At 40.2% G+C, this 144,179-nt stretch overlaps 1 protein-coding gene and 1 pseudogene across 1 annotated transcript; both read left to right on the forward strand.

Moving 5' to 3' along the window:
- Nucleotides 1–3,058: 3,058 nt before the first annotated feature.
- Nucleotides 3,059–63,598, forward strand: LOC132362451 (protein FAM170A-like). Its single transcript, XM_059916934.1, is given in 8 exon segments — nucleotides 3,059–3,136; nucleotides 11,181–11,281; nucleotides 45,150–46,586; nucleotides 48,928–49,068; nucleotides 49,866–50,495; nucleotides 50,498–50,627; nucleotides 50,899–50,955; nucleotides 63,573–63,598. Coding segments are annotated over 5 exon segments (978 nt in total). The 5' UTR covers nucleotides 3,059–3,136; nucleotides 11,181–11,281; nucleotides 45,150–46,516; the 3' UTR covers nucleotides 50,906–50,955; nucleotides 63,573–63,598.
- A 28,651-nt stretch (nucleotides 63,599–92,249) lies between these two features.
- LOC132362452 (protein FAM170A-like) lies at nucleotides 92,250–97,447 on the forward strand (annotated as a pseudogene).
- Nucleotides 97,448–144,179: the final 46,732 nt, after the last annotated feature.

Here is a 144,179-nt window from a genome sequence, read left to right on the forward strand (position 1 = left end):
TTCTCACACCTTATACAAAAATAAACTCAAAATGGATTAAAAACTTAAATGTAAGACCTAAAACCATAAAACTCCTAGAAGAAAACATAGGTAGTATGTTCTTTGACATTGGTCTTAGCACTATGTCTTTGGATATGTCTCCTCAGGCCAGGGAAACAAAAGCAGAAATAAACAAATGGGACTACATCAAACTAAAAAGTTTTTGTACAGTGAAGGAAACTATCAACAAAATGAAAAGACTGCCTATTGAATGGGAGAAGATATTTGCAAATGGTATATCCAATAAGGGGTTAATATCCAAAATATACAAAGAATTCATACAATTCAATATCAAAAAAACAAACCACCCAATTAAAAAATGGGCAGAGGACCTGAATAGAAATTTTTCCAGAGAAGACAAATAGATGGCCAACAGACACATGAAAAGATGCTCAACATCACTAATCACCAAGGAAATGTAAATCAAAGCCACAATGAGATACCACCACCTCACACCGGCCACAATGGCTGTCAAAAAAACAACAAATAAAAACTGTTGGCGAGGGTGTGGAGAAAAGGGAATCCTTTTGCACTGTTGGTGGGGATGGAAATTGGTGCACTCACTATGGAAAAGAGTATGGAGTTTCCTCAGAAAAATAAAAAGAAAAATAATGTATGATCCAGCAATTCCACTTCTGGGTAGTGATTCAAAGAAAATGAAAAATTAGTTCAAAAAGATGTATGTACTTCACTGTTCATTGTAGCATTATATACAATAGCCAAGTTATGGAAGCAACCTAAGTGCCCATGAATAGATGAATGGATAAAGAATATGTGGTATATATATATATATATACAATGGAATATTACTCAGCCATAAAAAAGAATGAAATCTTGCTATTTGTGACAACATGGATGGACCTAGAGGGTATTATGCTAAGTGAAAAAAGTCAGACAGAGAAAGACAAATACTGTATGATTTCCCTTTATGTGAAACCTAAAAAACAAGACAAATGAACCAACATAGCAAACCAGGAACAGAATCATAGATACAGAGAACAAATGGGTGGTTGCCAGAGGGGAGGGAAGAAAGGGGATGAGAGAAATAGGTGAAGGAGATTAAGAAGTATGAACTTCCAGTTACAAAATAAATGAGTCACAAGTATGAAATGTTCAGTGTGGGGAATATAGTCAATAATAATGTAATATCTTTGTATGGTGACAGATGGCAACTAGACTTATTGTGGTGATCATTTTGAATGTATAGAAATATTGAATCACTATGTTGTGTAATGGGAACTAACACAGTGCTGTAGGTCAATAATACTTCAAAACCGAACAAACTCATAGAATAAGAGATCAGATTTGTGGTTACCAGAGGCAGGGGTGAGGAGAGGGGGCATCTGAAGGTGGTAACAAGGTACAAACTTCCAGTTATAAAATAAATAAGTACTAGGGATGTAATGCTCAACATGATACATATGATTAACACTGCTGTATGTTATATATGAAAGTTGTTAAAGTAAACCCTAAGAGTTGTCATCACAAGGAAAAAATTTTTTCTTTTATTTTGTATCTATATGAGGTGATGGTTGTCACTAAACTTATTGTGGTAATAATTTCATGATGTAGAAGAGGCAGATCTGGGCTTCCCTGGTGGCGCAGTGGTTGGGAGTCTGCCTGCCAATGCAGGGGACACGGGTTCGAGCCCTGGTCTGGGAAGATCCCACATGCCGCGGAGCAGCTGGGCCCGTGAGCCACAGCTACTGAGCCTGCGCGTCTGGAGCCTGTGTTCCGCAACAACAGAGGCCGCGATAGTGAGAGGCCCGCGCACCGCGATGAAGAGTTGCTGCCGCTTGCCACAACTGGAGAAGACCCTTGCACAGAAACGAAGACCCAACACAGCCAAAAATAAATAAATTAATTAATTAATTGCCACAACTGGAGAAGACCCTCGCATAGAAACGAAGACCCAACACAGCCAAAAATAAATAAATAAATAAATAAATTAATTATTAAAAAAAAAATAAAAGAAGAGGCAGATCTTTACGCTGTACACCTTAAATGTAGTTAGTGCTGTATGTCAATTATATCTCAATGACATTGGAAGGAAAAAAAAATTAGCCCCCTCATACACGTGCACGCCATAATGCAAAGCTACCGCATTTGATCCGCACACACAGAGTGATCCCGACCCCCTCTGCCCAGTTTGAAAAGATGAGCAAGGAAGTCTAGAAAATGCTAGGGTTACTCCGCAGTCCTTGCGACAACCAGAAACACCCCCATGTGTCCAAATGAGCCTAGGAGGCTGGCATCTGAGTACTTGGTGCAGGGCTGGGTGGGGTCAAAGGGTGGGAAAGGAAAGGAAACCCTCTGCATTCAGTCTGAGACTGCACGAGATATTCGTGCTGGGGGAAGAAGGGCTCCAGTCCCTGAGGCTGTGTTTCTGAGGCACTGCTGTCCTGTGGCTCTTGCCTCCTACCCATCATATTCCCCTCCATTTCCAGAAAGTGGTTCTTAGGTGCTCCCTACAAACTCCATCTACTTGCTGACGGCTAAAATCCCCGTAAGGGGAGAAAGCATTTCAATCTCTAATCCATGATAAGATATATAAAAGTAAACACCTGGTTGAGATGAAGCATTGGCATTCATTTACCCTGAGGTCTCATCAGTCAACAAGTGTTAAGTGTTGAAATGAGAGCTTTTCCTAACGAGAGGGGAAGAAGGTGGTGAGGATGGTGCCTGGAAAGCGGGATAGGCCGCTCCTGACTCATTCTGGTCTGTGTGTGGACTGACAAAGGCCTTCCTTGCTTCTGTGGCCTCTGGCGCCTGAGGTAGGGAAGACCCTGAGGGAAACCCCTGAGGTGTGCTTTTGAAGCAAGAAGCCTTCCTGTTCTATTTGGCCAATGGAAATCAATTTCATTGCTCTACAGTATGAGGTTTTCCTTTTTCCGAATGTGACGGGGGAAGAGGCCTTAGAGGTTCAGAGATGGCAAGTGTAAATTAGGGAGCTAGAACCAGACAATGGCAAGCATGGCTGACACGTGTCCTCCATCTACTTAGGTGCTAGGATGGCAACATCATTTTGGATATTTTAACAACTGAGTTTTCCTCTGTGACTCTGTTACATGGAGACTGGGCTGCACAAGTGAAACAGGTGATCTCTGATACCTAATACAGTGTGCTTTTACCTTGTATTAACAAGGTGCTTTTAAATCCTTGCTCTTTACCATACATTAATTGTAGTTGTTAATATGCTTTGGCATTGTCTTAAATCATTGTGTTAGCTGTGAGAAGATCATTCAGAAAGCGTTTTTTTTGTTTTTTTTTTGTTTTGATAAAGATTACCCATGATTGCTCCCTGAACTATCTCACATACAGTATTAGACATAAGGTAATCAGTACATGATTTTGCTCCATGACCAAAAAAACAGTGCTTTGTGTAAACCTGCTTTGTGCCAGGGACTCTAATAGAGCCTAAGCTATGTTTTAAGTGTCTTGTAAATGGCTTGGAGTGCAGAGGAATAAATTAAGATGACTCTAAGGGGATGTGAGTCCAGCCACATTCTCACCTTTCCTGCTCTTATGCTGTCTCTATTGCAGTCGTTAGTCTACTGAGGACGTGTTTTTACCTCTCAGAATTGTTCACGAGCTATTAAAGTGTTTGCAGTAAGAGAGGCTAATACCAGATTTCCCCCTCCCTCTGAGTATGGAGAGGTTTTAAAATGAAGAGGGACTTACTGACTTGCTAATAAATGTTGAACTCTTAAAAGTGCTTTAGAGAAATCATGACCTGGTGAGCAGTTTGCATCTGCCTTCAGAAAAGGAGCTAAGTTTTTCCTTCATTGGGCTTTTATCCGAATCAGAAGATCAGTAACAGTAATGTGATACTGAGACAAGGGCAACAGTGGTCTAGTAATGAAGCAGAGGGAATGTGGAAAATTCTGAAAATCTTGGCAAGGGAAAAGGATCCAGGATCCAGCATCCAGAAGGCCACAGAATCAGTAGCAGTGACTTTAGCAAGTGATTATGGAATCCAGGATCTCTAGAGTAGGTGAGGGCTGCAAACGAATTCTTGAGGGTTTTAGCTGTTTTTCTAATCTTTTTAACCTTAAAGTTGGTGTGTGTTGAGAAAAGTCAGTATCTTTCCAGATTGGAGGTTAATGCACAGGGATTTATGCAGCGGTTTTCAGATCGTGGTCATGGCATCAGCGGCATCAGCATCATCCAGGAAATTGCTAGAAATGCAAATTCTTGGGCCCAGATCAGACCTACTGAATCAGCAGTTTGCTTTAACAAGTTTCCAGGTGATTCTGATGCCTGCTTAAGTAGGAGAGCCACCTGTCTACATCCTTTCAGTGGATCCCACCCATAGGTATGTGGGATTTCCAGAACTCTTTGTGAATTGGTGAGATTAGAGCTTGGTTTGTAAGCTCTCGTGTAGTGAACGAGTAAATAGGAGGTTGAGTTTTGGCAGCTAAAGTTGGCCACAGATTTAAGAACAAAGTTTCTTTTTCTAAAAATCTGGAGATATTTTGCCTCTTCAGTATAAAATATTCCTGAAACTAAGAAGGAAAGTACTGACTTAAAATGGAAAAGCAAAAAAGGGTGATTCTGGGAAACACCAGGACACACACCTGACTGGTTATTAGTTGACAATATGAGAATCACTGTGCCCCAAATAAAACTTATTTGATGATATTAAATGAAATTTTATCCAAATGAAAGCATATAAAAAGGAAATATGGATGGATAATTACCATGAAATTGTTGAATTTCAGTAAAGGCAATTTTTCATTTGTAGAAATTACATTTTTAACTCTGTACCAGCTCAGAGAAACCATCAGCAGGAAGAGTCATGGGAGTTTTAGTCATTTTTAGCCTTGGATCAGTTATATAACATGTTTGTGATGCGAATCAAATGGTATAAAGATTAAATGTGAAGGCCCTCTTGCAAATCGTTTTATGTGTAACGTGTTCTTCACGTTAAGGTCAATTCATTCGGTAATATAAGGAATTCCAATGGGAATATGGAATTTTATGAATATTTTCTTTCATCAATGTAACCAGAATTTAAGTGGCTACCATGTGGACAGAATAGTAATAGTGTTCTCACCCTTCCTCCAGACAATGTTAGGAAGAGTCAGCCACATTCAGGGGGTGGTGGTGGTGGGATGAACTGGGAGATTGAGATTGATATATATACACTAATATGTATAAAATAGATAACGAATAAGAAAAAGCTGTATAAAAAAATAAATAAAATAAAATTCAAAAATTCAAAAAAAAAAAAGAAAGAAAGAAAGAAAAAAAAAAAGAGTCAGCCACATTCATATGAAGGGTGAATAAGATTTTTTGACCACAGAGTTACACCGCTATGGAAAAGATACAAAATTAAAAGTAACCAAACTTTACCTCAAGCCAAACCAAGGCTTTTGAAAATGAGAACCCTTATATGCATAAAGGAGAAACCATATACAAAACTAAAAATATCACCTTAGGAATGCCTTACCTTTGAGATACGGGGCTCTTAATTTTCTAAAATTACCCCTTCCCTTGTGTGGATATTATATGCTGAGCTAACGATTCCTTATTGAGCATCCTTTTTGGCTGAATAGCTTCCCTATCAAACTATCCCAGAATGGTCAAGACTGAAATTGATTTTTAGAAGATTGGTATATCAGACACTGACTTAAAAAGGATTCCCCAGTTCCTTATATGTCCACTCTATGACTTATTCTTCCCATTATATGTTTTAGAAATCAATTGTGAATCAGGTTTCCGTGAGTCATTTTTGTAAACAATAGTCTTTTGAATCTTCTTAATTATTGTGCTTTCTGCCACTAGATGTCTAGAAAAAAATGAAGTAATATATCTTCCTCGGAGCTCTAGTGAGGATTCTTTTATGTTAATATTCTTTTAAACAAATGAAGCTTCAGGATAAAAGTTCATTCAGCAACGTCTATAGGAAATAAATGATAAGCCACAGGCCATATTCAGAAATGCAATCAGAAAAGAAGGCTAGCTTTTAACTTAGGGCTGGTTTTTAACTTTGTGGGACATAAAGTCATCCTAGAAGGCTGGCGATAGATAACTACATACATACATAATATTTATATATCTAACATACATATCTAACTAGGCAAAAGTACTTCTTCCCATGGCAGGCCAAAGTCAGTATGGGAAGAAAACCTTCATTGTATTTAAACAGTGAGAACATGTGAGATTAAGACTTTGGAAGGCAGAATGTGGGAATAAACGTTAAAATGAGAGGAAGAGGATCTATTATTTCAACTATAAGCCGAGTGTTTGTATACATTATATCATATAGTCCTCAAAAGAAGCTTCAAGGATAATATCTCCATTTTACAGATGAAGTACTGACAGATCAGGAATATCCTCAAGATCATGGACTAACAATAGGGGTTTATTGCAGAAATCTTATCAAAGACCCAAATCTTCAGTGCTGGGATGGTAAAGTCCAGGCAATGCCAGAGCCCTGATGGGCTAAACAGTTGATAAAAACATACGTAAGCTGACTGGCACTATTCCTCATTTACTGCCTCCTGTCAATGCTGCTATTCCCTGAGTTTACTCATAAAATCTTGGCCAAAGAAATTGTTCAAAGGAGGTGGATAAAAGTCCAGTATCCAGAATATATAAGTAACTCTTACAAATCAACAATAAAGAGACAAATAATCCAAATAAAAACGGGCAAAGAATTTGAATAGACCATTATCCAAAGAAGATATACAAATGCCAATAAGCATGTGAAAAGATGCTCAACATCATTTGTCATTAGGGAAATTCAAATCAAAACCATAAGGAGATACCCCTTCATAGCCACTAGGATGTGGAGAAATTGAAACCCTTATTCCTTTTGCTGATGGGGATGTAAAATGGTGTTGCCACTGTGGAAAAGTTAGGCAGTTCCTCAAATAGTTAAACATAGATTTATCACATGACCCAACCATTTGACTCCTAGTTATATACTCAGAAGAACTGAGAACATATGTCCACACAAAAACTTGTACATGAATGTTCGTAGCAGTATAATTCATAATAGCCCAAAAGTAGAAACTCAAATGTCCATCAACTAATGAATGGATGAACAAAATATGCTATATGCATGCAATGGAATAATATTCCACCATAAAAAGGAAGAGGCACTGATATCTGCTACAACGTGGGTAAACCTTGAAAACGTTATGCTGAGTGAAAGAAGCCAGCCATAAAAGGCTACATATTGCATGATTCCATTTATGTGATTGATCCAGGATAGGAAATTTATGGAGACATAAAGCAGATCAGTGAGCAAAAGAAGGGAATGGAAAATGATAACTAATATGTATGGGTGCTCTCTTGGGGTAACAAAAATGTTCTGAAATTAAATAGTGATAATAGTTGCACATTCTTGTGAATATACTAAAAGACCAGTGAATTGTACACTTTAAAAAGGATGAGTTTGATGGTATATGAATTGTATACTAATAAAAAAAAAACCCTTTATAGCTCAATAAAGCAACAGAAAAATTAACAAAATCAAAGGCTGTTTCTTTGACTAGATAAATGAGATTGACAAACTCTAACAAAAATGTCGAGGAAAAAGAAGGTCGATAAAATTAAATATGATACAGAAAGAGAATGGTCAAATAAATACAGATACAATAGGAATATTAAAAAAAATAATAAAAGATTAGAGAAACATCTCACAGTAGTATGAGCTTGATATATCCGGAATGATGACGTATCCTGCCCGTGTTCTCAAATGGCTGTGGGCTTAAGGTTTTATCTTTTCTGGGAGGGCCATGTTGGGGGTGTGAGGGTAGGGTTGGGGGGCAACAGCAATCTTTGAAGGGGCCTCAAAGGGAGAAGGAGTCCCTTTAGCCCAAATCTGCAGCAATGGGACACCAGCGAACTGGGAAATTCCTAGCATTTCTGCCAGTGACCTGGAAGTTTTGGCTAGCCTGGGTCCTAGCATTGTTACCGTCTATAATGAAGCCCGAGTGGACAATTGCCACTAGATGGCATCACAATGCAGCTAGCCAGGATGAATTTGAACTGTGCAACTCTGCAACTCTCGGTCCGTGGTTATAGAAGCTCGTCCTGGACATTTCATTTAGTCTCACAATTAAACATCTCTTCATTTACATGGCTAATTTCTAATGTTTGCATTCTACTTATCCAATTTTGGCTTTTTCTCTACTGTGAATGACTGTATGTGAGTGAACTCAAAATGTAGATGAAGTGGATACATTCCTTGAAAAATATAAAATGTCACAACTAGCACAAATATAGAAAACGTAAATAGAATCATACATATGAAATCAATTGAAATGGCATTTAACAACTTCCCCTCCCTGGAACCCCAAGCTTAGATTGTTTTACAGGTAAATTCTAAGAAACGTTCAAGAAACAGTTGTTTTCTAACCTACACTGGATATTCCAGACAATGGAAGAGAAGAAAAACTGCCTGACTCATCTTATGGACCCAGAGTAAGAACTAAGCTTCACAGTGTGTCTGTGAGCGCACCCTCTGCCAGGAGGGGCGGCTGCCTCAGCCCCGGGCAGACATTGGAGCCTGGCCTTTGCCCACTGAGTCCAAAGATGTGCCACCAAGGTGCCAGGTTCTTCCCGCTCCCTTCTTCCTCAACCTCCCCAGCAGACGAGAGCTCCGTGTACTCAGGATTAGAGACCTCGGCTGGTATGTGGAGACTCAAAGTCACACCAGGACCTCCTGATTAGAGGAAACTGAGGCAGAGAGAAGGGACTGCACCACTCCCTCCTAGGGCAGCTGGGTGAGAAAGCCCTTCCTTGGTCTGAGTTGAAATCTGCTTCCCTGGGGCGCTCCCTGAGAACAAGACCTGCTTGAGCCGCCCGACTGGGAAGGTAAACAACTGGCTGGGAAGAAACAGGGTCTTCTGATCTATCTGTGGTGCTAAGGTTAAAGACTGAGGTCTAGGGAGGTACTGGCTACCACACACTGGGGACTTGAAGCAGATGAAGGACAGACCAAGATAGTGAAGGCTCTTGATTGGAGGAGCCAATGGCAGCTGGGTTAGCTGTTTAGCATACAGCTGCTGTGGCTGGATAGCACAGGATATGAAGGGTGTTGGGAAAATCCCATATTAGCCAGAGGCTTCTCTGTTATACTGATATCATTTGTCTGTCAGTCCACATGTAGGAATTTCTGCAAGACAGACTGTATCTAGGAGTTAATTTATCCAAGACCATGCACATGCTCTATGGGGAAAAAATTAAAATGTAAAGAAAAGGCATAGAAGATGATCTGAATAAATGGAGAAACATTTCATGCTCTTGGATGAAATGACTAATATAATGAAGATGGCAATTTTCCCTAAATTATCTGTAAGTTCAATTCAATCCTGATAAAAATTCTGTTTGGATTTTTTGATGAATTTGATAGCCTTTACTTGAACATTTATACAGAATAATGAAAGTCCACAAATAGTAAACCAATCTTTTTTTTTTTTTTAAATGAAAGCTTCTTTATTTATTTATTTTTTATTTTTGGCTGTGTTGGGTCTTCGTTTCTGTGCGAGGGCTTTCTCTAGTTGCGGCGAGCGGGGGCCACTCTTCATCGCGGTGCGCGGGCCTCTCACTATCGCGGCCTCTCCCGTTGCGGAGCACAAGCTCCAGACACGCAGGCTCAGTAGTTGTGGCTCACAGGCCTAGTTGCTCCGCGGCATGTGGGATCTTCCCAGACCAGGGCTCGAACCTGTGTCCCCTGCATTGGCAGGCAGATTCTCAACCACTGCGCCACCAGGGAAGCCCCCAATATCTTTTTAAAAATTGTAAACACATGAGAGCTATGCTCCTAACAAATGTATGGTACAGTATTGCTAACTATAAGCAGAATGTTGTACAGCCGATCTCCCGAACTTTTTCATAGTAAGCCAAGCTTGCAAAAGAAAAGTAAACGGAATAACATTCCCTGGCAGATATTAAGACATGCTACAAAGCCATAGTAATGAAAACAGTGTGATATTGGTACAAGGACAGACAAATCGATCAATGGAACAGAATAGAGAGCTCAATGTGATTTGTATATTGATTGGAAATTAATATATCGTAAAGGTGGCACCACAAGTCAATGGGGAAAGGAAGGATTGTGTAGTACACTACTGGATGAACAGGCACATTATACAGAGAAGAATAAGATTGACCTTGTTATAACACTATATACAAAGGCAGATTCCAGATGAATGAAAGACCTAAATGTGAAAGTTTAAACTATACAGTTATTAGAAGAAAATATACAATTTCTTTGTGATCTTAAGGTGGGGAAGGATTTATTAACTAAATCCTCAAATGTGAAATCTTTAAAAAAAAAGTTGATTTCGATTACACCTGGGCAATGTTATTGTTGATACAATGATTAGAATGTTAACAGACATTATAAATAAAGTGCTAATGCCAACAAGGGACTGATATCTGAAAACTATTGCAAATTAACAAGAAAGAGGTACAAACTCTAGTGGAAAGTGGTGAAGTATGGGAAAAGAAAATTTACAGAATACATACAAAATTTTACAAGAACATATGCAAATAAAAGAATATACATTGTTTATGAAGAGGCAGAGAAATGCTGGTAGGCCATGGGGATTTACAAATATACATGTGAAGAGACAAAGGAGTTAATGAATAAATAAGAGAAGAGTCTGTGTGGACCAATAAACTGAGTCCCACCAACTGAGGCCTGTAATCTCAGTCTTCCAAGGAGACCCAAAAAGAAAAGGAAAGCAAAAAAAAAATGAAGGTATCTGTCTTTTTTAAAGCTCCAAACCCACCCTTTCTTTCTAGTTTTATCCCTTGAGGCTCTGTAAATATCTTCTCATTAAATAGGTAACTTCAGAGGCTGTCTTTTTTTTTTTTTTTAACGTCTTTATTGGAGTTTAATTGCTTTACAATGTTGTGTTAGTTTCTGCTGTATAACAAAGTGAAACAGTTATATGTATCAGAGGCTGTCTTGATGATTATCTGAAGTGATATATGTAGGGCAGCTGGCACAGAGTATATACTCAAATGCTAGTTTCCTCTTCCTCGCTTTAATGCTTTCTTTTTCATCCGCCTTCCCCCTACCAGTTCTTTATTTGAACCTTGAAAAGTTTTTCACTGTTGGGTTCATTTCTGTTTTTCTCTATCGCTTTTGAAGCGTGGTCACGTATTCTCTCCTACAGGTGTGTCTCCTGATTAACCCTCTTCTGGAGATCTCACGTCTATGGATGCAGCCTGGGAGAGCACGAGGGGTTTCTGAAGCCATGTCACCCTGATGACTCAGGTGGAGTTCTTGCCCCCCAGCCCTCCATCCCTACCCCAGAAATCTATCATGTAACTCCTGCTGCTAACGAACGCCCTTTCTCTCCCATCCTCGTGCTATACTTTCTTAGCCCCAAGGAAAAAAGGTTGTGGATACCTGTTGGATTTCATTTTGTTCAGTTTGCCCTCAGCCTGTCAATTGTGCTATCAAAGAAGCTCTCCAGGTTTGTATCATTCCAGAATTTGATATACGTATTGGGTAGATTTCCATGGTGCTTCTGGGCAGAACAAGGACAAATTGAGGGATGGTACAAAACGCAGGTTTAACTTAAACGTAGGGAAAACTTTGAAAAATCAGAATGGTCTCAACATGGAATGGGTTTCCATGGAGGGTAGTGAATTCCTTGTCAGTGGAGATGTTCCGAGTGTGGCTGCTTGATCAAGGGGGGGATGGTGGAGTCCCGTGGATCTCGACCCTCCTGTCACATTAGAATCATCTGGGGAGTTGTTTAAAGCTCCCTGTGCTTGCCCCTTTCCCTCATTTAGTCTTCTTTAATTGGTTCCACATGGGAGCAGACATCAGCTTTAAAGCTTAAAACTCCCCAGGTGATTCCAACGTGCCCCCAGAGCTGTGAGAGTCTACTGTAGAAAAAAAATTAAAGTTAAGAAAGTTGGGTCTGACAACCTAAAACTCTTCCTTTCATCTTGGAAATGATATTACTTTAACTTCCTATTTGGTATCGAGTGGGTGCTTAGGTGCTTTTTGATGCTGACCTCCTTTTCCTCCCCATGTTTTCTTTCAACTAAGCTCTCCCCTGTGTCCACCCAGAACATCTTTGTGGAAGACAGATGGCTGCCGCTTCTGTGGCCCCTCTTCCTTTTGGGTGCTGGTGTGTTTTGCTCCCTTTGAGATCAGTTGCCTTAAAGTGCTCTGTTGCCCTCACACACTGGAAACCACAGCACTTTCTCCAGAGGGACAGTTTTCTGTAGAACTGGCTATTTTAAATAGTAGCACAAGATTGAAGAAAACACATTTAACTGTGGAAAGGCCATTGACAGTAGCCGTAAGTGTAAATTTTCTTTTTTTGGGCCCATATGTTGAACTGGTTTAAAAAGCCCCAGATTCTTGTTAACTTAGTTGGAAAACACATTAAGGAATGATTACAGGGGCCTCCATTTAGGGGCGCTTGTTAATTATCTGCTTCCTGCAGAGAAAAGATAAGGTTGGGTGGAGGAAGGGCATAAGGGCAGAGAGAGAGAGAGAGAGAGAGAGAGAGAGAGAGAGAGAGAGAGAGAGGAATCAACTGCAGGACCCCAGCCTGTAATAGAGGTAATGACCTGAAGTCCCCTCATCACAGAGTCTACATCCTGTTTTTCTGTCAAGTGAACTTATCTTGAAATCTGAGATGCCCCTTCCCCTCTGTCCTTTTCAGACTCGCTGTCTGCTCTTTCCTTCTTTTTAGCTGCCCTGAGAGCACTGGACACAGTGCCATTCTATAGAGTTAATTCTTATGTCTCTTGCCTCCTTTCAAGAAAAAGATCAGGGCTTGACATTATGACAGGTCTCCTCAAAGACCTGTGAGAGGGTAAAGTTCTTTAAAATATAATCATTTGCTTCTAGGCGAATAGCAGCAATTCTTGTTCCCAAACTTTAACCTTCCAACCATTAAATGTTAAATGTAAATAAGATAAACCTTTATATTGCCTTAAATACCTTCCTTTAAAAAATTTCCTTCTCAGATAAATTTTCCCACCTAGTTTCATGGATTTCTTTCCTTAACCTGACAGTTGGCCATATTTACTCCTTCCTAAATTCTTTTTTTTTAATTGAAGTATAGTTGATTTACAATGTTGTGTTAGTTTCAGGTGTACAGCACAGTGATTCAGCTCTCTATTTTTTCAGATTCTTTTCCCTTATAGGTTATTACAAAATATTGAGTATAGCTCCCTGTGCTGTACAGTAGGTACTTGTTGGTTATCTATTTTTTTAAATTTTTGTTTATTTTTTAAAATAAATTTATTTATTTATTTTTGGCCGCATTGGGTCTTCGTTGCTGCGCCCAGGCTTTCTCTAGTTGCGGCGAGTGGGGGCTACTCTTCGTTGTGGTGCATGGGCTTCTCGTTGCAGTGGCTTCTCTTGCTGCAGAGCATGGGCTCTAGGCACGCAGGCTTCAGTAGTTGAAGCACGCGGGGTCAGTAGTTGTGGCTTGCAGGCTCTAGAGCGCAGGCTCAGTAGCTGTGGCGCACGGGTTTTGTTGCTCCGCAGCATGTGGGCTCTTCCCGTACCAGGGCTCGAACCCGTGTCCCCTGCATTGGCAGGCGGATTCCTAACCACTGTGCCACCAGCGAAGCCCCTATCTATTTTATATATAGTCGTGTGTACATGTTAATCCCAGACTCCTAATTTATCCCCCCCATCCCCTTTGGTAACCGTAAGTTTGCTTTCTATGTCTGTGGGTCTATTTCTATTTTATAAATAAGTTGATTTGTATCTTTTTGTTTAGACGGCACATATAAGTGATATCATATGATATTTGTCTTTCCCTCTCTGGCTTGCTTCACTTAGTATGATAATCTCTAGGTCCATCCATGTGGCTGCAAATGGCATTATTTCATTCTTCTTTATGGCTGACTAATATTCCATTGTACATTGTATATATGTATCACATTTCTTTATCCATTCATCTGTCTATGGACATTTAGGTTGCTTCACTCTTTCCTAAATTCTTAAAATGGGGTGCATGGGAGTATAGTTTTTAAGCCACAAAGAAAATTTTGTTTGTCTGTTACCTCACTGGTAAGCGCTTCTGTTTTTGCTGGGTCGGCTTTATTGAGCTAAGGCTGAAACGTGATGCTCTCCACTCAGCCATCGCATTGCCCTCCTGAAACCGAAGTTACTATGTCACCCTTGGCTGGAACTCTTGATTTAGAGGAGGAGAATCCGAAGGATAGTAACAGGGGCTTTGTAGTTATGGAATTATACCCTTTCCTTGAGCGAATAGAGAAAAACACAAGCTCGTGTTTGTGTTGGCCATTTTTAGCTCATATCCTTTTTGGGGGGGACGTTAAAATGCTGCTCATGAAACACAGAAGTGCTAGGCTTCAACTGTGTGCCTTCAGCACAGTTGGCTGACATGCAGTGCTCAGCAGGCTTCTAGAGCAGCGGTCCCGACCGTTTTGTCACCAGGGACCGGTTTCGTGGAAGACAGTTTTTCTATGGACCGGTGGCGGGGGGTTGGGTGGGATGGTTCAGGCAGTAATGTGAGCGATGGGGAGCGGCAGATGAAGCTTTGCTCGCTCGCTGCTCACCTCCTGCTGTGTGGCCTGGTTCCTAGCAGGCTGCGGACCAGTTGGGGACCCCTATTCTAGAGAACAAACCAGGATGATGGGGATGAGGAGTTTCACTTTTGGCTTAGCTTTATTTGACATCCAAAGATTTCATTTTAGAAGTTTGGTGCCCCAAAGGTCTAGAGATGGATAAGTGTTTATGGCTCCAGGAAGTTCTCAGCGGTTCTGAACTCCCTTATGAATCATTTGTGTGACTGTAAGAACTAGGCTTAAAGAACTTCCTAGGCAAGAGTCAGTACCCCTTGGCCTGGTGGAGGCTGACGATGTTGGCATGACCATGTGACAGATGCACCACCTCCTTAAAGCTTTTGGGAGCCTTTCCTCAGTGGAAGGTGCTCTTACCCTGGAGAAATGGGGACTATTAAATTAGGAGGAATTGTGGTGTCTTGGCCCAGCATCCAGTAAGAGGTCCTCAGAGCAGCGCAGCTACCCCACCTCTGGGTCCTGGCTGCCTGGAGCTTTTGGTTAACTTAAAAAAAATCACCAAACAAAATCACACACACAAATTAGCTCATGCTGAATGGGTGGCAGCTAGCAGGAATCATGTTAGCAGATATGATGGAAATGAGTTTTATTAATTATATAATTTTGAACTATCTGAATTCAGCTAGTTACACCAGACCCATTTGATGAATCAAGAGATCATGAGTATGAATAATGCCTTGGTATACATTTGCCTTATTTCTGAGTAAAGTTCCATGTTTATATGATAATCATTGATCTTCTCTAGCTACCATTATCAACAGTTCAGGCAGTCTTCCCAATTATGTTTTTATTTTCTTGTGACCTACTTCTGAAAAAATGTAGATGCCTTTGATCTAGACTATGATGGTCTTGGACCTGCTCTGCCTGAGTTCCTTTTTTTTTTTGTCCTTCTGCTGCTGTGTTCTCTATCACAGAGGGGCTGACTCACGAAGGCTGTGGTTTACCAAAGTCTTGTGTTTGCTAGCTTCTCACTGACTTCAGCCAGTGGAGGCACTGGTGAGATCCCCAAGGGAGGTTGGGAGAAGCCAGGGTATTTTCCCTCCTCCCTCTGCCTTGGGCTGATGCTCTGGCAGCAGGTGAATTTATCACGTGGCTCCAGCTCCCACTGTACAGGCTCTGCGTGCTTCAGGCTTTGTTGGCTGATGGATTGTCCTGAGTTCCAGCAGTACCACCTCTTCTCTTTGTTCTCCACCCTAAAGGTGGTATTGGCTTCCTGTTGTTGCTAATATCTGGGTTATGGCATCATCACCTGTTCGACTCTCAGCTTCTCCATGACCTGTGTTACCCATTCTGTGCCTTCAATCCCCTCTGTTTTAAATACTTGCAGTGGTACATAATCAACCTCCTCGTTTTGTAAAGAGGAATTTGAAGTCCAGAGAGATAAAAGTGTGCTTCCTAAGGCTATCTGGAAGTCAAACTTCTAGCATTTCAAGCACTGACAATGCGGTTAAGAATCCAGAAGTAAGAAAACAGTAATTTCTTTGATGTGAGTAGCTATCTGAAAATTCTTACACTAATGCCCGAACATCAGCCCCCCAAGCAGACACTCATTAAGCCTATTATTTCTGTTTTTTGCAAACAATTATTCAAGTTGTTGTCACTAAAATTCTCCTGGAAACTGGTGCTCATATTTGCCTGGTGACAGCATTGCACCCAGGCTGTTGTTTCATTGACTAGAGCTCTCATAGCCTGGAATGGTGGTGAATGTATCTCCCCAGGCACCTAATTTACTGTTAACTAGAGACTCACCCAGTGGAATCTGAGTTGATAATTTATAGAAGCACAGAGAACTGAAACCCCCAAACACAGGACTAAATAAATTAGTGGTTTCATTTTCCTGCCACAATGAGAAGCCAGAAATGGGGAGTTGCCGGCAGTAATCCCAGCTTAACGATGTCAGGGCTGAGACCTTCACTGTGGTGGTGGCCATGCAGGTCTACTGCTTAGATCTTCCTTCAAGGAAGAATTTGCCGTCTTGAGAGACTCCAAATGCAACGCTTTCAGGATCTGCCTCAGCTTTTGATGCAGGGCCACACTTTTCCCAGGCAGCCCCCAAGTAATGACTGAGCATAGCAGAAGACACTGGGGCATGGCCATTCTCTCTGATATAGGATTCATCAAATGGACAGTCTCTGCTCTGGAGGTTCCTGTTGGCTTTGCTGAAATTTTGTGAGATTTGCATCTTAATTCAAGGCTCCTCTTGTTCAATACTGCCTTCTTCCCCCTTTCCTCTCATAAGCGTGGTCAGATTTTCAAATCAGAAAATCTGAAGGCCTTTGTGGCCCAATCCCCTACCCTCCTCCAATACTACTTTTGATCTTTACCCTCCCAATAATGCCAGAGTTGCACTCCTAACTCTGATTCAGTGTCTGCTTCCTGGAGGTCCTGACAGCACTTCTCTTGGCCCTTCCCTACTATTTTTTTTAAGTTAAATATAGCTGATGTATAATATTATATGTTACAGCTGTACAGTGTAGTGATTCACAATTTTTAAGGGTTATACTCCATTTATAGTTATTATGATATATTGGCTATATTCCCTATGTTGTATCCTTGTAGCTTATTTTATTTTTTCATTAAAAAGAATTTTTTAAAATAAATTTATTTTATTTTAAAATAAGTTGGGTCTTTGTTGCATTGGGTCTTTGTTGCTGCACACGGGCTTTCTCTAGTTGTGGTGAGCAGGGGCTACTCCTTGCTGTGGTGCACGGACTTCTCATTGCGGTGGCTTCTCTTGTTGCAGAGCATGGGCTCTAGGCACGCAGGCTTCAGTAGTTGTGGCCCGCGGGCTCAGTAGTTGTGGCTCGCAGGCTCTAGAGTGCAGACTCAGTAGTTGTGGTGCACGGGCTTAGTTGCTCCGCGGCCTGTGGGATCCTCCCGGACCAGGGCTTGAACCCATGTCCCCTGAATTGGCAGGTGGATTCTTAACCACTGCACCACCAGGGAAGTCCCAAAATTTTTAAAAAATTTTATATTGGAGTATAGTTGATTTACAATGTTGTGTTAGTTTCAGGTGTACAGCAAAGTGATTCAGTTATACGTCTACATGTATCTATTCTTTTTCAGATTCTTTTCCCATTTAGGTTATTGCAGAATATTGAGTAGAGTTCCAGATACAGTAGGTCCTTGTTGATTATTTTATATACAGTAGTGTGTATATGTTAACCTCAACCTCCTAATTTATCCCTCCCCCTCCTTTCCCCTTTGGTAACCATAGGTTTGTTTTCAAAGTCTATGAGTCTGTTTCTGTTTTGCAAATAAGTTCATTTGTATCATTTTTTTTAGATTCCACATATAAGTGATATCATATGATACTTGTCTTCCTCTGTCTGACTTACTTCACTTAGTATGATTATCTCTAGGTCCTTGTAGCTTACTTTATACATAACAGTTTGTACCTCTTTGTCCCCTACCCCTATATTGCCCCTCCCCCTTCCCTTTCCCCAGTGGTAACCACTAGTTTGTTCTCTGTATCTGTGAACCTGTTGCTTTTTTGTTATATTCACTAGTTCGTTGTATTTTTTAGGTTCCACATATAAGTGATATCATACAGTATTGTCTTTCTCTGTCTGACTTATTTCACTTAGCACAACATGGATCCAGATCCATCCATGTTGTTGCAAATGGCAACATCTTCCCTTCTATTTACTCGAGGCTGTAGAATGGTGCTCCCACCTCCAGCATCTCAGCACTGTGCCCATGCTTCAGCAGAATGCAGCACTACCAACTGATTCCGTTTTTCTTTTAGGAAATTTTACTGTTTTCATTTCTTAGGCCAGAACTGTGTCGTATAACTATAGCAACCACAAGGGAGGTGGGGAAATGATTTTTGTTTTCGCTGAACGTATCACAGTCCCAACAAAATTGAATTCTGCTACTGAGAAAGAAGAAAAGAATAGGTATTTTGTAGGCAACAAGTAGTTTTTGGCCCACTTTATTTTCATATCTGGAAAACCTTTTTTTTAAATTGAAACATAATTGATGTATGCTATTATGTTAGTTTCAGGTTACTACATAATAATTTGACATTTGCATACATTATAAAATGATCACCATAACTCTAGTAGCCATCTGTACATGTACAAACTTTTTACAATATTACTAACCATATTCCTTATGCTGTATATTATATTCCTGTGGCTTATATATTATATATTATATAACTGGAGGTTTGTACCTCTTATCTTCTACACCTACTTCACCTCCCCACCCCTCCTTCTGGCAACCACCTGTTTGTTCTCTGTGTGTATGATTCTGTTTTCATTTTGTTTTGTTTGTTTTTGTTTTTTAGATTCCACATATAAGTGAGATCAGGTGGTATTTGTCTTTCTCTTTCTAACTTATTTCACTTAATATAATACCTTCTAGGTCCATCCATGCTGTTGCAAATGACAAGATTTAATTTTTTTATGGCTGAGGAATATTCCATTATAATTTTGTAATATTCCACATCTTCTTTATACATTTGTCTATGTTTATCTTAGGTTGCTTCCATACCTTGGTTATTTTAAATAATGCTGCAATAAACATTGGAGTGCATATATCTTTTCAAATCAGTGTTTTTGTTTTCTTTGGATAAATACCCAGAAGTGGAATTGCTGGATTGTATGGTAGTTCTATTTTTAATTTCTTTAGGAAACTCCATACTGTTTTCCATAGTGGCTGCACCAATTTACAGTCCCACCAATGAGGTGTGAGGATTCCCTTTCCATATCCTTGCCGTTACATGTTATTTGTTATCTTTTTGATGATAGCCATTCTGACAGGTATGTGGTGGTATTGCATTGTGGTTTTGATTTGCATTTCCCTGATGATAAGTGGTGTTGAGCATCTTTTCATGTGTCTGTCGGCCATCTGTTTCTCTCCTTTGGGAAAATGTCTATTCAGATGCTCTGCCCATTTTTTTAATTGGGTTATTTGTTTTTTTGATGTTGAGTTGCATGAGTTCTCTGTATATTTTGGATATTAACCCCTTGTCAAATATATTGTTTGCAAATATATTTTCCTATTCAGTAGGCTGCCTTTTTGTTTTGTTGATAGTTTTCTTTGCTGTGCAAAAGCTTTTTAGTTTGATGTAGTCCCATTTGTTTTTTATTTATTTTTGTCTTTGTTTCCCTTGCCTTTGGAGACATAACCAAAAAATATAAGATCAGTGTCAAAGAGCATATTGTCTGTGTTTTCTTCTGGGAGTTTTATGGTTTCAGGTCTTACATGTAAGGCATTAATCCATTTTGAGGTTATTTTTGTATATGGTGTGAGAAAGTAGTCCAGTTTAATTCTTGTTGCATGCAGTTGTCCAGCTTTTCCAACACCATTTATTTAAGAGGCTATCTTTTCCCATCATATTTTCTTGCCTCCTTTATTGTAGAATAATTGTTCTTATAAATGTAGGTTCATTTCTGGACTCTCCATTCAGTTCCATTGATGTGTGTGTCTGTTTTTGTGGCAGTACTAGACTGTTTTGATTACTATAGTTTTGTAGTATGGCTTGGAATAAGGGAGCATGATACCTCCGGTTTTGTTCTTCTTTCTCAAGATGTTTTTGGCTATTTAAGGTCTTTTGTGCTTTCATACAAACTTTAGAATTATTTGTACTAGTTCTGTGAAAAATGCCACTGGTATTTTGATAGATATTGCATTGAATCTGTAGATTGCCTTGGGGAGTATGGTCAATTTAACAATGTTCATTCTTCCAATCTATAAGCATGGTATATTTTTCCATTTGTTCATGTTGTCTTCAGTTTCTTTCATCAATGTCTTACAGTTTTCCAAGTACAAGTCTTTTACCTCTTTGGTTAGATTTATTCCTACATATTTATTCTTTTGATGCAATTGTAAATGGGATTGTTTTCTTAATTTCTCTTTTTGATAGTTCATTGTTGGTGTATAGAAACACAACAGATTTCTGTATATTAATATTGTATCCTGCAACTTTACTGAATTTATTTATTAGTTCTGATTTTTTTTGGTGGCATCTTTACGATCTTCTATATATAGTATTATGTCATCTGCAAACAGTGATAGCTTTACTTCTTTCTTTCCAGTTTAGATTCCTTTTATTTCTTTTTCTTGTCTGATTTCTGTAGCTAGTGCTTCCAATACTATGTTGAATAAAAGTGGTGAGAGTGGACATCCTTGTCTTGTTCCTGATCTTAGAGGAAATGGTTTTAGCTTTTCACTGTTGAGTATGATGTTGGCTGTAGGTTTGTGATATTTGGCCTTTATTATATTGAGGACATTCCCTCTCTACCTACTTTCTGGAGAGTTTTTACCCTAAGTGGATGTTGAATTTTATCAAAAGCCTTTTCTACATCTATTGAGATAATTATATAGTTTTTGTTCTTCAGTTTGTTAATGTGGTGTTCACCTTATTGATTTGTGGATATGGATCCATCCTTGAATCCCTGGAATAAATCCCACTTGATCATGGTGGATGATCTTTTTTTTTTTTAAAATAAATTTATTTATTTATTTATTTTTGGCTGTGTTGGGTCTTCGTTTCTGTGCGAGGGCTTTCTCTAGTTGTGGCAAGCGGGGGCCACTCTTCATAGCGGTGCGCGGGCCTCTCACCGTCGCGGCCTCTCCCGTTGCGGAGCACAGGCTCCAGACGCGCAGGCTCAGTAGTTGTGGCCCACGGGCCCAGCCGCTTCGCGGCATGTGGGATCTTCCCGGACCGGGGCACGAACCCGTGTTCCCTGCATTGGCAGGCGGATTCCCAACCACTGCGCCACCAGGGAAGCCCCGATGATCCTTTTAATGTATTGTTGAATTTGGTTTGCTAATATTTTGTTGAGGATTTTTGCTTATATGTTCATCAGTGATATTGGCTTGCAATTTTGTTTTTTTGTGGTGTCTTTGGTACCTGGTTTTGGTATCAGGGTAATGCTGGCCTCACAATGAGTACCTTCCTCTGCAATTTTGAGGAATAGTTTGAGAAGGATAAGCATTAACTCTTCTCTAAATGTTTGGTAGAATTCTCCTGTGAAGCCGTCTGTTCCTGGACTGTTCTTTGTTTGGAGTTTTGTTTGTTTGTTTATTACTGATTCAATTTTATTCCTGGTAATTGGTCTGTTCATATTTTTCATTTCTTCCTGATTCAGTCTTGGAGGATTGTGTTTCTAGGAATTTATCCATTTCTTCTAGGTTGTTCATATTTTTAGCATATAATTGTTTGTAGTAATCTCTTATGATCCTTTGTATTTTGGTGATGTTTGTTGTAACTTTTCTTTCCTTTCTGATTTTAGTCACTTGGGCCCTATCTTTTTTTCTTGGTTAATCTAGCTAAAGGTTTATCAATTTTGTTTTTCTTGTCAAAGACCAGCTCTTAGTTTCATTGATCTTTTGGTTTTTTAGTCTCTATATTTCATTTATTTCTGCTCTGAGCTTTATGATTTTTTTCCTTCTATTAATTTTGGGTTTTGTTTTTTCTTTTTTTAGTTCCTTTAGGTAAAGTTAGGTTGTTTATTTGAGATTTTTCTTGTTTACTGAGGTAGGCTTGTATTGCTATAAACTTCCCTCTTTAAACTGCTTTTGCTGTGTCCCATAGATTTTGGATCATTGTTTCCATTTTCATTTGCCTCCAGGTATTTTTTGATTGCCTCTTTGATTTTTTCAGTTACCCATTGGTTGTTTAGTAGCCTATTGCTTAGCCTCCACATGTTTGTGTTTTTTTGTAGTTTTTTTCTTGTAGTTGAGTTCTAGTCTCATAGCATTGTGGTCAGAAAAGATGCTTGATATGATTTCAATATTCTTAAACTTGTTGAGAGTTGTTTTATGCCTAGCATGTGATCTATCCTGGAGAATGTTCCACGTGAACTTGAAAAGATTGTGTATTCTCCTGCTTTTGTATGAAGTGTTCTATAGATATCTATTAAGTCCATGAGATCTAATGTGTCATTTAAAGTGAGTGTTTCTTTATTGATTTTTCTGTCTGGCTGATCTGTCCATTGATGTATGTAGGATGTTAAAGTCCCCTACTATTATTGTGTTATTGTTGATTTCTCCCTTTATGTCTGTTAATATTTGCCTTATATATTGAGGCGCTCCTATTTTGGGTGCATATATATTTACAATTGTTATATCTTCTTCTTGGATTGATCGATGATCATTTTGTAGTGTCCTTCTTTGTCTCTTGTAACAGTCTTTATTTTATTTATTTAATTTTATTTTTTAACTTTTTATTTTATATTGGAGTATATAGTTGATTAACAATGTTGTGTTAGTTTCAGGTGTACAGCAAAGTGATTCAGTTATACATATACATGTATCTATTCTTTTTCAAATTCTTTTCCCAATTAGATTGTTATAGAATATTAAGCAGAGTTCCCTGTGCTATACAGTAGGTCCTTGTTGGTCATCCATTTTAAATATAGCAGTGTGTACATGTCAATCCCAAACTCCCTAACTATCCCTCCCACCACCCTTCCCCCCTGGTAACCATAAGTGCATTATCTAAGTATGTGAATCTCTTTCTGTTTTGTAAATAAGTTCATTTGTATCATTTTTTAAGGTTTCGCATATAAGCAATATCATGACATTTCTCTTTCTCTGTCTGACTTACTTCACTCAGTATGACAATCTCTAGGCCCGTCCATGTTGCTGCAAGTGACATTATTTTATTCTTTTTAATGGCTGAGTAATATTCCATTGTATATATGTACCACATCTTTTTTATCCATTCTTCTGTCGATGGACATTTAGGTTGCTTCCATGTCTTGACTATTGTAAACAGCACTGTAGTGAACATTGTATCCTTTTGAACCATGTTTTTCTCCAGGTATATGCCCAGGAGTGGGATTGCAGGATCACATGGTAGCTCTCTTTTTAGTTTCTTAAGGAACCTCCAAACTGTTCTCCATAGTGACTGCACCAATTTACATTCCCACCAACAGGTTCCCTTCTCTCCACACCCTGTTCAGCATTTATTATTTGTGGATTTTTAACAGTCTTTATTTTATAGTCTATTTTTTCAGATTTAAGTATTGTATTTTGGCTTTCTTTTAATTTCCATTTACGTGTAATACCTTTTTCCAACCCCACACTTTTATTCTGTGTGTCATTAGGTCTGAAGTGAGTCCCTTGTAGGCAGCATATATACGGGTCTTGTTTTGTTTAATCCATTCAGGTACCTTATGTCTTTTGACTAGAACATCTAGTCCATTTATATTTTAAGTAAGTATTGATAGGTATGTACTTTTTGCCATTTTGTTAATTGTTTGGGGGTTGTTTTTGTAGTTCTTTTTTTTCCTTCTTTTGCTGCCTTCCCCTGTGATTTGATGGCTACCTTTATATTGTGTTTGGACTCCTTTTTCTCTTATTTTTGTATCTATTTTTGTATCTGTTATGGGTTTTTGTTTGTGGTGACCATATATATATGTGTTTATTTTAAGTTGGTGATCTCTTAAGGTTGAATGCATTCTTACAACCCTGCATTTTTACTCACCTGCTGTTGCCCTGTGCATGCTTAATGTTTTTGACATATTTTACATCTTTTTATGTATCCCTTAATTACTTATTGTGGATAAAGATGATTTTTACTACTTTTGTCTTCAACCTTCCTACTAGCTTTATAAGTAATTGATCTCCTACCTTTACTGTATGTTTGCCTTTACCAATGGAATTTTTCCTTTTATAATTTTTATATTTCTAATTCTGGTCTTTTCTGCTTAGAGAAGTCCCTTTGACATTTCTTGTAAGGTGGGTTTAGTGGTGCTGAGCTCTTTTAGCTTCTGCTTGTCTGTGAAACTCTTTATCTTTCCTTTATATCCGAATGACAGCTTTGACAGGTAGAGTATTCTTGGTTGTGTTTTTTCCTTCATCACTTTTTTTTAATAATTATTATTATTTTTTTGGCTGCGACGTGTGGCTTGTGGGATCTTAGTTCCCTGACCAGGGATTGAACCCAGGCTCTCGGCAGTGGGAGCATGGAGTCCTAGCCACTGGACTGCCAAGGAACTCCCTCCTCTCATCACTTTGAATATATCATGCCACTCCCTTCTGGCCTGCAAAGTTTCTGCTGAAAAGTCAGCTGATAGTCTTATGGGAGTTCCCTTGTGTGTAACTAGCTGCTTTCCTCTTGCTGCTTTTAAGAGTCTCTCTTTATCTTTAATTTTTGCCATTTAAATTACAGTGTATCTTGGTGTGGACCTCTCTGGGTTAATCCTGTTTGGGACTCCCTGTGCTTCCTGGAACTGGATGTCTGTTTCCTTCTCTCAGGTTAGGAAAGTTTTCAGCTATTATTTCTTCAGATAAAATCTCTGTTCCTTTCTCTCTCCTACTTCTAGGACCCTTATAATGTGAATGTTCCTACTCTTGATGTTGTCCCAGAGGTGTCTTAAACTATCCTCATTTAAAAAAATTCTTTTTTCTGTTCACCTTCAGTGATTTCCACTACTCTGTCCTCCAATTCACTGAGCTGTTCCTCTGTATCATCTGATCTACTGTTGACTCCTTCTAGTGTATTTTTATTTCAGTTATTGTATTCTTTAGCTCTGTTTGGTTCTTCTTCATATTTTCTAACTTTTTGTTAAATTTATCACTATGTTTCTCTATTCTTCACCTGAGTTCGTTAAGCATCTTTATGATCATCACCTTGAACGTTTTATTGGGTAGACTGCTTATCTCCACTTCATTTAGTTCTTTTTCTGATGTTTGTCTTGTTTATTCATTTAGAATATATTTCTCTGTCTCCTCATTTTGCCTAATTCTCTGTTTATTTCTATGTATTCAGTAGATTGGTTACACTTCCCAATCTTGGAGAAGTGGCCATATTAGAGACATACTATGGGGCCTAGCAGCATGTTCCCCTCTGGTCTTCAGAGATATATGCTTTAGGGGTACCCTTATGTGGGCTGTGTGGGCCCTTCTTTATGGTGGGGCTGACTATTGTGGGTGTGCTAGTAGACAGGGTTTGACCACCACCCCCCCCGCCCCCCAGCCAGGTTGGCTGCCAGGCTCACCTTGTGCAGCAGATGCTGACCTGCTGGTGGGTGGGGATAGGTCTCAGCATGGCTGGCTGTGTGGCCTTGTGGGTCCTGGGGCCAGTGTTGGCTCTCTGATGGTCAGGGCTGGGTCCCTGGTAGGCTGGCTGTGGGGCCGAGGAGGGTCAGGACTGGTGCCAGCCCACTGGCACTGGGTGGGCTGGTAAGCCCCTGGCGCTAATAAGCTAGCAGGAGGACTCCAAAGTGGTGCTTACCAGTACCAGTGTCCTCATGGTAGAATGAGCTCCCCAAAATGGCTGCCACCAGTGTTTATGTCCCCAGGGGGAGTCCCACTAGCCTCTTGCCTCTTTGGGAGGCTCTCCAAGATCAGCAAGTGGGTCTGACCCAAATTCCTTTCAAATTACTGCTTCTGCACAGGGATTTGGAGTATGTGAAATTTTGCATGTGCCCTTTAAGCTATTTCCCAGAGCCCTCTGGCTCTCCCATATACAAGTTCTGCTGGCCTGCAAAGCCAGTTGTTCTGGGGGCTCATCTTCCCAGTGCAGGACCCCCTGGCTGGGGAGCCCCATGTGGGGTTTGGAACTCTTGCTCCTTGGAGAAAACCTCTGTAGTTGTGGTTATCCTTCCAGTTGTGGGTCACCTACCCCAGGGGTATGGCTCCTGAGTTTACTACATCTCCACTCCTCCTACCCATCTCATTGTGATTCTTTTTTTTTTTTTTTAACTTATTTATTTTTGGCTGCGTTGGGTCTTCATTGCTGCTTGCGGGCTTTCTCTAGTTGCGGTGAGCGGGGGCTACTCTTCGTTGTGGTGCGCGGGCTTCTCATTGTGGTGGCTTCTCTTGTTGCAGAGCACAGGCTCTAGGCATGCGGGCTTCAGTAGTTGTGGCTCACAGGCTGTAGAGCGCAGTCTCAGTAGTTGTGGCTCACGGGCTTAGTTGCTCTGCCGCATGTGGGATCTTCCCGGACCAGGGATCGAACCCGTGTCCCCTGCATTGGCAGGCGGATTCTTAACCACTGCGCCACCAGGGAAGTCCTCACTGTGATTCTTTATATTTTTAGTTGGGAAATCTTTTCTGCTAGTCTTCAGGTCATTCTCATCAGTAATGTCTCTGTAAATAGTCGTAGTATTGGTGTGCCCATGGGAGGAAGTGAGCTCAGGGTGAGCTCACCTCTTCCTACTCCATCATCTTAGCTACACCTCCTCATTTCTGGAAAATCTTGAGTTTATGAAAGCAAAATGTCTGTTGATAATATAGATGGTAGTCAGGCGTGAGGAAGAGACAGCTGACCCATTGGCTCTTTGGTATAGTTTGGGGAAAGGTTTTTGCCACTGGAAAGCAGAGGAAAGAAAGAATGATGAGTCTCCATTAGTAAGTTCATGATTATGATAGGAATCTCTTGGTCTAAGCTAGTATCCTTCTTTAACACATAAGGAAATTGATGCCTAGTGAGAGTAAGCCTTCTTACTTGAAGTGTTTATTGAGCACCTACGAGTATATATTATAAATGCTTGGGATTCATTAATGAGCAAAACAGGTGCTAAGGCCCCACCAGCAGGGGCAGGATGGGTGTTGGAAGCCAGGTGTCTTAAATGCCCATTGCTGTATTGCTCAGGGCCAAAAGGACCGTAGCTTTAAGGTTATTTAAAATTCATGTAATGTAACTATTATGACTGGAATCCATCAGAGGTTTGCCTGGTTGCTTTGAGAGGTATTGGGAGATTCTGAAACAATCCTTTTGCCTTGTGAATCTGATTGACCTCCAGGCCATTGATAATATCTGCTGACTACCTCCCATATCCCAACCCCCAATCTTGTCTTGTCTTTTTCTCCTCTCAGGTTTTTTCTACCCTGTAAAGGGGAGCCAGAGCTGACAGAGTAAGTCTCATTTCTCCTTTCAAACAATACTTGAAAGGGAAATAACCCATTTGGTAGGTAGGTAGGTATCTTTAGGAATTTGCCTTAAGTTGACAGGTTACTTTTGAACAAAATGTGAAGAAAGGGATTGAGAACTATTTGAACAACCATATCTAAATGTTCATAACAAAGAGTTTGTCACATTCTTTTTGGAGAAAGATATCTTTTCTAATGATGCTACCATTATTTAAAACACTTTGGAATTCTTCCTATCTTACTGGTTTCAGAACCACTTCGTAAGTTACACAAGAAGGTTGGTGTCATTACTTCATAGGAAGATTCCAGTTGATCAAAAGACCATTTACCTTATTTTCCAGATCTGGCTCTGAATGTCTTTGTCTATTCTCCAAATCAAATCTACCCATAAATGATGAAAAGTTGTCACCACTGAGTCTCTGTCATAAACTAAAGGAAAATTTAAAAGAGGTGTTCAGAAATATTTTGAATAAAGGCGATATTGTTGGAGTAAAGTTACAGACTCCTGAGGTGTCTAGTTGGAAAAGGTATACCCTTTATTTTGTCAGGTATTGAATCACCTACTCTATGAGCAGTCCAAATATATATTCAGGTAATCTTCCCTATTCAAATCTAAGTGAGTATTTTTTAAAATTGAAAAAATTTTAACTATTATTTTTATTGAATGAAAGATTCTTTAAATTCTACAATGCTTTACAATTTTCAAAAGTTTCATACACAATATTTCATATAATCCCATAATAACCCAATATTTAATCCCCTACCCCTATAATGCCCCTCCCCCTCCCTCTCCCCACTGGCAACCACCAGTCTGTTCTCTACATCTGCTAGTCTGCCTGCTTTTTGTTTTATTCACTAGTTTGTTGCATGTTTTAGATTCCACACATAAGTGTGGAAATCTTTACTTAACTTTGTTCCATTAACATTTCTCATTTTTTAATGAAACACCTGTTAATGTCCTTCAGAACATTAGTTTGAGAGACATACCATTAAATTGATTATTTCTATCACAGATTGAAGGGGCTGTTCTAGAATTTGATGAAGTTAAGAAATGTTATACAGTTAAACATGTCCATTCCTAGCTCGTAAAAATATTCCAGAGAAGCTAATTCTAATGCTAGAATCAGAATCTGGCAAGGATGAAATGATGTAGAAGTTGGCAAGAGGTTATGCTATGGTAATTAAAAGGTTTTTCCATGTTAAGCACAGATCATTTTCAGAAAACACTGAGAAGTATTTGTTTTGAATTCCAAGGAAAATTAAAGAAAATGTAATTACAATATACTCAAAATGTACTTCAATTTTGAATAATCTCTCTAGGGATATTATATAAATGTAGTATTTGATCTATTGCTTCAAGATAATATTTATGGCTGCTGTGAAAAGAGAGAGAGATTTACAGTAATGATATCCGTGTTATTTTACATTAAATACACTAATGCCAAATTGGTTATTACCAGAGTCAAATTAGCATACCAGGAGCAGATGGAATGGAAACTTCTGGAAATGAAGACTAAAAACAGCCATGGGAGCTGGCCCTCCCTTCTGGAGTTTCTGTACAGCATCATTCCTCCTTGGAATCCCGACTCTTCCCCAGTCCCACCATGCTGTTCTCCCTGTCTATGTGGATTGACGTATTGTCCAAAGCTTAACTTTTATCACAGTTACCACCTCCTCCATGGAGTCTTTTCTGATCTTCTCCAGGGGCCTGTTTACTGCACTGGGGAGTTTTGTATTTCTGTTTGTCTTATGACATTTCATTCTGCCTTGGTTATGGTATATGTAATCTTGTCCAGACCATTTCATGCAACCCACACGCCACCTTGAAATCCTTGTTTGCATCTCTTATATTTAGCCAACACACAGCTTGTGTCCAATATTTATGAAGTGAATAGTGAAAAAAAAAAAAAACCCGAACACCCAGCTACTTCCTGTAAGTACTCTCATACCGAGAGCAACTGGTAAAAACAAAATGGGCATCTGAGGACAGTCCCCTCATTGTTCTGTGTTGGCATTAGCATTAATGGTCTCCCCAGGACACCAGTTTGTACTCCAGGAAGAACTTAAAGTCTGTAATTTCATCATTGTGTCTCTAAGAGTCAGTTCTAATTTAACCAGCAGAATATTTCTCAGTATTTCTGTGGCAGGGACTGTTTTTTTTTTTTCTTTTTTTTAGTGTGTTATTACCTTAAGATGTGTAAATTCTTGGCAGCTGTCTGGATTAAATAAATAAACAGAAACAAAGGATGATATGAAATAAGAACATTTAAAAGGTCCATTACCTCTTGACTTTGAGCAATTGCCTAATTACCTCAAGTTCAAAGCTAATTTATGGAATTCCACATAATAATGACTTACATTTGTCTAGCGATAGGAGGTTTCTAAGGTGCTTTCATCTGTGGCATTCATTCAATCAATCAACTAGTCAGTCAATTAACAAATCAATCCTTCAACAGACATTTCTTTAGAGCTTATTACATAACAAACATTGGCAAGCATGGTTTGGGGATTTCTAAAATAAATAAGACAAAGGTACTGCCCTGTAAAAGTCTTCAGTCTGGTGAGGGTAGACAGAAATATAGACAAATAAATGAGGGACTTCCCTGCTGGTCCAGTGGTTAGGACTCCGTGCTTCCACTGCAGGGGGCCCAGGTTCCATCCCTGGTCGGGGAACTAGGATCCCCACAAGGCGCACGGCCAAAAAAAAAAAAAAAGCAAGTAAATGACGGAAACGTTGTGATCGAAGCTTGTGTACACCTCAGTGGTGGAGGCAAAGGTGGCGAGTGGGTCATTCTCATTAAGGGAGGGGGAAAGTGGACAGGAGAGCATTCATAGCGGAGCAGTCATTGAGTGAAGTCTTACCTGATTCTTACTAGTGTCACTATTATACATGGTTTACAGCTGAGAACCTGACTTGGGCGTGAAGCATCTTCTCTGAGGTGACCCTGCTCTTAAGATTTCAGAAGCAGCTTGCATCCCACTGCACAGCGTCTCTCCTGCACCCCCTGAGATTCCTGGAGTGTGACTCTCGTGTTCTAGTAGTGATGAGAAAGGGAAGGTAAAGCCAGAGAGCCGGAAAATCTCTGGCTTTATGCCAGAGAGGGTTATGTTTATGCAAAATGAGCTTGGTTCCCAGAGTAAGAAGAAAAACAACTCGATTGAAAATGTTATTCATCCATAAAGAAAGGGAGAAAGCCAAACCCAAAGGCAGGGTTTAGAGCTGGAAACAATGGCTTTGTTAAGATTTACAGGCCTGTGGGACTTCTCAGTTGCATAGGGTATTAAGGAAAGTTATTTGAAAAATATTCAAATTACTTTGACATCGTTTTCCCTAGGCAATATGGAAACTCACTTTTTGGTGGTTGGGCCTCTATTAACATAAAACTTCGGAGGAAATGAGGTTTAAAAGGATGACCCACTTCTTCTGCTGTCACCACCCACAGACTCCAATTTAATTTCTTCCTTATTCTGTTCACTAAAAGTCACTAGTTTTTTTCATGGGATGGATGCTTCTCTCTAGTCGTACTTTTGGTGTGTGTGGCCACATTTCACTAGGTTGGTGGCATATTGATTTGTATCAAGTGCCTTAAGAAGACACCCACATTCATTTAAGACCACAATGGCAAGAATAACTTAATATTGGCACATATTTTCTTTTTTCTCTGAAAGAAAGCTTAATATCGGATGTTAGAATGTAACATCATACAGAGATTTCTAATATGAGCCAGAACTGCCCAGATACAGTGATTGAAGGGGATTTGGTCTTTTTCTTTGCCTTTGTACTTCACGTCATCACATAAGAATTAGGAGCTGGAGTGATATATTTTATAAATTATTAAATTGTAAATTTAATAATTAGGGAAGCAGGTATTTTAACTTACCTGAAAACAAAGTTCCATTACTCCAATGGACTAGGTGTCCCCTTATTTTTATAGTAATTTACAGGTTAGAAAATGTTTCAAATACTCTCTTTTGGCCCTCACAAGAACTCCAAGGGGAGGCATATGAAATCTTTTTAACTGCAAATTTTTTTTTTAACTCATGAGGAAACTGAGACCCAGACAGGTTAAGGCTAGGCTCTAGCTAATAATAATGCTTTTTGGTGTATCTTCTGGACTAGTGTTGCTTAGTTCTGTTAAAAGGTAAACTGAGGCATATTCAAATTTTAAGAGTTTACTTCAGCAAAAATTGATTTGAATCAAGCAGCACCAAATGGGAGATGGTTAGAATGCTCCCCATGCAGGAGCTGGGAGAAAGACTTTTGTAGAGAAGATGCAGGGGAAGCAAAGCGAGGGAATTATCCGATTGGCTGAAGCAGTTGCATTATTTGGAAAAGCTGAGTTGGCTGTCTGCGATTGGTTGTCCTTAGGTTTCACTTTCTTAACCTTGAGGCATTACAGGCTTAGGTTTTGGTTTGCTTATGTAGGCTGCTAATGTATTAGAGCCACCTCAGTCAAATGGTCTCCTTGTTTAATTGATTTAACCGTTCTTCATATTATATTGCTTCTTTGCAGAGAAATTGTCTCATGGACACACGCGGTGCCTCTAGTCCTGACCTGCTATTTCTCAAACGTGTGTGATTAGTTGCAAGGGAACCTTCGTGAGAAAATGCATGATTCTTTACCAGCCCATCCCACTTACAAGAAAAGTAATACAAATCATATATCCCAGTGGTACAGTAGTTTGAATTACTTTTAATATACAAAGAGCAGCACATAATTAAATTCTAAGAATCAAGAATCGTATTTCTTTTACTGGGAACACCTGCGTCAGAAGAGATTTAGTCTGGATGAATACAGCCCACTAGGGATCCTCATTACAACACTGTGGGCAGATTAAATTGTAGAGAAATAACAGAAGGAGGTGATATTACCAATGTCAACCCATTTTCTCAGGCCACGCTAGCCTGGAGTTTTAAAAGGGGTCACAGCAATGGTAATAACCCATATTTTTAGCTTTTTATCTCTTTGGCTATTACAAATCTCCATGTCCTCCCCACCCAGCCCCAGCGGAGTCCCAGGGGTTGTCTCCTACATGTGCTCCAGTTCTGTCCGCCTCCTGTGGGTTCCATGATGTGTTTCCTTCCTCCCCTGCTTCAGCCCCCGTGGTGGTAGGCTGGTTGCCCTCATAGGGGACACAGATTTTGCTCTCAGTTGGCAGCCTTCCCTGGTACCGTTCTTGCCTCTGCCTCTGATTTCTTTCTTGGAGTTCTTGATGTGAGCCAGGCAGAAGCGGGACATGCAGTCTTCTCCCTTTTGGGATGTGCGTGGATTTCATAGCAGGGCAGGATTGTTAGTATGCCTTCTCTTTATTTTTAGATGGACAGCCTTCTCTTTTTAGCACTGAGTCCATGAGGGTAGGTAGGCCATGGACAGAGTGGGGGAACATTAAAACTATATTAAGACCATCACCTTGTCCTCCCCTTGGTTCCTCATGAAAATACTTATTAGTGTTTTTTGGCAGACATTTATACCTATTAGCTGCCAGAGGAGCCCAGAATTTCAGCACAAAATAGAGCCTAGACTCAAGCTTAGGGGACCCCAAATATCAATATTTGTGTTCACCCTGGGGCTGATTTTTTTCCCCTTCTATTTTTCTGTGCTCTCTTTCTTGTACTCTTGGCTTCTGTTTCTTTGGTTACTTGAAAAAAATTTTTAAATCTTAGTTATTGAAGTGAAAACTGCTTTGAAAGGGAGAACGCCCTAGGTGAGATCTATCTCCCTGATTGAAGGGAAAGAAATGAAGGAGACCCACTGAAATAAAGTGAGTATTTCCAATCAGAAGAGGAATATTCTACCTCCCTCAGTGGTGAGTGACACCAAATCAGCTGGAAAGGGCCCTCATTCCTAGAGCTAAGGAATAAGGAATCTGGAGCTCACTGATACTGTACATACAAAACAAAACAAATCTAAACTGCGATATAAAAGCAGCGTTTAAAATTAACCAAGGGAGGCAGAGCTTCCTGGATTTGGATTTGTGGGTGGCAAGTATCTAGGTGCACTGCCCCTATTTTACTGTCCAGAGTGAGGTAAATAGTCCCTGCTCTGAATTGGGATTTTTGGGGGGAGCCATTCTCTCCCTTTACATTCCCAGCATCTTCCTAAACCATCTTGAGTCCACGTCTTTTCTTTATTCTCATTTTATTAGAACCTCAAAGAGGATCAGAGGTCACCTGACAATTTGAACTCTGTTTGTAGGAAGGTGTTTCTCAATCAAGACAACACTTAAAAGGCAGCATGACCTGGGGAAAAGAATGTAGTCATCTGGGTATCAGGAGACGTGGAATTTTCTTTTCTGATAACTGTGCCACCTTACCAGGGAAGCTCCCTTCTCTACCTCTCATCCCTGCTCTCCCCCTCTGCCTCCGTTGGTCTGTTTCTTTGTAAACAGGTTTTATCTGCGTGATCCCTCCTTCTCTAAAGTTCTGAGTATATAATTTTGAAAAGCTCCTCCCACCCAAGGAGTTTCTTCAGACCCCAAGGAAAAGTCTCTAGTTGGGAGGGGAGATGTTTTCCCATACATTTATTGAGCACCTCGTATGTAACAGGTGCAAGTCACCATTCAAAGCGTCCTTTATGTGTGTCATTTAATCCTTAATGATGATGGTAACACACACTTATATAGCACTTCCTCTGTGCCAGACTCTGTTCTAATTAGTTTACATACATTCACCCATTTAAATCCTCATCATGAAGTGTATGAAGTTGGTATTATTATGATCTTCCTTTTGTAGCTGACCACTGAACCTTAAAGGAGAAACAAACATAGTGCCCTAGGGCCTAGAGCTGACCTCAATATTCATAAACCAGGACAGGACAATCATCTCTTGACAGATGAGGAAGATGGGGTTCTAACAGGCTAAGGAAAACTGCCCACAGTCACAGAACAAGTAAGTAGCACACTTGGAAATCAAACTCACATCTAATTTGTTCCAGAGCCCACATTCTTTCCATTTTGCTGCTTTGCCTCCCAGAGACATTTTTGCTTTGTCATAAACCGCAGAGCAGAGCATGGCACTTTTAATGAAGGAAGAGTTTGCCAAATGAAAAGCAGATTAATGAGATATTTGGGATGCTTTGCAGTAAATAAATCTCTTTCAGAATTCTCATCTTCTCCCACTCCCATCGTTAAAGCCATAACAGTAACAATTACCTCAGCCTGGTTGAGGCCGTGTGGGAGTGTCTGTTGCCCTGGGAAGACACTGGGGACCCACAAAACTTTCCTTGAGCTGACTGAGCCATAGGTCAGAAATTGGATATATCAGAGGTTGGCTTTCCCTGTCAGAGCCTCGTCTTGCCCCTCCTGTTTCTGGCTGTGTCTTGAAACGCGGTTACTTGAGGAGCGAAATAGAGCTTAAAATTGGGTCAACATTAAGAATATTAGACATGTCAACATCAACCTGTTTTCCGAGACTTAGAGCACCATTTGAACACGATTGCCCGAGACTTTACAGAGTCTATCTTTTTGCTTTTTTTTTTTTTTTTTAACGTTTTGGTTTTTTTTTTATTAAAGGAATTCCTTTTTTAAATTTTTTTATTTTTTTATTTTTGGCTGTGTTGGGTCTTCGTTTCTGTGCGAGGGCTTTCTCTAGTTGCGGCGAGCGGGGGCCACTCTTCATCGCGGTGCGCAGGCCTCTCACCGTCGCGGCCTCTCTTGTTGTGGAGCGCAAGCTCCAGACGCGCAGGCTCAGTAGTTGTGGCTCACGGGCCTAGTTGCTCCGTGGCATGTGGGATCCTCCCAGACCAGGGCTCGAACCCGTGTCCCCTGCATTGGCAGGCAGACCCCCAACCACTGCACCACCAGGGAAGCCCCTTGCTTTTTTATAATAGGTAATCTTAGCTATTCCCTGGGAATTAAAAAATATCCCTTTGAAACTGAGAGGCCAGAGCAGAAATGTAATTATTTCAATATGATATACAACTGAATTTAAAGCCAAATGCTCACATTTATATTCAAGAGGAATGTGTGTCTACTTACGCTGGTGTTGAGGGTCTGGGGGATGTGAAGACAAGCAAGTCCCAGGCCCTTTCTCTAAGAGCTAGGTATCTACTAAGGGAAATGGGGTGTAAGCTGTAATAATCTGTGCTGCGAGGGGAAACATACCATGTACTGCCCATCTGCCACAGACCAGGCATTGTGTCAAGTACTTTATACAGGGACATGGCAAGATGGGTGTATTAGCCCCATTTCTAGGTGAGGAAAGCAAGACTCAGAATAAGTTGTCCTGGGCCAAGAGCACTTTATGAATATGGCTGAGATTCAGACTCAGGTGGCTCTAATGAGAGACCTGCACTCTTTGCCCTAGGATTTACTGTTAATTAGGCAGGATCCATTTAATGGTTTAACGTATTAGGTATCCTTCATGGGATTTAAAGATTCACGAAATTAGCTCACGGAGTTGCGTAACGTTTTGAGATGACAATTTTTGACCTGGGGTATTTTGAGGAGTCTTGGGCAAATCAAATAATTTTCAGCTTTTTCAAAGGAATGTACAAAACAGAAAACTTTACCCATTTCTTGTGCTTTTATGTTGGTGGGGTGAGGCTTATGGATGGTCTTTGGTTGAGGGATAGAAGAGGTCTGGATAACCCAGACAGCTACATTACTTGGTAAGAAATAGTCGTTTTGAAGTATGACTTGGCTACTTTAAAGTGGCTGTATCAGCCCCGTAGCAGTTAGCAGTTTGATGCGGCTACCAAAAAGCCAGTCTTAAGAGTAATATCTCTGGTGGGGGAGGTAAGAACCCCACTCTACTTTGCCTTGGTCAGACCTTAGTTGGAATACTGCGTTAAGTTCTGGGGAATGTAGACTAAGATAAATATAAAGCAACTAGGACACATTCAGGAGAAAGTTTGGATCACAGTGGGGAAATGAAATCTGGACGTTTGGGGAAATAGGGCTTTGCAGCTGAAGAAAAGACTTGAAGGGCTGAGATAACAGTCTTCAAACATTAGAAGGATTGTCTTATGGAAGAGGAATGTTGATTTTTTTTCTCTGTGGCCCTAAAAGATGCAACCAGAAGCAACAGGCTCTGGGGAAGTGGATTTGTCCTTACAAGGAAGAATTTTTTGTTATATCTGCCTAAATATGTTTTATCTGCCTAAACATGTTGAGATTTTTTTTGTTGTTTTGAAAGTGGTGGATTCCCAGTCCCTGAAGGTCCTAGGACATGTGCCAAGTAATTACTTGGTGGAGCCATGGCAGAGGAAATTCAAAGGTACCACGGATTGGATTTCACAAGCATCAAAGTCCTTCCCAACCCTGAGCATCTCAGTACCTGTGGGCTGTCCTTCCGGGCTTTGCCTCCACCTTTGTCACTAGGGTTGGGGTATGTTTTGGGGAGATGGATAGATGGATGGGTGACGGGGACTAGGAAGAATGTACAATGGCAAAGCAGTTACTTGGTCCATTCAAATTTGGTCTGCCATTTAAAAATTTTGGCTTTCCTATGTACTCATTTGCTTGCCTTAAACTCTGGGCACCTGGAGGCCTTTGCTGTAACTGTTTGTGATCCTCAACATAGTACCCCATCTCATGCAATTGGGTTCTTATAAATGTTATTTGACAATGATTTTTATCAGGTATCAAGTATTGTCAGGCTCCAATAGTAAGCGAATCTAACTTCGCTGTATGTACAAACTGTAGGTTTGTAAAGCTTGTGGCTGCCTCCCCTCTCTGGGGAAAGACAGAACCTGTATTCTTTTCCAAATTTCAGTGAGATGGAAATTTCGGGACACCCAAGAGACGGAGAACCAGTCAAAGGGCTTCACACTTAAAAGTAGCCTTAAAAATTACCCATATGCTAGTTGCACTACTCCCAGCTCCCTGTCAGGTAGCAATCTTCAACTGTTTTGCAAGATCTCTAGCTCTTTTTATCCGATTAAGGACTGAAAGTGATTGACAGAAGGTTTTTGCTCATAGTCTACAGCTGAACTCTTGTGTCAACAGTAAATATTCCAGCAGAAGGAGTGGGGGTTTGATCATTTTACTGCTTTCTGCAGGGCAGACTCTGTGGGCTCATGGCAACATCTAATCTTCAGTGACCCCAGTTGTCACACCCAGGAGTCGGTTTCTCTCTAATCCTTTTCAGAGCTATGAACAGCAGGGAAACATGATTTATAGACCAAGAGACATTTTAATCATGGGATTTGTGAGCATTTCATATTCCCTTCCTCATTATGGATACACTGCCCATCCTTTGGAAGAGACACTAAGATGTTGGTCAGATCCTGTTAACCTCATTTACTTCCATGAATTCATGTCAAGTGTATTAGGTTCATGCAGGAGATTTTCAAAACCCTACCAAATGGGTTTAGAGGAAGATGGGGCTAACTTCAGATTACTTCTTTAGGCCAGAGGTTTTCCTAGGCACCAGTAATCATCTGATTCTGCTTTCTAAGGCTGCTTGCTTTACTTACAATTCATACGTAGAAGCTAAGTCCCTGATGGAAAGGTGTTCTTTACAGTTGTGGGTTTTACCTCAATCTCTGGGCTCCTTTAAAAATAAACTTCGAATATTCTTCTCAACCCTAGTTATTTGAACTCTCTGAGTCTCAGCTCAGTTTATTAACATTATTAATTTGCAGTGGATCTGTATGTCTTATGTCCTTAATACATTGCTTCACACAGGGACACCAGCTCAGGAAGATTTCGTCTGTTGCAAATTTATGAGGAAGTTGAATATTTATTTTTGGTACTTTTTCACCACCTCCCCAACATCTACCTCCTGACCAGATACCATTTCTTCTTTTTCCTGTCTCTACCTTTCCAATCCCATTCAAAAATGGCCCAATCCTCAGCCTGTTCTCCCCTAGTCCTTGCTAAAACAATGGCTGATGATGGTTTAAATTAAGGCACCACTTCTCATGAGGTTCCTTGTATTTTAATAAAAATCTTTGAAGGGTAAATATTCAAAGTACTGCTTCTCTATGGTTAAATTTTAGGCAGTGTAAAAAACAGTTTTAGATGGAGATGAAGGGAGTTGGGTGGATTACACAGGACATGGGATGAACAGGGCTGTCACTTTTGTTCAGTTACATGAACATGGTGACAGGCAAGCATAAATGCAGAGATGGCATTTCTATGCTGGTATGGGGAAAAAGAAGAGAGGCCACTGGTCAGGACATTGTTTGGCCTAGGGAGGAAGAAGATCCAGTACTTTGGCAATTTATTTAAGCTTTTGTTTTTTTGCGGGATAGGGGAGCAAGTAGGGGAGCTCATACTTGAAGCCGAATCCGGCATCTGTACCCTAACACCGAATTAAATCTCAAGACAGAGTTTTGGGTGAAGTAGAAAAGAATAGCTTTATTGCTTTGCCAGGCAAGGGGGGCTAGAGCAGGCAATTGCCCTCAAAACTCTGTGTCCCTGACCTGGAGAGGGTTGTGAGGAGTTTTATAGTAATCGTTCAGAGAGGAAGGCGTGATCAGCTCATGGACATTCCTCTGATTGGTTGGTGGTGAGGTAAGTGGGAGTCAGCATCATCAACCTTACGGTTCCAAGTGGTTCTGGGGTTTGTGTGTTTGTGGGTAGCACACCGTTAACTTCTCCCCCCTGGTGGGGCTTTCAGTATCTGCAGAACAGCTCAAAGATATTGTTATGTGTATCCCTTGAGGGGGCACCAGGACCCTGCCCCAGGGCTGCAGTATTGTTTCTTTTGACTATTCCTCCCTTGTCTGCATCCCCTCCCTTCCCTAATCAGCAACTGTTTGAACCTTCTCGTTGGAACTCAGGGAAGGTCATGGAGGCTGAATGAAGCCTATTTCCTGTAATCAAGAAATGGGGGACACTGATATAGGCTTTTGTGCTCAGGAGCCCCACAGGGTCCTGCTAGGGATCATACTCAGTGCAAGGAGATGTGGAAAACCCAGAGATAAGGAATCTTGGCCTCTGCTTTACAAGGGATCCTACTCTATGTTGTGGGGGAAATCAGGCACATTCATTAAGAGTCTGCCCGAGTGGAGAATGGGAAAAGAGTTATCACAGAGGTACAACTAGCATGCTGGGAAAATGCTGGGTCCATTCTCACTGGGATATCTGGAAGGGCTTCCTGTAGAAAGTGGGATTTTAATTGAACTTTGAAAAATTATACTTTTGAAAGAAATGACTTGAGTAAGCGCCTGTCCTCTGATGGAGGGAGGGAAGTCTGGCCTAGTTGAGTGGAGGCGAGAAGGTGAGTGTTATGCTTAGTCTGGAAAACTCAGCAGGGTCTTCAGTCCTAGGGCTTTGAATGTTCGGTTGAATATTTTAGGTTTTATTCTTCTCGCATTGGGAAGCCATTTAAGATTTGAGCAGGGGAATAAGATTCTTAAAGAAAATAACTATGACCAGGATGAATTGAAGGGAGGGAGGAACGACATACTCATTTGTCTACAATTTGGGGAAGAGAGGAAGATTATCTCTAATTCATTAGATGTGCATTGTATCAGCGGGAGCAAAATAAGCAGCATATCTTGATACATAAATCCTCCTCCCATATATGCATTCTTTTTCACCAGGGAGCAAGTATTTGGCAGCCAAGTTATCTTTAAAGTAATAATAAGAAAGCTATTTGGAATAAGTGTTTCAGAACCATTTGTTACTTTGCACAGACCTATGAGCAAATAGGATTGAGCTAAAGCATTTACAGTGGTATGTGGTTCTGCAGGGGCTGCCACACTATTATATATACTTTTATCTTGGCTAAACTCTAGCTGTTGCCACTGCTATTACTCAAAGAACTGAAGTGTCAACAAGCTAATCAAAATAGCAAAGTGGGAGTCAAGAGTTTTTCCGCCTGTTTCTTAGGTCTTAGGAAGACCTTAGGAACAGTCTTAGGAAGATTGTTTCCTTTTTATTCCCTATATTCAGAACATAAAAGCCTCCCAGACATCTAATCTTTACTAGGTCAGACATTTCAAAAGGCAGTGGGATTATTTTCCAGTTGCTTTTCAGTTTAAGGCAAGTGTTTTAGGGGCTTCCAAAGCCTCCCTCCTGAATCAATTTATGAAAAAAAAAAAAAATGAAGTAAAGGCATTATTAACCCAACTACATTGTCTTGGTATAAAAGTCCTAACATAGCATAGTGGGAAAAGGTTCTGAATCATGACCTAAGTGATCTGAGTTCTAGACCCAGTTTTGTGAATGCATAGCTTGATGGTTTTGTCAAGTGTCATATTTAACAGGGAGGGATTAGAATTTTTCTGTATGGTTTCTGTACTATTCAGTAGTATTGTTCACAATTATTTTTGCCTAAGGAGTCTAGAAAATGGAGAGACACATGATAATGTTGCAGGAAGAGGGACCTCTTCCAGGGCCCAAGAGTGGGCTCTTGTCTACCACTCAGAAATGAATTTTCTGAGGAGACACACGTGCTGACAATGCAAGAGACTTTATTAGGAAGGGGTGTCCGGGCGGAGAGCAGCAGGGTAAGGGAACCCAGGAGAACTGCTCTGCCATGTGGCTCACAGTCTCAGGTTTTATGATAATGGGGTTAGTTTCCGGGTTGTCTCTGGCCGATCATTCTGCCTCAGGATCCTTTCTGGTGGTGCACACATTGCTCAGCTAAGATAGGTTCCAGCGAGAAGGATTCTGGGAGGTTGGTAGGACATATGGACTGGAGTCTCCTCTCTCCTTTTGACCTTTCCTGAATTCTTTCGGTTGGTTGTAGTTTGTTAGTTCCGCGTTCCTTACCAGGACCTCCTGTTGTAAGATAACTCGTGCAAGTGGTTACTATCGGGCCTGGTCAGGGCAGGCGGTTTTGGGCAGTGGTTTCCCTAAAAATAAGATAGTGGTCAACAATTTTGGGTGGAAGTGATGTGTGTTACTTTTGGGCCAGAACTCACACTGCCAGTGTGAGGCTCCAGAATTCTTTCTCTCTACAAAGATGACTGAGAGAGGTGGCTTCGTCAAGCTGGGGGCAGGAATAAGGAGAGCAGAACGCCTAGCCAGCCCATGTGCAGCCCATGCACAAGGAGCGGGAAATGAACCTTTGTTGTTTTAAACCCCTGAGATTTGGAGGAATTATTTGTTACAATAAAATGTCAAGCTTATTCTTGATTGATATGGTCTTCAAAGAGTATCACTGGGATGCATAGGGAAAGCCCCATGGATATGGAAGATCCTTCTTTTTCCTAAATTAAAGTTTAAGTTTTCTATACATAAATGTCAAAGCTGCTTTGAGGGGAATTGTTTCCTATCATTGGAAATACTGAAATATAGACTGGGCAACCTCTTGAAGGCAGTGCTGTAGAAATTGAAGGTAGTTGTGTGATATAATAGGAAATAGATATTTGGTCTTCAATGTTTCTGGCACAAAGCTCCTAAAACCCTTGGAATTTCCTAAGTGCTGAGAGCAATAAAGGTGTCTAAGGACGGAGGCTGGTTGCTAGTGGAGCCAACCAAGTGATTAGAGGGTTGGAACTTTCATTCCCACCCCTCTGAAGAGGTCAGAGGGGCTGGAGGTTGAATCATTCACCAAAGGCAAATGATTTAATCAATCATGCTTATGTTAATAAGCCTCCATAAAAACCCAAAAGGAGGGGGTTTGGATTTCTTCTGAGTCAGTGAACATGTGGAGATATGAGGAGAGTGGCATGCTCAAGAGACCATGAAAGATTTAGACACTTTCCCTATGCCTTACCTTATGCATCTCTTCCATCTGGCTATTCCTGAGTCTATATATATATATATAAAACTTGTAATATGTAGTAAGTAAAATGGTTATCTAGTAAGTAAAATGTTTCTCTGAGTTCTGTGAACCCGCTTTGTGTGAATGGATTAATCAAGCCGAAAGCAACATCTGGTTGGTCAGAAGCAAGGATGGAAACCTGCATTATTTGCTACTGGTGTCTGAATGTGTGTGTGTGTGTGTGTGTGTGGTAGGAGCAGTCTTGTAGGACTGAGCCCTTAATCTGTGGAATCTGACGCTATCTTTGTGTAAATAGTGTCAGAATTGAGCTGCATTTGTACAACACTCAGGTGGTGTCTGATAATTGCTTGGTGATACGGGGAACCCCCTGTCCCTCCACATTGGACTTGGTACTACAGCTGACTCTTGAACAACGTGGGTTTGAACTGCGTGGGTACACTTATGGGTGGATTTATTTCAGTAAATACACATCCTTAGATTCAACCAAATGTAAATCAAAATTTCTATCCATGGTTGGTTAAGTCTGCGTATGCAAAACTTGTGGATAAGGAGGGCTGACTATATTATGCCATTGTACATAAGGGACTTGAGCATCCGTGGATTTTGGTGTCTGCAGGGGCTCCTGGAACCAATCCCCTGAGGTTACTGAGAAACGGCTATAGAATCTTAGGTTGGAACAGAGAAGTTCATGGTCCATTTGAGGTTAAAAGTATTCAGAGTTACAGCTCCTGAGGGTAACTGTTGCGCCTCACCTTTGTGCAGCTTGTATGGTTTATGAAGTGTTTTCTCCAGTGTTAACTTACTTGCTCTTCCGTGGATAGCAAAATGTTTATTCACTGTACCTTTCATAATGACTTCACAGGTGCTAAGAAAAATTTGTTTGGAGAAGCAAGCTAATTTTTTACCTGAATCCCATAGCTATTCTGATAGATGAGTGGTGATATCTCATTATGGTTTTCATTTTCATTTTTCTAATGGCTAGTGATATGAAACATCATTTCATGTGCTTATTTGCGATTTGTATATCCTTTTCAGTGAAGCATTTCTTCATATCTCTTGTCCATTTTCTAATCAAATTGTTTATTTTCTTACTGTTGAGTTTGAGCATTCTTTATATGTTATAGACTTACTTCTTTGTTGGCTATGTAGTTTGTAAATATTTTCTCCCAGTCTCTAGCTTGACTTCTTATACTCTTAAAAGAATCTTTCACGTAGCAAATGATTTTAGTTTTGATAATGTCTAGTTTACCTATTTTTCCTTTTATGGTTCATCTCTTTCCTGGTTTATTGCAATAGGCCCACTGTTCTCTCTGATTCTGACCTTGCCTCCCAAAAGTCTGTTCTTAACAAAGCAATTAGAGTGATCCTTTAACATGTAATTTCTCATTTAAAACTCTCCAAGCTTCCCATGTCACTCAGAGTAAAAGCCAAAGTTTTATCAGTAGCCTATAAAACCCTATATAATTTGGTTCCTCATTATCCCTCTGACTTCCCCTCTTACCACTCTCTCCCTCCCTCAGCCACACTGGCTTTCTTCCTGGTATTCAAACAGGCCAGGCAACTCCTGACCCAGACTCCAGTCTCTTTTTGCCTAAAAAATGTAACCTTGGCTCTAAGCTCCCTTATTGCCCTCAGGTACTACTGAGATGAGGCCCTTTTAGTGAAGCCTTCCATGATCTCCCATTCAGCATAGAAATTGCCCTATTTCCTATAGTCCCATATCCAGTTGCTTGTTTTATTTTTCATCATGGTACTTGCAAATATCTAACCTACTAGGTATTTTACTTATTTAAAAAAAATTGTCTATCTTCTCCTCTAGAATTAAGCTCCTTGAGAGAAACTCTTTGCATCTCTTTTGTTCTTAAATGTTCAAGTACAGAATCTAGAGAGCCTGGCACATAGTAGGGGCTAAATAACGGTTTATATAATGAAGAATGGACAGAGAAATGAAGGAATGACAAAAGTATGTCCCAACCTAGCTGGGGCTTGCTGTGATGAACCCATTGATTCTAGGTTGGAGAACCTGAGCTGGTACGTTTGGAATCATCTTTCCTTTTCTGAGGAGAGGTTCATTTCTTTCAGAAATTCAGGGTCTAAGAAAGATGCCTTAAGTATCATCCTCCTTGGAATGACGGCATTAGAACTTCTAATGAAAGTTCAGCTCCTAAGGAAGTGGTGATTATCACCGGTTGTTAATACTCTTTGTTGAATGGTTGGTGAGGAGCATTGTGGTTCCTCATCATTATGGATGGAGGGACCAAGCTGACAGTACCTGAGCTCACTGATCAATCTTAACTTCATTAAAAACCGGACAACTTTTTGTACTTACTGTTGCAAAGCAATAGGAAGGTACACAGCATCACTTATAAAATAATCTTGTAGTAACATGAAATCGAATCTAAATCTAATTAATTCTCTAGCTATAACTACCTGTTTATAAGGAAATAGAGGTAATAGGGAACATCTTAAATGACATCACAGGGATACAATCAACAGACTCCTGTGGAAAATTCTACAGGATAAATTACTTAGTTTCTTCAATAAATCGGTGCCAAATCAAAGGGAGGGAGAACTGTTGTAGACTAAAAGACACATGGACATATTGCAAGGCGTGGACCTTCTTTAGATCTTGATTTCAATAGATCATGTATAAAAAAGACATTTAAACACATTTGGAGGCAATTGAGTATGGCTTAGTTATTGTGGTAAGAAGAAATGATGATTAAATTTGTTGGGTGAGATAATGATGTTATGTTAGAAACAAGTTTTTATCTGTTGGAGGTAAATACTGTGGCATGTAAGGAGAAATGACATAATGTCTGAGATTTACAATAAAAAACAGCACTTCCCCCACCCTCCCCAAACTCCTAAACCAAAATAAATACACAAAGAACTGAAAGTGTGCAAGTGAGTGAGTGTGTTTGTGTGTGTGTGTGTGTGTAGCAGAAGAAGAATGGCAGACTTTTGATAATTGTTGAAACTGGGTGATGGGTAAATGGTGCTGCATTCCTTTTATATCATTCTCTTTACTTTGTGTATGTTTGAAAATTTCTACCACAAAAAAATTAAAAAATCTTCCTTGCCCCTTCTTTTCTAGGGATTTTCCAAGAAGCAGGAAGATTGAATCTCATCAGCAAACCCTCACAAGGCTGAAGTTGTCCTCTCTTCACTCTCTTGCTGCCTGAAACCTTAAGTCATTCTGCAGTGCCCTTTCAAATTGGGACCCGCCTCAGTCCATGTGGTATTTCTAATGAAAGCAGTGACTTCTGGGAGGCTACCTCATCCCGTGCACCAATCTTCCCACTGGATCCTGGCCACTACCTCAAAATGAGGTGTCTCTAATTCTAGAGTGGAATCAGGAGGATCCAGATGCATTGCCACTTATGACTGGTATAAATTACAGCCCACAAGCAGAGGTGTGCAAGAAATAGTACGAAAAATTTTTTTATAACTCCATGTAATTTGTATTTTAAGCCTTGATCCTGCTGGTGTCCTGTTTGGATTTCCGCCATCCCTATTTGAAAGTCATACAGGGCCAAGGTTTTGAGGGAGTGGGTGGAAGCATGATCATTGTTGACTGGAGCCCACAGTTGTAAGTGTAGATGCCCATCAGCTCGGGGGCCATGCCTCCTTTACTTTTCGTGGCTCCGGTGCCATGCGTGGGACAGGTTGCCATGATTCTGCTTGTATGCACACTATAGCCATCTCCTTTTAGAATTTTTGCTCCATTTACCCCTCCAGCCACACTTGAGAGGCCTTTGCTCCTCCAGGATTTACAGACATCTCTCTCTGACTTAATTAGCACATTTCAACACTCCAGTAGGGAAACAAGACAGTACCTAATTTCAAACACCTGCTTCTGTTATGTTTCTGCTCAAGTATCCTCTCTTTTCCATGGAGTTTGCGATTTTAGAAATAAAAGCCAAGATGATCAGCATGCTATTTCTGCTATGCCCTGCCGGGCTCTTCCACTGGCCAGTGAACATAGGGTCTGCTACCCACTTGAATGCAGAAGGGAAAGGGTGAAATAAAGGAAGAAAAGGAAAAAAATGAACAGGAACAGATTAACATCTCAAAGTATCCTGCCACATTTGAAAGATGTGAGAGTTGAATTCATGGGAAAGGTTCTGCTGGGAAAAAGGAGTTGTTCTTGAAAATGGGGTCTGTGCTGTTGCAGAGACTGTTGAACCTAGGTCCACGGAATGCTCTGATGTCATCATTGAGGTTAGAGAATTCTGCTGTAGGCCTGGCAACCTTTTGAAACTTAACAGCCCTGGTGAGCACTAGGCAGTACTGCTTGTTCACTAAGTGGTCCAAGTTCTTCAGCCATTTAGGAGACTTGACTATTTTTATTTGTATTGAATCATTTCAACGGATTTCCCAAAAGCCAAGAAGGGCCAACCTGTAGGAAAGAGGAGGAGTTGGACGTGAGGCATCTTCTAAGGGAATCTTCCAGTTGGTACGATGAGACGGCGACAAAAGAGGAAACATCTGGAAAGTGAAGAGTCCCAGGAAACTGCGGAGAAGGGAGGAGGTATGTGGGGGGCAACTTGTCTGGGGCACATGGGTTTCTGCCAAACTGAGCCTTCTCTAGGAAGGGGGGGACTGAGAACGCGTCACCTGTGAAGCAGGGTGCGAGAGACCTTGTCTCACTGATGCTGCTGTATCCACACGGAGGGTCCCTGTGGTGTGAGACGGCACAGAACGGCCAGGTGCCCCTGGGAGATGGGAGGTCAGCTCCGCTGGTCTGAGGACCCTCTCCTGGGGCTGCCGGGCCTGGAGCTTTGTCGGACTCACAGCAGGCTGCATCCTGCTTGCACAGACCTAGAGGTGCAGCTTTTCTCAGTCCCCGAGTTCTCTCTTATTCTCTTTGATCTTCCCCTGGGGTCATGAGGTGGGGGGTGTGAAGGATGCAAGGATGCTGAGAGAGACCCATGAGCTGCTTGGCCCCTTTTACCAAAGTGGAAAGAGAAGCCCCATGAGTTGAAGGCCTTGTTGAAAAGTATCCTGAGAAGTGGAATGCAGTTTGAAAGGAGATTGTTTGTCTAGGGATGGTGTCATTGAAGGCAAGGAGGTTTCATTCCTTCGACAGGAAGAATTTCCCAAAGGAGATCAAGGGAAGGGAAGGGCTTTCCAGAGACTGAGACCGCATGGGCGGGGGTGAGAGATGTCCTCAGGGTCCTGCGGGGAGCTTTGAGAGCCACGGGCCACGTGGTGCCTGCGTGCCTTAAATGTAGGCGAGTAGCTTGCCCTGGGAGAGGGGTGGTCACGTGAGGAAGTGGGGCAGAGTGGAGCCTACCCCAGAGTTCCACCTGGAGGCCTCTGCCCCAGATTAGAGCCCAGTAGCTCCTACCAGGCCCAGGGCCCTGGAGACTAGGATGGGCCCTGGGAGTGGAGGTCTAGACAGCAGGCAGATTTTCAGGCAGTGGCTGGGACAGGCTGGGGAAGGCAATGACTGCCCCTGCCCTGACCATTCAGAATATTTTTCTCTATTTTGCCGTGTGTGTGTGTGTGTGTGTGTGTGTGTGTGTGCGGTAGTGGAGAGAAGAGCGGGATGAATGGGGGTAGAGTGCTCATCAGATATAAAGTCTGCATGGTAAAGTTCTTGTCACCCTGCATGGACCTGGGTGACACTCGGTGTATGTAAGAGTGTATACAGAATTCTTGTTAGGGGTGTTTTATGAGACAGTAACTCATACACCATGTACACTCTGATACAGCAAATATATCACACACCCCACATTTAACTTCCTTATTAAACCACACACAGCACATGTAGGTATATACACGCATCACTCCTGTACTACGTTCTCATACAACCCACCTGTGTCACAATCCTCTCCTCCAACACCAAACGCTGGAGATGAGATATGTATATAGACACACACACTATATATATATGACACACACTATATATATATGTATCTCCTCAACTCTCGAAAAGACAGCTAACTTCAGCTATCTCTAAATACCTCTGTAAGAACCAGTCACATGTCATACACACCACACTTATAACACAGTCTTTAGTGATGCCAGACCCGCTTTGTACAAACCACAGTAAAGCACAGTCTCACTAACCCATGTCAGGGTTGCCAGATAAAATATGGGCTGTCCAGTTAAATTTGAATTCCAGATAAACAACAAGTAATTTTTCAGTATGAGTATGTCCCAAATATTGTATGGGCCATACTTACACGAAAAATAAGTAAGACCAAATACTGCATGGGAATACTTACCCTACAAAATTATTCTGGGTTTATCTGAAATTGAACTTTAACCGGGTGCCCTGTATTTTTGTTTGCTAAGTCTGGCAACCCTTATATACTTACCGCCAGCTGATGTGTTATATATTTATTGTATTGTTGTTTAGTGTTTGTCTTCCTCTACTAGAATGTGCAGCATTACCAGAGACTAGAACAATGGAAGAGTGCCAGATACATAGGAGTAGCTGCTTACTGAACCTTGGTGACTGAATGAATGAAAACACACCATAAATACAAGCCACACCGTGTGATGAGGAAAAGTTACATGTCCCAGAATTCCTGACTTGTGAACAGAAATCATGCACACAGAGGCCACAGATACAGATACACACATCTGCACTGTGCTCCCCACGCCAACCCCACACTTACCACAGACTTAACTGATACACATCAGTCACTCTTCACACATACTCACAGTCACCACCTAGGCCCACATCACCCACAAGACACTGACAGAATAAGTATTGATTTTAATTAAATACTGGAGTATCCACTGGGAACCACACTCTCAACTGTGTGTATTCACTGCACCTGACACATGTCAGACCGTCAGTAAATATTTGTGGACAGAGGATTGAGGAACCCACCCTGAGCCTTTCATTCCTCCCTCAGGAATCTCGAAGTCACAAGAGGATCCCGCTCGGCTTGGATCCCCTGTGGTGGCCCAAGGCTGCAGCCCAGGGGCAGGGGAGGTCTCCTCTGCCTCTGAATACTTCTCCTGTGCTTCTTCTCCACGCAAGCTCATCCGCGGTGGTAAGGGCGCGGGGCTCCTCAGGTGAGGGGCTGCTTGGCTGGGAGGCAGGAGGCACACAGATCCCAGGGAGGCTGAGAGGAAACCCAGGGTCATCAGAGGCGCTGAGGGCTCTGTGGAGGAGCCTGAGCAGGATGGCTGAGCTGTACGAGGGCGTGGATCTCAGCTGAGTCTGGGGGCGTGTGAATCCTGGTACCACCATGGTGGGGAAGTTAAGGAGCAGGGGCCGGAAAGGTCTGGGCTTGAGGTGGAGGGCAGAGGGACCAGATTAAGCATCTTCAGAGGAAAATGTAGGGTTTGCCTTTGCCTTTGCTTCCAGAGAAGGACAGAGTTCTTCATCATAGACCTCCAGCCTGAGAGCAGGACCATCCAGCTGAGGTCCACCCAGCTCACACATACATCCGCTCTCCAGGCACAGCCATTCTCAGTGCACACGTAAACCCCAAGCACGTGATCCACAGTGCTCCTCTCCTACACCCCCATTCCACAAGTAATGCACCACCGATATTCCCAAACTCACACTCCTCGTAGTACACGCATCCACCCGCATCCCTCACATACCACGCCCTCACCACCATACTCCACACCCCTGTATACAGACACCGCTCCAGTATCCCCCACACGCAGATGAAAAGCCCACAGATGACACCAGATACACCACTCCATCCTACGGCCAACAGACACCAAGCTCATAACACAGCTACGTCATGCAAATGTCCCTCTCTCATCTACCACACCTGCTCCCTCAGCTTCCAGCATGGCCCACGCATGTTATTATGTTTTTAATTTCCTTTCCCAGGAATCTGGAGATTACATCGAGACACTCCCCAGCCTAGAGCACCCCTAGCCCGGGTTCAGGAACAAGAGGAGACCGCTCCGCCACCACAGTGTGTCGCCTTCTCATCGCCTTCATTCAGTAAGACCTCTCTGTATACAAACAAAGAGGAAAGAGGCATGAAAATATACTACATGCGGGTGAAGACGATCAAGGGTGTAGCTGTCTCCTGGGAGACAGAGAAACCCTCGGGCTTGCTAGAAAAGCGGCCGAGGATAGAAGAAGTGACCCTTCCTGAGGATGTGCGGGTAGGCTCTCCCCGCTCTGCTGTGTCCACCAGAAACCGCCTGTCTGACAGTGAGCCCACTGGGGAGGAGAAAGAGTGTGAGGAAAGGGCAGAGCCATACAGCCCATCAGGGTCAGCTGCAGTCCAGGAGAGACCCAGGGCCAAGACACCGGACTGGCTGGTGACCATGGAGGCCGGCTTCAGGTGCATGGCCTGCTGCCGGGTGTTCCCCACCTTGGAGATCCTCCGGCAGCACGTGCGGTACGGCGTCCAGGAGGGCTTCAGCTGCCATGTCTTTCATCTCACCATGGCCCAGCTGATGGGCAATGTGGAATCCGAGAGCACCACCGAGGAGGAGGTGGAGGAGGAGGAGGAGAGGAGGAGGAGAAGCAAGGAGCAAAGGAGAATGAGGAGGAGCAGCCCACGGGGGAAGACCTCAGCCCGAGGAGACCGTGGAGCCAATGTCCAGGCTGCGTGTTTCATTCTCCGAAGGACAGGAAGTGAGCAGGGGCTGGGGCTGTGGAGGGAGCTGTACCTTCTCCGAGCCAGTCCCGTCTCTCCACCCCAGACTCATGCTTCCATAAGGGAGAGTTGGGGGCTTTAGCACCTCAGGGGGAACTGAAGGGGAGATAACCGGCTCCCGTGCTTCTGGCCCAGTCATGTAATAATAAAGTCATGACTGTAAGTGGGAATTTATCCTGAGCTTTTCAGCTTCCACAGGAAATTCTCTTTAGCTAAGAAGTGTTTTTCTCTCTTTTGATTTCCACACAGCAACTGAGATTCATGGGACAAGATCCTAGAAGACGGTGTGGACTTCTGTTGGAAGAGGTGAGGCTTGAGGCTGGCACAGTCTTCTGAGCCTATGTCACGAGGGCCCAGAGGAGTGTAAGGGAAGGGGCCGCAGAGATGTGCTGGTTTATCTAATGGCTCTGCAGTTGCATCAACTTGGGACACACCCAGCACTTCCAAAGGAATTGACCTCTGTTGACTTAAAGAAGAATGTGGAGCGTTTTTTTTTTTTTTTTTTTTTTTTTTTTTAATTTTATAGCTACTTTATTTATTTATTTATTTTTGGCTGTGTTGGGTCTTCAGTTCGTGCGAGGGCTTTCTCTAGTTGCGGCAAGCGGGGGCCACTCTTCATCGCGGTGCGCGGGCCTTTCACTATCGCGGCCCCTCCCGTTGCGGGGCACAGGCTCCAGATGCGCAGGCTCAGTAGTTGTGGCTCACGGGCCCAGCCGCTCCGTGGCATGTGGGATCTTCCCAGACCAGGGCTCGAACCCGTGTCCCCTGCATTAGCAGGCAGATTCTCAACCACTGCGCCACCAGGGAAGCCCTGTGGAGCGTTTTTTTTTTAAGCTTTTTTTTTTTTTTTTTTTTTTTTTTTTTTTTAAATTTTATTTATTTATTTATTTATTTATTTATTTATTTATTTATTTATGGCTGTGTTGGGTCTTCGTTTCTGTGCGAGGGCTTTCTCCAGTTGTGGCAAGTGGGGGCCACTCTTCATCGCAGTGCGCAGGCCTCTCACCATCGCGGCCCCTCTTGTTGCGGAGCACAGGCTCCAGATGCGCAGGCTCAGTAATTGTGGCTCACGGGCCCAGCCGCTCCGTGGCATGTGGGACCTTCCCAGACCAGGGCTCGAACCCGTGTCCCCCGCATTGACAGGCGGATTCTTAACCACTGCGTGTGGAGCGTTTTGACTAGGAGTTTTCTCAGGGTCTGCATGATGGACCTCAGCTCTAAGAGGACGTAACTGCCAGCAGCTCCTTCTCGGCAGAGAGAGCCAGGGGTGGTCTGAAGAGAGGACAGGGGGCCTCGCAGGACCAGAAGTTTGAGGTCTGAGAGCCTGTGGCCTGAGCTGAGATCTCACCCTGACCAGTGGACCTAGCCTTCTGGGACAAAGGGGAATGTGAAAGGGAGTCAGGTGGAAATGAGGTCCCCCGAGATATGGAAATGTTCCAGAACCTTCGTTGTGCGGAAGCTGATCTGGAGCCAAGCTCACTGTGGTGTGTGTGGCTCTGAGCTTTAAGGCAACGCTGGAGGGTAACCCCGACCAGCAGAGCTTATGGTGCTTCTTGTCTCTTCCTGTTCTGCCTCATTTGTTTTATCCCTTCCAGGGAGAAGAAAGGACCCTCGGGATAGTAGTAGCAGACAGAGTGCCAGTGGTCTGAAGGAGGATGAAGGGCCCAGCACTCAGTCTAACATCATATGACAGTATAAATATCATAGGCAATAAAGGGCATTTTCCAAACCTTTCCTGGATGTTTCATTTAATTACATTTATCTATCTATGCATCTATCTATCAGTCATCTACATCTGTATCTTTCAGGGTTCGTGAACAAGCTTTCACATAAGCACTAGAGATGTCCACCAGCACTTTCCAGAAGGAGGCCTGGAAATTGCTGGGGACTTCTCACAAATAGGGAATGGCCACAACCCTTGCCACACAGACTATGTGCGTGGCCCTCCTGACTTACTCCCACTCACTCTGTGAATTGCCCGAGGTCTGAGATGGGGGTGCTGGCTGGAGGCAATGATCACGTGCAGGCTGGATCTCCTCCAGATTCTGATTCTCTTCCTGGGCATGTCGTCCTCAAGCACAGTTTCCATGTCCCTGGCCACACTGATTTCTCCCCTTCAGTCCTTCCCTCCCTCCCTCTCCTGCCTCCTAGTGCAGAGAATACTTTTTACATTTGAGATGAGATTTATATTTTGTTCACAGAATTCTCACCTGTTCTACTGTGGCCTCCGTTTTTAACATTCCAAAGCTGAGAAGTTTCTTTTTTTCTCTCATTTCTGCTGAGTCTTTACCTTCCTAATGCAGTGAACTCAGAGTGCCTAGCTGACTGGATGGGGGAAAAAATCCAGGGAGCAAAGAGAAATAATAAAAAATATATCAGTTAATTTTTCATAGTGTTATCCAACTATATATTTTTAAAAATTAGGAATAATATTAGGAATATTCTCTTTATAAAAAACTGAATTATTGGGCTTCCCTGGTGGCGCAGTGGTTAAGAATCTGCCTGCAAATGCAGGGGACATGGGTTCGAGCCCTGGTCTGGGAAGATCCCACATGCCGCAGAGCAACTAAGCCCGTGCACCACAGCTACTGAGCCTGCGCTCTAGAGCCCCCATGCCACAACTACTGAGCCCCTGTGCCACAACTACTGAAGCCTGCATGCCTAGAGCTTGTGCTCTGCAACAAGAGAAGCCACTGCAATGGGAAGCCCGTGCACCACAGTGAAGAGTAGCCCCCGCTCACTGCAACTAGAGAATGCCCGCTAGCAGCAACAAAGACCCAAAGCAGCCAAAAATCAATAAATTAATTAAAAAAAACAATTATTTTAAAGGGTACAATGTATAAAAGTACAATAAAAGTCCCCCTTCATAACCCCCCAACCCCACTGTCACGACTACTTCCTTTTGTAGAGATTATTGATCACTAGCTGTCTGATTTCAAGACTTTTGGTCCATGAATTTACATATGTAGGTGCTTTATATGTGATTTATAGCTTTATAGAGATTTTTTATTTATAAATTATATCATACCATATCTATTCTAAAATTAACATTTTGATTGGAGATATTTTGATGTCTTTAATATAGAGATTTAGTATAAATCTTTGCTGTAGGTCTATCCCATTTTTTAGGCAAATGTTATTTACTTCTAGTGACAGATCATAATATAATTATTCCCCTATTGATGGACATTTCGAGAAAGATACTCTTTTTCTCCTGCAATTGCCTTGTGACTTTACCTGTAACCAGATTGTGTTTCTTCTAAGTATTTTTGATTTATAAATTGTATCATACCATATCTATTCTAAAATTAACATTTTGATTGGAGATCTTTTAATGTCTTTTAGATAGAGATTTAATATTAATATTTTAAATAGTCTCCCGTTTCCCTGTGGATTATTGACATTTCAAACTCTGCACTTCAATTTTTCCTCAATACCTGTAATTTTGTCATGGCTATTTCTCTACTTAAAGATGAGTAACTCTATGGTTGATTTCTTCATTTTTTCCCCATCTCTTTCCAAGGTACTGAATTTGATTGTGTCTTATGAATTAGTGAAAAATGCTAGTCCTTGAGTCAGGACATCGGGCCCTTCACCAAGTAACTCAACCTATCTGGGCTTCAGCTTCTGTATGTGTGATCAAGAGGCTTGGACTAGCTGACTTTTCAAATGCTGTGTTTCTTTGATTCACTCTAACTTACTGATCTGCTACTTAAGAAGAGGGTCTGTTCTCATAAAGTAAGAACAGTTTTTTTTAATCCTTGGGTTGGGCAGAGTTTAATTGGTCATACTCAGTTTGTTAGTTATATTTACTTTTACATATGCTTAACTCTAAATAATTTATATAGGTCTTGTGACTTTTTTTTTTTTTTTTTTTAATTGCTGACACAGCAAGAGGCTTTATTGGGAAGGAGCGCCCGGGCGGAGGGCAGCAGGGTTAGGGAACCCAGGCGGACTGCTCCGCCACGTGCCTCGCAGTCTCGGGCTTCCCGGTAATGCGGTTAGTTTCCGGGTTGCCTCCGGCCCATCACCTTGCTTGGCCTGTAGTCGGCCTCAGGGTCCTCCCGGGTGGCGCGCGCTTCTCTCAGCCAAGAAGGATTCCAGTGCGAAGGGCTCTGCGACGTTGGTCGTCTCCGCCGTCTTCTGGCCCCTCCCGAGTCCTGCTGGTTAGTTTTCCTCGGCAGCACCGTGTTCCGTGTCGGGACCTCCTGTTGTGAGACGCCTCAGGCAAGTGGTCATCGTCGTGCCGGGCCGAGGCGGGCGGTTTCGTTCCCTCACAGAATTACACGCAGCTTTTCGAGGACGGGGCTGCAAAGGGGAGGAGAAATGGGGCAACACCTGGGAGGGAAGTGGGCTAGGAGAGGGTCGTTGTCTTTTAAAGAGAAGAAATAAGACCATGTTTGTGTGGCGGTGGAAGGTTGCAGTGGAGAGGGGAGAGTTGCTGGTGTGTTAAGCACTGAGAGAGGAGATGGGGACCCGGGCCGGAGGTCCCTCTCCGGTACCAGAGGGAGAGGGGATGAGGCAGAGCGCAGAGGAGGGGGCGGGAGAGGGGCTGTGGGCTTCCCTCCAGTGGCTTCTGCCTCCTCTGTGCAGTAAAAGCTGGTCACCAGTAAGAGGCAGGGAAGGGGCAGGAGCTGGCGGTTTGAGGGGTGGTAGGACCGGAAGAGGCAGAAAACCCTGGAACAAGGGCAGGACTGAGGTGGGGTCATGACTGCCGCTTGGGCAGGAGAGAAACTCCACACAGGAGTGCGTACACCTGCTGCCTTTCCTCCAGCCACGGGCAGGACGCTCAAAGGGAGGAATATGCTGGTGTCTTGGCTGCTTTCTGCCTCAGGGGAATAGGCTCTCACAAGGGAAAATATCAAGAGCAGAGAGTAAAGCTAGAGCCAGACATTATTCCTCTTAGGCTGTCTGTAGTCAGATAGAAGTAGCCTGTCGTCTACCAGTCAGTCCATCAGTCAGTCAGTCAACAAACACTCATCTTACAGACACCTACTAAGCTCCAGGCACTGAGCGGTTGCTGGGGATAGTAAAATACTGTCTTTCTTACTAGACTAACTGTTATTTAATGTGGCTGGAGCTCCGTCAGTGAGGACACTCTGGAGAGGGAGCGAGTCTTTCCGCCCAAGGGGAGAGGGCAGAGGAGGATCCCCACCAAGAGCTGCCCACGCTGCTTTCCTGGTTGGACCCTCTCTGTTCCTTGAACACACCTCACGCTGTTCCCTCTGCCCAGGGCCCTCTGCCCTGGCTCTTTGCATGGCTGATGCCTTCGTTATCTCTCACGTCTTATCTCAAAACCCTCTAGGCCTCTACCTAGAGCACCTTTGGACTCTGCCTGGAAGGCTCCTCCCCCACTCACCTGTGGCTCCCTCCCGTGTGTCTGTTCTTTTTTCCACCTCAGCCTTACTGAGGTCTAGTTGACAAATAAAATCGTAAGATACTTAAAGCATACGTGCTGATTTGATATACGTATACATTGTGGAATGACTCCCCCAGTGAGTTAATTACCATATCCATCACCTCACATATTTACCTTTTCGGTGTGTGGGAGAACATTTAAGCTCTACTCTCAGCAAATTTCAATTACACTATACAGTGCTATTAACTAGAGTCACCATGTTTTACGTTAGATCCTCAGGCCTTATTCATCTCATAGCTGAAAATTTATACCCTTTTACTTTTACCAACCTCTCCCTATTTCCCCCACCACCAGCCACTGGCAACCACTTTTCCACTCTCGGTTTCTATGAGTTCGCCTTTGTTTTTTTTTTTTTTTTCTTTCCCCACACACGCACACTGTATTTTATTTTTACAAGAGATAAATAGACTGACACCAAGCATTGTAAATGGATGACCACAACAAAAGCAACAATGATTGCAATTACCAAACACGAAACACACTCATACTATGTCATAATATTGACATTCAGTCCAGTAATGCTCCACTGTAACAGCTCCTTTACTTTGCAGTGAAAATTGATTTCTATATTCTTTGCCTCTGAGTCCTTGTGGGATTTTTTTTATTAATTCAAACAGAAAGTCACAAAAATTATAATCATCCTCATCAGTTCACTTAGTCCGATGTAATTAATTTTCTTTTTCATCTTGATCTTTTGTTAGCACTTTCATGAGTTCATCAGTTTTTCATTAGAGTTCTGAAAATGCTTATTCATTCAGTTCAGCAGTACAGTTACCAGAAACCTGTACTTGTCAGAGTCTTTTCTATGAATTCCTTGGAGATGAAACCCTTTTATAGGAACATATTTGCAAAAGCATCAGAGTACACCCAGAAGTGTCTGTAACTGACAAAAGACTTAAAAAGGACCATGGTTAAAGATTTGATGAAAGTTCATAATAGTGCAATTGACAAGGAAATTTAGTGTTTTCTGAGATATACGTTTTAAAGTAATAACTAGAATTATGACTTATGACATTATACCAGAACATACAAGATTTTTAGAAATTTCACGTAATGTCTGAAACATTTATATTAACGTATTTCCATATAGTTAACCCAATGAAAGTTTAGTATTAGTTGTTTTGTTTGTTTGTTTATACTGCAGGTTCTTATTAGTCATCAATTTTATACAAATCAGTGTATACATGTCAATCCCAATCGCCCAATTCAGCACACCACCATCCCCACCCCACCGCAGTTTTCCCCCCTTGGTGTCCATATGTCTGTTCTCTACATCTGTGTCTCAACTTCTGCCCTGCAAACCGGCTCATCTGTACCATATTTCTAGGTTCCACATACATGCGTTAATATACGATATGTGCTTTTCTCTTTCTGACTTACTTCACTCTGTATGACAGTCTCTAGATCCCTCCACGTCTCAACAAATGACTCAACTTCGTTCCTTTTTATGGCTGAGTAATATTCCATTGTATATATGTACCACATCTTCTTCATCCATTCGCCCGTCGATGGGCATTTGGGTTGCTTCCATGATCTGGCTATTGTAAATAGTGCTGCAATGACCATTGGGGTGCATGCGTCTTTTTGAATTACGGTTTTCTCTGGGTATATGCCCAGTAGTGGGATTGCTGTGTCATATGGTAATTCTATTTTTAGTTTTTTAAGGAACCTCCATATTGTTCTCCATAGTGGCTGTATCAATTTACATTCCCACCAACAGTGCAAGAGGGTTCCCTTTTCTCCACACCCTCTGCAACATTTGTTGTTTGTAGATTTTCTGATGATACCCATTCTAACTGGTGTGAGGTGATACCTCATTGTAGTTTTGATTTGCATTTCTCTAATAATTAGTGATGTTGAGCATCTTTTCATGTGTTTCTTGGCCATCTGTATGTGTTCTTTGGAGAAATGTCTATTTAGGTCTTCTGCCCATTTTTGGATTGGGGTGTTTGTTTCTTTAGTATTGAGCTGAATGAGCTGTGTATATATTTTGCAGATTAATCCTTTGTCCATTGATTCGTTTGCAAATATTTTCTCCCTTTCTGAGTGTTGTCTTTTCGTCTTGTTTATGGTTTCCTTTGCTGTGCAAAAGCGTTTAAGTTTCATTAGGTCCCATTTGTTTATTTTTGTTTGTATTTCCATTACTCTAGGAGGTGGATCAAAAAAGATCTTGCTGTGATTTATGTCAAAGAGTGTTCTTCCTATGTTTTCCTCTAAGAGTTTTATAGTGTCCGGTCTTACATTTAGGTCTCGAATCCATTCTGAGTTCATTTTTGTGTATGGTGTTAGGGAGTGTTGTAATTTCATTCTTTTACCTGTAGCTGTCCAGTTTTCCCAGCACCACTTATTGAAGAGACTGTCTTTTCTCCATTGTATATCTTTGCGTCGTTTGTCATAGATTAGTTGACCATAGGTGTGTGGGTTTATCTCTGGGCTTTCTATCTTGTTCCATTGATCTGTGTTCCTGTTTTTGTGCCAGTACCATATTGTCTTGATTACTGTAGCTTTGTAGGATAGTCTGAAGTCAGGGAGTCTGATTCCTCCAGCTCTGTTTTTTTCCCTCAAGACTGCTTTGGCTATTCGGGGTCTTTTGTGTCTCCATACAAATTTTAAGATGATTTGTTCTAGTTCCGTAAAAAATGCCATTGGTAATTTGATAGGGATTGCATTGAATCTGTAGATTGCTTTGGGCAGTATAGTCATTTTCACAATATTGATTCTTCCAATCCAAGAACATGGTATATCTCTCCACCTGTTGGTATCATCTTTAATTTCTTGCATCAGTGTCTTATAGTTTTCTGCATACAGGTCTTTTGTCTCCCTAGGTAGGTTTATTCCTAGGTATTTTATTCTTTTGGTTGCAATGGTAAATGGGAGTGTTTCCATAATTTCTCTTTCAGATTTTTCATCATTAGTGTATAGGAATGCAAGAGATTTCTGTGCATTAATTTTGTATCCTGCAACTTTACCAAATTCATTGATTAGCTCTAGTAGTTTTCTGGTGGCATCTTTAGGATTCCCTATGTATAATATCATGTCATCTGCAAACAGTGACAGTTTTACTTCTTCTTTTCCAATTTGTATTCCTTTTATTTCTTTTTCTTCTCTGATTGACGTGGCTAGGACTTCCAAAACTATGTTGAATAATAGTGGTGAGAGTGGACATCCTCGTCTCGTTCCTGATCTTAGAGGAAACGCTTCCAGGTTTTCACCATGGAGAATGATGTTTGCTGTGGGTTTGTCATATATGGCCTTTATTATGTTGAGGTAGGTTCCCTCTATGCCCACTTTCTGGAGAGTTTTTATCATAAATGGGTGTTGAATTTTGTCAAAAGCTTTTTCTGCATCTATTGAGATGATCATATGGTTTTTATTCTTTAATTTGTTAATATGGTGTATCACATTGATTGATTGGAGTATATTGAAGAATCCCTGCATCCCTGGGAGAAATCCCACTTGATCGTGGAGTATGATCCTTTTAATGTGTTGTTGGATTCTGTTTGCTAGTATTTTGTTGAGGATTTTTGCATCTATATTCATCAGTGATATTGGTCTGTCATTTTCTTTTTTTGTAGTATCTTTGTCTGGTTTTGGTATCAGGGTGATGGTGGCCTCATAGAATGAGTTTGGGAGTGTTCCTTCCTCTGCAAATTTTTGGAAGAGTTTGAGAAGGATGGGTGTTAGCTCTTCTCTAAATGTCTGATAGAATTCACCTGTGAAGCCATCTGGTCCTGGACTTTTGTTTGTTGGAAGATTTTTAATCACAGTTTCAGTTTCATTACTTGTGATTGGTCTGTTCATATTTTCTGTTTCTTCCTGGTTCAGTCTTGGAAGGTTATACCTTTCTAGGAATTTTTCCACTTCTTCCAGGTTGTCCATTTTATTTGCATAGAGTTGCTTGTAGTAGTCTCTTAGGATGCTTTGTATTTCTGTGGTGTCTGTTGTAACTTCTCCTTTTTCATTTCTAATTTTATTGATTTGAGTCCTCTCCCTCTTTTTCTTGATGAGTCTGGCTAATGGCTTATCAATTTTGTTTATCTTCTCAAAGAACCAGCTTTTAGTTTCATTGGTCTTTGGTATTGTTTTCTTTGTTTCTATTTCATTTATTTCCGCTCTGATCTTTATGATTTCTTTCCTTCTGCTAACTTTGGGTTTTGTTTGTTCTTCTTTCTCTAGTTCCTTTAGGTGTAAGGTTAGATTGTTTACTTGAGATTTTTCTTGTTTCTTGATGTAGGCTTGTATAGCTGTAAACTTCCCTCTTAAAAGTGCTTTTGCTGCATCCCATAGGTTTTGGATCGTCGTGTTTTCATTGTCATTCGTCTCTAGGTATTTTTTGATTTCCTCTTTGATTTCTTCCGTGATCTCTTGGTTAGTTAGTAACGTATTGTTTAGCCTCCATGTGTTTGTGTTTTTTACGGTTTTTTCCCTGTAATTCATTTCTAATCTCATAGCATTGTGGTCAGAAAAGATGCTTGATATGATTTCAATTTTCTTAAATTTACTGAGGCTTGATTTGTGACCCAAGATGTGATCTATCCTGGAGAATGTTCTGTGCGCACTTGAGAAGAAAGTGTCATTTGCTGTTTTTGGATGGAGTGTCCCATAAATATCAATGAAATCTATCTGGTCTATTGTGTCATTTAAAGCTTCTGTTTTCTTATTTATTTTCATTTTGGATGATCTGTCCACTTGTGTAAGTGAGGTGTTAACGTCCTCCACTATTATTGTGTTACTGTCGATTTCCTCTTTTATAGCTGTTAGCAGTTGCCTTATGTATTGAGCTGCTCCTATGTTGGATGCATATATATTTATAATTGTTATATCTTCTTCTTGGATTGATCCCTTGATCATTATGTAGTGTCCTTCCTTGTCCTTTGTAACCTTTTTTATTTTAATGTCTATTTTATCTGATATGAGTATAGCTACTCCAGCTTTCTTTTGATTTCCATTTGCATGGAATATCTTTTTCCATCCCCTCACTTTCAGTCTGTAGGTGTCCCTAGGTCTGAAGTGGGTCTCTTGTAGACAGCATATAGATGGGTCTTGTTTTTGTATCCATTCAGCCAGCCTGTGTCTTTTGGTTAGAGCATTTAATCCATTCACGTTTAAGGTAATTATCGATATGTATGTTCCTATGACCATTTTCTTAATTGTTTTGGGTTTGTTTTTGTAGGTCCTTTTCTTCTCTTGTGTTTCCCACTTAGAGAAGTTCCTTTAGCATTTGTTGTAGAGCTGGTTTGGTGGTGCTGAATTCTCTTAGCTGTTGCTTGTCTGCAAAGCTTTTGATTTCTCCATCAAATCTGAATGAGATCCTTGTCGGGTAGAGTAATCTTGGTTATAGGTTCTTCCCTTTCATCACTTTAAGTATATCATGCCACTCCCTTCTGGCTTGTAGAGTTTCTGCTGAGAAATCAGCTGTTAACCTTATGGGAGTTCCCTTGTATGTTATTTGTCGTTTTTCCCTTGCTGCTTTCAATAATTTTTCTTTGTCTTTCACTTTTGCCAATTTGATTACTGTGTGTCTCGGCGTGTTTCTCCTTGGGTTTATCCTGTATGGGACTCGCTGCGCTTCCTGGACTTGGGTGGCTATTTCCTTTCCCATGTTAGGGAAGTTTTCGACTATAATCGCTTCAAATATTTTCTCGGGTCCTTTCTCTCTCTCTTCTCCTTCTGGGACCCCTATAATGCGAATGTTGTTGCGTTTAATGTTGTCCCAGAGGTCTCTTAGGCTGTCTTCATTTCTTTTCATTCTTTTTTCTTTATTCTGTTCCGCAGCAGTGAATTCCACCATTCTGTCTTCCAGGTCACTTATCCGTTCTTCTGCCTCAGTTATTCTGCTATTGATTCCTTCTAGTGTAGTTTTCATTTCAGTTATTGTATTGTTCATCTCTGTTTGTTTGTTCTTTAATTCTTCTAGGTCTTTGTTAAACATTTCTTGCATCTTCTCGATCTTTGTCTCCATTCTTATTCCGAGGTCCTGGATCATCTTCACTATCATTATTCTGAATTCCTTTTGTGGAAGGTTGCCTATCTCCACTTCATTTAGTTGTTTTTCTGGGGTTTTATCTTGTTCCTTCATCTGGTATATAGCCCTCTGCCTTTTCATCTTGTCTGTCTTTCTGTGAATGTGGTTTTTGTTCCACAGGCTGCAGAATTGTAGTTTTTCTTGCTTCTGCTGTCTGCCCTCTGGTGGTTGAGGCTATCTATCTAAGAAGCTTGATGGGAGGCTCTGGTGGTGGGTAGAGCTGACTGTTGCTGTGGTGGTCAGAGCTCCGTAATAGTTTAATCCACTTGACTGCTGATGGGTGGGGCTGGGTTCCCTCCCTGTTGGTTGTTTTGCCTGAGGCAAGCCAACACTGGAGCCTACCTGGGCTCTTTGGTGGGGCTAATAACAGACTCTGGGAGGGCTCAATGCAAGGAGTATTTCCCAGAACTTCCGCAGCCAGTGTCCTTATCGCCACGGTGAAACAGAGCCACCCCCCGCCTCTGCAGGAGACCCTCCAACACCAGCAGGTAGGTCTGGTTCAGTCTCCCCCGGGGTCACTGCTCCTTCCCCTGGGTCCCGATGCACACACTATTTTGTGTGTGCCCTCCAAGAGTGGGGTCTCTGTTTCCCCCAGTCCTGTCGAAGTCCAGCAATCAATTCTCACTAGGCTTCAAAGTCTGATTCTCTATGAATTCCTCCTCCTGTTGCCGGACCCCCAGGTTGGGAAGCCTGACGTGGGGCTCAGAACCTTCATTCCATTGGGTGGATTTCTGTGGTGTAAGTATTCACCAGTCCGTGAGTCGGCTACCCAGCAGTTATGGGATTTGATTTTACTCTGATTGCTCCCCTCCTACCGTCTCATTGTGGCTTCTCCCTTGTCTTTGGATGTGGGGTAACTTTTTTGGTGAGTTCCAGCGTCCTCCTGTCGATGATTGTCCAGCAGCTAGTTGTGATTCTGGTTTTCTCGCCAGAGGGAGTGAGAGCATGTCCTTCTACTCTGCCATCTTGTCCTAATCTCCTCTTGTGACTATATTTAATATCTTATTTTTTTCTTATTTTCTTTTACAGTTTCTAATTTGTTTTCGCCAGTGTAGAGGAGCCTGACTGAGTTTTAAAATGTATTGATCTTGTATCTGTCTGCCTTGTTGAACTGTCTTATTAGTTCCTAATAGTTTATCTGTGGGTGTGTTTTGGGTTTCCTAGATAAATGAGCTTATTAAATATAAATAATGTGTTCTTTGGATACAGTTTATTTTCTTGCATCTATGTATATACAAGCAATATGTTGAATTGATTTAAATATTTAAATACTTACATAACTGTTATCATAATCTAACATTCTTTATCTTATTTTCTTTCAATCAATATTATGTTTTCAAGATTTATCCATGCCAATCCATATAGATCTAGGTCTTTTATTTTTGACTGTTTTATATTATTTCATCACATGCGTATAGCATCATTTATCTTCCATTCAAGCATTATTGGACAAATGGATTGTTTCCCTCCCTTCTCTAGAACAAACAGTGTTTCTTAGAATATCCTGGAAGATGTCTGACAGTCGAGAAAGTCCTGGCGGCCCGAAGGATACCTACTTGCTTTAAGCCACCTTCCAACAGGCCATCTCCAGCCAGCAATTTGAAGCACAGGTGAAATGAAAACTCCCCCAAATGTGGAGACCGTAGGAGCTTCCTAGAAGGTGGGAGGTTAATGATAGGCATCCTGCTGGGAGACTCCTAGGGGAGTCTGAGCTGGCCTGAACCTCCTCCTCCTCCTCCATCTCTCAAGAGAAATGTGGAGGAAAGACTTCCAAAACTGTGAGTAGGCAGAGGGAGAGATGTTGGGGGCCGAAGCTGTAACTGAGGTCTTCGAGTGGGGTGTGAGGACGCAGAACCTCTAGAGAGCCAGGCTGTGCCTTCTGAGAACTTCTCCCCTAAGGATGCTCATAATTAAGGTGATAGCAGGCATATACAGCCGACTTGGTCCACACTGTCACAGAAAGCCTTATCAGAATCTCTTCTTGTTCATACACTCTTGTGTCTGTTACTTGGTTATTGCCTTTGGTACTCCACTGATGTGAACCACAGTCGCTAGGGGATGGAGGACACTAGTGACCCATCTTGCTCTGTGGCATTAGTCCACAGCTTGAGGGTAAGGGAGGAGGCCAAATGAAGCTCAAGAAGGAAAGATGGAGTTTGAAGAGAAGACCTGAGTTAAGGGTGTTTTCTCAAGTCTTGATGAATGCAGAGTAGCTCCAGTACCTGAAGTCCTGCGTGTTCTCAAGGCTGACCACGGGGCTGGGTGCACTCAATGAAGGAACCGTATACACTTAGTATTTCATTGCTTGCTCACACTTGCCCTCCTCTGATACACACTCTGCAAGACTGATCTTCCCCTGAAACAACTTTCCACCTGCTACTGTCATCTCATGAACATTTGCTTCCCCTTCCTAGTGTCCCCCTAGAATGCCATTGCAGCAAATTCATAATTTGATAATCATGCTTCATACCGTATTCTCAGCAACTTCTGATAAATTTAATTCACTTTATTCCATAGTCTTCACACATCAGTAATCTTCCTTAACTTCCTAGCTGCAGGTTAACCCATTCGGAATCATTTCTTTTTCTTTCTCTTCTTTGGCCAATCCTTTCTATCTTTTAAGGTCCTTTTCTTGTCTCTCTACCATCCTGCCTTCCTGAACTTTTTTTTCCGTTTAAGTAACCTTTCAATCTCCTTCCCCAATTTCCTCATAAACATTTAGAGTTTATTCCTCCCAAGTTAGACAGCAGTTTATGAATGGCCAGGCATAATGGACTCAGAATGAGTTGGTACCCCCGAGGTACGTGTCTTGCTGGGGAGCCACAGGGGAAGGGCTGGCTGTTGGACACATGTTTGCATGGAGTCAGGCTGCGTGGCCTCAGGGTGTTTGCTCTGCACTTGTGTGTGTTTCTTCCTAGTTGGTTTCCTTGTCCAGCCACCTCCGACCTCCCTCCATCCAGCCCAAGGAATCCTTCTCATCACAGGGGTAAGATGTTTGTCTCATTTCCCATCCAATCCTTTCCCCAAAGTTTGGTTGTGAGTTGTTCCCATTCCAAAGACCTTTCCTCTTTTAAGAGAAAAGAGAAAATCTTTTCTCTTTTCTCTCCTTTTCTCTCACTTCACTTCTGCTCTATTATCTCCTCCGTCCAGAATGGCCCACTGACTGAAATGGGTGTAGATCCGAAGACGGCAAGAAATGCCAGCAATTCTGAAATAATAATACGGATGTATCAGGAAATCTTGAAAACCTTTATCCTGCCACATTAAAAAAAATTACACTTCCAGTGCATTAAAAGTCTCAGTGTAGAAACACAAATGATAAAGAAATTGAATTACAGTCAAGTTTTTCTTTACTCCTTTCCTGATTTATTCTAATCCTCAAAGTTAACATGATTAACTATTTGTTATGTAAACTTTCAGACACTTTCTACACATACGCACTTTTCTTTTTTTCACATAGAGTGTGAACTAGGTCACCTTCAACATGCTGTGATTCTGTGATTCACTGTCTCCCACCGAGTCATCCACTGATAAAGTAATCTTTTTCATGGAGAAATATTTCCAATAGCTAATAGCCAATGTCTGTGGCGTGCTTATTCTGTGTCGGTGTCTTCTGACTACTGTACAGATAATTTGTACAACATACCCATGGACTAGTTACAATTATTACCCCCAAGTGACAGATACGTGCAGATAAGTACAAATAAATACAGAGGCCAAGTGACTTGCCCAAGACACTGGAACAAATCAAAATCCATGCCTCTGTAATCATTTTGCTCTATTGCCTGTGTCTGGGAGGCTTGATGATATTGCAACTAAGACCTTAAATATCATGTTACATTTTTATATCTCTGCCACAAACGTGGGGTTGTGATATGGGGTAACTAACCTGACTACTTTTGAAAACCCTTATGCACCTGGATGAAAGTAAGCCAGGGACTGCAAGCTATAGATTTAAGATTTCCTACCAACTTTTAAAAATAGCTTCTTGAATGCAATTTATGTAATGTCAAGTCTAGGATGTAGTCCAAATAGCAACAGAAAAATGGAGATATGTAGAAAAATACTTAAAGTGGACAAGTATTGGGAGTGTAGTATTTTGGGGGCCAACGTGTAGACCACAGGAAAGCTTGCTGTTTCCATCCCAAAAGGAAGAGCTCTATGTTGTAACTGCGAAGGTCCCTGGGGCAGCAAGTCTACACACTGCTTAGTAAAGAAGCATCCTCAGTTTGATAGAATCCTATGGAAGCCTTACATTTGGTTAGCAGTTCTACATTCTTGATGTAATAATATCTTCAGGGTGTGGGAGGGTATGAAGCTATGAAAACACCCTTGGAGAGATTTGCTTATTAAGTTTGGCTTTTTCAATCTCCCTAATACTTCTTTACTAAACACCAGGCGGTTTCCTTCACTTTTCAGAATCATGTTGTTTTTCCCTTGTCTAATGAACTTTCAAATACTTTTTGATGAGCTATTAAGTTTGGAAAAATATAAACATCTCTTTAAAATAAAGAAGATAATAACAATGACAAGTAGAAAAAGCTCTAAAATTGAGAATATAGTCCATTGTAGCCAATTAATGGGAGTGGCAAGTTCGTGCTCACTGTTCAGGACATATAAGTAGAAGTCGAGGGTGCTCTGAGGCATCTCTTGGATTTCTATAAGCCTCCATCGTTTCTGATGAGTAGGGTTGACAGATAAAACATAGGCTGTTTAGTTAAATATGATTGTCAGGAAAACAATGAGTACATTTTTAAGATAAGTATGCCCCAAGTAGTACATAGGATATACTTATACTAAAAATAATGAACTATTATTCATCTGAAGTTCAAGTTTAACTGGGTGTCCTGTATTTTTATTTACTAAATCTGACAGCCCTACCGATGATCCACAATGGAGGCAGTTCAGGAACGGTACATGCTGGCTCTCGGACAGTCAGAAATTGCTTCAGCAGATCCAGGTACAGTATGAAATTCTTTTTGGATGTAGCTCAGAAGCCATGGCCAGCCCTTGACTGCAAGTACTTCCTCGGGTTTCCCTGAGGTGGGGTAAACCTTCCTCTTAATGGCCTTTTGGTAAGTCTGGAAGACCATATCCAAGGGGGGCCCCAAAGTCAGTTTCATCCTCACAACCATGTTTCCAATTCCTGGAATTGGCTGCATGTGACTCACAAGAGATGAGGAGGTTTGTGAAAATTGGGAGTGTCATAGCTTTAACCCTTTGTAGGTAAAGTTTTGCTGTTCTGAGAGTTTTAACAGGAGCAATGTGAAAGACTCCAGGTCCCCAGGAAGACAGAAATAATCCTGTTATACTTCTGTGTATGTGACAAGTCTCTAATAGTTCACAGAGCAAATATCTGGTCTCAGAAAGACTGATCCAAGCTTGGATGTTTCTGGTGACAAGGCAAGGTCCTGAGTTTCAAGTTCACCTTTTATGGTTGAGGAGACAGTAGGGTTGTCAGAAGGGAAATCATGGAGGAGACCTTGGCTTCATCCATTGTGCAGGCTTTTATATTTGGTTCTATCTAGATTGTGTTTCAAAGGTGGAGCTTGTTTACGACAATGAACGTTCTCTGATGTGCTTTTTGGACTTTCATTCACAGAGCGAGAGCAGTGCCGAGGCTTTAGAAATGCCGTGGATATTTTGAGCTGTCAGTGGCATTTCCCAGTTACTGTTCCCTTGGTGCTTCTCCTTGAAATGTGCAAAGGGATTATCATCTGTTTCGTGGCCTGTCCTAGCATTGGGAAGGGAAGCTGCTGCTTCTGGCTCAGAGGATTTTGGACGTGGTGAGAGAAGACGGGCGAAATTTAGGTAACTGGTGTTCCTATAGCCAAGGAGAACAAATTATTGGAAGTGGAGGTGTCTGGGATGGGAACGATGCTGCTGTAATTTCACAAATGCTCCAGGACCAGGGAAGACCACCAGAAATACTGGGCTTTGGTTTTGGTTGCAGGTAAGAGAGGGAGGGATGGACTACAGATTGACCTCATACATCTGGTCAATGCGTTTTTCATTCGTTCATTCATTCATTCATCCAACTCGTATTTTCTGAGTTTCTGTCATGTGTCAGTTACTCTGTTAGGTTTTGAGATGCGATAGTGAAGAAAACAAATTCTCAGTCTTTAAGGAGTGTATAGTTCAGTCAGAGAGACTGATAAAGAAATAGGTAATTACACCATAGGAAATAAGTCATTTGATAGAGGAAGTGGGTCTTTGTGGGTGTAAACAGGAGGGTAAATTTAACTAAGCCCAGTGGTGGAGGTAGAGAATCGGAGACCCAGAGGGACTTCTTGAAGGAAGTGATGGTGGAGATCAGCAGGGTGAGTAGAAACTTTCCAGGATCTTCCCAGGCAAAGATGGAAGGAAGAAAGAAAGTTTCAGGCAGAGGGACCACTCTGTACAATATCCTTAAGATAGAGAGAATATTGTATGTTCTTCAGCATGGCTGGGGCATGAACTCTGAGAAAGGGGGTTGCTAGGAGATATGGCTGGAAAGAGAGGCAGGGCTCTGTCATGTAGACTTTGTTCTGTAGGCAATGAGGATTCATTGAAGGTGAAGGCAGAGGAGTGACTCCATCAGATTGTGTTCTAGAAAAGTCACTTAGGTGACTGTGTATAGGGTGGGTTTAACTGAGCATCAGCGTGGACAGTAAACTCAAATTTTTCTATGTGGGACCAGTGTCACACATGGGACTATGTAGGTCACCAGATTCAGCGGGGCAATGAGTGTGTTTTGCTTTTTTCCTCCTTTTTTATATGAGGCTAGGCAGATGATGCCATGCCTTCGTTCCATTAAGAGCAATGTGAAATCAGTGAAATCTCCTAAGATTCTGCAAGGCAGATTTTTCTTTGTATTATTTTAAATTACCTCAAGACCTGAAAGGGCCATTGCTGTAGAAAAGGGGTCTGGCACATGTAACACCTGGATGGGAATAACAGCTTATGGGAAAAATTGGAATTTGAGGAATTCTGGGGCAGGATGCTGGAAGTAGATGACCGCTATAGGCCTTTCCAACTCACAGTCTTATAGCTCCTGGTCCTCTTTACCTTCTCCTCTTCCTGACCCCAACCTCATGAAGATGAAAGTGTACTCTAGAGACCTTTGATCAAATTCTGCCCACAACACTCTGTGGTTTGAAAGTTACAATATTCCCTGAGAAGTGATAAGCTGTTTATCTTCCTTAGTAGTCATTTAGTACCATTATAATTTCCAAACAGCTACTGTTTATAGAGCCCTCTTGCTTTCCATTTCTGAGTGTGTTTTATCATTACTCCTTTTGATCTTGGAAATGTAATCTTTAACAAACCACCAATTAACCATGAAATGTCACTACGGCAAAACGTATCGGTATTCTCCATGGGATTTGTTGTACTTGGATTTGATCTTCATTGTTAATTCTTGGACTGTCTTCCTAGTTTGTGGCTTATTTGGATTCACATTTCTTCTTTTTGTTGATTACTTCAAAGCTTTTGTGTAGAAATTAAGCTGGTAAAGTAACATAGAATTCTTTTCCCCTATGATAGTCCCTTTCTTTTGATACCAATAATTAAAAATGTGCTGTGATAGCATTAGAGGACTTAAAGTTTGAAGGTTTTACGAATGACTTGGAGACTCAGGAGTAAAAAGGGACTAATACAAGTGAGTATGAATTAGTATTTTGCTCAAAATGCTATTTAAAATAGATTCGAATTTAGGTTTATTGAAGAAAATGGTTATATTTGAGGTATTTGAAGTTCTAACAGTCAGATATTCTTTGAAAATCTATTTTAAAGTTCTAACTGGTGATCTTAGAATAAAATTGCCACTTGATGGAATGTGGAGTGTGAAGAGGTGAAAGAAAAGTCAGAGTGGAATGATGCTACAAAAAAAGAAACTTCCCATCCATGACCAGGCAGAGCAAATGGAAATCAGACGGGAAAGGAAATAGAAGCAGAGATGGTTTTGTAATTCATGGAGCCTGCAGCTCTTTGAAAGTGCTAACCACCAAGGGGCAGGTGCAGAGCACTAAATGAGAGCTTCTCGTAAAAGTCCATGCGGCAAAAATGGCAGGGGCACCAGGTGGGAAGTCTCTCCATATTTGGTACACAGGCTGGAATTTCAAAGATATGAAGACACAGGTCTTTCTCTGAAAGGGGGGTTCTGTGATGTTTTCTAGATAGAATTTCCAGAGCTAATGACATGCTCAAGCTGAAGAAAATATATCTGTCCATGTAGGGACTTTGGAAACAGTGGGAGGCAGAAGGAGATAATATTTTGGCAACTGAGAGACCTGGGCTGGTGTCTGTTACTTCAGTAAATTACTTAATCCCTCTGAGTCCAACTTCCTCATCTATAAACTGGTGATGTAATAATAGGATTGTTGTGGGCGTTAAATGAGATGATGGACGTTGGGCCATTGGTACAGTACCTGTCACATAAGAAGTGTTTAATAAACGGAAACCAGCGCTCATTATTCAAATGATAAGAATAGTGCATCTCAGGCTCTTGTTGAGAGAGGTTTCTTATTATCTATTCTAATTGCTAAGATCACTTGTGACGCCCTCTGAATTTGCATTTGCCACTTGCCTGCTATTGGCAAATTGTTCAATGTCCCTCCTATATTTCTTAGACCCTACCATTTTGTGCATGTGGCAAACTTTAAACTGCCATTATTTGGCATTTGCCAGCCCCGGAACTACTGAAGCTATTGAAGTCTGCCCTGCCTGTGTAGATGGCAGGGAGGAAGTGAGAGGAATTAATAGCTTCCCAGCAGCAGTCCTCAACCAAGGACTGATGGGAGTGGGTATCTAAATGCCCCAGCTCCCTGGCCCTTCAAGTTGGAAGCTTGTGTTTCCCAGAGTTTCTCTGTGGATTACCTCCACTTTTCCACACTCTTACCTGGCTAATAACACAGTATTTAATGCTTGCCTTCTCTTCCCTATCTCACTTTCCTATTGGGGTTTCTTCCATTTCTCATATTAACTATTTGAACTGGAATGTTTATGATTGGGTTTGATTCTGGGAGAACCCATAGGAAATCATTTTCTTGAGAAAAAAAAGTTTTCACGTTGCCTTCTATGAAAAGATATTAAATAATAGAAAAACTTAAGTTTTCTTTATGGTTGATTCATTTTTCCCTATGCACATTAATTGGCTACAGTATTGTTTAAATAATTATATCATATAGAAGTGATACAAAGAGCAAAAGGGCACTGCTGATTTTAGAATATTTGTTTTCATGTTAAGCAACTAAGACACATCAGTTATGTGAAATGAAAACATGATGACCCAAAACCTATGGGATGCAGCAAAAGCAGTTCTAAGAGGGAAATTTATAGCAATGCAATTCTACCTCAAGAAACAGGAAAAATCTCTAATAAACAACCTAACCTTACACCTCAAGCAATTAGAGAAAGAAGAATAAAAAAGACCAAAGTTAGCAAAAGGAAAGAAATCATTAAGATCAGATCAGATTAGAAATAAATAAAAAAGAAATGAAGGAAACAGTAGCAAAGATCAATAAAACTAAAAGCTGGTTCTTTGAGAAGAGAAACAAAATTGATAAACCATTAGCCAGACTCATCAAGAAAAAAAGGGAGAAGATGCAAATCAACAGAATTGGAAATGAAGAAGGAAAAGTAACAACTGACACTGCAGATATACAAAGGATCATGAGAGATTACTACGAGCAACCCTATACCAATAAAATGGACAACCTGGAAGAAATGGACAAATTATTAGAAAAACACAGCCTTCCAAGACTGAACCAGGAAGGAATAGAAAATATAAACAGACCAATTACAAGCACTGAAATTGAGACTGTGATTAAAAATTTCCAACAAACAAAAGCCCAGGACCAGATGGCTTCACAGGCAAAATCTATCAAACATTTAGAGAAGAGCTAACACCTCTCCTTCTGAAACTCTTCCAAAATATAGCAGAAGGAGCAACACTCTCAAACTCATTCTACAAGACCACCATCACCCTGATACCAAAACCAGACAAAGATGTCACATTGATAGAAAACTACAGGCCAATATCACTGATGAACATAGATGCAAAAGTCCTCAACAAAATACTAGCAAACAGAATCCAACAGCACATTAAAAGGATCATATACCACGATAAAGTGGGGTTTATCCCAGGATGCAAGGATTCTTCAATATATGCAAATCAATCAATGTGATAAATCATATTAACAAATTGAAGGAGTAAAACCATATGATCATCTCAATAGATGCGGAAAAAGCTTTCAACGAAATTCAACACTCATTTATGATAAAAAACTCTCCAGAAACCAAGCATAGAGGGAACTTACCTCAACATAATAAAGGCCATATATGACAAACCCATAGCCAACATCGTTCTCAGTGGTGAAAAACTGAAACCATTTCCTCTAAGATCAGGAACAAGGCAAGGTTGCTGACTCTCACCACTGTTATTCAACATAGTTTTGGAAGTTTTAGCCACAGCAATCAGAGAAGAAAAAGAAATAAAAGGAATCCAATTTGTAAAAGAAGAACTAAAGCTGTTACTGTTCGCAGATGACATGATACTATACATAGAGAATCCTAAAGATGCTACCAGAAAACTACTAGAGCTAATCAATGAATTTGGTAAAGTAGCAGGATACAAAATTAATGCACAGAAATCTCTTGCATTCCTATACACTAATGATGAAAAACCTGAAAGAGAAATTAAGGAAACACTCCCATTTCCCATTGCAACAAAAAGAATAAAATACCGAGGAATAAACCTACCTAAGGAGACACAAGACCTGCATGCAGAAAACTACAGTATACTGATGAAAGAAATTAAAGATAATACAAACAGATGGAGAGATATAACATGTTCTTGGATTGGAAGAATCAATACTGGGAAAATGACTCTACTACCCAAAGCAATCTACAGATTCAATGCAATTCCCATCAAACTACCAATGGCATTTTTCACAGAATTAGAACAAAAAATTTCACAATTTGTATGGAAACACAAAAGACCCTGAATAGCCAAAGGAATGTTGAGAAAGAAAAACGGAGCTGGAGGAATCAGGCTCCCAGACTTCACACTATACTACAAAGCTACAGTAATCAAGACAGTATGGTACTGGCACAAAAACAGAAATATATATCAATGGAACAGTACAGAAAGCCCAGAGATAAAGCCACGCACATATGGTCACCTTATTTTTGATAAAGGAGGCAAGAATATACAATGGAGGAAAGACAGCCTCTTCAATAAGTGGTGCTGGGAAAACTAGACAGCTGCACGTTAAAGAATGAAATTAGAACACTCCCTAACACCATACAAAAAATAAACTCAAAATGGATTAAAGACCTAAATGTACGGCCAGACACTATAAAACTCTTCAAGGAAAATATAGGCAGAACACTCTATGACATATATCACAGCAAGATCCTTTTTGACCCACCTCCTAGAGAAATGGAAATAAAAACAAAAATAAACAAATGGGACCTAATGAAACTTAAAAGGTTTTGCACATCAAAGGAAAACCTAAACAAGATGAAAAGACAACCCTCAGAATGTGAGAACATATTTGCAAACGAAGCAACTGACAAAGGATTAAACTCCAAAATTGACAAGCAGCTCATGCAACTCAATATCAATAAAACAAATAACCCAATCCCCAAATGGGCAGGAAACCTAAATAGACATTTCTCCACAGAAGATATAGAGATTGCCAACAAACACATGAAAGAATGCTCAACATCACTAATCTTTAGAGAAATGCAAATCAAAGCTGCAATGAGGTATCACCTCACACCAGTCCGAATGGCCATCATCAAAAAATCTACAAACCATAAATGCTGCAGAGGGTGTGGAGAAAAGGGAACCCTCTTGCACTGTTGGTGGGAATGTAAATTGATACAGCCACTATGGAGAACAGTATGGAGGTTCCTTAAAAAACTAAAAATAGAGCTACCATATGGCCCAGCAATCCCACTCCTGGGCATATACCCTGAGAAAACCATAATTCAAAAAGAGTCATGTACCACAATGTTCATTGAAGCTCTATTTACAACAGCCAGGACATAGAAACAACCTAAGTGTCCGTCGACAGATGAATGGATAAAGAAGGTGGCACATATATACAATGGAATATTACTCAGCCATAAAAAGAAACAAAATTGAGTTATTTGTAGTGAGGTGAATGGAGCTAGAGACTGTCATACAGAGTGAAGTAAGTCCGAAAGAGAAAAATAAATACCGTATGCTAACACATATATCTGGTCTCTAAAAAAAAATTTAAAAAGGTTTTGAAAAACCTAGGGACAGGATAGGAATAAAGACGCAGATGTAGAGAATGGACTTGAGGACACGGGGAGTGGGAAGGGTAAGCTGGGATGAAGTGAGAGAGTGGCATGGACATATATACACTACCAAATGTAAAATAGCTAGCTAGTGGGAAGCAGCCCCATAGCACAGGGAGATCAGGTCAGTGCTTTGTTACCATCTAGAGGGGTGGAATAGGGAGGGTGGGAGGGAGACACAAGAGGGAAGAGATATGGTGATATATGTATATGTATAGCTGATTCACTTTTTTATAAAGCATGAACTAACACACCATTTTCAAGTAATTATCCTCCAATAAAGATGTTTAAAAAAAAAAAAAAAAAGGATTGAATCGGACCGGAAGGCTAAGAGCATAGCTGGAACCCATGTGTAATCACAGCTCAGCATTTAACAACTGCTTTAATTCCTTATCTAAATATAAAACCAGGCCAGAGGCATGCAATATTTATTTTAAATATCAGTGACATGATAGTATCATCATGAGACCTCTGTGTATTCTTTCTGATTCAGATGAAACCCAAATTTTGTGTCTCACCACAAAACTTACTTTTTCTATTTCCATGCATTGACCGCTATTTGATTTTGGAGAGCTTGCCATCTGTGTTTTGAGTTGGGCTGAAGTAAGCAGTCTCCCTCTCAGTGGGGATGCCTACTCAAAACTCAGACAAAATACAGCATGGAATACACATTGGATGTTTTGGTTCTACCTATGAGGTTGATTTACAAATGATGCCAGTGGTTGTATCTTCAAAATAGCAGTTTTCAAACATTTTTTTCCCCAGTGATTGATTCCTTTTACAAGTATAATTTTCTCTAGAACTCCAAAATATAAACTATATTATGAAAATACTGATTTGACAGGCAGGTAGTTGCAAATGGTAATGGACTGCTGTGTGGTCTCAGGACACTCTGCAGTTATTATTTACCCAGAAACCCATGGGAGGTATAGTAAGAAATTCCATTTCAATATTGCATCACCAACAATACCTAACTACTGCTTGTATTTCTTATCATAAGCATCAAAGTCAGAGAAGAAGCACACAAAACTTCTAATAAGTACTAAAAAGTTTATAATTAAATAATATTAAAACATTATCTGTTGGAAATTAGTTATTGAGTAATTGACTATTATGTGATAAGACTGTGTTCCAGGTAGATGAGTCTGAATTTTACATGGTATAGAAATTGGAGGGGCATGTTATTGTAGAACTGGGTTACTGATATGGGAAAACTGAGTTCTCTTATTATATAAATCTTAGAGAAGGGACAGTTTACTGTGATAAACTTACATGATATGTACTTAGCAAATTGTACCAATAGGCCAGTCTGTGAGGTGTTCAAGGAACATGGATTCTCCATTCTCTGAGGTCCTATCCAGTTGCATGAAACCCAGAATGGTGTCTCATCTAACCCTTTACGGTCCCGAAAACTGTTTGTCACCCTGAAAATCCAGCATGATTCCCCAACATGATTGCAAAATCTGCCATTATTCAACCAGCCCTTGTCACCTGGCTCTAGTAGTTTCTCACTATACCACTAGCACCATCTTGCCTCATTGCCCAAAAGTTGCATGATAAGACTAGGTACTGCCCATGCCCAGTATGGACTGGTGTAGCATGTAGGCTTTGACAAGGCTTTCACATACATAAGGACTTGATTACACATCTTTGGAAATGAGAGCAAACCAGGTACTGCCGTTATAAAAAAATGACCAGGGCTAATCTACACACTTACTAATAAGTAACATATTTAAAGTAAGGTCATTTATATACACAGATTTGGTAGGAGTTTTACACTGAGATTTGCAGACAAGAATGAGTTAACCAGACATATCTTGCAAGGCGGTTCACCAAAATGTGTTAATATCTAATATATATCACATGTGAGTTAGTGACTCCTAGAATATTCCCACAGTGTTAAAATATACATTAAAAATAAAAAATTTGGACTAAATTATTTGTGTGTAACACCTGAAACAACTATGCAGAACTTTAGGGCTTCTAGAAACATAGCTTAAAAATAAATCCTAAAATGAGGTCCCTGACTTGGAGAATTTGGATTATTGCCATTTTACAAATGGAGAAAAAGCAAAGAAATCTAAAAATGACTTAGGCATGATTACATAGTAACTCAATGGCAGGCCTGAAGAGTGGAACTCAGGGTTTCTGTGCTAAAATCCAGGAATCCAATGAGCTAAACTTCCAGTAAGTAGAGTATAGCACTGAAGTTCCAGGCGCCAGCTATATCACTGAGTTTGGTGTAAAATAAAATTCATTTCATTCAAGTGGGAACTGTTAGTTGCTCAAAAATAATATTGAGATATGACTTCCTATTACTTTGACTTTGCACCTAATCCATGTCTGATGGCTTGGTAATGATAAAAAATCAAAGTGTAAAGTTATGTGCAGGAATAATCATTAGGCTCGGAGGACAGAACCAGTAATGGGACGGAATTGCAGGCTACTGTCTTAGGCTGTGAAGTGATTCATAATAATTTTCTTATTAGCTTTTGGGCCATGATGTTGTACTGAATATCAAGCATTAACCGACTCAGCTTGTAGACTATAAAGTGTGTATAGGAAACAAAGTGTCATTTGTTTCTCCCTAAAGTGATGCTGAAGCACATTGCCAATAGATCAACATTTTAAAGGACCATCATGTAAAGAAATCCTTTTCCTCAAAGAGTGAAATTCAGAACAACCTATTCTAGCCTAAAAGTTCGGCTGGCTCTTTGCATCCAGTTTCATTCTGATGGGAAATTTTGGACAGTCCCCTTCCCTCATTGTGGAGAGTCAGGGGGAGCTCAGATAAGGTGCTTGCCTTGAAAATGCACGATGAAGTTTGTGTAGTGAAGGAAGACGTAGGGGTGAGTATTCACTAAAGGCATTTAGTTTTGTCATTCAGAAGATAAGTTCAGATTTTCCCAAAAGATAGGAAAAGATCTAGACATGGAAGACAAAGCTGAGAGTAGAAGTAGGACAATGTGAGATCTGGTGGGCATGGAGCATGGAAGGCTCTCTTTTTCTCTTTATTGATTTTCAACTGGTTTATTGGCTTTATTGGTGTATTAGTTTTGGAGAGAAGGTGTGAACATAGGCTTTGTGTATGTACAATCTTCTCGTTTCCTTTTACTGAGAATCTGTGGTATAGGGTGGGATTAGGATCAGTGATAGTGGGTATGAATCAGCAAAGGAACAGATCTCAAGAAATAGTTCAATTGAAGAATTTTAATAACGAACTAATAAGTGCATAAGAAGATAGGGCATGTTTCAGCCAATGCATACGAACCAAGGGAATCTTTTATTGAAAAATACACTCTCTCCATAGTATATGCTTGTACCCACTGGGGTGATTCTGGGAGTAAGATAATACTTTGAAGTTAGTTGGGTGGTTTGAAGGTTTCTACCACTCTGTTCCTGAAAAGGTTGTTTTCATCTTTCTTTTTGCTAATAATGCTTACAGGCTTTGTAGAGTAGATACAATGATGCAGAATAAAGTCAATAGATAGAACAAATAGGTAGCTAAAATACCTCTCAATGGAAGGGGACCAAATGCAGTGTGAATAACCAAGTGTTCATTTTATTCCAAGGAGGGGGTTGGGTAAATGACTCTGGTTCTGTGCCAGATGTTGTTTAACAACTGGAGCTAGTGGCAATGGAGTCTTGCTGTGTCACTTCAGAAAGGATGTGTTGACTACCATTGTCACTCTGTCTGGTGGCGGTCTTTGTCATCATTTGCCACAACCGAGAAGGCAGGCGTCTCACACAAAGTTGTTTAGTTGACAGATGTTTCTTGCGTGGAAGCTCCGAGTTAGCTACCTTTGTAGAGTTTCCTATCCAGCTCAAGCTGGGATTACAGGAACCATTCAGCAAATGAACACTGACTCTACCAGCTGTTCCATCTACAGCACACGGAGGCTCTTCAGCTTGTCTGAGGCCTGGGACAATTTGTCTGCACAGGTGCTGCAGGTGGAAAGGTATTGAACTTTCATTAATGCTGGCATTTCACTAGAGGCATTCAAGCCTCCCAGAGCTGGAAAGGGTTGCACTCTTAAATGATAGGATTCAAAGGACATTCAGATCTTAAGGAGAGAAGCAAGCAGGAACATGTAGGCAATGACCCTCTTTGTTTATAATGTCTCCTTGGTTTCTGAACTCATTCAGTGTTTTGTCCTCCCCTGCCCCTCTGGATGCTACTGTGCCAGATTCATTAACTGGTTAACCCTCCTTTTCATTTTCATGTGAAATGATTCTAACGTTTAAGTAATGAACCCTGGTCTCACTGGTGTGCTGCTGACCTTGGGCTTGATTTGAATTTGCTAGTTGGCTGCAGTTTACTCTTCAAGCCTTGCCTAAAGTTATCATTCTGTGATGAGATATGAAGAAAATCGATTAGAAACGATCCAAAAGACTGAACCAATTCAGGAATGGATGAGTTTTTTCACCCGAACACAGATGGAAGAGAGGGAAGTAGGATAAATGCATCCTAGTGGGGGCATGGCATGTCTGAAGTGAGTGGGAAAGGGAGACGAATATGGAAATTCTTTATCCCTTGCAGTAGAGACTGGGGGTAGAGGGATAGCTTTAAATTCCCGTTAGTTTATTTAAGAAATGATTTTATCCTCACATCTGAATGGTCTGAGCACAAATCCAAGTTAATTACAGTGGAACCCGTTGGACTCCTGATGTTATGGTGGGAGTCCTATACCTGCTTTATGAGTTGGCTGCATAAGATGGGTCTTTGATTCTATTCCGTGTTTCTATTAGAAAGGATGTTAGGACAGTGACATATCTTAGGGATATCAGTGCATTGTGCTGTGATACTCCTTCTTTTCTTTCCTTCTCTCCCCATCCTCTTCCTTCTCCTCCGAACATATAGAAGCCAGAAATTTCCTAACCTCTTTTTACCTTCAATTTTTAAAACATTGACCATGTCCCTGGCTCTGTGCCAGGTAATGTAGGTTTCATTACCCCATTTAATATCCTCAGCAAGCAGCAGAAGTAAGCATTATCAGCACCATCTTACAGACAGAAAATTGAGGCTCAGAGAGGTAAAGACACTAACGTCAGGTCACGTAACTAGTAAGTGATAAGGCTGAGATTCAGATCCGTGTCTCACTACAAAAGCCGCCTTTCCCCCACATGACTGATGTGCATTCACTTTGAACCCATGTTTTCTTTAAAAAACTTTGGAGAGAGACCAAGTCCTTGACTTGGGTTAGAAAGGAGTTTCATAGACCTGAATCTCAAAACGCTTAAATTACTGAAATAACAAAGAGTAAGACGTCCAGACCTTCTCCACATTTGGAATCGTTGTTCTTCCCATAGTCTTGTGTCTGTTTCATCAAATATGCGTTGATTATGTTTCAATAAAAAAAGGCCACTGAAACATACAGCTGGGCGATTTAAAGGCATCTTTCGAGGCTTGACAGTCAGTGAATGTTTTATTCTCCTCTGTTGCTATGTCACAAGGACAAACGTAGATCTGATTATAAAATGCAATTGTATTCCTCTCCATGTTCTACACAGAAATTGTTATTAAGCCGTGGTGACATTTACTCGCAAGAAACGTGGTTGGCGAGTCACAGAAAGTGTGAGCAATTGCTCCCCCATGAAGCCCTGCTCCTGTGAATGGAGAGATGTCTTTTGGGTAAAATGTAGCCATCTAGGAGGATTTAGGAAAGTTGAATACTGAGAAGTAAAGTGATGTGGGTCTTATGGATGGTTGTTGTGAAGTAGATCGTTTGTCTAAATCCCAAACCCTGAAATGGCTATCTCTATGAAACGGAGCATAGCTTTTATAATACGAATATTCAGTGACCTGACATCAATAAAAAGAGGAATAAAAAGAAGAAAAGCACATAGGTCAATTACCTTTTGCCCACCTGGACAGGTCTTTGGCTCTGAAGCTGGGCGTGTCTTTGGACACAGAACCTCCTTCTGGTGTGTGCTGCAGGCATTGTGGACAGGTGTCTGGGTCCCTTTGTGCTGCCAGTGGACTGGGGGGCCCCTTGCTGATGGAGCTCATTGGCAGCTCTTTGTGTATCTTCCTGCTGTTCTTACCTCCCAGGGAGCATCGTGTCTTTATCTTCTTCCTTCACTGCTCACCTTAGGCACAGCAGGGACTTGGATCTTCTAGCACCACCATGAACTTGAGAGCTTTGCCTCTGCTCTTAAATCTTGCCCAAAGCTTAATTGACACGTTTTCTTGAAAATTCTTTTTTACATTATAACTAAATCTTTTGGAGCTTTTTCCTGGTTACTCTGTTGGAGTTTTCTCTTATTTGCTGTGAATTTGCTATTAGTTCTCAATTCGTGGAAGTGTCAAATTTGGTATGTCTTTTATTCATTGTTAATTTTACGTTATTCATTATCCATTGATATTTAAACTCCTGTAAGCATATTTAATGGTGGTACACGTCATGCCAAACAAGTCTGAGTTTCTCAGATCCACCTGAAGCAGAGAGGATGAAAAAAAATCAGAATCTTCACTTTTCCAGAGGAAGCAGGGCCAGACCTTCTAATATTGTAAAATGTGTGAAATCATTGCTGTCTCCAACCGCAAGATTGTTTCAGCATCCATGAGGCAATTTTATGTGTTTTTGCAATGAGATTCTTTAGTTTCTCTCTGTATTACATTCAGTGTCTGATAAACAATCCCTACTGTCTACACTTTTGTCCTGTTAGTAGTCTAAAGACTTCATTCTCACGAACTGTACCAGTTGACTTTTATCTCCCCTGTTATAATAAGTAGTTTGATGTCTGTTACAAGTAGCCTTGCCAATAATGTTCAAGAATCATCAGGTTCACTAAAATCCCTTTGGCCTGAAATGCTTTCAGTTTTCCTGCTCACCTCATTGTGTTCAACCAGCCCTTGTAAGCTTTCTTTCTTGTTTCCATTGATTTCCTTCTCTAAGCCACAGACCCTATGACCAGTCCTGCCATTGCAGGTGCACTCAGAGTTCACCCTGGTGGATCACAGATTCTCGTGTCTATCAGATGAAGTGGGATGATATTGTAAAGAAGAAATATGTTAAGTCCGTATGGCTGGCATCTCATGAAACTCACTTGGCACGTGGACTAATATGCTTTCATGATTGTTATAGTCTTTGTTTTTAAAGAACGTTTAAAAACATTGTGGTAAAATATACATAACTTTTAATTTACTATTATAACCATTTTATAAAAAGGTATACAGTTCAGTGGCATTCGCACTGTTGTGCACCCATCACTACTATCCACTTCGAGGACTTTTTTCATCTCGTAAAATGGGAACCCGGTACTCATTAAACAATAACTCCTCTTTCCTCCCTTCCCCCAACCCCTGGCAACTATCATTCTACTTTCTGTCTCTATGAATTTGACTATTCTAGGTATCGTATATAAGTGGGGTAATACAGTATTTGTCCTTTTGTGACTGGCTTATTTCACTTCACATAATATCTTCAAGGTTCATCCATGTTGTAGCATGTGTCAGAATTTCCTTCCATTTTAAGGTTGCATAATATTTCATTGTAGGTGTATACCACATTTTCTTTATCCATTCATCTGTTGATGCACAATTGGGTTGTTTCCTCCTTTTGGCTATTGTGAATACTACTGCTATGAATGTGGGCGGGCAATTATCTTTTCACATCCTGGCTTTCAATTCTTTTGGGTATATATCCAAAAGTGGAATTGTTGGATCAGATAGTAATCCTATTTTTAAATTTTTGAGGAACTGCCATACTCCTTTCCACAGTGTTGCACTGTTTTATATTCCCACCAGCAGTGCACAAGAGTTCCGATTTCTCCACATCTTCACCAATAGTTATTTTCTGTGTTTTTGATAATAACCGTTCCGATGAATGGGAAGTGGTATCTCACTGTGGTTTTGATTTGTATTTCCCTAATATTAGAGATGTAAAGCCATCTGTTCATGCGCTTATTAGATATTTGTATATTTTCTTTGAAGAAATTCCTATTCAAGTCCTTTGCCCATTTTTAAATTGAGTTGTTTGTTTGTTTGGTTGTTGAGTTGTAGGAATTCTGTTTATATTCTTGATATTAACCCTTTGTCAGATATATAATTTGCAAATATTTTGTTTTATTCCAAGAGCTGCCTTTTCACTTTGTGGATAGTACAAACGTTTGATGCATAAAAGTTTTAAATTTTGATAGTCCAATTTACCTATTTTTTTCTTTTGCTGCTTCTGCAGCCTTTGTCTTTTTATATTCAGTCTTTTATAGTGTTTTTATCTTGAAGGAATAGTCTTGGTTATTTTACTCTTTCCTCAAGATTCATGTTATAGACCTTTACTTCACCTCAGTGCTGAGCGTGCTTTTCACTCCCTCAGACACTAAAGTCTGGCCTGGAGTGTTGCTCCACGTGGAAGGTCAGTGAGGAGGCTGCAAGGGACCTTACGTCCCCATGCTTTTACTTAGGCTTTCTCTAGCTTGAAGTTGTGTTATAAACAATAACATATGATTTGCTTTGTTGGATAGCCTCAGAATTCCACTTTCTTTTCCATCTATTCATCCACTGTTCATCGGTGCTTGTATTTTCTATTTGTGCAGTTACTTTTCTCTCTGTTGGTGTTATCTGAAAAGTTAATGAGTAATCTAGATACCCTCATCTAGGTCAGGGTTTTTTAACTTCTTTCTTTAAAGCACTTGAACCCCTTTTCTAACAAAAGCTTAAGTAGAAGCTCAGTACAGTGGGTAAGAGCAGTGGTTACTCAGGAGCAGGGGAAGAAGATGTTCAGCTCACTGCTTTCCCTCCTCCAGCCCTTGAACCTTTCCCTTTGAACGTGGATGGAGGCTCTGTGGAGTGGAGTTTACTCAGGACAGAAAAGCCTGTTGATAAGGCAGGAAATGAATTACAGTCATTCACTTCCCACTTCTCCAGTCCTACTTACCTCAAAGCAATTCAGCTTTTGTATGGTAAATGTATTTAGGAATCCATGTACTATTCAGCTTAAACTACAGGGTTCTCTCAAACTGGAAATCAAATAAACAAACACCGCCCACCCCCTCAAAAGAAACAGGTTTCTCTGCCTGAAATTGTTGTTCAAAAACCTCCAATCTAGTTTACTGACCAAAATGATAATCCACACCTGCTAAGGACTTGTAACCATGAAACACTTCTTGGGACCCCCCCATTGTGCATAGTGACCCATTTTATTGATGAGTACTTCACATAGGAAGATTCAAAAGCCAGAGGAGAGTCCCCTGGTAAGGAGGCCAGCTACTGAGACACAGGAAACTTAATTTTGATCCACAGACATGTTAAGCTAGAAAGGAACTTGGAGATCGGTAGCCCAAGAGGCAGCAAGTGGTGTGTTTGGTTCGCACAGAATTAAAAAAATTAGTTGCCAGCATTAAAAAAAATCAGCAATGTTTATATAAACATTAAAAATAAAGATAAAAATCTTGATTTTAGCCTCTCTTGGAAAAATCATAACATTTGACAACACTAGGCCCATGGTCCTGTATGGCCCTGATGAATTACAGGAGGCCTTTAAAAAATCCCAGTGTCCAGTCCGCATCCCAGACAAATTAAATGATATTCTCTGTGGTTAGCACTCAGACGTCAGTATATATCTAAAAATTGTAATAAAAACACCTGACAGTGATTATCATCTAAGTCATTTTAAGCGTATAGTTTAGCTGTTGAAGTGTATTCACGTTGTTGTGCAACAGACTTGTAAAACTTTTTCATCTTGCAGAACTGAAACTCGATACCCATTAAACACTAACTCCCCCACCCTCCTTCTTCCAGCTCTTCCTTGGCAACCACTTTTCTACTTTCTCTTTCTATGCTTTTGACTACTCTACATACTTCATATGAGAGGAATGATACAGTATTTGTCCTTTTGTGACTGGCTTATTTTGCTTAGCATCATGTCCTCAGGATTCATCCATGTTGTAGCATTTGACAGGATTCCCTTCTTTTTTTTTTAAGGCTGTATAATATTTCATTGTTTGTATGTCCATTCATCTGTGAAGGAATATTTGGTTTGCTTCCACCTCCTCACTATTGTGCATAATGTTGCAGAGTGTGCAGATTTATTTCTGCACCATTTCTCATTCCCAGCAGGAGGGCACAGGGTTCTAACCTCTCCATGTCCTCTCCAACACTTGTTATTTCTGTTCTTTTGACAGTGGCCATCCTAATGGGTGTGAGATAATGTCTCATTGTGGTCTTGATTTGCATTTCTCTTAAGTTTAGTGATGTTGAGCATCTTTTCATATGCTTGTTGGCCATTTGTATATCTTCATTGGAGAATTGTCTATTCAAGTTCTTTGCACTTAAAAAATCAGTTATTTGTGTTTTTTTTGTGTTGAGTTGTGGAAGTTCCTCAGATATTTTGGATATTAATCCCATATTAGATATAAGATTTTCAAATATTTTTCCCATTCCAATAGGTTGCCTTGTCATTCTGTTGATTGTTTCCTTACCTGCATGGGAGTTTTAAAATTTGATGTAGTCCTATTTGTCTACTTTTGCATGGTTGTATGTGCTTTTAGTGTCATATCCCAGAAAGTATTGCCAAAGGTAATGTCCTGAAATTTTTACCCTATGTTTGCTTCTAGGCGTTTTATAGTTTTGGTCCTGTACTTAGTTTTTAAATTCATTCTTTTGCAAGTAGATATCCAGAAGTGAATGACAATATCCTTTGTTTAAGAGATTGTATTTTCCCCATTGTGTATTTTTGGCACCTTTGTCAAAAATCATTTGGCCATATAAGCAAGGGTTAATTTCTAGGCTCTCTATTCTGCTAAATTGGGCTAAATGTTTTTCTACCAGTACCATACCACTTTGATTACTGTTGCTTTGTACTGTGTTTTGAAATCAGGAAGTGTGAGGCTTCTAACTTTGTTCAATTTCAAGATTGTTATGGCTACTTGAGGTTCCATAAGAATCATAAGATATTTTTCTGCTACTGGGATTTTGATAGGAATTGCATTCAATGTGTAGATTTCTTTGGGTAGCATAGCCATTTTAACGATATTCCAATCCTTGAGCATGGGATGTCTTTCCATTTATATACAAATACAGTCTTCCTTGATATCTTTAAGCAGTGTTTTGTAGTTTTCAATGTACAAGTCTTTCACCTTCTTGGCTAAGTTTATTCCTAAGCATTTTCTCCTTCTTGATGCTGTGGTAAAAGAGATTATTTTCTTAATTCTCTTTCAGATTGATCATTGTTAATGTATAAAAATGCAACCGAATTTTGTATGTTAATTTTGTATTCTGCAACTTTGCTAAAATTATTTCTTGGGTTTAACAGGTTTGTGTGTGTGTGTGTGTGTGTGTGTGTGTGTGTGTGTGTAATCTTGAGGAATTTTTGTGCCTAATATGTCATCTGTGAACAGAGATCATTTTACTTCTTCCTTTCAAATTTGGATGCCTTTTATTTTATTTTTTTGTGTGTCTAATTTCTGTGGCTAGGACATTTAGTACTATGTTGAATAGTAGTGATGAGAGTGGGTATCTCTTCCGTTTTCCTGGTCTTAGAGGAAAAGCTTTAAGTCTTTCACTGCAGAGTATGATGTTAGCTGTGGGTTTTTCATATATGGCTTTTATTATGTTGAAGTACTTTCCTTCTATTAATAGTTCACTGTGTTTATATCATGAAAGGGTATTAAACTTTGTGAAATGTTTTTCTACATCATTTGATATAATCACGTGGTTTTGTCTTTCCTTTTGTTAATTTGTTGTATTACAATGATTGATTTTCATATGTTAAATCATCACTGCATTTCACTTGTGCATGCTGTATATACTTTTAATGTGCTGCTAAATTCAGTTCTCAAACTTTTTGGGGTTGTGAATCCCATTGAGAATCTATGAAAGACATAGACTCTCTCTCAGGTAAATGAATTTCAGCACATAGAATATTTTAGAAATAACTTTGAAGGCTTCACAGAGTGCCCTGGAGTTCATCTTGGGGTCCTCTAAGGACAACTAACCTTTGTTGTTTGATTACCATGCTAAGAACTATGGGATGCATGTTACCTGAGTCATCTCAATTAATTCCAGCAATGACCTGATGAGACAGGTTCTATGTTATACTCATTGTATAAGATGAGGAAATGGAGGAAGTAAGCAGAGGAACTGAGATGAAAACCTAGGCAGTCTGGTGCCAGAGCTGGAGACCCATGGAGTTCAGTTTGAGAACCCTCGGTTTGGAGAATTTGATTTGATTGTAGGCTGAATTCTAATCTGAAGGAGCATCAAGAGTATTGGACAATTATGGGGGTTCTGAGTCACCAAGGGACTCAACGGTGTGATCCATAGATCAGCAGCTTTTGACATCACCTGAGTGCTTGTTACAAATGCAAGCACTCAGTTAACACCCCAGAACTATAGAATTTTAACAAGATCCTTCAGGAGCTTTGTGTGCACATTAAAGTTTGAGAAGCATTGGCTTACACCCTGTAGCATTAGCAATTTTGACACCCTCTGAAACCATTTTGAACTTAAAATTAAATTTTTGGTAGCTTTGGGTAATATTGCTTCTTGGTTCCTGGTGAACTGACTGATAGTGATGGTTGTGGGGAAGGTGATATTGGGAGAGGTGGAGTCAGCACTCAATGAGTGTGTGTGACAGCAACATATTGGCACCCAGTATGCCAGTAGCCAGGGGGTATGGCTCCCCCTTCTCCGAGGTCACTGTAAGATCTCTTTCGAATATTCTTTTAAAATGATAGCATTCTAGAATTGAGAAACAAATGGATGAAAGTGCCATTCTCACTTGTTAGCTGCATGCCTTCCAGCAGCACAGGATGATTCTGGGTAGTAGTAGGTTATGGAGAGCCATCAAAGCTTCCAAAGGAAAAGCTTTCATCTCTCGCCAATATTTCCTGCCAGGCACTATTGCCCTGGTAGGTCTTTAAGGACCGGTGGGGGTGTGTCACTCCTGGGGAGCAGGTGTCCTCTGAGCTGATCGCCTGCTGCCCCCTCCTGATACCCTTACTCTGTGACCCGATTTCTGACCTCCAATGTTGGTTATTCTCTTAGAGCCCTGCTTAGCTTTGGCGTCAGTGCCTCCCTTGGAATCAATTGCCTCTTGGATTGTTACCATCTTCAATTGGATTCTGCAAGTAATCCCTTTCTTGTTTTTGAACTATAGTAAGTTGAACTTCCTATGGCTAAATGATGGCATATCCCTAAGCCAGAGCTTTTACCAAGCAGTAGTTCTTACACTCAGATCTCTCCTCATGTGGGACATTCTTTGTCTTCGAGAGCAGTCCTTCTGATTAATTCACAGGATCACAGGAAAGGACTTTTTTTTTAACCCTTTCAGGTACATTCTGGAATGTAGGAACATCCTGTAGAATAGTGAGGTTAAAGGAGTACAGTGTCCTCACAGACAGGCTTTTTTGGTGAGAACTCGAGTCCAGCAAAGATTTTGTAGTTAATTGAATAGGTTCTGGGATAGAGATTGGACTTTTGTGATGATGAGTGTAGAGGTTAATATTTGGATATTAGGAGAGCTGTGTGTGGTTTTCTTTCTCTGAGCATGGAGTGTGAAATCTATTTAGAGATGTAACCATCAGCCAAAAATGAGAAGTCTCTTAAAACAAGAAAAAAAAAAGGCACTGCTAATAATTTTGATTCCTGTACCAAGAGTGCTCTGTTAAAATGGTGCTAAGTATTCCCCTTTAAAAACATCTTATTTCATTATATTTTAAAGTTCAGTACAACTTCTTCAACTGATAAAGCTGGAGGACACAATGTTTCAGAGTGTTTAATATGAGGTTCTATATTTGAGTTAACTAGACTGGGAACACACAGAAAAAATTGAAATTATAGACATTTATATGATTACCACTGAAGTATATTGATATTTGGCATGAAAATATTATCTCCTAAAATGCAAGGAAATGCACATCCTTGACATTAGACAAACACAGATACCATTGAATATGTGGGTCCTGAGAATTTTGCTTTTCCTTTAATTACTCATTTGAAACAAGTGATGACTGAAAGAGTAAGCAATATGTAAACTCTTCAGCTGGAGGAATATTTCAGTGTGAGATGTGGATCCATTCATGTCTTTTGATGTGTAGTTTAATTTTTTTATTAATTAACCATTGTGCAGAAGTCAGAGCAAATGGCTGTTTTCCACAGGAATAGAGGAACCAGTGCAAACCTTGGAAATGTCAATGTGCCAACCACCTTGAAAAGGTTGTTCAATGGAAGGTCTTTCTTTTTAAAAATTTCGGTATAGTTGATGTACAATCTTTTATAAGTTACGATGTAGTGTTTCACGATTTTTAAAGGTTATACTCCATTTACAGTTATCATAAAATATTGGTTATATCAATGGGAGATCCTAAATTGCAAGTTTCCTTATGGTGCCTGGGAATGTTTCTTCATTGGGAAATACCTAATATAATTAAAATAAATTAAATTAATTCATACTCGGCTTAGTTCCAAAGAAGAGTCAAGCTGTTATAGATGTTGCTTTCCTAAAACTTAGGATAATTCAAGGCTGCCTGAGGAGACAAAGTGCATCAGTTGTGGAATCATCTATGTGTCATCTGCTGATGTTTCACTAGTGATCATCGAATCATTCAGAATTCTGTAAACAGTATTCTTCCAGCAGGGGAAAGAAGTCCACACTGCAGTTCACTGTTTCTTGGCAGTTGTGAAAAATGCAATCAGAGAAGTTGTCAGGGACCTTAATTAAAGCTCCCTGAGTGGAATCTTTTGCATATGCAAATTATCCTCATTGGTATCATTTGTGAGGAAAGGTTAAGGTAAGTGAGTTAGCACTTATGCTATTAATTAAAAAGAAAGATGATCTGTCAGTGAATCAAATAAAGCGTTTATTTAGTTTATTTGTTTTTTTTTTGCTTGTACCTCAGACTGTAAGCAGCACCCACAATGCAGGGAGATCCTTTTCTTGATCCCTTTTGATCACTGAGAAGCCTCTGTTTACGTACTGAAGGGTCTGACAGATACTCACTGCAACTGTCCATGTATTTTGGGGTGTTTGTCTCAAGTACCACAAACACGTTTATTCTGGTGATATTCTGAAACGAATGGTATGAAAAGAAACTCTCTAATGTTTCACAAGCTGATCTGTCAGCAGCCTTGAAATTGAGAAAATGAGCTTTGAAAGGAAGAAATGGGTGAAGTTGGAGCAGGTGACTGGGGACCAGGAACAAGGGAAAGGTAAAACATCAGTGAGTCACAGTGGTGGAAGGGCAGTGACATTTTAATGGAAGAGAGTCCAAGAAAAAAGGAAATTAGAGAAACAAAGATAAATTAACAGAAAGGAAGTATTTGTCAATGTTTTAATCAGAATTTAAACTTTTTAAAAAGTATTTTTCTTTCCTTTTTGCGTTAATGTTTTTAAGCACTGTTTATGCAACTGGCACTGTGCTAAATGCTTTATTTTAAATTTTATTATTACAACCCTGTGAGGAGGCTAATAGTGTTTAAATGTGTTTAATAATGATTAAATGAGTGAGCCCTAGAGTTTGATCGTCTGGAGTTGGAATACCTGAGGTGCCACATATTGGCTCTATGATCTTGGGCATAGTAAGCTTTTTGTACCCCAGTTTCTTCATCTGCAAAATGGTGAGAATAATAATATATTATTAATATTAATATTAATAATATCATAGTATCAACATTATTATATTAGTATATAATATATTATATGGATTATGGATGGAGGGACCAAGCTGACAGTACCTGAGCTCACTGATCAATCTTAACTTCATTAAAAACCGGACAACTTTTTGTACTTACTGTTACAATGCAATAGGAAGGTACACAGCATCACTTATAAAATAATCTTGTAGTAACATGAAATCGAATCTAAACCTAATCAATTCTCTAGCTATAACTACCTGTTTATAAGGAAATAGAGGTAATAGGGAACATCTTAAATGACATCACAGGGATACAATCAACAGACTCCTGTGGAAAATTCTACAGGATAAATTACTTAGTTTCTTCAATAAATCGGTGCCAAATCAAAGGGAGGGAGAACTGTTGTAGACTAAAAGACACATGGACATATTGCAAGGCGTGGACTTTCTTTAGATCTTGATTTCAATAGATCATGTATAAAAAAGACATTTAAACACATTTGGAGGCAATTGAGTATGGCTTAGTTATTGTGGTAAGAAGAAATGATGATTAAATTTGTTGGGTGAGATAATGATGTTATGTTAGAAACAAGTTTTTATCTGTTGGAGGTAAATACTATGGCATGTAAGGAGAAATGACATAATGTCTGAGATTTACAATAAAAAACAGCACTTCCCCCACCCTCCCCAAACTCCTAAACCAAAATACATACACAAAAAACTAAAAGTGTGCGAGTGAGTGTGTGTGTTTGTGTGTGTGTGTGTAGCAGAAGAAGAATGGCAGACTTTTGATAATTGTTGAAACTGGGTGATGGGTAAGTGGTGCTGCATTCCTTTTATATCATTCTCTTTACTTTGTGTATGTTTGAAAATTTCTAGCACAAAATAATTAAGAAAAACAATCCTCCTTGCCCCTTCTTTTCTAGGGATTCTCCAAGAAGCAGGAAGATTGAATCTCATCAGCAAACCCTCACAAGGCTGAAGTTGTCCTCTCTTCACTCTCCCGCTGCCTGAAACCTTAAGTCATTCTGCAGTGCCCTTTCAAATTGGGACCCGCCTCAGTCCATGGGGTATTTCTAATGAAAGCAGTGACTTCTGGGAGTCTACCTCATCCCGTGCACCAGTCTTCCCACTGGATCCTGGCCACTACCTCAAAATGAGGTGTCTCTAATTCTAGAGTGGAATCAGGAGGATCCAGATGCATTGCCACTTATAACTGGTATAAATTACAGCCCACAAGCAGAGGTGTGCAAGAAATAGCACGAAAATTTTTTTATGACTCCACGTAATTTGTATTTTAAGCCTTGATCCTGCTGGTGTCCTGTTTGGATTTCTGCCATCCCTATTTGAAAGTCATACAGGGCCAAGGTTTTGAGGGAGTGGGTGGAAGCATGATCATTGTTGACTGGAGCCCACAGTTGTAAGTGTAGGTGCCCATCAGCTCGGGGGCCATGCCTCCTTTAGGTTTGGTGGCTCCTGTGCCATGCGTGGGACAGGTTGCCATGATTCTGCTTGTATGCACACTATAGCCATCTCCTTTTAGAATTTTTGCTCCATTTACCCCTCCAGCCACACTTGAGAGGCCTTTGCTCCTCCAGGATTTACAGACATCTCTCTCTGACTTAATTAGCACATTTCAACACTCCAGTAGGGCAACAAGACAGTACCTAATTTCAAAAACCTGCTTCTGTTATGTCTCTGCTCAAGTATCCTCTCTTTTCCATGGAGTTTGCGATTTTAGAAATAAAAGCCAAGATGATCAGCATGCTATTTCTGCTATGCCCTGCTGGGCTCTTCCACTGGCCAGTGAACATAGGATCTGCTACCCACTTGAATGCAGAAGGGAAAGGGTGAAATAAAGGAAGAAAAGGAAAAAAATGAACAGGAACAGATTAACATCTCAAAGTATCCTGCCACATTTGAAAGATGTGAGAGTTGAATTCATGGGAAAGGTTCTGCTGGGAAAAAGGAGTTGTTCTTGAAAATGGGGTCTGTGCTGTTGCAGAGACTGTTGAACCTAGGTCCACGGAATGCTCTGATGTCATCACTGAGGTTAGAGAATTCTGCTGTAGGCCTGGCAACCTTTTGAAACTTAACAGCCCTGGTGAGCACTAAGCAGTACTGCTGGTTCACTAAGTGGTCCAAGTTCTTCAGCCATTTAGGAGACTTGACTATTTTTATTTGTATTGAATCATTTCAACGGATTTCCCAAAAGCCAAGAAGGGCCAACCTGTAGGGAAGAGGAGGAGTTGGACGTGAGGCATCTTCTAAGGGAATCTTCCAGTTGGTACGATGAGACGGCGACAAAAGAGGAAACATCTGGAAAGTGAAGAGTCCCAGGAAACTGCGGAGAAGGGAGGAGGTATGTGGGGGGCAACTTGTCTGGGGCACATGGGTTTCTGCCAAACTGAGCCTTCTCTAGGAAGGGGGGGACTGAGAAGGCGTCACCTGTGAAGCAGGGTGCGAGAGACCTTGTCTCACTGATGCTGCCGTATCCACGTGGAGGGTCCCTGTGGTGTGAGACGGCACAGAACGGCCAGGTGCCCCTGGGAGATGGGAGGTCAGCTCCGCTGGTCTGAGGACCCTCTCCTGGGGCTGCCGGGCCTGGAGCTTTGTCGGACTCACAGCAGGCTGCATCCTGCTTGCACAGACCTAGAGGTGCAGCTTTTCTCAGTCCCCGAGTTCTCTCTTATTCTCTTTGATCTTCCCCTGGGGTCATGAGGTGGGGGGTGTGAAGGATGCAAGGATGCTGAGAGAGACCCATGAGCTGCTTGGCCCCTTTTACCAAAGTGGAAAGAGAAGCCCCATGAGTTGAAGGCCTTGTTGAAAAGTATCTTGAGAAGTGGAATGCAGTTCGAAAGGAGATTGTTTGTCTAGGGATGGTGTCATTGAAGGCAAGGAGGTTTTATTCCTTCGACAGGAAGAATTTCCCAAAGGAGATCAAGGGAAGGGAAGGGCTTTCCAGAGACTGAGACCGCATGGGCGGGGGTGAGAGATGTCCTCAGGGTCCTGCGGGGAGCTTTGAGAGCCACGGGCCACGTGGTGCCTGCGTGCCTTAAATGTAGGCGAGTAGCTTGCCCTGGGAGAGGGGTGGTCACGTGAGGAAGTGGGGTAGAGTGGAGCCTACCCCAGAGTTCCAGCTGGAGGCCTCTGCCCCAGATTAGAGCCCAGTAGCTCCTACCAGGCCCAGGGCCCTGGAGACTAGGATGGGCCCTGGGAGTGGAGGTCTAGACAGCAGGCAGATTTTCAGGCAGTGGCTGGGACAGGCTGGGGAAGGCAATGACTGCCCCTGCCCTGACCATTCAGAATATTTTTCTCTATTTTGCCGTGTGTGTGTGTGTGTGTGTGTGTGTGTGTGTGTGTGTGTGCGCGCGCGGTAGTGGAGAGAAGGGCGGGATGAATGGGGGTAGAGTGCTCATCAGATATAAAGTCTGCATGGTAAAGTTCTTGTCACCCTGCCTGGACCTGGGTGACACTCGGTGTATACAGAATTCTTGTTAGGGGTGTTTTATGAGACAGTAACTCATACACCATGTACACTCTGATACAGCAAATATATCACACACCCCACATATAACTTCCTTATTAAACCACACACAGCACATGTAGGTATATACACGCATCACTCCTGTACTACGTTCTCATACAACCCACCTGTGTCACAATCCTCTCCTCCAACACCAAACGCTGGAGATGAGATATGTATATAGACACACACACTATATATATATGACACACACACTATATATATGTATCTCCTCAACTCTCGCAAACACAGCTAACTTCAGCTATCTCTAAATACCTCTGTAAGAACCAGTCACATGTCATACACACCACACTTATAACACATTCTTTAGTGATGCCAGACCCGCTTTGTACAAACCACAGTAAAGCACAGTCTCACTAACTCATGTCAGGGTTGCCAGATAAAATATGGGCTGTCCAGTTAAATTTGAATTCCAGATAAACAACAAGTAATTTTTCAGTATGAGTATGTCCCAAATGTTGTAGGGGCCATACTTACACGAAAAATAAGTAAGACCAAATACTGCATGGGAATACTTACACTACAAAATTATTCTGGGTTTATCTGAAATTGAACTTTAACCGGGTGCCCTGTATTTTTGTTTGCTAAGTCTGGCAACCCTTATATACTTACCGCCAGCTGATGTGTTATATATTTATTGTATTGTTGTTTAGTGTTTGTCTTCTTCTACTAGAATGTGCAGCCTTACCAGAGACTAGAACAATGGAAGAGTGCCGGATACATAGGAGTAGCTGCTTACTGAACCTTGGTGAATGAATGAATGGACACACACCGTAAATACAAGCCACACCGTGTGATGAGGAAAAGTTACATGTACCAGAATTCCTGACTTGTGAACAGAAATCATGCACACAGAGGCCACAGATACAGATACACACATCTGCACTGTGCTCCCCACGCCAACCCCACACTTACCACAGACTTAAGTGATACACATCACTCACTCTTCACACATACTCACAGTCACCACCTAGGCCCACATTACCCACAAGACACTGACAGAATAAGTATTGATTTTAATTAAATACTGGAGTATCCACTGGGAACCACACTCTCAACTGTGTGTATTCACTGCACCTGACACGTGTCAGACCGTCAGTAAATATTTGTGGACAGAGGACTGAGGAACCCACCCTGAGCCTTTCATTCCTCCCTCAGGAATCTCGAAGTCACAAGAGGATCCCCCTCAGCTTGGATCCCCTGTGGTGGCCCAAGGCTGCAGCCCAGGGCCAGGGGAGGTCTCCTCTGCCTCTGAATACTTCTGTGCTTCTTCTCCACGCAAGCTCATCCGCGGTGGTAAGGGCGCGGGGCTCCTCAGGTGAGGGGCTGCTTGGCTGGGAGGCAGGAGGCACACAGATCCCAGGGAGGCTGAGAGGAAACCCAGGGTCATCAGAGGCGCTGAGGGCTCTGTGGAGGAGCCTGAGCAGGATGGCTGAGCTGTACGAGGGCGTGGATCTCAGCTGAGTCTGGGGGCGTGTGAATCCTGGTACCACCATGGTGGGGAAGTTAAGGAGCAGGGGCCGGAAAGGTCTGGGCTTGAGGTGGAGGGCAGACCAGATTAAGCATCTTCAGAGGAAAATGTAGGGTTTGCCTTTGCCTTTGCTTCCAGAGAAGGACAGAGTTCTTCATCATAGACCTCCAGCCTGAGAGCAGGACCATCCAGCTGAGGTCCACCCAGCTCACACATACATCCGCTCTCCAGGCACAGCCATTCTCAGTGCACACGTAAACCCCAAGCACGTGATCCACAGTGCTCCTCTCCTACACCCCCATTCCACAAGTAATGCACCACCGATATTCCCAAACTCACACTCCTCGTAGTACACGCATCCACCCGCATCCCTCACATACCACAGCCCTCACCACCATACTCCACACCCCTGTATACAGACACTGCTCCAGTATCCCCCACACGCAGATGAAAAGCCCACAGATGACACCAGATACACCACTCCATCCTACGGCCAACAGACACCAAGCTCATGACACAGCTACGTCATGCAAATGTCCCTCTCTCATCTACCACACCTGCTCCCTCAGCTTCCAGCATGGCCCACGCATGTTATTATGTTTTTAATTTCCTTTCCCAGGAATCTGGAGATTACATCGAGACACTCCCCAGCCTAGAGCACCCCTAGCCCGGGTTCAGGAACAAGAGGAGACCGCTCCCCCACCACAGTGTGTCGCCTTCTCATCCCCTTCATTCAGTAAGACCTCTCTGTATACAAACAAAGAGGAAAGAGGCATGAAAATATACTACATGCGGGTGAAAACGATCAAGGGTGTAGCTGTCTCCTGGGAGACAGAGGAACCCTCGGGCTTGCTAGAAAAGCGGCCGAGGATAGAAGAAGTGACCCTTCCTGAGGATGTGCGGGTAGGTTCTCCCCGCTCTGCTGTGTCCACCAGAAACCGCCTGTCTGACAGTGAGCCCACTGGGGAGGAGAAAGAGTGTGAGGAAAGGGCAGAGCCATACAGCCCATCAGGGTCAGCTGCAGTCCAGGAGAGACCCAGGGCCAAGACACCGGACTGGCTGGTGACCATGGAGGCCGGCTTCAGGTGCATGGCCTGCTGCCGGGTGTTCCCCACCTTGGAGATCCTCCGGCAGCACGTGCGGTACGGCGTCCAGGAGGGCTTCAGCTGCCATGTCTTTCATCTCACCATGGCCCAGCTGATGGGCAATGTGGAATCCGAGAGCACCACCGAGGAGGAGGTGGAGGAGGAGGAGAGGAGGAGGAGAAGCAAGGAGCAAAGGAGAATGAGGAGGAGCAGCCCACGGGGGAAGACCTCAGCCCGAGGAGACCGTGGAGCCAATGTCCAGGCTGCGTGTTTCATTCTCCGAAGGACAGGAAGTGAGCAGGGGCTGGGGCTGTGGAGGGAGCTGTACCTTCTCCGAGCCAGTCCCGTCTCTCCACCCCAGACTCATGCTTCCATAAGGGAGAGTTGGGGGCTTTAGCACCTCAGGGGGAACTGAAGGGGAGATAACCGGCTCCCGTGCTTCTGGCCCAGTCATGTAATAATAAAGTCATGACTGTAAGTGGGAATTTATCCTGAGCTTTTCAGCTTCCACAGGAAATTCTCTTTAGCTAAGAAGTGTTTTTCTCTCTTTTGATTTCCACACAGCAACTGAGATTCATGGGACAAGATCCTAGAAGACGGTGTGGACTTCTGTTGGAAGAGGTGAGGCTTGAGGCTGGCACAGTCTTCTGAGCCTATGTCACGAGGGCCCAGAGGAGTGTAAGGGAAGGGGCCGCAGAGATGTGCTGGTTTATCTAATGGCTCTGCAGTTGCATCAACTTGGTACACACCCAGCACTTTCAAAGGAATTGACCTCTGTTGACTTAAACAAGAATGTGGAGCGTTTTGACTAGGAGTTTTCTCAGGGTCTGCATGATGGACCTCAGCTCTAAGAGGACGTACTGCCAGCAGCTCCTTCTCGGCAGAGAGAGCCAGGGGTGGTCTGAAGAGAGGACAGGGGGCCTCGCATGACCAGAAGTTTGAGGTCTGAGAGCCTGTGGCCTGAGCTGAGATCTCACCCTGACCAGTGTACCTAGCCTTCTGGGACAAAGGGAAATGTGAAAGGGAGTCAGGTGGAAATGAGGTCCCCCGAGATATGGAAATGTTCCAGAACCTTCATTGTGCAGAAGCTGATCTGGAGCCAAGCTCACTGCGGTGTGTGTGGCTCTGAGCTTTAAGGCAACGCTGGAGGGTAACCCCGACCAGCAGAGCTTATGGTGCTTCTTGTCTCTTCCTGTTCTGCCTCATTTGTTTTATCCCTTCCAGGGAGAAGAAAGGACCCTCGGGATAGTAGTAGCAGACAGAGTGCCAGTGGTCTGAAGGAGGATGAAGGGCCCAGCACTCAGTCTAACATCATATGACAGTATAAATATCATAGGCAATAAAGGGCATTTTCCAAACCTTTCCTGGATGTTTCATTTAATTACATTTATCTATCTATGCAACTATCTATCAGTCATCTACATCTGTATCTTTCAGGGTTCGTGAACAAGCTTTCACATAGCACTAGGGACGTCCAGCAGCATTTTCCAGAAGGAGGCCTGGAAATTGCTGGGGACTTCTCACAAATAGGGAATGGCCACAACCCTTGCCACACAGACTATGTGCGTGGCCCTCCTGACTTACTCCCACTCACTCTGTGAATTGCCCGAGGTCTGAGATGGGGGTGCTGGCTGGAGGCAATGATCACGTGCAGGCTGGATCTCCTCCAGGTTCTGATTCTCTTCCTGGGCATGTCGTCCTCAAGCACAGTTTCCATGTCCCTGGCCACACTGATCTCTCCCCTTCAGTCCTTCCCTCCCTCCCTCTCCTGCCTCCTAGTGCAGAGAATACTTTTTACATTTGAGATGAGATTTATATTTTGTTCACAGAATTCTCACCTGTTCTACTGTGGCCTCCGTTTTTAACATTCCAAAGCTGAGAAGTTTCTTTTTTTCTCCCTCATTTCTGCTGAGTCTTTACCTTCCTAATGCAGTGAACTCAGAGTGCCTAGCTGACTGGATGGGGGAAAAAATCCAGGGAGCAAAGAGAAATAATAAAAAATATATCAGTTAATTTTTCATAGTGTTATCCAACTATATATTTTTAAAAATTAGGAATAATATTAGGAATATTCTCTTTATAAAAAACTGAATTATTGGGCTTCCCTGGTGGCGCAGTGGTTAAGAATCTGCCTGCAAATGCAGGGGACATGGGTTCGAGCCCTGGTCTGGGAAGATCCCACATGCTGCAGAGCAACTAAGCCCATGCACCACAGCTACTGAGCCTGCGCTCTAGAGCCCCCATGCCACAACTACTGAGCCCCCGTGCCACAACTACTGAAGCCTGCATGCCTAGAGCTTGTGCTCTGCAACAAGAGAAGCCACTGCAATGGGAAGCCCGTGCACCACAGTGAAGAGTAGCCCCCGCTCACTGCAACTAGAGAATGCCCGCTAGCAGCAACAAAAACCCAAAGCAGCCAAAAATCAATAAATTAATTAAAAAAAACAGTTATTTTAAAGGGTACAATGTATAAAAGTACAATGAAAGTCCCCCTTCATAACCCCCCAACCCCACTGTCAAGACTACTTCCTTTTGTAGAGATTATTGATCACTAGCTGTCTGATTTCAAGACTTTTGGTCCATGAATTTACATATGTAGGTGCTTTATATGTGATTTATAGCTTTATAGAGATTTTTTATTTATAAATTATATCATACCATATCTATTCTAAAATTAACATTTTGATTGGAGATATTTTGATGTCTTTAATATCGAGATTTAGTATAAATCTTTGCTGTAGGTCTATCCCATTTTTTAGGCAAATGTTATTTATTTACTTCTAGTGACAGATCATAATATAATTATTCCCCTATTGATGGACATTTCGAGAAAGATACTCTTTTTCTCCTGCAATTGCCTTGTGACTTTACCTGTTAACCAGATTGTGTTTCTTCTAAGTATTTTTGATTTATAAATTGTATCATACCATATCTATTCTAAAATTAACAGTTACTTAAACTCTCTGATTTTGTTTGGGTTCCCACCTAAAGCAGATTCTATGACAAGGGCTTGATGAATGGTTCCCAGGGAATGTGATTTTTCTTGAAGTGTATATTAACCATTTATTAATTAACTACTGTAGCCAAATCTGATAAAGCAGGATAGGCACAGCAGATTGGGAAGAGTGGAACAGGGAAGAAAGGAAGCCAATCCAAGCATGCAGTTTTAAGAAGGTGGCTGGGTGCACCTGGGGCTCAATACTAGCAGGGCCCCAGTGGAGTTCTACAGAATGTGCCTCAGAATCGTACACCAGGGATGGGGAAAGGTGAGTGTTTATTTCCCAGTTCCTATCCTATGTTAACCAAGGGTTGCTCCAGGGGTGTTAATTTCCTTGCACTTACAGTTTTGCACATGACCCATCACAGCCCAGAATCTCAGTGGACAGAGAAGCTTGGGCCAGAAAGCAAGTGACAGGCAGTGCAGCAGAGGTGTGTCATTTTGTCAAAGGTTATATCTGCGGCACAACCATTTGAGCAAAGCTGTGTGCCAAGGGGTTATAAAGGTGTTTAGCACCCTCCGCCTACTGGAATCCACACATTGATTACATGAGATATTTGCTTCACATTTGCATAGGTAAATTTTCTGTCATTCACACTCAGTTATTGAGGTGATTCAATGAGATGTGTGTAAAAGTGCTCTGAAAAATATGTCATGTAGACTCTTACACTACACATGTGATAATTGAGATCTCCAAAGCTGAAGGTCAGTGGTTGAACAATTTTTTTAACCCATTAGTCTACAGGTACTTTTGATCTCAACACTTCTCTCATTTCATGTAAGTAATAAACCTTTCATACCTTCTTGTTGTGTGTCATCAGTGTTGACGTTCCAACCAGATTTTGGGTGGGGGATTTATTGTTTCTTCAGAGTGGTTACAACACAGAGAAATCCGGATTTCAGCCAAAAAAAATCACCTCAAGACCGCAACAGGGCATACTTCACTGAATTCCAAACTGATTGTTGATGTGATCATTTGGATTGGAAAAGTCCAAACAGTTCATCTGCCCCATCCCTGGTCATTTGGCTACTGGCTGTCTTGGATGCTGGACCCTAATATTCTAAGGTAAAATAGAATAGACGAGAATAAAAGTTTATGCTGACTAGGTTAAAATCTGAGCCAGTCTGGCACTTTCTATCTTTAGTGGAAATCAATCTGTGTTCTACTTTCAGAGCTAAAATACAGTTATGAAATGTTGAATTTTCTTTTTTTAAAAAAATATCTATCTATCTATTTATTTATTTGGCTGTGCCAGGTCTTTGTTGTGACCTGCGAGGTCTTTGTTGCAGCGTGTGGGATCTTTTAATTGCAGCATGTGGGATCTAGTTCCCTGACCAGGGATTGAACCTGGGGCCCCTGCACTGGGAGCGCAGAGTCTCAACCGCTGGACCACCAGGGAAGTCCCGAAATGTTGAATTTTCAATGTTATTTTTCTGCTTTGTGTTTGAATCCTCACTTCTTCACTTACCTGCTGTGGGATGTTGGTCACATTATTTCACCTCTTTGGGCTTCAGTTTCCTCATTGCAAACTTGAGATAATATTAATATTAAATCCAAAGAACTGTTACGAGGATGACTGTAATGTGTTTGGAACATAAAGACATTCAGTTCATGTTAGCTGCTAATCTTATTGTTATTATCATTATATGTTTTGACAAAGATCTGTAGCTTTATTTTTTGAGTGTTTAAATGTAATGGTTGTTTCTATGAATTGAATTTAATGATGTGCTGCTCTAATCTGACATTTATATGAAATATAAAGGCTCTTAGAATTATCTTGATGTCTTGACTGAGAGAGAAGTTTAAATGCTTTTGACCCTCTGAGGAGCCCTCTGACATCATGAAAGCACATATCCTTTCTAAAGTTGATTTTCTAAACAGAAAATTGATAGCCCTGTCCATAACTGATTTAGAAACAATTTGAAAATGTCAAGTAACTTGCAAAGGAATAATGATTTTGCTGCTGCTACTGTGTATTAAGAGAGGTTGTTTCCCACTTAAAGAGCTGGAAGTGCCTTGTGTTCTTATTCCAGGTACTTCACATGTACCCTGTGAAGGTGATTTGGGTGCACATGGTATCTATGTAACAAATCTCTATCTCATAGACTTATGTAAAAGAATGTAAGTGTAGCCCAGTGTAATAGTCTGACCCCATTTTTAAACATTTTTAAAACATTTTAATTTATTTTTATTTTTTAAAATTAAAAACTTTTTTTAAATTTTAAAAATTTTCTATTTTTAAAGTTTTTTAAATTAAACAAAATTTAAAAATATTTTAAGTTTTATTTATTTTTAATTTTATCTGACCCCATTTATTTGATGTTTGCTGACATCTTAAACCTCATCCCTCCCTCCTCCCCTTCTGCCCCTCTTCCGGGAAATCTGATAAGAAAGTCTGAGTGCTTCCACCTTTGGTGTTGATGGGAAGTTCAAGCCACACAAGCCCCTGCCTGTGCACAGAGGCCCTCATACCAGCCTCACCGTCTAACCACCATAAAAACCCCCGCAGGTCTTCTTCCAGCTCTCACAAACCATTTTCAGTCCAGCTTATGAAGACTGCCCTGCTCTCCCCAGAAAGCCTCATTAAGTAAGTAATAAACCTTTCATACCCTCTTCCTGTGTGTCATCAGTCTTGACATTCCAACCAAATCTGGAGTGGGAGATCCATTCTGTTTCATCAGAGTGGTTACAACGCACAGATATTGGCATGCACTGAAAGGAACCAGGGTTCCTTGGAGAACTAAGTCCAGGTTTGGGGCAAGGACAATACAAGGTAAGTCTGGGATATTTTGTCATACTCTAAAGCAAGGAAGTGCTCCAAGACTAATGGGATCATGTCAAAAGAATAACAGAAGCCAGGATGCAGGGGCTTCCACTTGTCAAAACGGGACAATTTGAGCATTGAAAAGAATAATGATGGTAAGAGATTATATCACATTGAACATAAATCTATAGTGATAGAAAGAAGAGGGGAAAGAGAGGGAGATAGAAGAAATAAGTAGGAAAGCTCTTCTTTACAGAAGATTATAGTAAATGTAGAAAAAGGAGAGAATTTTTAAAAAATCACCATTTTGCACCTGAATGCAATTCAAGCAAAGATCATCAAAGAATACTAAAACTTTTGAGTAAAATGTTGTTGGAGGTGGCAAGAGGTATTATCCCATGGATTATGTGTTTTCATTGCCAAGGAAAATTAACCTTTAGAATAGATACCTGACACAATGGGAGGTATACAGCATCCCCTGTGTGCTATGTAGTACTTATGCCAAAATATTTAACCTGATTCTCGTGGTGAAGAACAATTAAATACAGAATGTGGGGCATAATATAGGACAACTGTCCTGAATTTTTCAATGTTGTGAAGATAGAAACAGAAACAAAAAGAATACTCTTCAGGAAAAGATTTAAGATACTAAAAGACATAATCAAAGGCAATGTGTGAACCTTGATTTGATCCCAGATTGAAAAAGTAAAACAATAAAAAAAAACAATTTTTGTCAACTGGGGAAATTTGAATGTGGATATATGAAACTGATACTCTGATTATATAGGAGAACACTCATTCTTAGCAGATGTGTGATATTTAGGGATGAACTGTCATGGTGTCTGGAACTTACTTTCAAATGGTAGAGCAAGAAAGTATATATATTCTTACATAAAAAGATATGATTAGTCCAGAGATAGGAAAGAAGGAAAGAAGGAAGAAAGGAATGTTAACACAACATTGTAAATCAATAAAATAAAATAAAATAAAAAAGAAAATTCCCAGAAAAAAAACCCAAGGGTGATAAAATATTAATATTTTGATGAATTTAGATGAATGGTATTTATTGTTCTCTTCTTTCAACATTTTTGTAGGTTTAAAATTTTTAAATAAAAAATTTAAATTTAAAAGCCCAAGGGAACAGCAATAGAAACAACAAAAGAACTTCAGAGGACTGCTTAAGCCAGCAAAACTCTTGTGTTACTTCCCCTGAAAACTTAATAGATTTGAACATATTGTAATATTTGTACTCGGAAATTCTTCTTTTTTTTTTTTTTTAATTAATTTATTTATTTTTAAAATTTATTTTTGGCTGTGTTGGGTCTTCATTTCTATGCGAGGGCTTTCTCTAGTTGCGGCGAGCGGGGGCCACTCCTCATCGCGGTGCGCGGGCCTCTCACTATCGCGGCCTCTCTTGCTGCGGAGCACAGGCTCCAGACGCGCAGGCTCAGTAGTTGTGGCTCACGGGCCCAGTTGCCCCGAGGCATGTGGGATCTTCCCAGACCAGGGCTCGAACCCGTGTCCCCTGCATTGGCAGGCAGACTCTCAACCACTGCGCCGCCAGGGAAGCCTGGAAATTATTCTTAATGTACAAAACAAATAGCAATTATTATTACGTCAAAAGACCTACTGCACAGCAAACCATGTTCATGAATCAGTGCTATCTTCCCCTATCTCTGGCGTCTATATGAATTATTTTGCTCTGAAAGCTGAATAAATATGTGCTCTCTAACAACAAGGACAAATAGACAGCTGACTTGGAGATCAAAAGATTTAGGGTTGCTGCAAATCTCCTTATCGTGGGATGTCGTTAATACCAGATTTGATTTGAGAGCATCATGCTTGAACAGAAAATGAACCCTGACTTCTGTGATTGGAGAGCCACTGGCAAGACTCACCTGTGATTAACATCTCTCTGCTCAAATATCCTTAGACTGCTTGACGATGACATTTCTGACTTGTTTGGCTTGTGTTATTGTGTCAGAACACAGCAGTAATTCCTCGACCTGCTCCTGTGCCCTGAGAAAATAATTGGTGTGCTCATTATCTTTTAAAGAGCCTGGAGGAATTTATCCTATTAAGATGGTGGGCAAATGAGTGGTTACCCAGCTCTCTTTGACTTTGTAATGCCTTCCCATAACTTGTTATTGTGCTGCCCTTTGACAAATCTTTGTCCCTTTCTATAGTACTTTTTTTTTTTTTAAGATGACAACTTATTTTTCTTTTCCTCTGCCGAAAGATTTTCATTATGAAGAGAGATTGCCACTCAGTGTAGTATTATGAACTCAGCGTAAAATGCAATGGTAAGAGAATTCTCCAGCATTACATATTCCATCCTCAGCCAATGTGTGATGTAACTATTACAATCATATTCCATGATTTTTTTCACATTTGTAACGTAGCAGTTTTTGGTACTTTCTTGGTTTTTGAAAAAATGTTCCTTGGATTTCAACCTTTATTTTATCACACATCTTTTCTCCCTAGTAGAGAACATAACTTGCTCTACATAAAAATGAAAAACCATAGGCTAGTTTAATGTATTCAGTGAATTTAAGGAATATGAGTTTTGGTAAAAGTGAAATTTCCTTATAAAATGATTATTCATCTCTGAAAACTGGAAAATTCCTGTTGAATGCATACTTTCAAAATGAAACCAAACTGTTATTTCAGTATCATACGAGTGTTTCCAGATATCTAAAAGAGAAAAGCCTACAATCAGATTCAGATGACACAGGTTTGAATCCTGATGTTGCTACCAGCTTAGGGTAGACTTTGAACAGGCTGTGAGGCTTTTATGAACCACAGTTTTGTGAAATGGGTACAGTAATCCCCACCACACAAGGCTATTGTAAGGGTTAAATTATGATTACATCTATCAAGGAGCCTGGAAGTATTAGGCATCCAATTCATGTTGGCTGAATTTGAATCTGTTGAGAATCCCTAACATCCAAATAATTAGTGTGGAAAGGAAATTCACACCCTGACTTACTGTAGCTAAGCAAATCGTTTTATCTTTACCTAATAGGAAGTATGGAGGTAGGTGTTGCTCTTCTTGGTTCAGAGTTTCGATAGTATCAGGGTTGGCTGGCAACTCTATAGACCCCCTGGCCTTTCCTTGATAGTCATCACAAGATGAGGGCTACATCACCCGTCATCAAATCTGTGATCATGGCAAGAGGAGGAGGGGTAGATCAGTGACTCATGTTTGTCCCTTTGATCGTGAAAACCAAGATTTTCCAGAAGCCCCAGTCAACTTCTGCTTTCACTTCTCTGGCCGGAACTGTGTCACATGGCCTGCTCTGGCAGTGATGGAAGCTGGAAAGGGAGAGTTTAGTTTTCCCAACCCCTGCCATAGAGTGGAGCAAGGGAGAAGAGGGCTGGGAATGGGACTGGGGTTAACTGAAACATGGTGCTGTCCCACAGGGTTACTTGAGGAACTGGGGAAGCAGTATAAGAGCATGGGTTTTAGATGGTCTTGATCAGCTTTGCCAGTTACCACCTGGTGGCCTTGAATGATTTACATAATATCTCTGAACCTCAGCTTCCTTATCAAGATTAAAAGGTGAATAATAATCATCTTTCAGGGTTGTGGTAAAGATTATAATGTATACTATGTATATATAATATACACTGGATATATAGTATGCACACATATACACATACTGGATATATCCTAAATATTGCATGGGACATGCTTATACTAAAATAATATCCATTGTTTACCTGAAATTTAAATTTAACTGGGCACCCTGTATATTTATTTGCCGAATCTGGGAACACTGCCACAAGCACATCTTAAAAGCTGCTTCATCAGTTACAGGAAGCTGCTTGTCCTCCAGACTCCAAAGAGAAAGCAAGACCCCTGATGAGATATCATTTTGTATATCTCACTTTTCTGTGATAACAAATTGGTCTTCCTTTGTAGATGTAAGGGTAGCAAAAATCAAACCTCATGTGAATACTTACCCTATTAGCTGATGAACATTTCTATGCTATGATCAGTTTTATTTTTTTCTGAACTTCTAGGTAGTAAAATGACCTGGAGGATAGTGGCAGAGAGACACACAAAAGTTTCTGCCTCAGAAAATTGTGCCAGATTTCAAGGCACAAGAGCTGAATTTTTGACAAGGAGCCACCAAAACTAATGTTGTGACTTTGTACAATGCACTTACCCTTTATATATTTATCTTCTTCAATATGTAATGGGCATAGCACTTAACTTATAGAATTTTAGTGGATATTAAATGAGGTCATTTATGTACACAACATAAATATGAATTTTATTGAGAGTCAGAAGCTAAAACTAGGATCAACCTCAAGGGAAGTATTTGTAAAATTAGGGCTAATTTTGGCATTTGATAATTTTCTAGGAATTTATCCATTTTATCTATCTTTAAAAATGTATTAGTGTATAATATCTAGCTGTTCATTAATTGCTGATATTGTAATTGTGTACCTAAAAGAACTAAAGAATCCAGAGACAACCTATTAGAACCAGTATGTGTTTAGCAAAGTTGCTGGATACAGCATCAACTTACAAAATCAAAAATATTTCTCTATACCAGCAATAATTAATCAGGAAACTCCAGAAAAATAATATTCCATTCATAATTGCAATAAAACTATAAACTATCTAAGAGTTAAAGTAACCTAGAATATGTAAGACCTTTATGAAGGAACTCACCAAAGTGTGCTTTTCAAAAAGTTAAAACTATGACTTTCATGCAAATATAAAATCAACATGTTAAAGATTTTAAACCCATTAATTAATAAGGGAACCAATAAGGTGTATGGCCAGTTCAAAGAGAACTTAAGATGCCAGGGATTTATAGGCAGTTTAACAGAGAAATATCGGGACTGCTGAATTAGTTATAAAACTAATGTCCCAAACACAGACCATAAATCTTTGGAGTCATCTCTTTCATTAGACACAAAAATATTTGCATCTACTGGAAAAAATTCTAGAAGTTAACATGTAACCTCACTAAGTTTGAGACCTTTTATTAATGGTAAACAATGAGATAAACTAAATACATTTCATAACTATACTTTTGTGACCTTTGCCCTCATGTGATATTGAAAGGATGTCCCACTCACCTTTTTGTGGTCTTATTTCCAAATTTCAAATAGTTTTCCTGACACACTTTAAAATTTGGGTGAAGGACATGAAAGATGATATGAAGAAAGGGAGTGACATTTCATGCTCTTGGATGGGATGAATTCATATTATTAAGACAGAGATTTTCTTTAATTTAGTATATAAATTGCAATGCAATTTCAGTAACAATTCCAGTTAGATATTTTAGGGAAACTATTAAATTTGCTGTAAAATTTGTAGAGAGAAATAAAAGTTCATGGCTGTCTGCTGCTTAAAGAGAAGTCGTAAAGATGAAGAGCTTGCCCTGCCAGATATTAAGACATACTACAAGGCCAGAGTAATAAAAGCAATGTGCTATTGGTATAAGATCAGATAAACAGATAAGTGGAAGAAAATAAGGCACTCAGAATGAGATTCATATATCCATGGGAATTTAATAAAGTTTAAAGGAATTACCACAACTCAGTAGAAAATGTTTAGTTGAAGTTTTTGGGGAAATTGTCTCACTATATGGAGAAAAATTGGATCCCTACCTAAGACTACATAATGAGTTACCCCCAGATAGATTAAACATGTAAGTTGGAAGGGAAAAAAATACAGCTGATAGAAGAGAATGTATGAGATAATCTTTACAATCTAGGAATGGGGAAACGCTTCAAAAAATTTCAAAAGGAAAAACGACGCAAAAGATTGCTAAATACAATTATATCAAAAGTAAGGCTCCCCCTGCAAATATGCTGTATAGATGGGAGAATTTTATTGCATGTAAGTTATACCCCAATAAAGAAAACAATCAGAAATATTGTGGGAATGTACATTTTGGATTGGTTTGTACCAGCAAGATACTTACTCATATGAATATCTATTTAAAATCTTCCAGATACTGACTTTTGGGAACGATCCACTGGGAACGATATGGAGATTGAAATCATGGAAAGAGACTGACAAACAGCTTCCATTGCTCCACCCCACTGCAGCCCTCCCTCCCTGAGCAAGAAGGATTTTTCTTGTACACAAACCAAGTCGTGGGGAACCGTGCACCTTAAAGAATCCAGGAGGTGAAATGACCTCTCCATAGCTCTGGGAGACTTTCTAACTTCATTCATTTGGCACTTATATATGGCACTAACCCTGGTCCAGGCACTGTTGTAGTTGTGCGGAAAGAGCACCAAACAAAACTGATCCATCCTCTGTACTTGGGCAGCTGTCATTCTGTCCCCAGCACCCTCAGGTGAGACTTCAGGCAGGGAGAGGACCACAGGGGAAGATCTTCAGGGATGAGAAGGTTAGAAAAGAAGAAATAATCTGTGAAAGCTTCATTATGCTCAGGAAAATTAAGGTTTTTCATTCATGAAGAACACTATGGACCAAATTAAGAGATGACTAAACGGGAGAAGGCATTTCCAATGTTTAAAACTGGAAAGGAATTAATAATTAGCAGGGAATTTCTGTAAATTGACAAGTCAGTTACCACAATAGGAAAACAGGTAAAGAATATGAGAGAGCAATTTACAGAAAAGAAAACTCTCAAAACCAAGTACTCAAAGGCATGCTGAAGATAGTAATCAGAGAAATTCAGGTTAAATTAACAGTACTAAATTGGTAAAAATTAGAAAACTGGATAATGCTGAGTGTTGTCAGGGAAGCAGCTATGCAGAAAGCTTCATGGGGAGTAGATTGGTACAGCCATTCTGAAGAACAGTCTGGCATGATGTAGACAGATTAAGTGTACATACATACTATGACACAGCACTTCTGCTACTGAGAATTTATCACAAAGAAAATTTCAAATATTTTTATAGTGTGAAATATATAAAGATAGCTATTACAGTAATGTTTACAGTGGTGGGAGTTGGTGGCAGTTTGGGTAGAGTAAATAGGCAAGACTTGGAGAATACATACCATGGGTGGTTATGGAGCTTTAGGAGGAACATATCTGATGTACACATAGAAATAAGATTGTATCTTAAAAAGATAGTACTTAGTCCAAAAGAGTAAGAAAATGAATGAGATCTCTGAGGATTTACATAGTTTAAAATAAGTGCCAACAAAATCACACAACACATTTTAGAGCACTTTAAAATAAAAAGAAATAAATAGGGCTTCCCTGGTGGCACAGTGGTTAAGAATCCACCTGCCAATGCAGGTGACGCAGGTTTGAACACTGGTCTGGGAAGATCCCACATGCCGTGGAGCAACTAAGCCCGTGCACCACAACTACTGAGCCCGTGTGCCACAACTACTGAAGCCCGCACACCTAGAGCCCATGCTCCACAACAAGAAAAACCACCGCAATGAGAAGCCTGTGTACCGCAACGAAGAGTAGCCCCCACTTGCCGCAGCTAGAGAAAGCCTGCGCGCAGCAACGAAGACCCAATGCAGCCATAAATCAATCAATCAATCAATTTATTAAAAAAGAAAAAGAAAGAAATACAGCAGAATGGTTACCTTGGAGATGTGGATTAAGTAGAATAAATAACTGTTAAAACTAGAGAGACTCTTATGTATCGATGATTATAATGTGCCTTGAACTGAGGCATATTATTAATTCCGCCCTGTATATCTGATAAACAACTAATAAAATGAAATGAAACATAGTGCACCAAAAGAACCTAAGCATACATGGCTGTTGAAGAGATATGCCTTGCTTACTCCTTGGCTCTGTTTAAATTTACTGCCACGATTGCTTTCTGGGGTGTGGCCCAGCTGGGAGGCTGCTGGAGGCTGATCCAGGGTTTTCACATGCTCTAAACTCAGAGACCCAGAGACCAACAAGGAAAATCCTGAAAGAAGGATCACAGGCACAATCAAAACAGTTCTGGTCTCTACTTTTGTGCATATTCTTAAAATGATGCAAAATTTTTGAATATTTTCTTTGCTATGAAGTACCCCAATGTTTCTGCATTTCCTCCCCTGTTTATTTAGTAAATCATTTTCATGTTTATGCTTCTACACTTGTCTAGCATGCAAATCACTTTGATGAAATATCCTCTTATTTTATCTTCATTACAACTCGGCTGGAAGCCCTCTCTTTTGCAGTTGAGAAAACAAAGGCTAAAGACACCAATAACTTTCAAAATGTCATATATCTGGGAAGTGATGCAAACAGAACTTAACATCAAGTCTCCTGGCTTCAAACCACACATTTTAAGCTAATACTTCAGGCTGCTTTAACGCAAAGAAATCTTCAGTTCTAACCAAATTTCAAGTAATTGAAAAAAAAATTAATGAAGTTCTTATAGAGCTTTTTATTGCTATTTATGCAGGAATTAACTAAGAATTAATTGGCGAAGAGACAGTAGATCAGACAACCAGGGAAAGGCAGTTTTCAGGTGGAAGTCTGAAAAGCAGCGATAAATACTATAATTCCCTGGTCATCCACTACTATTTGGAAACCATAATGCCTTTTATTATAAATTCTGAATTTCAAGGAATTTCAACTTATCCAAATGCATTAGGCTATGAATTGCAAATACTCTATAGTGTCATCCCAGATTCAGTTTCCAAAAAAGGAATATTTATGGCATTAAACTTTTCAAAATCAGAAAATGTTTTAAGCATGTATATAATTCAATTTTGCAAAATAACATATAGCAAAACTGATTAAAACAGAACTTACACACTGAAGAAAAAGCAAGAATCTACTGTAAAGTGGCTGGTGGGTTTTCTCCAAGTGTCTTGTAAGAGGTGAGACTACGATCACCTCTCTCCTGAACCACATGATGTCTACAGCCTCCCAGTGCTCAGTTGACACAAAATTATCAGAGAGATCTGATTAGAGTACTCTTGCACTCCCCTCCACATTTGCTTTCAGAATGAACACATAAATATTGCCTCATCTAGCCCCATCTACCTTTCAAAGCTTATTTACACAACTCGTTTCCCACCCTAAACTTAATCTCAAGTAAATACATGGGCCTTCCTCCTCCTCAAACTTGCTGTGTTCCCTCTCATCACAGCTCTCTGCATATGTGCTTCCCCTGAATGGAATGTTCTGGAATGTTCTTCAATTCCCTTCATCAGTTTAATTCTTATTCCTTCTTCAGATCCCAGGTCAGAAATCATTTCCTTAAGAAGTCTTCTGGATCTCCAGTTGATACCAGCTCTCAGAGAACCAGATCTTTCTCCTTTGGATCACTTATGCGGTTGGTAGTTATACATTTATTAATGTGATTATTTGCTTAATTTTTGTCCTGTCTTCCCCAACAGACTAAAAATTCCACAAGAATTTGTTTCTTAACATGTTATTTTATTTTTCCTTAACACTTTCTCACCCAGTATCTAATGCCCTGTTGCTTTGGTGGGGGTGGGTGGGAGGGTGGGCAGTGGTCATTTGATTCCTCAGCACTTTTGTATACCTTTTTTTGTGTGTGGGGAGATCTTCGCCTTATTAGCCCACCGCTCACAGTGGCAGAGCCCATAACCTTACTTTTCTAGCCATCATGCTTTGCAGCCGAGCACAAACATTGATGCAGGCCAAGACATCCAGCCTTCCAGAGACACAGTCCAAAAGACTCTAAGAGTTGTCTCTAGTACCTGGAACCACCAGTGCAAACTGTGGTGTTGTGCCTGGTGGTAGCTCTGGTGCTGGAACAGTCTTGTGTCTTATTTTGGAGATTGTTCTTGGAAGAGTGATCATCAAGCCTGCTTCTGGGTCTTTCCCAGAGATTCTAAAACTTATATCCTTTTTTTTTTTTTAATTTATTTATTTATTTTTGGCTGTGTTGGGTCTTCGTTTCTGTGCGAGGGCTTTCTCTAGTTGCGGCGAGCGGGGGCCACTCTTCATCGCGGTGCGTGGGCCTCTCACGATCGCAGCCTCTCTTGTTGCGGAGCACAGGCTCCAGACGCACAGGCTCAGTAGTTGTGGCTCACGGGCCCAGTTGCTCCGCGGCATGTGGGATCTTCCCAGACCAGGGCTCGAACCCGTGTCCCCTGCATTGGCAGGCAGATTCTCAACCACTGCGCCACCAGGGAAGCCCCTATCCTTTTAATGAAGTATTTTTTTCTGCTTTAATGAGCTAGAACAATCTCTTTGGTTTGTAACTGAGAATCTCAAGATGAATAAGCGAATAATGGAATCTTTTTGCCGCCAACACAAATTGTATGTTTTAATGTCTATGCTGTCCTATGAAGTTATTGCAAAAGGGACTTAAATTATAGAAGTGAGCTGAGTATTGTCTGGAGGCTTGTTGTGGCTCAGTATATTTCAACTGTAGGAGGCTACAAAAATGTTCTTAGATTCATGTAAATATATGCATTACCTTCCTAATATCTATTGCTTAAAATCTTTTGACAAGTATTTTGGAGTTCTGTGTGGCCAATTTCAGAATAATTCAGCTCTTAATGCTTTCTGTTTGTTATTTTATTGTACGTTGCTAAGCTGAAAGAAAAATGTTAGATATTTTTGTGTCAGTATTTGTAAGTACTTCATCCATTGTTCTATACTGGGAAAAGATATTTCAAGCTAAACAAATAAGCCAAAAAAGAGAAGTATGTATGCTGTGATTCTGTGAATCAAACAGAAAAGATTCTATGAATATATGTATTTCATAAGAAGAGAGCTATTGGGACTGCATATTTTTCTGATCATGAGCTTTGGAATCCTGGATGAAAGGCCTGGAAGAACATGAAATACAGCATAGCTTGCTTTTTATTAAATGTGTTAATTGGGGTAACAGGAAGAGTGACCTACAGTTTAATTGGCCTTTCCTTGAATCATCTAGCACTGGACCCACCTCATACTCACTTATAGCAGAGGCCTTCAAGCTCAAATGTCACTGAGTCACAAAAATGTGAAACACAACTGTTAAAAGACAATTGAGAGTTGTGGGGACTGTGAAGGACTGGAGTGTTCATGCTGTTAAAAGATTAATTGAGGCATATTAAACATTTTGAGCTTATTTGAGCAAAAATTGATTTGAATTGGGCAATACCAAACCAGAAGTGTTTAGGAATGGTCCACCAGTAAAAGCTTGGGGAGAAGCTTTTATAGAGAAAAGGCAGAAGCAAAGTAAGGAAATTATTTATCGGCTATAACTTAAAGCCTCGTTGACTGTGATTAGTTGTCCTCAGTATTTTGATTTTGTAGTCTTGAGGCATTTATAGGCTGAGATTTTGGTTTGCTTATATAGACCACCGCAGCATTAAAGCCACGTCAGTCTAAGGCCCTCCTTGTTTATTAATTTAACAATTCCACCCTTTTGTTCATCCTCTCATACATGAGAGATTGACCAAAAATTGGTATTAGCCCACTCTCAGTAACCATCAGAGTTAAGTTCCTTCTTGTCTCATTGTAAAAGTTTTAGGTTATAATGCCAGATCGTGAAAGAATTGTTTTTGCTGTTCATCTCATTGTTTGTCTTGTTTCTGTTTTTCCAAGTACAGCGAGACCATTTGATGTACTGCTGATGGCTGCAAACATGCATTTAAGACCTTTGAGAGAATATAGCACACCAGGGAAACTATAATGATAACTATTAGGAGGATGATACCAAGGGACTGAGTGTACTCCTTAGCCAGGGCCCCCAAGAATCAAACCAATTGGCATCAAATAAATCAAAGAATGTACCTAGGAGCATCAACCTGTTTTAGCCAAGTGGCTTGTTTGATAATTTCTTGTATTTGTTGCAATACCAGAGGTGTATATCTAGGTACAGTAAGAGATATTTACTATGGCACAGTCTCCTTCTAGTTCTGCAATTTTATTGTCTAAACCACCTTAGCAAGAAAGTTTTAAGGACTTTTGTTGTGCAGCTATGACCTTAGCAGTACATTCAGTGAAAGATACCAGAGATAAGGAGCCTTATGTTCCTGTACATTAACAAAGAGAAAAGGCAAGTAGTGAAAAAGCAAAAGGAATAAAGCTTTCATATTGGAGATTAAGATCTTGATCCATGATCTTGGGAGAACTGTCCACCTTAAGATGCCAACTGCTTCTATAGAGAAACCTCCCTAGTCAGTTTTAACTTCAGATCTCCAGCTCGTTCCAAGAGCCTGCTGTAACCCTTTTTAATTGGGGGATGTGAACCAAAGGTTCAAGTCCCTGAAGGTGATCTGGGTCTGATCCCAGACCCAGTCTGGTTTTTAAATCACACTTAGTCTGACACCACTGGTTTTCAGACCCAGTCTGGAAAAAGAAATGCTCAAATAAAGTCTGAAAATGCATAATGCAAGAACTACGGAGCTAAGATCATAGAGGGACTTAACCAATACCTCCAGAGGCAGCAAGAAATCTGAGAGCTCAAGGGCCTCAACAGGTACCTACACCTTCCCCTTTCTAGTCTTTCTGGGGGACCCCAAGAGGAAGGTTATCTTACATAAGATTTATGCCTCTCTTTGTGCCTCTGCTTTTGTGTGCTGTATCCACTGCTCCTGTTATCTCTCCAGGATTCTGTACAAAACATGTCCTGCTGCTGTTGTCTGCACTGGCCTGCTGTGCCACTAGTACTCTGTCCTGGTTACCCATCTAGTGACCTTGACTCACCCTTGACCTCTCAAGCTCCTTGTGGTCTTTTCTCTGTACAAATCCAGGACTACGAGTCTTCACCAACTTTCCTATGAATCTCACATGCTCACCCCTTTATCTGGCCAATAGGAAATACTTATGCCATGTTGTGTCCTACTCCTCATTTTTAGTGCTGGTAGGAGGGGATTCTACTGTAGAAGTCTTAACTTCTCAGTAACGTTATTTCTTTAGGCTTACTCACCTTCCCCCACGAGAGGGCTTGTTTGGGTAAATTGAAGTTCAAGCTTCAACTTTATGGGAGTTTTCCCACCCTACTAACACGCAGACCCTGAAGCGGAGTCTGGTCTCACAGGCGAAGCCAGTGGGTAGGAGTGGATCTCTTAGTAAGTGAACCGATCAGCTACCCAATAATATCTCCATCTCAGCAGGGTCTTCCTGGCCTCTGCTTGTTTCAGTGTAGGCAGTGATACTTAAGATTACTATATGCACTGTGTACAGAGACATCCTGAAGATAATAATCTGAGAGCATAGTGTTATCACTTACAAGGTTTTTTTAAGCTTTGTTTGCACCCAGGTGCGGGGTAACTACTCTAGCGATCTAATAGAAAAAAAAATTACTTAGTGCCAGGAGCCATCTTGAGTTTTCTCCCTGCATAATGAATTTCTAAGTGACTTCTCTAACTTCTCAGTGAGAACATTCAGTCCATAAAAATTATTAAGAAGAATGAACTACTGTTGCATGCTCTTCCTCCTTTTGTTCTGATAATAGAGTCTCACAAAAGCTGCTCTGCAGCTTTCTTCTCCAATATAGTGTTTCAAAAAAGAAAAGAAAAGATGAACTATAGCTTATAGAGAACAGTCACTTGGAGTGAAGGGTACCCAGGCACTGCAGGCTCAGGGTAAAGGAGGAAAAGAGTCATGGTTCTGGGAAAGCACTGCCTTCAGCGCCATCTGTGGAAAGATGTGTGCCATCAAAAAGCGAGGATCAACCTCTCACACCAGGGTAAAATGTTGTTGGTCTTCAAATCATGGGGAAAAATGGGCTTTGCTTGGCCTAAGGGGCCTTTCTTTTCAAAGCTGGAAAGGTCATAAAACAACTGCTAGTGTTTTTCTAACCTCTGTCCCCTTCAAGGCATAGGACTGAGAGTCATTTTGTTTTGAATCATGATAAAATATGACAACTTCTTGTTTCTCAGTCTCTGTGTCATTTATGATGTCCAATATTTTCCAGGTTCTGGTTTTTTTATCATGGTGAACCTGACTTATGAGCTAAAGCTTTCCTTCTGAAACAGTATATTATAGATGGCTATGTTTGACTCTTCTTTGATAACTTCTTACTTTTGTCTCAAGAAGAATGACGTTCATCTTAAATGTCTGTGTTGTGCCTATTGAAACATCTTTATTCTTTTACAAGGTTTGCCTGCCTTTTATTGTTATACTTTTTTTATGATGGCAATAGTATTGAATGTATGGCTATAGTTTCTACATTTAAATAATCTTTTTTAACCTCCTTGTTTATATATATGAGTTTTCATAATGTGATGGTTTCTCTTTTTCTTTTTGATGTGTCTGCTTGGCTAAGCTACATCCCCAGTTATTCAAACACTAATCTGGGTATTGCTGTGAAGGGAATTTGCAGATGTAATTGAAATCCTTATTCAGTTGGCTTTAAGTATGGGAGATTATCCAGGATGAACTAGGGCCTGATTAAAGCAGTTGAAAGGCCTTAGAAGCAGGGCTTACACTTCTCAGCCCTGCTTCTAAGGTTTTTCAACTGCTTTTTAACTGTGTGTGTGTTTGTGTGTGTGTGTGAGAAAGAGAGAGAGAGAATAAATTCTGCTTGTGTTTTAAATTTTTTTCTATCTTTAAATATAATTTTCATATAATATTGTGTAAGTTGAAGACATGCAAATATGATTTGATATATGTATATATTGCAAAATGATTACCACAATAAGGTTAGTTAACACATCCAGCACCTCACATAGGTGTTTCTTTTGATGCGTGTGGTGAGAACCTTTGAGATTTACTCTCTTAGAAATACAGCATTGTTAACTGCAGTTACTATGCATTATATTGGATCCCAAGAACTTACTCTTTTTATAACTGGAAGTTTATACCCTTTGACCACCTTCATTCATTCCCGCATCCCCTGCCCCAGGCATCAACCAATATACACTCTGTTTCTATGAATTCAATGTTTTTAGATTCTACACATAAGGGAGATCAGATCATAGAGTATGTCATTCTTTTTTTAAAATTTTTTAAAATTTTATTTTATTTATTTTGTTATATAGCAGGTTCTTATTAGTTATCCATTTTATACATATTAGTATATATATGTCAATCCCAATCTCTACATCTGTGTCTCTATTTCTGCTTGTTCTCTACATCTGTGTCTCTATTTCTGCCCTGCAAACTGGTTCATCTGTACCATTTTCCTAGGTTCCACATATATGCATTAATTTACGGTATTTGTTTTTCTCCTTCTGACTTACTTCACTCTGTATGACAGTCTCTAGATCCATCCACATCTCTACAAATGACCCAATTTCATTCCTTTTTATGGCTGAGTAATATTCCATTGTATATGTGTACCATATCTTCTTTATCCATTTGTCTGTCGATGGGCATTTAGGTTGCTTCCATGACCTGGCTATTGTAAATAGTGCTGCAATGAACATTGGCATGCATGTGTCTTTTTGAGTTATGGTTTTCTCTGGGTATATGCCCAGTAGTGGGATAGAGTACTTGTCATTCTTATTTCACTTAGCATGAAGCCCTCAGGTTTCATTTATGTTATTTTTTGCAAATGGTAGGATTTCCTTATTTTTAATGACTGAATAATATTCCATTGTATGTGTAAAGAGAAGAGATAACAATTGCTGGCAAGGATGTAGAAAAAGGAGAATTCTTGTGCATTGTTGGTGGGAATGTTAAAAGATATATATATATATCTATCTCACATTTTCTTTATCCAGTCATCTGTTGATGGACTCTTAGGTTGTTTCCATGTCTTAGCTATTGTGAATAATGCTGCATTGAACATGGGGGTGCAGATAAGTCTTTGAGATCATGATTTTATTTCCTTGAATATATAGCCAGAAGTGGGATTGCTGGATTATAGGGTAGTTCTATTTTTAATTTTTTTGAGGGCGCTCCATGCTGTTTTCCATAGTGGCTGCACCAATTTACATTCCTACCTTTTTATTGACCTCTTATCAGATACGTGATTTGCAAATATTTTCTCCCATTCCAAAGGTTGCTTTTTCATTTTTGTTCATGGTTTCTCTTGATACTCTAACACTTTTAGTTTGAAGTAGTCCTTTAAAAATTTTTGCTTTTGTTGCTTGTGCTTTTGGAGTTATATCCAAAAAATCATTTCCAAGACCAATGGCAGAGAGCTTACCTGCTATATTTTCTTCTAGGAGTTTTACAGTTTTTAGGTATTACATTTACATCTTTAAGTAATTTCAAGTTAATTTTTGTGAGTGGTATAAGATCAGGATCCATTTTCATTCTTCTGCATGTTAATGTCCTGTTTCCCCATCACCATTTTTTTTTTAACATCTTTATTGGAGTATAATTGCTTTACAATGGTGTGTTAGTTTCTGCTTTACAACAAAGTGAATCAGTTATACATATACATATGTCCCCATATCTCTTCCCTCTTGCGTCTCCCTCCCTCTCACCCTCCCTATCCCACCCCTCTAGGTGTTCACAAAGCACCGAGCTGATCTCCCTGTGCTATGCGGCTGCTTCCCACTAGCTAGCTATTTTATGTTTGGTAGTGTATATATGTCCATGACACTCTCTCACTTTGTCTCAGCTTACCCTTCCCCCTCCCCGTATCCTCAAGTCCATTCTGTAGTAGGTCTGTGTCTTTATTCCCGTCTTCCCATCACCATTTATTGAAGAGAATATCTTTTCCCTATTGAGTATTCATGGCTCCCTTGTCAAATAATAGTTGATCTTATATATGGGGGTTTATTTCTAGGCTTTCGATTCTGTTCAATTGGGCTATGTGTCAACGTATAGGCCAGTACCATACTGTTTTGATTACTATAGCTTTTTAATATAGTTTGAAACCAGGAAGTGTGATGCCTCTACCTTTGTACTTCTTTCTCAAGATTGCTTTGGTTATTTGGTATATTTGTAGCTCTAAATTAATTTTAGAATAATTTTTTCTATATCTGTAAAAAATGCCTTTTTTTTTCTATAAAGATTACATTGAATCTATAGATGGCTTTGGGTAGTATGAAAATTTTAATAATATTAAATATTAAGAAGAATACTTCTCTCCAGTAGGGACAATTACAGGGTCACTGCAGAGAGCATGTCTGACCTCCTCCAGTGTGTCCCCAAACAGTAGTGAATGGAAATGTCTTCTACTCCCAGCTTCCTCCAAACTGTCAAACCCCCTAAGTGTGATAAGAAATAGCCAAAACTACAAGGCAGCATAAATCTCTCTCTCTCAACCCCAAAGCATGAATTCCTATACTCTGTGAACACTGGCAATGGAGAACAATAGCCCAGACAATCCAAAAATGTTTAATAAACTTTCTAAAATCCAAAACAAAAAGAATATAATTCTTCTCAATCATGAACATGAAATATCTTTCCATTTTTTTGTATCTGCTTAATTTCTTTCATCAGTGTCTTTATAGCTTTCAATGTACAGATCTTTCATCTCCTTGGATGAATTTGGATGAGACCCCTGTCCATGCTCTGAAGTCAGGGCAGTTACTGCTGGTTGGACTCCACAGTTGGGTGGGCCTGCTGGCTGGGCTCCACATTCAAGTGGGGCTGCTGGGTGGGCTCCCTAGTCTGGCAGAGATACTTGCTGTGCTATGCTGTCAGGTGGGGCCACCAGCTGGGCTCTGCAGTCACCTCTGGTTGGGCAGGATCACAAGCTGTGTTTCCTGGCAGGGTGGTGCCACTGGCTTGACTCTATGTTCAGGTTGGGCCACAGACAGGGTACTAAGTTGGTGCAGGGCCTCAGGCTGTGTTGTGTGATCACTGGGGCCAAGAGCTGTGCCCTGAAGATGTGAAGGTTGCAGCCTGGGCTTCACTACTGGGTAGATTACTGGCTGTGCTCCACTGTTGGTGTGATAGTTGTGATAATTTGTGGGGTGGAACTATAGAAATATCCTGTTTCTCACCAAACTCACTCACCACCCTTATCATCCAAGACTAATCTATCAATTAGCCTTATCTAAATAAATTTTTATCATGATAGTTGCATATGATTTTCTAATTGGATCTTTCCGGTTTTATTAGTTGGCATTCTAGTTAGAAAGATCTATCTATACCATTTATTTATTTATTTATTTAGTTATCAATCATCTATTTATTGTCAATATGGATTATTATTTTATTCAATGGGTTATAATGTGTTATGGACCTTGTTTATTTTGATGCTTAAATTGTCTCTGACTTGCCCAGTGGGAATGCCTTTGAGCTGGCTCTATGTGTCCTTTTGACATGTCGTCAATTTTTTTTTTTTTTTAACTTTTAGTGTATTTTTAGCAGTTCCTTACTTTCTGGCACAAAATGTTCAGGTTCATCTTGTACCTTCCCTGCACCAACCCTGGAATCTGTCGTTTCTCCAGGGATACCTGATTCCTTTTAATAAGAGAATGGTATTTAGGAATAAAGATCTGGGTGTTGGGTGTGCTAATTGCTCCGGGGGTGTAATTACTTCTGGGCTTCTAGGACCTTTCAGTGGACAGAGCTGGGAAAAAATTAAATACCTCTTAAACCTGAATATTAAGTCTCATTTTAGAACCCAGCTACATTGAATCTTTTTAATTGTATCTTGAGCTGGATAACATTTGTTTCTTTATTCTGTTGCATTTCAGTGCATATTTCTACTTCCTCATTTATTAACACTTTATTTCCTTGGGCTTTCTCAGCCTTCCAGAATCAAGTGAAAGTTTTAAATTTGATCTTCAGTGTAGATTCTCAAAGACTTATATGTTTCCCTGATACGTAACTTAAAGTCCCACTTTACACTGTCTATTCCCTATGCGTTAGTTTATCTTTTCAGAGCACACACAAGTTAATAAATATATAACTGATAAATATATAACTGACCCTAACATTTGAGTGAAGATTTTGTGGGTTGGTAAAACAAATGATAATGGATGATGTTTTCATCATTTGGATTCTTTTTCAAAAGTCTAGTGAAAGTACATTTGTCTAACAAGTTTATCTTGTAATTTAATTTACTCTAATACCAGCCTTCCCCAGATGAGTTGTTATGTGTTAAACAACGAAAGGGACCTGTAGTTACTACTGTAGCCTCAAATCCTAATCTGACCTGTTGCTTCTTTGGTGGGTTAAACTATATTTGAAAGTATTTTAAAAACCTTGCAAAGGACTGCAGACAATGTACCTTAGACAGTTATTTTGTTTATAGGGTAAAAAAGTTTTTGCAAGAGGAATAAAAGCCATTAGGGCCAGGGCATCAGAGATACTTGTGGTTTTCATTCAGCTGGGATATTTTTTTCCATTACTTCTTGCTTTACACATCAAGGGAGAAATCCGATGCTGTGCCTAAGAGCAAGTTCCACATGGGAGATTCATTTCTGGTACTTTAATCTCTGGGAAAATAAATCCCTATTTTTATTTATTGTACTTGGATCTATAATAGGGAAAAATCCTATAATTTATAACTGTAAAGGTTTCTTATTGTCTTGGATTTATTTGTCTTGTATAAATTAGCTCCTAAATATCTTCTTCCATGAGTTACTTCTCTTTAGCTGCAAGATCCAAGCCATACATGGGAAATCCCATTCAAGAAATGACCAGAAAACAAAACAAAAAAGAGGTTTCTTCCCCTCTAGGGTTGTCCTTTCCGTTCATCCCCAATCCACTTTATCAGGAGAGAATTATGAGAACTTGATAATGGAATCTAAAGATATATAAAGAATTATCAAACCATGTATACCCTAAGGAAGTTTAAAATTAATTTTTTAAATTTGCAAATTATTATAATCATTATGATTTGATGAAACCAAAGAACAGGGATTTGTTCAATAGGAAAAAAATGCTTTAAGTAAATGTATCAAAATGTCTTTGATGTATTAAATATAAATATATATATAAATATAAATGTATATATGTAGATACATTAAAAAAATATTTCTCTCTCTTAGAATTCATGAATACATAAGTGAATTATTTTTTTTGGTGGTTACTTAATATCAAAGACAACTTTTAAAATAATTAATTAATTAATTTATTTATTTATTTTTGGCTGCATCGGGTCTTCATTGCTGCACGCAGGCTTTCTCTAGTTGTGGTGAGCGGGGGCTACTCTTCGCTGCGGTGCGTGGGCTTCTCATTGCGGTGGCTTCTCTTGTTGCGGTGCACGGGCTCTAGGCACGCGGGCTTCAGTAGTTGTGGCACGCGGGCTCAGTAGTCGTGGCTCGTGGGCTTAGTTGCTCCTCGGCATGTGGGATCTTCCCGGACCAGGGCTCGACCCATGTCCCTTGCATTGGCAGGTGGATTCTTAACCACAGCGCCACCAGTGAAGTCCAAAGACAACTTTTAATCTAGGAGATTAGCTATGCATATATACTAAGATTCTAGAATACATTTCTAAATCATTGTATAGCATAATAACATATCAGAATTTCTACCAGACTATGATCTCTTAAAGAGAGGATCCTTAATTCTACTAGGTACTGAATAAACAAATGTGATAAACTTTCATTTAGAAAAGAAAATGTGAGGTTCGAAACTAGAAAAGCCATGCTGCTTTGTCTGAACTTCAGATGCATTGGCAGAAAATGGATTGCTTCTGTAGAAATAAAGCCCTGACCAGTCCTTCACGGGTGGCAATGGCAGGGGTAACTTATTAACCCAGTGCTCCACAGGCAGATGTGCAGCTGAACAGAACAAGAGTGGTTTATCTTATGCAAGTACAGAAATAGCAGAGCCTCATGCCAATTTTTGAAAATTAATTATTCGGAAAGAGGAAAACCACATCACTTTAGCCTCTGTGATCTTAGAGACACGCAACGTGACTCCCCACAATACCCAGCTTCCTGCCGGGGGGCTGATTATAGCCAGCAACCCAGGGGGCATCGATGTGAAAGAAAACCCTTATACTTCATCATCAAAGCTGAGGGTAGAATGTGGTGATATTCAAGAGAAAACTGCAGGTAGAAATGCACATCCTCTGAGGAAAGAAAAATCACAACTTTTCCTTACATTTACAGTTAGTTTCTGTCATAACTAGAAGCTACTAAAAACATTGAACAAGGACTCTATAAAGACTCCAAATGACTATGTAGAACTTGAAAATATGCATTTGTGTGTGATTTGATCATAAGTTTAAAAAGAAATTGTGTGTTAATTTTTAACCTTTTTTTCTTTTTTTACCAAGAGAAGCATTTAGTTGGCCTGAGGTAAATTCTTCTTTGGGAATTCTGCTCAGTGGAGACAGTAGAACAATGGGTTTTTGAATGTATTAAAAGCTGTAACATATGTATGCTGTTTTTGCTTGCCCAGCATCTATTCCCCCTCTACAGGAAAAAGTATGCCAATTTTCCTTTGGGAAACTGTATTACCTATTCTCTGGCCAAGTGTCCAGATGAGACTCTACAGCATGAAAACTGTGACCCTGATTTCCCAGGGTATAGTGTTTGTTTCAGGGAAAGTCACCTGACCTAAGTGGGCCAATCAAAATAAATTATTGGGTTCTAAGATGAGCTTTCTAAAAGAGATGCTCTTTATATTTTCTGCTAGAGTTGAACATGAAAGGTGTGGATTAATTATCTTGCCTCATTGACATCACATTGAGCCATCACATTAAGGAACAGGGTGGAGAGAAGGAGAAAGCCTGGTTATGCTGACGTAGTTCGAACCCTGGCCTCAAGTCATACATGAATTTTTAATCCATGTGATGCAATAAATTCCTTTATTTGCCAAGTTAGCATCAGTAAGGTGTCCATTATGCAACAAAAGGTGACTTAACTAATATGGTAACTGAATAAAAAGCAGGCTCCTATTCTTATGCCCCATTGAACACAGTGAAGTGTTTACATGGAAAAACTAAAAGAAAAATGATCAGGTTACCATGCCTTAGAAACCGAAAAGGTCACACATGTATATGATTGCATTGAATGTTGGTGCCAGCAAAAATGAAACTAAAAGATCTGAAGAGGGTATTGATAGAAGCATTTATGGGATACTTACCTTGCAAAACAAGCTTAATAAGAGATAATGTTAATTAAAAAATTTAAACACGAAGAAAGTATTATTTCCCACCTTTTTAGAGGTCTCTCCTTCTCTCGTTTATAATTCTTATTCCAAAACCCTTTGTAAAATAATTGGTTATAGTTTAATTTCCCTAAACAGTTAAAGGCTAAATAATTGTATGCAGGTATAGAGGCAGAACATTTTCCCTCTTTCCCTTTTAGGTTTTTAAAGTAATTAAAATTGAAATAAGTAATTAAATTGAAATAAGACAGATTATCAAGAGAAATACTTAATTTTGTATATATGGGACCCCCAAAGATTTGAGCCCCAAGAGCCAGTTGGGCAGTTGAGGATTATGTGCCATACTGAGCTAAGGAATGGGGTAGGGGCCTGGGGCTTCAAAGGGGAAGAGGGAAATTCACAGGAGAGTAAGAAGAGCAGATGCTTGGTAATTAGATGTTTGCCCTGCCTACATTTGGTCTTTCGTATAAAAAATTATCTTTGGTAATAGCTATCTTTCTGGGCCAGGTCCTCCATCTAAATTCTTTTAAGTAATTAAGGGAGTAAAAATTGCTTTCTTTTTTTAGGTCTGCTGGGTCTTGTTTACCTTCAGCTCAAAATAATCCACATGCCAAAGTGACATATTTTGGGGTCACATATTCTGCTCCCCTCACAGGCAGCAAGCTCTCATGGTATATTTTTCTGGGCTTACAGCCTTACTTGAAGCATATCCTATGTATGTCCCTGAAAAAAAAAAAGGAACATAGAAAATAATTTTTTAAGAATAATCAAAAAATGTTTTGAGGAGACTTGCACACTTGAATCAAACTACTTGGATATACAATTCTAGATTGAAAAAAAATTTCTCTCAGAGTTTTAGAGATATTATTCCATTATTTTCCAGCTTTTAGCCATGCTGCTGAGAATTATAATGCCATTTTTATACCCAATTCTTGGCATTTTACCTGTACCCCACTTCCTCCCTCACCATTCATAGTGACAAAGACCAAACTTCAGTCAGGTGCCTCTGAGTCTTCTTTTTGACTAGGCCTCACTCTTGGACCCTGCCATTGATCGAATTTTAGAAATAATCCTGCTGGTTCAGCTTAGTGAAAATCCTGCACTCTTTTTTTTTTGTCATTTTTATTTACTTATTTATTTTTTATACAGCAGGTTCTTATTAGTCATCCATTTTATACATATTCGTGTATACATGTCAATCCCAATCTCCCAATTCATCACACCACCCCGCCCCCATTTTTCCCCCTTGGTGTCCATACGTTTGTTCCCTACATCTGTGTCTCTATTTCTGCCTTGCAAACCAGTTCATCTGTACCGTTTTTCTAGATTCCACATATATGCCCTAATATATAATATTTGTTTTTCTCTTTCTGACTTACTTCACTCTGTATGACAGTCTCTAGGTCCATCAACGTCTCTACAAATGACCCAGTATTGTTCCTTTTTATGGCTGAGTAATATTCCATTGTATAAATGTACCACATCTTCTTTATCCATTCGTCTGTCGATGGGCATTTAGTTTGCTTCCATGACCTGGCTATTGTAAATAGTGCTGCAATGAACATTGGGGTGCATGTGTCTTTTTGAATTATGGTTTTCTCAGGGTATATGCCCAGTAGTGGGATTACTGGGTCATATGGTAATTCTGTTTTTAGATTTTTAAGGAACCTCCATACTGTTCTCAGTAGTGGCTGTATCAATTTACATTCCCACCAACAGTGCAAGAGGGTTCCCTTTTCTCCACACCCTCTGCAGCATTTGTTGTTTGTAGATTTTCTGATGATGCCCATTCTAACTGGTGTGAGGTGATACCTCATTGTAGTTTTGATTTGCAAATCTCTAATAATTAGTGTTGTTGAGCAGCTTTTCATGTGCCTCTTGGCCATCTGTATGTGTTCTTTGGAGAAATGTCCATTTAGGTTTTCTACCCATTTTTTCATTGGGTTTTTTTAATACTGAGCTGCATGAGCTGTTTATATATTTTGGAGATTAATCCTTTGTCCATTGATTCATTTGCAAATATTTTCTCCCATTCAGAGGGTTGTCTTTTTGTCTTGTTTATAGTTTCCTTTGCTGTGAAAAAGCTTTTAAGTTTCATTAGGTCCAATTTGTTTATTTTTGTTTTTATTTCCATTACTCTAGGAGGTGGGTCAAAAAAGATCTTGCTGTGATTTATGTCAAAGAGTATTCTTCCTGTGTTTTCCTCTAAGTTTTATAGTATCTTACATTTAGGTCTTTAATCCATTTTGAGTTTATTTTTGTGTATGGTGTTCTAATGTGTAGGAGTGTTCTAATTTCATTCTTTTACATGTTGCTGTCCAGTTTTCCCAGCACCACTTACTGAAGAGACTGTCTTTTCTCCACTGTATATCTTTGCCTCCTTCATCATAGATAAGTTGACCATAGGTGCGTGGGTTTATCTCTGGGCTTTCTATCCTGTTCCATTGATCTATATTTCTGTTTTTGTGCCAGTACCATATTGTCTTGATTGCTGTAGCTTTGTAGTATAGTCTGAAGTCAGGGAGTCTGATTCCTCCAGCTCCATTTTTTCCCCTCGAGATTGCTTTGGCTATGCAGGGTGTTTTGTGTCTCCATACAAACTTTAAGACTTTTTGATCTAGTTCCGTAAAAAATGCCATTGGTAATTTGATAGGGATTGCCTTGAATCTGTAGATTGCTTTGAGTAGTATAGTCATTTTCACAATGTTGATTCTTCCAATCCAAGAACATGGTATATCTCTCCATCTGTTTGTATCATCTTTAATTACTTTCATCAGTGTCTTACAGTTTTCTGAGTACAGGTCTTTTACCTCCTTAGGTAGGTTTATTCCTAGGTATTTTATTCTTTTTGTTGCAGAGGTGAATGGGATTGTTTCCTTAATTTCTCTTTCTGATCTTTTGTTTTTAGTGTATAGGACTGCAAGAGATTTCTGTGCATTAATTTCATATCATGCACCTTTACCAAATTCATTGATTAGCTCTAGTAGTTTTCTGGTGGCATCTTCAGGATTATCTATGTATAGTATCATGCCATCTGCAAACAGTGACAGTTTTACTTCTTTTCCAATTTGTATTCCTTTTATTTCTTTTTCTTCTCTGGTTGCCATGGCTAGGACTTCCAAAACTATGTTGAATAATAGTGGCGAGAATGGACATCCTTGTCTTATTCCTGATCGTAGAGGAAATGCTTTCAGTTTTTCACCATTGAGAATGATGTTTGCTGTGGGTTTGTCATATATGGCCTTTATTATGTTGAGGTAGGTTCCCTCTATGCCTACTTTCTGTAGAGTTTTTATCATAAATCAGTGTTGTATTTTGTCAAAAGCTTTTTCTGCATCTATTGAGATGATCATATGGTTTTTATTCTTTAATTTATTAATATGGTATATCACATTGATTGATTTGTGTATATTGAAGAATCCTTGCATCCCTGGGATAAATCCCACCTGATCATGGTGTGTGATCCTTTTAATGTGTTGTTGGATTCTGTTTGCTAGTATTTTGTTGAGGATTTTGCATCTATATTCGTCAGTGATATTGGTCTGTAATTTTCTTTTTTTTTGTAGTATCTTTGTCTGGTTTTGGTAGCAGGGTGATGGTGAACTTGTAGAATGAGTTTGGGAGTGTTCCTTCCTCTGCAATTTTTTGGAAGAGTTTGAGAAGGATGGGTGTTAGCTCTTCTCTAAATGTTTGATAGAATTCACCTGTGAAGACATCTGGTCCTGGACTTTTGTTTGCTGGAAGATTTTTAATCACAGTTTCAATTTCATTACTTGTGATTGGTCTGTTCATATTTTCTGTTTCTTCCTGGTTCAGTCTTGGAAGGTTATACCTTTCTAAGAACTTGTCCATTTCTTCCAGGTTGTCCATTTTATTGGCATAGAGGTGCTTGTAGTAGTTTCTTATGATGCTTTGTATTTCTGCAGTGTCTGTTGTAACTTCTCTTTTTTCATTTCTAATCTTAACTGATTTGAGTCCTCTCCCTCTTTTTCTTGATGAGTCTGGCTAAAGGTTTACCAATTTTGTTTATCTTCTCCAAGAACCAGCTTTTAGTTTTATTATCTTTGCTATTGTTTTCTTTGTTTCTATTTCATTTATTTCTGCTCTGATCTTTATGATTTCTCTCCTTCTACTAACTTTGGGTTTTGTTTGTTCTTCTTTCTCTAAGTCCTTTAGGTGTAAGGTTAGATTGTTTATTTGAGATGTTTGTTGTTTCTTGCAGTAGGCTTGTATTGCTATAAACTTCCCTCTTAAAACTGCTTTTGCTGCATCCCATAGGTTTTGGGTTGTCATGTTTTCGTTGTCATTTGTTTCTAGGTATTTTTTGATTTCCTCTTTGATTTCTTCAGTGATCTCTTGGTCACTTAGTAAAGTATTGTTTAGCCTCCATATGTTTGTGTTTTTTACATTTTTCTCCCGTAATTGATTTCTAATCTCATAGCATTGTGGTCAGAAAAGATGCTTGATATGATTTCAATTTTCTTAAATTTACCAAGGCTTGATTTGTGACCCAAGATGTGATCTATCCTGGAGAATATTCCATGTGCACTTGAGAAGAAAATGTAATCTGCTGTTTTTGGGTGGAATGTCCTATAAATATCAATTAAACCTATCTCGTCTATTGTGTCATTTAAAGCTTCTGTTTCCTTATTAATTTTCTGTCTGGATGATCTGTCCATTGCTGTAAGTGAGGTGTTAAAGTCCCCCACATTATTGTGTTACTGTCGATTTCCTCTTTTATAGCTACTAGCATTTGCCTTATGTATTGAGGTGCTCCTATGTTGGGTGCATATATACTTATAATTGTTATATCTTCTTCTTGGATTGATCCCTTGATCATTATGTAGTGTCCTTCCTTGTCTCTTGTAACAAGTCTATTTTATGTGATATGAATATTGCTACTCCGGCTTTCTTTTGACTTGCATTTGCATGGAATATCTTTTTCCATCCCCTCACTTTCAGTCTGCAAGTGTCCGTATGTCTGAAGTGAGTCTCTTGTAGACAGCATATACATGGGTCTTGTTTTTGTATCCATTCAGCAAGCCTGTGTCTTTTGGTTGGAACATTTAATCCATTCACATTTAAGGTAATTATCGATATGTATGTTCCTATTACCATTTTCTTAACTGTTTTGGGTTTGTTTTTGTAGGTCCTTTTCTTCTCTTGTGTTTCCCACTTAAAGAAGTTCGTTTAGCATTTGTTGTAGAGCCAGTTCGGTGGTGCTGAATTCTCTTAGCTTTTGCTTGTCTGTAAAGCTTTTGATTTTTCCGTTGAATCTGAATGAGATCCTTGCCGGGTAGAGTAATCTTGGTTGTAGGTTCTTCCTTTTCATCACTTTAAATATATCGTTCCACTCCTTTCTGGCTTGTAGAGTTTCTGCTGAGAAATCAGCTGTTAACTTTATGGGAGTTCCCTTGTATGTTATTTGTGGTTTTTTTCCCTTGTTTTTTTTAATAATTTTTTTTTGTCTTTAATTTTTGTCAATTTGATTACTATTTGTCTCGGTGTGTTTCTCCTTGGGTTTATTCTGCCTGGGACTCTCTGCACTTCCTGCACTTGGATGGCTATTTCCTTTCCCATGTTAGGGAAGTTTTGGACTATAATCTCTCAAATATTTTCTCGGGTCCTTTCTCTCTCTCTTTTCCTTCTGGGACCCCTATGATGTGAATGTTGTTGCATTTAATGTTGTCCCAGAGGTCTCTTAGGCTGTCTTCATTTCTTTTCATTCTTTTTTCTTTATTCTGTTCTGTGGCAGTGAATTCTACCATTCTGTCTTCCAGTTTACTTATCCGTTCTTCTACCTCAGTTATTCTGCTATTGATTCCTTCTAGTGTATTTTTCATTTAAGTTATTGTATTGTTCATCTCTGTTTGTTTGTTCTTTAATTCTTCTAGGTGTTTGTTCTTTAATTCTTCTAGATCTTTGTTAAATATTTCTTGCATCTTCTCTATCTTTGCGTCCATTCTTTTTCCGAGGTCCTGGATCATGTTCACTATCATTATGCTGAATTATTTTTCTGCAAGGTTGCCGATCTCCACTTAATTTAGTTATTTTTCTGGGGTTTTATCTTTTTCCTTCATCTGTTACATAGTCCTCTGCCTTTTCATTTTGTCTATCTTTCTGTGAATGTGCTTTTCATTCCACAGGCTGCAGGATTGTAGTTCTTCTTGGTTAATGCTTCTAGTGTTGGAGGGTCTCCTGCAGAGGCGGGGGGATGGCTGTGGCTCAATGTGGGGACAAGGACACTGGCAGCAGAAGCTCTGGGAAGTACTCCTTGGCACGAGCCCTCCTGGAGTCCACTATTAGCCCCACCAAAGAGAAAATCCTGCACTCTTGATATCTGATCAAAATTTTCATCTCTTAACTTTGGCATCTCACCAAATTCCTTATCCTGCACCCTAGATATCTTATCACCCTTGCCTGCCTTCAGCAATAATCCTGTCAAATTGGTTATGCAGAATCTCTCCTTACTCCTGATGTTTCCTCATAGTAATTTTCCATCCACTGATTTCCACCCTGCTCTTTGGCTATATATTTCCACTTTTTCTTGCTCTATTCAGAGTTGACCCAGTCTCTATCCCCCACTAAAAACCCCATTGTAATAGTCTCCCTGAAAAAAGTCTTTCACAAGTGTCAGAATAATCTTTTTATTTAATAGGCATTTAATTAATTCCTTGTTTTCAACACACACCTTGTTCTCACTCTGGTAAGCCTGGGTGTGTCTGAGTCCCAAGTCTTCCTGGACTCAGTTTCTCTAAAGAGTACATTTTCTCTTTTCTTGAGGGGATGGGGAGGGAAACTCACTTGGTGCAGGGTAGAGGAGGTATGTAGTATCAAATGAATCCTTATGTAGTCCCATCCTTTTCTCTGCCTCCCAAGGTACCTGGTGCCTCCAATTCCTGAGAGCTTTCCAGGGTTCTAAAGAGAGTCTCAATCTACTTGTCATCATTATCATTCTCTGTAAGTTTCAGCTTTCTTTATGCTTCAAGTCATTTACTACTTCCCAATCTCTTTTCCACCCTCTTAAGTTTTAATAAAAATATCTTGTTTGTCGTTGTCTTTTTTCCCATTTCCTTTGTCCTTTAAAGTTTATAATGTTTTTTATTCTTTTATGTTATGCTAAAGTTGTTTCAAGAAATAAATCCATGGAGTCAAACCACCATTTTATGTAGAACTTCCTATTTGCTATTTAAAGAATGACTTTATGCATATATTCATTCTTCACAAAGTTCATTGAGGAGGTAGATGCTGGTTGACATCTTTTGGATCTCTAGTTCCCCAAACACTGCACCTTGTGTTGTAAACTCAAAAATGTTTAACATTGATGAGTTAGTTTTACACATTCTGATTCTTACGTTCTCATTCACCATGTTCCTGTAATATACCTAATATGCATAAGGGGCAGAAGCAGTGTGTAAGTATTTGCCTGTGTGTTTATAAGTGTCTGAACTAGAAATACGGCATACTCCCTGCTTATAAGTGACTCATTATCTATTTGGAAAAACAAAACTTCTATTCTTAGAATGTTAAAAACAAGATGATAATTAGAAAACAATAGGATAAAAATAAAGAGATATCACAAGAGGGAGTTATTTGTCAAATGAGAGATCGGTGTTTGTATTCAGAAGCTGGTCAGATCTTTATCTGACTGACGTGGAATTGAAAATTTTCATAAGAGAGCTGGATTTGAGTGAAGGCTTGGTGGATGCATAGACTTAAAACTATTTAAATTCTAGACTGATGTGTCAAGGACTGTCATGTATTCATGAAACCCAATTTCCTAATCCACTTATTTCCTATCCTGGGCCCATGGCTAGACTATATTTCTGAGTTGGGTGGGACCATGAAACAGGTTGATAGAAGTGATGCACTCCACACTCATCCTGTCCCTTAAAACACCCCTCAAGTGATCACTGTATGTTCTCAGCCTTCCCTAGGCTGTGGCCAGTCTTTGTACTCTCGTTCCTATCCAACTTGACATATGGTTGTAAATCTCCATGTGCTATTCTCTTCTTCCCTAACTACACTTGTTTCCTGCTGTCTCCTGGCTTCCTCACCTCATTGCCCCTAGGACGTGGCCTGACACAAATTGAATTGAAAGTGGTGGCAAAACACTCAACTGTCCAGTGGGCACTTAGCCTGTGGGCACTCCAGCAGGAAGTTGGAGGTGTAAACTGATTTCCACATCGAATATTTTTCTGGATTTTAAACCCCTGAACTGACTGACATGGTCCTAGAAAGGGTGGTTTATATTGGCTTTGAAGTGCAACATTTGACTGAAGTGAAACTTTTTTTTTTTGAGCCAATAGCTGTTTTCTGGGAGGAAATTTCATTAATTTTACAAATCCTAAGTTTCTTGGCACTCATCAATTGCATGGACCAATACAGATTTAAAAACTGTAGAAACACCTTGGCTGCAGGGGTTTATTTCCTTGGTAAGACTGGCCATGCTCTGTGAACATCTGAGTGCCAGAGGCAGTGAGGCCCTTATGATTTGGGGCAGCTGTGAAGTAAATCTGACCTGTGTGGTGGGTATGAACTACTTGATGGAATCAGCTTTAAAAAACAAGCAGTCGTAGGCCATGCACAATGCTCAGGCTCTACCTGCTCAATGTGAGTATCTGGAAGTAATGAGTGCATGAAGAGAATAAGATTGATTTGGGTTCTTCAACATAACCTACTCCATATGAGCAAGTCAGCTATGCATAGCTCTTAATTCAGATAGTTGTTTTCACATTAATTAACTCCTGCATATTAAATTTCCCCCCAATCATGACTAAAATGTTAACCTGTCTTTAATTTGTGCTGTTGAGAAGAACCACATCATGGACTGCATTTTCCATCCACTATGCACAGATTGCCTCCAATGACAGGCAAACCCAAGGGCTGTAGTTAGAGCTGGAGAAAAAAAAATTCAAGGATCTTTTGAATATTGCATAAGCACATATGGGATTCTCTGCTTTGGCATCCTATGAGAATGAGGGTGATCAGGTTGTTTTGAAGGAAACAAATTACAGGAAAGCTTTCACCAGAATCCATTGAAATCATCTTCTGTTACCCAGGGACTGTTTCTTTATTCCAGATGCTTGGAATTAATTCCACATTCAAAGCCTGTTTTCTAGAGGAAGAAAGATAGGCTTCTTTATAATTTTTTAAGAGGTTAAAGGTGGGAAAGTTTCTTAATTTATTTTCTTGGAGAAAACAAAATATAGCAAGGCAGCATTATAATCCCTTTTAAGGATTTATTGAAATGTCAAACTCTGGGGGACTGAAGCTGTATGAGGAAAATGAATAAACAGCAGATTAGCATTTAGACCATATTCTTTTATTGTTTGACTACAGGAAATAATGCTCAATAGAATTAATTTGGATTTTGGCAGGAATTTGAATAGTAGAGGTAAAGCATGCAAATAATTGAGTAAATTTGAGTCTTGTAAGAACATTTATTGGAATAAATTAAGGAATAACATGATGACAAAAATTCTTTTGGAGGCTATAAGTACCAAAAAGCAAGAAAGTAAGAATTTTATACTTATTCAATGGTTTTCTGGAATTTAAAATAGGAAGGTCTCTTTTTCTTTTTCTTTTGAAATCAGGACTTTTTAGCACTAGTGCAATTGAGAACTAAAATCCATCATTGGTATTGAAAGCCATCATTTGTCACTGAGTTTTCTAGGCTAGAAAGTAAAATGATTTCAAATACTGTCTGCCCATTTTCAGTCAGGAATAGAGAAAGAATGACCCTCTAACTAGTTATTGGGAGTCTTAGGATCTCTTTATATAAAGAAAGGGTATATCATTAAAAAAAATTTTTATTTATTTATTTATTTTTGGCTGCATTGGGTCTTCGTTGCTATGCATGGGCTTTCTCTAGTTGCGGTGAGCGGGGGCTACTCTTTGCTGCGGTGCGTGGGCTTCTCATTGCAGTGGCTTCTCTTGTTGTGGAGCACGTGCTCTAGAGTGCAGGCTCAGTAGTTGTGGCGCACGGGCTTAGTTGCTCCGTGGCACATGGGATCTTCGTGGACCAGGGCTTCAACCCATGTCCCCTGCATTGGCAGACGGATTCTTAACCACTGCGTCACCAGGGAAGTCCGAGAAAGGGTATATCATTTTTAATATAAAGTTTTCTTCTATGCAAGAACCTATTCTGATAATTTAATTGCTGTAGTTTATTGAGCATAAATTGTGAACATTTCAGCTATTTTCTCCACTTTCATTTTAGATCTAATTAGAACTAGATAGCCCATTTAAATGTATACATGCAGAAATACTTACATTTAATGGAGAAGCTTAAGAATAACCTAAATTAGAAAGCCATTTATTTTACTGATGAAGTCTCCAAACTGTGCCATGTTGATCAGCTCATACAACTAAATGGAATTAATTTACTTCACTCATTCTCCTTCCTATATGGTGAGACCTTTCAGGGCATTGTTGGGAAAGCTTCTTCATTATATGTATTAAGATTCCTGGGTCTATTCTCAATTTCAGTGTAGAAAATAGTGGTTCGATTTTCTTTCCTAGGCACTCAGTCTGGTAGTCTGCAGAGAGAGGAAGTGGGGCTCTGCTGAATATGGTCAGGAGTAACTAAAAGGCCAGGGAGATTATGTGGGGACAGTCTGAGTTCTAGAAGGGCAGTGATGGGAACAAAACCACAGCTGGCCAGAAAGTTGTTTAGATGAGAAGTCAGAGTCTTAAGAATATTGCCCTACCTTTGCATTCCTTTCGGTCCACTCCTATTCCTTTGAGTGGGCACCTTGTGATGAGGATATCCTTGTTCTGCCTATTTTCAGAAAAAGGAAGATAAGGAGTAGGCTCGGGATCGCAGGAGCCTGGGCTACCAATGTGGTTGTGGTTGGTGTGGTTAACTGAGAGCCATAATGTTTCACCTGTTGGCAGTGTCCCCAGTTGCTTAAGAAGAAAATTGCCAAAGAGAACAGGCGTCACCTTCCTTGCACGGATCCTGTGCCATCTTACTACGGCAACGCACCAATAACCCAGAGGACCACTGTGTGCGGAGAGCAATGAGAGGTGATAGGTGCCTGACCCCCCCTCCTGTTCTCTCCCTTTTCCCCTCCCTTCTTCCTTTCCTGACTCTCCTCCTTTCCCTTCAGTCTCTTTTCTAACATTCCTTTCTGCTCCCTCTCTACTTCCCTTCACTAACCAAATGGCTGTTTTGTGATATAGACCTGATTTACTACAAACATATAATAAAACTTGCCATTTATTAAACCAGCTCTCGTTAGTGTATTTGTCATGGCTGTAATAATCTCATGACCTAATTGGATACTGCAGTCTATATCCCTTGAGTGCAATTACATTATTTAAGCATAATAATAGTAATTTGAATTTAAAGATCTCCTAAAGCTATGAGTAGAATTAAACACCTATCCCAGTGTAGAACTCTCAGCATAAAAAAGCCTTTTGAGTTAGGACATGTCAAGGCCCAATGGTTTTTTTTTTTTTTAATTATTATTGAAGTATAGTTGATTTACAATATTGGGTTAGTTTTAGGTGTATGGCATAGTGATTCAGTATTTTTGCAGATTATATTCCATTATAGGTTATTATAAGATAATGGGTATAGTTCCCTGTGCTACACAGTAAATTCTTGTGGCTTATCTATTTTACTTTATTTTACTTTTTTTTTTTGTTTTTTGGCCATACTGCACGGCATGTGGGATCCTAGTTCCCCAGCCAGAGATTGAACCCATGCCCCCTGCAGTGGAAGCATGGAGTCTTAACCACTGGACCGCCAGGGAAGTCCTATCTGTTTTATATATAGTAGTTTGTATGTGTTAATCCCAAACCCCTAATTTGACCCTTCCCCTTTCCCTCTTCTCTTTGGCAACCACAATTTTGTTTTCTGTATCTGCGAGTCTGTTTCTGTTTTGTATACACATTCATTTGCATTATTTTTTAGATTTCATTTAGTATTTGTCTTTTTCTGTCTGACTTATTTCCATAAGCATAATATTCTCTAGGTCCATCCATGTTGCTGCAAATGGCAAGGCTCAACAGTTTTTCCTCAGCATGTTTGAATAGGAAGTAACCAAATATCAGCATGTATATTAGACTATTTAAATGCTGAGTATAAAATTGAGAACATATTTAATTTCCTTAAGTATATTCAGGGGCACAAAGCAATTAGAGTTTTGCAAGGCTAACGGATCTCTCTCCTCTTTGATCTAAAAGAAACTGTTGTTTGAATATGTGTTACTAGTAAATGCTAGCTAGGCCTCAGATGATTTAACATGAATGATCTAAAGATTCACCCTCCTGTTGTTAGGCATGAAATACCTCCCTTTGTAAGGGATGCTTTGACGTTATAATGGAATATCTTTTATCCATTCCCAGAATCCCTATCATTTTCCAGTTTAGTGAAGCCACTTAACACTGTGTCTTTTTCTCTCTGACTTCTAAGTCCTGTCATATCTTGAGAGAATCTCTAATTATGAGTAGTCTTGGTGGAGGCAGTGTCCACTTCCCAATATGGAAATGCAAAAGGTTAGGTCCTTATCTTGATAATACTGCTTGGGCATGACCTATACTCAGCTGACTGGATGCTCCTGCCAGGGATTTAAAATCTTAAATTAGTAAATACAAGAAAGGACAGCTGGGTTCACCGGAGTGGCAGTGACATAGAGTGTCCAGTGGTGGCAGTATCCTGGCAGATTATTACTGCTAAAAATGATTGTTGTGCTTCCAGCTCCTTGGGTTTTAGAGATGTTTATTTTATGAGCCTGATTATTAAGTTTCCATCAATTGTGTGAGTCCTCAGTACATTTCTAATAATTTTATTTTTGGTAAATAGAACCAGATTTAGTATCTGTGGTAGATAGAAATACCAACCTTGGTCCTTAACCTCTCTTTATATTCAAGCTCCTTGCCATGTGACTTTGCAGTCCTCTCCATTAGAAATGGTGTGCATTTCCTCATGTCTTGACTTTGGGCTGGGCACGAACTAGTTTTGTCCAATAGAATGTGGGTGGAAGTGATACTGTGTCAGTTCTGCGTTAGACCTTAGCAGGTATCACCTTTCTGCCTGCCTTCTTGGGTTTCTGCTATTGACTGAGAAAGCTTCTTTGGGTACCTTGTGCTCCTTTAGCCTGTGCCTCAGAATGAGTGCATATTGGATAGACCTCAGCCCAACCTGCAGTGAGGAGCAAAGTCCAGCTGAACTTTGAAGCAGCACCACCTAGCCAAGCCCAGCCTGGATTAGCTGCCTATCAAAAGAAACACAGATGTGTGAGTGGGTCCAGCGGAGATTAATAGAACCAAATATCTTATGTTAACCTGCAGCTCTCTGAGAAATACATGATTTTTGTTTTATGCCACTGAGATTTTGTGTTTGTATGTTTTGTAGCACACAATAGCTAACTGATACGTATCTGCTATTTGCAATTGAAAGTATTCTAATCAATGGAATATATGGATGTTGATGGTATGAGGGAAGCATGTGTGTATGATCCTATCCTTAGCCCTGTGAGGTAGATCATGTCTAGCCTTAGCAATCATGTTTTCCTATTCTTTTTCCTGTTTTGGTTGAAATGAGCATATAACTTAGTTTTCACATTAATGAGATGTATGGGAAATCTTGTGTGTGTATGTGTGTGTGAGTGAGTTTTTTTCCTTTCCTGGTAAAAGAGGATACATTGGAAGAGACGTTCTCTGTTCTTTTGCTCTTCTCTCTTTCTTCCTGGAGTTGAGGAAACTGTGTCCATCGAGGAACACCTGAGTATAGCAGAGAGGGAATGAACCTGGGTGCCTGATGCCAATGAGCTACTCAGTTAACCAACTCTGGACTGTCTTATCCCTGAGTTTTGTATCATTCGAAAGAATACATTTTTTTTTCTGTCAATGGATATATATTTTTTTAACATCTTCATTGGAGTATAATCGCTTTACATTGTTGTGTTAGTTTCTGCTGAATAACAAAGTGAATCAGCTACATGTAAAGAATACATTTTTATTTTTAAGCTGATTGGGTTTTTTTTTTACATGTTAAAAGTGTCTTAACTGATGTGGATGTGGTGTGTATGGAGCATGAGGAGGACTGAATGTGGTAAAAGTTTGGGTGAAAATAGTTCAAGTCACCCTTTATGAAACTGTAGGTACACAGCAGCATGTGTTAAGTGGGTACAGGTGGAAAGCAGCCCACATCTACCTGGTGTTTCCTCTGTACCTTCTGCTGTGGCTTTATTTGCTCTGTATGGATCCCAAATGATGGGAGACATACCTTAATTGCTGACTCTTTTTGCAGAGTCCATATCTAGAAGACTCTGACCCATAAAACACTTACCCTACCTTTCACTTTTGGAAGGAAGTTTGGCAGGTCAAATTGGCTCTATATCTCATGTGAAATCAGGTGGTGTATTGTTTGAACATAACAATTTTTACTCAATCCTGATGTCCAGGCTGTATCCCACACCAATTAGATCAGAATCTCTGGGGTTGGGAACCAAGTGTGAGTGTTTTTAAAGCTTCCCAAATAAATTCCAGTATGCAGTCACAGTTGAGAACCACTATTTCAACTTTTGTCCTCCTATGAGTGAAGCAAACCCCAAATCAAACGTGTAGACAAGGGGAAGGAAGGCATAGGAAAGAAAAGACTATGGAGGTATTCATTATCTATTGCTACGTAACAGATTACTCCCTAATTTAACAGCTTAGAGCAACAACCTTTCTTATTCTCATTTCTGTGGATTAGGAGTCTGGGAACAACTTAGCTGGTGGTTGTGGCTAAGGGCCTCATGCAGCTGCAGTCAAGCTATTGGCCAAGGCGGCAGTCATCTGAAAGCTTGAATGGAGCTGGTGAATCTTCTTTTAAGATGCCTAGTCACATGGCTGTTGATAGGAGGCCTCTGCTCTTTGCTAGCTGTTGGCAGGAGGTGTTAGCAACTTGCCAAGAGCTTTTCTCTCTAGAGCTGCTTAAGTGTCCTTGAAACATGGCAGCTGGCTTCCCCCAAGCAAGTAATTCAAGAGAGAGCAAGGTGGAAGCTCTGATGTCTCCATGACCTGGGCTTTGAAGTCATACACCATCATTTCCACAATATCCTATTGGTTATACAGGTCAGCCCTATTCAATGTGAGATGGGACTACAAAGGTCTGGAGTCTGGAATCATTGGGTCTATCTAGGCTACTACACTGGGATAAAAATAAATAAATATTTGTCTTTATTTTAAGGGTGGATGTCTATTAGGCTGAATAATATGAACCCAAGCTTGTGGCTTCCTTGAAGACCCTTTGTCAGAATCAAAATACTCTAGAGCAGCCCTACCAATTTCTCAAACACCAGGTGGCTGGGCAGAGCCTTTGGGTTATCTTAAAGGACATTATTCAAAGGCACAATGCTCTTTAGGGAAGTCCAACTCTGCCGTTACTTGAACTAATTTTGCCCAGATTCAGATCAGCTGAGACTACTAGCTGGTGCTTAGCAGCAAATAAATAAGATGTGAACTTCACTAGCACTGATTCCTCTGAAAATGATACTACTTAATGATAACTACCAATTGCATATAGCTACAAAAGAGACCTCTGACATTAAGAAGCATGACTGTCTGAATGATTTGAAATTGAGTCTTCTCCCTCACCTTTTGGATGTGGAAAAACAAGGGTCTTCAAAGCAGTCTTCTTTATAATCCCTTACCAACAGTCATGTACTCTATCCCAACCAGATGCCATCTATATACTGATATTGCCAAATATGTGTTTCTAGCCCAGATTTCTCCTACCAAATGCCAGACTTGCATAGGCAACTGCCTATTTGACATCTCCTCTTGAGTGACTAATGGGAATCCCAATTTTATTTGTCCAAAACCAAATTATGTTTTTAAATTAAAAAATGTCCTGCTTTATTGAGATATAATTGACATTAACATTGTGTAAGTTTAAGGCGTACAGTGTGATGATTTGATATACGTATATATTGTGATATATTTACCACAATAAGGTTAGTTAACACATCCTTCATCTCCCATAATTACCATTTTGTTTTTGTTGTATGGTGAGAACATTAAAGCTCTATTCTCATAGCAACTTTCAAGTATATAATACAATATTATTAAATGTAGTCACCATGCTGTAATTAGATCCTCAGAACTTATTAATCTTACATTGAAAATTTATACCCTTTGACCAACATCTCCCTGTTTTCCCCATCCCTCAGCCCTGGAAACCACCATTCTCTCTCGGTTTCCGTGAGTTTAATGTTTTTAAAGTTCACATATAAGTGATATCATACAGTATTTATCTTCCTCTGTGTGACTTATTTCACTTAGCATAATACCCTTAGAATTCATTCATGTTGTCACAATGGGAGGATTTCCTTCTTTTTTATGGCTGAATAATATTCCATTATTTATATATATATCACATTTCCTTTATCCATTCATCTGTCAACAGACACTGAAGTCATTTCCATGTCTTGACTACTGTAAATAATGCTACAATGAACATGGGACTGCAGATATCTCTTTGAGATGGTGATTTCATCTCCTTTGGATATATACCTAGAAGTGGAAATGCTGGATTGTATGATAGTTCTATTTTTAATTCCATACTGTAAAATCAAATTCTTAATTTCTTTCTCTACATTTGTTCCTCTATTTTCTTCTCTTTCTTAGTATCTGCAATTCCATTCTTCCAGTTGATCACGTAAAAAATCTGGAGTCATCCTTACCTCTCTTTCTCTCATACCCCACATTCAACAATCTATCCACAACCTTCTTCTTTCTCCTTTCAAATTATTTCTTGAATCAAACTATTTTTCACTACCTCCACCACTACTATGGTGGTCCACCTCATCTATTGCTTAGAAGTGCAGTAGCATTTTAATGCATCTCTGTGCTCTAACCGTGCCCTTATAACCTCTTTTCCATAGAGCATTAAAAATGAGAGACAGGTGTTGTCAGTTCTTTTTTCAAAACTTTAAGATGGTTTCACATTTTAAAAATTCTTGCTCTGGTCTACCATTCCTAATATGATCTGCTTCCCATTCCTCTCTACTCCTGCTACCATTGTGTCCTCATCTTCTACCATCTCCCCTTACACTACTCCACTCTACTCCACTCCACTCTACTCCATCACACTGGCCTCCTTGCTATTCCTTGCACATCAAGCACACTCATTTGTCCCTCAGGGCCTTTACACTGCCTCTTCCCATGTCTGTAATTTTCTCCCCCATGTATCTGTTCAGTGTGCTTTCTTCCTCCTTTTAGAGCTCAGCTTAAGTATCTTTCTAAATAGGAGGCTGTTCCTTATCTTCATATGTAAAGAGTATTTTTTTCAACCTCATCTATCCCTTTACAATGCTCTAATGAAAAATAGACTCATCCTAGGAAACATACCCAAAAATACAAGCATAGTGATAAGTCAGAAAGATTTATTTGACAGCAGGTGGTGTCTGTAAGATATATCAGGAAGTACCATCAATTCTTTCCACAATTATACTGGAAGCATAATTTGTTTTCATGTTATTGGGAGAAAACCAGTTAGCCTAGGGTTACTGATCTGGAAGGACAAGTCAGTCAGCAAACATGGTAAGCCAAGCACCAAACTACTTCCATCGACAGGGGCATGATAGTACAAAAGGTGGATGTGTAAAGCAAATTTGCTCATGGAAATAAGGGGCTGGCATCACTACCCTTGTTACTGAATCAAACCTGGGTCCACTTGCCTGTGCACAGTAAAGCCAATCTACTGACACAGGGCTGTGGTGAAGGAAAGTGCTGCATTTAATGCAGGGCGCCAAGCAAGGAGTCCAGGCAGCTAGTGCTTGAAAGACCTGAGCTCCCTGAAGGCTTTCAAGGAAAGGTTTTTAAAGACAGGGTGAGGAAGGGGGTCAGCTTGTGGACATTATTCTGACTCGTTGTCGGTGAGATAATTGGGAGTCAACATCATGAACATTCTGGTTCCAACCAGTCTGTGGTCTACGTGCTTGTGGGCAACATACAGTTAACTTCTTCCACCTGGTGGGGGTTTCAGTATCTGCAAAACAGCTCAAAGGACCTGGCTCAGAATATTATCTAGAGCCCTTAGGGAGGAATTAAAGGTTCTTGACTTTAATGGCTTAACTATTATTTTTTTTTGTCTTTCTTGACTGTTTTCCTTTCTTTCTGCATTTTCTCACTTCTCTGATTAAATTTATTCTTTGACTAAAGTTTTTGTACAGACAAAAGGCAGGTGGAAGACATGGTGAAGAGTCCTGTTCTGGGAGAGCCCCATAGGGTCCTCTCGGTTACACCCTAAGGGAGGTAGTCCCAGAGAACAAGGATAAAGTCAAAGAAGGGAACAAGGAAGGGAGGGGCTTTGGTTTTATATAAATTTATAAAACTAAGTGTGCCTTTTTGAGGATGTCTTAGGCTGTTGCAAATCTATTTCCTTGTTGTTTTGCCTTCTCTACCAGTTGGTAGAGCTTCGAGGCTGATTCTTAGACTAGGAGATGGTGGAGTTTGCTCCCTTTTTAAGTTGGTGAGTTGAACTGGGCTGCTGTGGTTATGATATGCTGTCAGCTACTGGTTTCTAACTCAGCAACGACACAGGTTGTGTCTATACAAACAAACAAGTTTTAGAGGTCAATATCCAAAGAAATTAAGTAAAATAATTTAAAATTTGAACTAATTTGACATTTTTGGTCTGATGTATCCATCAATCCTATAAAGAGTTCATTTGTTTATGTGGATACTATCACAGTTTCAGGCACTGTTATTTTCTCGATGATCCTGCTCTATCAGTGATTTCAAGAACCAAGGTAAATGGGGAGAGAGAAGAATGAAGAATGGACTTTTAAAAATGTTTTGGCAGACTGTAATGTGACTAGGGACAACTTTATTTTGTCATGATCCATTAGCCCTCTCTTCCTTTTTTTTTTGCAGTTATTTTAATAGAGAAGATACACTGAGTGGGCAATCTGTGGCTTATTCTTTTTTTTTTTTTTTAATGTTTTTCTTGGAAAAGAAATTAGCCTGAAACATGTACATGAAATTGTTTTATTTTTCTCTCGCTATTTCTGTTATTTTCATTGCATCAGTAATGCTGAAAGCACTGTCAGTTTTTCTTTCTCGTTCTCTCTCTCATCTCTCTTTTTTTACTTTAAAAAGAGGTAGAAATTAAAAAAAATAAAGAGGTAGAAATGAGTTAACCTATAAGCATGTAAAGAAAGTGGACATTTAAGTGGAAAAAATACAAAGTTCAACCTTAATTGTATTTTAACCCTATATTGCTAAAATGTTGCTAATCTATTCTATTCTTAAACCTGAAAGATTAGCAAGCTGATAGAATGGTAATTAATGATTTTAATTTTAGAATTATGATTTCAGCATTAAAGATTTCTGTGTTGTTTTTAAATCAAGGACAAGAGTAACAAAATAAAGAAAAATTGTGAGTGATATTGGATTCATATCAAGTATGCTCATATTCAGACTTCAAATGATATGAAATGCAAATTTCATGGCAATTAAGATTAGCATATTCAGAAAACAACATATCCTGAGATTATATCCTTCACATTTTAATACTTAGATGTGTAATACATTTTTAGTATATAATCATGACATTGCCAGGTTTTTATGCATAAAAGGGAAAGCTTCATCTGTTATTTATAACTACAAATACCTAATAATCTTTTTTGTGTCTTCCCCTAGTAAAAGAAATATCCATTCCTTTGACTTGGTGATCAGTGTTTGCTAATTTACCATTTCTTTGTCCTTTTTGAGCAAATACTATACTTTCCGTAGAAACAGCTGGGATAAATTATGAGAAACAGGATGACATGTCAAGCAACAAATAAGGAAAGTAAATTAGGGTTTTCAAGGGTCTATCTTCAGTGTGGGAGCGGGTTTTCTTTCGGTCTCTGGGAAACACATTCTAATCTTTAGCTGGAATTGTGGCATGTTTCCTCTTGGTAACTAGAGTGAGGCAGGCTTTAAATTAGATAGCAGAGTACTTTCAGGATGGGGGCCTCGTGTTATGCATAGGGAGTTGTTTTTATTCTCTGCTTTGGCCCTTTGTGGATGAGTTAGGCTGGAGTGTGCTCCTTAATTCTCCATTCTATAAACAGAATGCACTCACTCATATACAGAGCTTTGTTAAACTAAAAACACTTTCAAGAACTTATTGAAGTGATTACATGAAACTTTAAAGTGTTATCCTTTACCTTAAGTCTGGCTCGTTACCAGTATCCACCTATTTTGAAAAAGAACAATGTTTTAAAGACTAGTACCACGAAAAGAATTGGCTCCAAAAACAAGTTACAGTCTTTCTTGCTCCAAAAATATTGGGAATTCTTGGCAAACTGGGGCCATGAGTGAAAGCTGCCTATAGGAAGAGAAGTTTGAAACAGCCCACCCAATAAGTCAGAATGACGTTCAAACAGGAATGACATTTAAACAGCCCACCCAATAAGTCAGAAATTAACCCCGGATCAACAAATTGCAAATTAAGTGATTTCTGCCCTAAGTTAGGACTAACTAGACTCAAAAGTCATTTATAGCAATTCATATCCACCCCATCTCCCCACCTCCCCTCCCAGCTACAGC

This window comes from Balaenoptera ricei, chromosome 3, assembly GCF_028023285.1.
Source record: "Balaenoptera ricei isolate mBalRic1 chromosome 3, mBalRic1.hap2, whole genome shotgun sequence".
NCBI lineage: Eukaryota > Metazoa > Chordata > Mammalia > Artiodactyla > Balaenopteridae > Balaenoptera > Balaenoptera ricei.